The sequence below is a fragment of the Corylus avellana genome, chromosome 9 (genome assembly GCF_965113065.1).
Source record: "Corylus avellana chromosome 9, dhCorAvel1.hap1.2, whole genome shotgun sequence".
Lineage (NCBI taxonomy): Eukaryota > Viridiplantae > Streptophyta > Magnoliopsida > Fagales > Betulaceae > Corylus > Corylus avellana.
Genome location: NC_142498.1, coordinates 16884520 through 17007769, shown reverse-complemented (window position 1 = coordinate 17007769; position 123250 = coordinate 16884520). Strand labels below are relative to the sequence as shown.

The following is a 123250-nucleotide window of genomic DNA, read 5'->3' as shown; positions in this document are numbered from 1 at the left end:
TACGCCAAAATTGGAAATTACATTACATGTTCTGAGATGGCAAGCGATGATTGGCAGGCTGCTCATTTTAGTAAGGAACATCATTGCACACGATCCTAACCCCCAATGGAAAAGATAGAAGCGCGTCGATAATGCACGCGTAAGGTCGGTACTCTGCTGATGGCAGTTTGGGTACTTGAAAAAGGACACCTCATTCCTCCCGATTTCTTGTTCCAGAGACATAAATGACGTCTCCCCTGATTTTATGGGTCGGTTTTGATCAATGATTTAAAAATGTGAATTTTTAAAAATGACAGAAATACCAGTTTGGAGGAAATATTTAATCAATGTAAAATTGTGCAAAGTGTCTATAAATATTTAAAATGCATATTAAATTTAGTCTAAGCTAGTAAACTGCTATTAATAAAGTTAAGAATTTAATGTACATTTTAAATGTTTATAGACATTTATAACTATTTTACATGAGTTGTAAGATATTTCTTTCAAATTAGTTTGGAGGAAATTTGGGTAATTACTTTTTGCCCCCATGAACTACAACTCTTTGGCACTTTTTCCCATGAATTACCAACTATGACACCTGACCTCATCAAACTACCATCTTATGACAAAAAGCCAATTTTCTGCCAGTCAAATGGGTTAAAATTGACAGTCAACGGTCATGTGCAAGTCATGTGTCATTTTAAATTTTTTTTCTTTCACTTTTGCCCTCACTTCATACTGAGAAATTGACGCTTATACCTTCCTAAACCCTAATCCAACACATAAAAACAATTTAAAGTAAGGGCAAAAGTGAAAGAAAAAAAATTTAAAATGACACATGACTTGCACATGACTGTTGTCTATTAATTTTAACCTTTTAACTGACGGAATGAGGTTTTTTATCATAAAATAGTAGTTTAATGGAGTCAAGTGTCATAATTGGTAGTTTATAGAAAAAAGTGTCAAGATACTGTAGTTCATATGGGCAAAAGATAATTACCCCGAAGAAATTTCTCTCCTGTTGGTGCTTTAATTACGTGAATCTAAACTCATCCTTGAAGCTATAATGTTACGTACGTAACATTTTCCTTAATGAAACATAAACACGTTTGAGTAGTTGAAATGAATTCTTCCACGCTTTGCATTATTCATGCGTGTGGTGAGAATATATACAAGGAAAATTGCATCAGCATGACATCATCCCATGTATAACTCTTATATGCTGCTATTTATTCATGTGGTGACAGATGATTAATTGTTCTTTAATTTCCCTGTGGAATGGATCAGATTGCTCATTATCCTTAATTGACCTTAATTTCCTTGTTGGACAATGGAGAGAATCATATATTGTTTCTCAATACTCTCTTCATCACTATATATGATCCATAATACTAATACAATCGTCTTCAATACTCCTCTATCTAAAGCGAAATGATATTCAATAGACTGTTATATAAATTGCTATAAAATTAAAATGACGTAGAAATGAAAAAACACTTATTAATTTAAAGATTAATTTTTATTGTCAAATCATCACAGTTGTATCACAGCAATCACATCATTTAATAGTAGAAGCTAAAGAGAATCGGAGATAGGATGGATGCTGCTACTTCTGCAACAAATTCTTGACAACAATGATAAAAGCTTCATCATTGTATATATTGGAATGTGTTTAGGCCAAGTTAGACTTTATTCTTCACATGTGGCCTCTAAAGAGAAATGTATATTCACATCACATGATATAATGGCTATGAAGGCATAGTTTGGTGGTGAGGTTGCATGTATGGGCCCTTGCGCATGAAGGTGAGGTCAATTTAAGATCTCTCACTTCCAAAGTGTGAAAGGTATATGATTTTTTTTTTTCTTTTTTCTTTTTTTCTTGTTTGGTCTAGCACGGGACTCTCTACGATTTCGCTGACTAAAAATGCGCTTGTAAACAAGATTTTGAAAAGTATATTGTTTAGAAGTGCGTTTTTTAAAAATTGCAATCTGAATACGCAAAATGTTTTCAAATTGCATGCAAATGAGTCGTTTTTTTTAAAAAAAAAACCTTCCATTTTACCAAACGCTTCACTCTATTTTTAAAATCATACGTTTTGAAATTGTACACTTTGAAACCGTAAATAAATCCAAAGGAACCCTATATAAGATATGATCATATATAAGGTTAATGTTATATTACTGCATTTAATATGGAGAAGAAGAAGCTCAAAAAAATTAATTGAAATATTGGAATTGCTAGATTTGGAGTAGCAATATTGCTCTTATCTCATGGAATGGGATTTTTGGCTAACAAATAAAAGTATAGTTGATTGGAGGATGAAGTTCTAGTTGGTCCCTTCTTTCAATGGCTATGGATTGTTGGATATCAGTCTCAATCAAGCAATAACAAACTTTCTTGTGATGGATTTCTCCCTTTTGTTTTTGTTTTCTACTGCTATTTATTTTTCCATATCTACTGATATATTGTATAAATTCCAAAATTAAACATAGCATGAGCATGCATTCAATTGTAGGAAAATGACTTTTCAAGCATTTTGGAAAAATAAAAAGTAAAAAAGAAGCTAGAAAACAAATATCCAAACAACTTCTTGTTTCTTTTTGCAAGATAGTTACTCATCATTGTACTAACTAAGCCATCTCTTAGAAAAAATAAATAAATATGAAATAGAGGAATTTGCCAACAAGAAGTCTTGTGGCATACATAGAATTAGACTGGGAAACAAAATCAATCTAAGGCTTCGTTTGTTTCGACTAAAAATATTTTCTGAAATAGTACAACGAAAAATTATTGTCAAACCGAAAACATTTTCGATTGACTACAAAACCCTTCTTTTTTTTCTTTTTTTCTTTTTTTTTTTTTCCTTTTTTAATTTTTTTTTTTTTAATTTTCGTATAAATGTGCCTCTTTTTAAAATCGTAAATAATTTTTTGAGCTTGAACTTCTCCTTCTCAAATTGTCGAACCACAGTTGAACCACCGCCGAACCACTGCAAGAAGTCGCCGTATAAAAAATAATTTTCTTGAGAATATTTTTTGACGAAAAACATTTTTTGTCGAAACAAAGAGTGCCGGCCTAGCAAGATTATGATCAAAATTTCCCTTGATTGGAAATACAACTCCTGCATGGAAGACTATTATATTGTACCACTACATATTATTATTTAGGGTAACATCCATTTAACCCCCTCAAACTATCACCCTAATGACAATCTACCCTCTAAGCTATCAATTGCGACAATTTACCCATAAAACTACCAAAGCAATGACAATGTACCTCCCACTGCTAGCAAAGTGACGAAATTACCCCTATATAATTTTCAATAAGACAAAAATACCCTTAAAATTTTGAAAAAAAATAAATAAATTAGTGTTTTTGTTTTTATTTTAGTAAGGGTCATTTTGTTAAAAGTGGAGGTACATTGTTATAGTTTTAGTAGTTTGGAGGGTAAATTATCGCAATGAATAATTTGGGGATAAATTGTAATTGGATGGTAGTTTGAAATGATTAAGTGGACTTTACCATATTATTTATTGTACTGATTTGGGATTAGAATTGAATGAATAATGCAGTTCAAAGACAACAAATAGGAAAACGACAGCCCACACGACAGCCCACATGAGCGGAGCGTACAATATATTGGCCTCTCTTTCATAATTATTCACCTAATTTATTGTCGTTGATCTTTGGTAGTATAAGGACTTCATGTCCACATGTCGTTGGTGGTATCTGCTCTTCAAAAGAATCCAGTAATTCATTCAAGCTCTACGTGACAAAATGTCTGCAAAATGATTATTATTATTACTACTAGTGTTTAATTAAAGTGGGATCATAATTGGTTTCTTCTACATTACTCTTTCATAGGACGGTGACATGGTGAGGAAGGAACCATTCGTGACGTGGAAATAGATCTTATTTGACAATGCGTTTTGAAAAAAAAAAAAAAAAAAAAATTAACAAATAATTACATGTTCTAAAAAACTCGGGTTGGCTGGTTAAGTTAACCAGGTTGTCAAGAGTTTAACTTTTAGGTTTAGGGTTTAGGTTAAACGGGTCCGGGTCATAAGCGGGTCCCCTGTTTATAACCTGTTTAATAAATGTGTCGTATTTGGGTTTGTCATAAACGAATTCGCTGGTTAACACGTTTATACAACTTATTTATTTTTTTAAGTAAATTTTAAGTTTAACTTAATTTAGGATTGACAATTTAACTCGCAACCGGCAAATTCGACACGAACACGACACATAATTTTAGGGTTAAGGTTTAGGTTAAACGAGTCACTGTTTTAATAAACGTGTCGTGTTTGAGTTGGCACGTTAACCGTGTTGACACGAACCCGACGCGTGAACCCATTTTGCCAACCCTACTCTAATACGTTTTATCAAATGAACTCGATCACTCTTAATTTAACTAAATGGTCTTAATATAATAGCAAGTTAATTTAAAAATACTCATCAACCAAACTGGTAAACAAAGTAAATAGAATTAAGCCCGATCAACACCACCTCAGTAGTACTCCTTGGTGCTCTACTGGATTCAGCATATACTTCTTTATCCCATCCCACACCTAAACCCCAATCAACAACAACTATTAGTCATCTGAATTTGATTATCTCATTTTAGGGTTAATTACTCTTTAGTGGTTTAACTGAAATTCAAACATACCTCCGCTTCAAAACTTTCGTAAATGGTATGGGGTGGTTTGGCCGCCTCAATTTTTTTTTCCCTTTTTTTCTTTTTACTTTTAAATAATATTAATAAGATATATGAAATACTTTATTTTTTATTTTTTATTTTCTAATTAAAAGGTGGGAAGGGGCAACCAGTGTAATTTTTTTCCTTGGGCGTTACCATCGGGATTCTTACCTGCTGTGGAATGTCCGGTTTGAGCCATAGCTATTGTCTGGAAAGACGAGCTTGTCACCACAACCCCACCAAGGTAAGTCCTTTCATAGTAGCATCTGATTCACGCATCTACTACTGCAAGCGAATTCGAACACGCGACCACTAGGATGAAAGGAAGGGGGGGACTTTCTCCTTGCTATTTTACCAACTCAACTACCACCTTGATGGTATATGAAATACTTGATAGTTGCTGATTAGTTTGATGTGTCCTCCAGTCGAGGGGGTGTTATTCCTGCAAGGCAAAGTCAATGCATCACCATTTCTTTCTTCTCCCAATTATGTTGTGTTTGCAACAAATTGGGCAGAGCATGCGTGCCACTCTGGCCACAATATAAACTAAGCCATGTTGGTCCCAATTTATAATGGAAATAAGGTGGACCGTTTTGACTATTGCCTTGACAGCTATGGATCCAATTCAAAAATAATAATTGAACTCGTTATAATGGTCCCAATTTGTCGTCCTACAAGCCCTTATCCATTTTCAAATTAATACTCAATTTGTAATATCTTGAAACTAAGATTGCATCAATATACCCCCCAAACTAAAAAAAAAATAAAAAAATAAAAAATTGCAAGACCCACTGCTTTTTTTTTTCTTCTTCTATTTTTTCCTTCAAATTTTTAGGGGTAATTTCGTTTTTTTGTAGAACAACAGGGGTACACCGCAAATTTTTGATAGTTTAGAGGAAACATTAATATTTGATGCAATCTTTAGTTTAAGAAAACATTGCAAATTGAGTGTTAATTTGAGAGGAGTAATATTATATGCTTTTTAAATTAAAATATTATATAGATTTTATACTATCTGGATTGTGTGGCGTGAAGGGATGGAGTTGGTTCGAAGTGTATAAAACACAATAGGAAACTCTAGAAAGGGCATGTTTGGGATTACGATTGAGAGGCTTAAAAGTGTTTTTAACACTCGAAAAGTCCGTTTGAAGAAAAAAGAACTCATTTGATAAAAAAATTAAAAAAGCTTTTAAGGGTCCAAAAAGCCTAAAAATGGTCAAAACGCACTTTTGGTAAAAACTTAAAAATAAAACTTTTGCCCAAAAGCGTTTTTTGACTAAAAAATTCTATTTCTCAAACGCAATCTCAATCAGGCTCTAAGTCTTAATGGTTTGAAGCAAAAGATTTAAGATGCAATATAGAGCAGGTGAGCAACAAAACCAAACTTAAATATCTAACGGAGAATGATATGATATAACATAATGGGAAGGGTACAACAATCCCAACAAATTGATAGTCCTGCCAACATGATTCAATAACACAACTACATATACAAATGAAACTACCAAACATAATATATTGACTGTCACTGTGTTCCTAACTACAACAAATGGAAAACCTCCAAACTAGGGCACACTACAATGTGAGACACAGAGAGTTCAGAACACCTCAATTGGATAGGCGGCTGATTTGTCTATTCTAGAAGAAGAAAGTAAGCCTCAATCATCAGAATCATACTCGCTAGAATCTGGCGGTGCAGCCACAGCAGCACAGCAGAATGACTCCTTATCCTTGAGGAGAAGACAGCTACCATCTGAATTCCATTTCAGATCGGTTATGGTAAACTGCAGTAGTGGAATATTCACACAGTATGCGCCTGAAGGGGTCCACATATACAAGTGAGAGCTTCCGGTGCAAAGCACGAGACGCGTGCATGTAGGGTCCCAAGCTACTGCTCTAATTGCCTCTTTCTGCACTAAGATCGCAGCAAGTTCGAGACGGCAAATGTCCCATATCCAGAGGGCAGTTGGCATGCTATCATTGCGGGTACAGATATACTGGCTATCATTGCTCCATGACATAAGACCTGCAACAAAAACTAGGGCTTGAGCCATATGGATCACACTATATGTCCCAACCAAATTAAAACTTCATATAGGGGCCCAGAAGAATCATATTACTATTAAACCAAATCCAAGATTGAAATCCCAGGCAACCACTTTCACTTTGTGTTCTGCCTACAAATACATTGTATTCATATACAACTTATTGCTGAAGACAATAAATCCAATAATCCACTGAGAAGACTGGTTATCAACATCCTTATTGGGCTAATAGTAAGTATCACCTTGCAACCAGCAAAATAACATTCACTAGTGCCTTTACCTATGATAGAGCCCAAGGAACAGTACAACCCCCAACAAGTGTAATGTGAGACAATTACACCTACCCTTGCTATAAGGTTTGAAAACTTGGACTGGACTGGGCAGTCAGACTGGTTGAACTGCTGACCAGAAATATTTTTTCAAGAGCCAGATTTGACTGTGGTCCAGCCAATGTCCCGCTAAAATATCTGCTTGCCCATCTGGTTCATTTTACTTCAGTTTTATAGAAAAATTTCAATGTTGCATGCGGTGAGACTTCAACCGAAGACATGGGAGTAGCATTTGAAGTCCTTTCCACCAGGCTATCAAGGCTGTTTGCCCAAGTTTTGTACTAAAATAATGTGTTTTTCAGGCAGAAGCCTCATAATTGCATTCCAGCAACTGGAACTCCAAAATACTTAAAAATTTATTGACACCTAAACCATCAGGCCAGAGATTATTCCAATGTAAACTCTAATCCTAACATTTGATCCTAGATTTGATGCTACTGCTCTTTTCAGTAAGTAAGTATCAAACTTCATCAAATGGATAACATGAATTTAATTTCATCATTGTAATAAACAGAGAAGCAGGGTCTTACCAATTCCTTGTTTAGGGTTAGGTTTGTCTGCAGGAGGTTTCTGGAAAGGCAAAGTAATAGGTAACTCCATAACCTCGTACCTGACTCTGAGTCTTTCTGAAGCATCTTCTTTAAAACAAAAAAGAGGAAAAAGAAAAAGGCCTGATCAAATCAATGAAAGACTCAAATTTTCATATCAAGTAGTAACTAATGGATCTATCATGTGAAAGAAGGCTCATATACCAATGGCAAAAGTTGAATTTCTACTTAAATGGAAAAACAGGGAATGGTGCCTGACAAAGCCGTGTTGGTTGCTTCAATAGCGGTTTAAAAGAGCTCTATAATAAAATTTCTATAAGAACCATAGCCACAGAATGGTAGTGCCCGTACATAGTAAAATAATTTCTTTCTTTCAAAATTCAGATACTTATATAGGTTTATGTTCACCATTTTATATCATTTAAGATTTTGGGACAACTAGAGATTTAAAATGATATCATAGTAGTGGTCAAAACTTTGAACCCTAACTCTATATCATATTTATTATATTTTCCATTTTAGTTAAATATTCAATGTGTTAGTCACCCCCCCCCCCCCCCCAACACACTTACAGAGGAGAAGTCTCGACCACACGTTAGAAGGAATGTTCGATAAAATTCACAATTTCCTAATTTAACTTCTGGGTAGTGATTTAATAACAATAAAATCAAATTTAAGCAGTATTAGTAGTCCTCACAAGGAACATTTTATAATTACCAATTCCGAAACTAAGATGGCAAGATGATACTGCTAATGATATTTGAGCATTTTCAAGTCCGACAAACTCACTCACCCATCAGGCAAAATACAAAGGACATTAGTGCAATGTTATATCTAATATATGCTCCAGTTAAGACTAGAAGTTTCTAGGCTTGTATGTGAGGTATCCCCACCAGTTGTCCTTGGTGAGGTGTCCCCACTAGCTGTCAAATCATGGGTTGTATTGTGTAATCACCTTCCTATATATTTGGAAGAATGGAATGAATGCAGCAGGAGATTTACCCAATTTCTCTTACATTTGCATATTCTCATTATAGCTAACACTAGGAATGAGTGACAAACAAGAAAGTCCTCAATTATCAATCTTTCCTCTTTCCTTGGTAACTATATCATTAATGTCATTAATACACAATATCTTCTTTTGGCGAGTATACTATTTACAATCTGATGCAAAGCATGTTGAAGAGGACTTTCAGTGAACAAACTTGAACATACAAAGAAAAGCATTAAAAGGAAGCCTAGAATTTTGGGTAAATCAGCTTGTGGGGATTAAAACTAGTTTATTTTCAGTTGTTGATTTGAGTTTTTAAAACTTGATATAAATTCTGTATCACTACATAAATTTTTAGTTAATAAGCCATATGACCACTCTAGACAGATTGAGACCTTAATTAAAAATTTATGTAGTGAAACAGAATTTACAACAAGTTTTAAAGACTCAAAGTTGTAATCACAAGTCAGCTAAGGCAACACTCTTATCTAAAAAATGAATTTCAGCTTTGTTTTGGCTTTTTGTCTCCCTTTCTCTTAGGGATTTGAGTGTGCATATTGTTGCTACTTGGTTAGGTTAACTTGATCCAGTTCTCTGACTTCCCTTCTTAAGTTCTTTCATCTCCTGAATTATATCTTAATTACATCACAACCTCAAAAACATATCAAAAGAGGACAGGTTGTCAAGCCTACTAAAATGGTAGACAAAAGCATAAAAAGAGGGAGGTCACATGCAGAGAAATTATACAGCTTCGAATTGTTTTCAAAGTTTAAGCCAGGTACATGTTCAGAAATGAATAGGTATGTCACTTCTCAGAAACTTAACAAATATCATGCTTACCATTGTTGTTTTCTGTAAAATCATCACTTAAACACAATTCAGACATATCAAGTTGCAATGGTTCATCTACCTCCTGGAATTTAATGAGACAAGAGGTGAGTATTTACAAGTAGACCATTACAGTTTTTGGCACCAAAGAAAATAATGAAACACACAAAAAAAATAAAAATAAAACCTTGAATAGAGCAGCACAACAAGGACCACGAACAGAAGATAGGTGCATAAATTCAGCGAAAGTTTTCCAAGTCAGGTGATTCAAAACCCGCAACATCTGGTCATAACTACCAACTGCTAGAAACCGTCCACAAGGAGACCATGAAACACTCTTTACACCCAGTCCACTTTCATATGCCTGATACTTAAATAGGCATCTTCCATCTGGAGAGTAAATTAGAACCTGTATCAAACCACAACAACAATAAGCTTAACTTTTCAGCCAGAATAGCTGCTAATAAAACCATAGAACAAGCAAATTAACAAAGACCCTAATTCATTAATTAGGAGATAGTCTCGCGGGAGTTAGCATAGCCAAAAGTAGTTTCAAATCTATTGATGCATCCACAGGAACACAAGCAAACTTCTTTGCTGAGTTATAATGCGCAAACAGATATTCGAAGTTTAATAATTTAGTAGGCTGGCATTTGTATTTGCATGGAACAACTAGTCCAAGCAATATAAATTTGTAGATTCAAACATTAGTTATAGGAATCATAGTTTATAAAGTGGGAATAAAGTGGTTTTCATATATTAAAAAAAAAAAAACAATTAAAAGAACAAACTTCATACCTTATATTCAAGAGGCGAATCCCAGATTACTATAGCACTATCATCTGGAGACCATTCAATATCAGCCAAATCCAACGTGTCAACAGCAAAAACACCCATTATCTCCCATGAATTACAAGACAGCAGATTAATATAGTCCTTGCAATCACGACGTGTGCAAATTGCTGCAAATTTACCATCTTGGGTGAAAGAAACCCCCTTGGAAGGATGCTTTGGCCATTGCACATGCACACATGCTGTGTTCACTAGTGACCAAACTGTTAAACGCAATTGGAAATCTGATGTTGTAAGTATGTGACGGCCATCTGGGCTCCACCTAGCATAAGCAATACCAGCAGGACCTTCATCTATCTTGCATGTCCATTCAGGTTGGGTCAATGACCATGCCTGTATCATTGGTCTTTTGTAGAGACCACAAAGAATATATTCAGAATCAAGAGCCCATTCAATATAGCTTATCTTGTCCAAGCACGAAAACAACTGCACAACCTGCAATATAAATTATAAGATAGACTCATCTCCTGGATAGAATGCAAAGTTTGTTAGTTGCTCAATCAACAAGTATAGGAGAATTGCTGATGGCAATGAATTAAAAGTTTATAGCAAGCAAAAAATTCAGAAGTGTCATGAGGGATGGTTTTGAGCATTTACTATTAGTATTCATGATCACTGTTGGAGAGCATATTTACTACCTCTACAAATTTACACAAGGAATTAATTTGTTGCACAACCTTGTTTCCTTCACTTCCCCTTCTTCTTGTGTCTTCCTCCCTTCAAAAGTTACATGACTCACTCTTGGATCACCTATTTTCTCTCAACTAATTGTTTTCTTCTCTCTCTACTCCATCTGATATCCTAGTCACAAACCGATTTTAGAACACTTTGGTCCATGCATGCCAACCGGTTCTACAAATACTAATGTGAAGCCTCTTTTCAAAGATCAGATGATGGACCAACAACCAGCGCAGTCAGGGTCTCCATTCTCCACCAATCCTTTCGCCCCCCCATTACACTCAAGCTACACCAACTAATTGCACAAACAAGGCTTAATGCTCCTTCTTAACAACGAGACAATCACCCAACTGTTCATCCTTTATACCTTATGGATGAATGGAGAGCATAGAAGCAGAGATAGAGAAAAAAGAAGAGACAATGAGGGTTTGGTCATGTTTTGAATTGGCATTCTTGGGATTTCATTGTTTAATGAGGGCAATCTACCTGCTGCGCAAAAATGCAGTTCGGTCTTTAAAATTGAGCATTTCTAAAAACACACTATCTTGTTAGTTACTATGCAAAAATGTGGATTTTACACATTTTCAATCCTTCATTTTTCAAAGGCACTTTCAAACGGGACACTTTCTGCAAATTTTGTTTAAAAACACGCATTTAACATGCGGAATTATGGGGCCAAATGCACAACTCTTCAACCAAAACAGCCTGTTCATGTGATTAACGCGATTCATAGAAGATCACACGTGAATAAAGCGCAGGAGGTGGGCATAACAAAACATCTCGAACATTAAAGGCTACTTAACCAATCAAAAAAGTCCTCGGGATGCAATCGGCCATGGAAATCAGGAACGTCTACTTTGATCCCAAGGAGGGCACATAGTGACTATCATGAGATCTTTTCTTGTAGCTGGTATATTCACAAGTTTTTCCTCGACAAGTTTAGAGTTAATGTGAAAACAAGTTCATCACTGCATACGCACCAAATCACAAACTCCATTCACTAAGTAAATTGAAGAAAAAAAATTTATTTTTCTTTTTGGGGATTGATAGAAGGTGAAAATAACATCTGGACCGACCCAAACAGAGCTCTTAGCTTCAACTAAGCTGTTAAGTACCACATTATCCAAAACCCCAGATCAAAAAGATAACATTAAATCTCATCTATTTTCGCCTACATTTTCTCAGCAGCCAAACAGTCATTATAATATCGATGTTCAGGAAATAACAAATTAAAAAAAAAAAACAAAAAAACAAAAAACAAAAAAGAAAAGAAGAGAGAGATCAAAATTCACACCTTAAAGGAGAGAGTGTCCCGAATGACGAGGCGATAATCGACAGCGACGGCTATATAGCGCGCATTGGGCGAGAAACAACATGGCCCCGTCTGCTTGTAAGCTTCAGTGAACTCCATAGCCTTTATCAAAGTGAGAGGATCTTCAACTTCATGGATCCAATCAGCTAAAACTACTGAATGTGTGCAATATACATATGATCGCTCATGATGGGTTGCTACAGTGACGCACTGCAACACGAGCAGAGTTTTGCTTTAAGATCTGGTCCTTCAGGCCATCTCAACTGCGAAGGCAAGTCACTGTGCTCTTGCTCCGGGTTTGAATTTGGTTGCTCGTACAGGGACGATAGAGTTAAAGGGTGTGGTTGATATATATATATATATATATTTCTTTGTATTATTTTTTTTTTAAGATTTTGATTGAAAAAGTGTTTTGAAATAAACATTTTTTTTTTTTTGGAAAATCTATAATAAGTCAGTTAGTCAATTCTTCAAAATTTAAAACTTTCTGTATTTTTTTTTTACCAAAAATTTACTCTTTAGGTCAATTAAAATGATAATAAAATTTCTACTGTCAAAATTTATTAACAATCGCCACTCAAAACACACTATTTTACTTGATTAAAATATTATTTTTTTTTATTAATTTAATTTAAAAAATTAAATATAAAAATATAAAAAATTAAAAAAAATTGAAGGGTGGCAACGCGCCCATGGGTTGAATGGTGGCCAGGGTGGCTTTTTTATTTTCAAATTTAATTTTTTAAATTAAATTAATAAAAAATTAATATTTTGATTAGGTAAAATTATGCATTTTGAGTGATTCTAATAGCTGTTAAAAAATTTTGACAGCAGAAATTTTATTGTCATTTCAATTGACCCCATGAGTAAATTTTTGAAAAAAAAAAAAAAAAAAAAAAAAAACTCAAAATTTTTTGAATTTTGGAGGGTTAACTCAAGACTTATTACACATTTTCCCTTTTTGTTTTTTCGTTATAACAATTCTTATTTTTCATTCATTTTATAAAAATAGAGTGTAAAATGAGAAATTTCTTCCATCAAAACTTGATATATGCTTTGTTTAACAATTTTTTTTTTTTTTTTGCTATATGCTATGCCACGAGTCATACAAATCAAAAGAAGATAATGAAATTAGACTAGACATAATCATATCTAATTACGTGAGGGATAAGTTCATCTCTAACTCTTTAATGTCATCGTTCCAATTAATTTTCAAATCCGCAGCATATTTCAGTAAATTACCTCAATGTCTACTGTCCGATTCCAAAACTAAACAATGATTTCCTCTATTTTCCATCTCCGCTATAAAGCACATTCTCAATCGCAATTTCCTTTGCTTCATCTACCATCAATGACTAATTTAACCACATGTATGATAGTACATCCAACATCGGTCAGTTATTTGCTCTAAAAAAAGAACCAAAGAAAACAAATGAAAGAGAGATCTAAGAGGGTGTTTATTATTTGAATAATAATAAAAAGTAAATGATGTGATATAAAAAGTAAATTATTTAATATAAAAGTACGAATGTTTTTTTTGAAAAAAATAAAGTGAATAGTGTGGTAAAATATGGGGGAATGTGAGGGGATGGAAAGGGGTTTAACAAACAACCCCAAAGACTACTACTCCAAATTAAAAACCGACCAAAGATAATCAAAACCCCAAATAGTAGAAATAACTACTATGAGTGCCGGTGCGCACCGTTTTGGAGCCCTAATGAGGAACCCGACCCGGTTCTCTCTGCAACGGCTGGCCTCCTCGGCGGCGAGCCCTAGACGATCACCGAAATTCTTCACCGACGTTGTTGAGGACGGCAGCCCAGTGTACCGGCACGTGCTTAAATTCCAGCGTCCCACCATCATAGAGTGTACGGAGCAGTTGCTGAACTCCGTTAGCTTCATCGGGTCGGTGGAGTATCCATTGAAGAGGACGAAAACCGACAGGTTTGGTGCTTACACTAGGCTCTCCGTCAAAGCCTCCCCTGATTCCAAAACCAAATTTAGGTTTGGGCATTAATTCAATTATTTTTCTTTCTCTTTTTTCTTTTTCGGGTTATTTGTTAATTCTAGAGTTCGGTACTTTGCAAACTTACATTGTACAATTTGTGAACAGGATAAATATGAAGATGTGGGACAAGATGGCAGAAATGTGCCTACAACATTTAGAACCGAAGGATTTTGTCTATGTTTCAGGTCATTTAGGGTCTTTCAAAAAGGATCTCAAAACATATTACGAGGTTCAGAAGCTAATTCTTCTTTTTTTTGCACCCCCAACCCCCCCCCCCCCCCCCCCCCCCCTTTTTTTGGCTTACTGATATCGCTAAAATAATGATATTTGGGTGCATAATGGGTGATTACAATTGTTTGTCACTTTGTTTGAAGACTGATTTAGTTAGGGTGTTCTGAATCTTTAATAGATAGTGGTGTATCAATTTTCTTTCAGGATTCAAGTTACAGCTTATATTCAATTTTCTTTCGGTTTTTTTTTAATAAATAATAAATCAATCTCATTAGAATTTAGAAGGGTAAGGCACCCCTAAGTACATTGGAAGTATACAAAAGGAACCACCTAATTAGTAAGATCAAAACGAACAAGGAAATCACTAAAGCTAATACATACGCCGTTGTTCATAAATACAAAGCTTCATAGAACAAAGATAAAATAGTCCCCCACGTCGTCTCTCTCTCCTCAAAGCACCTATCTTTCCTTTCCTTCCATACACACCAAAAGAGGCACTTAGGCACCATTTTCAGTTATTTGTTACATTATTTTGCTTTTACTGATCATATTATTAATTAGTTTTAAAGAATGATAAATTACCACTTATCCAAATAGGAGATAAAGTAGAGTTAGGGTTCAAATTTGGGATCATATACTTTGATTCCGCAATAAATTACCACTTATCTAACCCCAAGGGGTTGGCGCTTGTGGTCTTAGGGAGTATCACCCCATAGATCCCAAGTTCAAGACTTGCTAGGTGCAAATTCCCCCTTGGGCCCACACCCCTGATGTAAAAAGCCAACAATTTACCCTAATCCATGTAGGAAAACTTCTGAATGTGCAGTGCGCGGGTCCAAGATTTACTCTGCAGGAATGGGTCCGGAGGGCCCTACCTTGTTGAGGTTACCCGTCAAAAAATAAAAATTGTCACTTATCTCAAAAGTCTAAATTAATGAGAAATGACGAATTTAATTACTTAACCTATTATTTTGACAATATTGAGGTGGTGATAGAATTGACAGATTTTTCATTTCTCCCTAGTGGAAAGTTCACTTTCTGGACGTTGTTCAGAGCAAGTTGCCCAAGATACTTTCAGATCACTTTCCTAGTCTACTTGATTGTGGTGAATTTTAGAGGGGCAGAAGGTATTTTAAATTTCTTTAGTTGAAAAGGTTAGGCACTGGTAGAGTTCTTATTGATTTCAGTGTTTTCCTAGTTTTGTTTTGGCTCAGAAACTAAAAGCTCTAGGATGCTGATTTAAAGATGTGGAATGAAACAGAGTTTGGTATTGTAAAGATGAAAAAATGGGCTCTTCTTGGTGATATAAAAGCGCTGGATGTGCTTGAAGAAAAGTGATCTCTTTCGAGTGAGGAGAAATTGAGGAAGGATGTGGCTACAGTTGAGTTGGAGAAGACTATTCTTTTGGAGGAGGTGAGTTGGAGGCAAAAGTCGAGGGTGGTGAAATCTTCCATCAGGCTTCTAACTCTAATAGAAGATGTAACTCGGTAGGGAATTTGGTTATCAATGGAGATATTTCTTCTAGTCCTGCTGAAATTTAGGATCATATAGTTCGATTTTACACTCAGCTTTATCCTGGGAATAAAAATTGACAGCAAGATCTGATGGTCTTCCTTTTCACTCAATTTGTGAGAAGGAAGCAGATTGGGTGGAGCAAGCTTTTGAGGCAAGGGATGTTTTTGGGGTGGTGAAAGATATGAATGGGGATAAAGCTCCGGGTCCAGATATTTTTTTCTATGGCTTTTTTGCCAAAATTGCTAGGATGTCAAAGTCAATGTTATGAAAGTATTTCTAGATTTCCATGAGTGTGGTAAGTTTGAATGCTACTTTTATTACTCTTATTCCTAAGAAAGTAGGGGTTGTTAAGGTCAAAGGCTTTCATCCTATCAGTCTGGTGAGTGGTGTCTATAAAATTATTGCGAAAGTCTTGGCAAATAGATTGAAAACTGTTTTGGATAATATCATGTCAAAGACTCATAATGCTTTAATAAGAGGTTGTTAAATTTTTTTTCTCGTCGCCAATGAATGTTTAGATAGTGGTCTCAAATATGGCAGGCCAGGCGTGTATGTAAATTGGACTTAGAGAAAGGCTTTTTTTTTTTTTTTTGATAATGAAGAACACCTCCAAGGAAGGGCCATTTCATCTACCCACCCCGGTTGGGTAAACCAAGGACCCATGCAAGCCGCCCCCTCTACATTAATGGTACTCCTAGTGGTTATTTTTTCTATAGCTTACTTTCCTCCCCTCTATGAGATGTGGGATCGTGGGGTCTAAGACAGGTGATCCTTTGTCTCCCCTTCAATTTGTGATTGTTATGGAAGCTTTGAGTTAAATGATGTAAACTGCTATGAATGAGGGTTTTATCACTAGCATTTCGGTGGGGGTTTCGTTGACGATACCTTTATTTTCTATGGGATTGTACCAAATTATTTTAGCTATTTTCTGTTTCTCATCTCCTTTGTTTTGAAGATGCTTTAGGGTTGAAGATTTATTTTATGCTCTTTCTTCACAAAAAAAGAAAAAAAAAATAGATTTATTTGGCCAAATCTGAATTGATTTCTGATGTGGCAAATGTTGATGGTCTGGCTCGTATTCTTGGTTGCGGGGTTTCTTTGTTGCCCATGAAATATTTGAGCCTCCCTTTGGATGCTCCTTTCAAGGATATATTTATTTGTTACAATTATTGAGAAAATGAAAAGAAGATTAGTTGGGTGGAAAAGACTCTGCCTGTCTAAGGGTGGTCATTTAACATTGAGTAAGAGCACGCCTTCCAACCTTTATACCTATTTCCTTTTACTCTTCCCTGTTCTTGTTGGTGTTGCTAATTGGTTAGAAAAATTGCAGAGGGATCTTTTGTGGGGTGGTTTGGATAATGAGTCAAAATTTCATCTTGTTAATTAAAAAAAAAAAAAAAAAAAAAAGGTTTGTATTCCTTTTCATCCTGGAGATTTTTCAGGGTTAGGAGTTTGCTTACTTTCAATCATACTCTTTTGGGAAAGTGTTGATGGAGATATGATGTAGAGAGAAAGGCTTTTTGGTGACAGGTAATGGATAAAAAAAATGATAGTTTGACAGGTGGTTGATGCCTAATTTTATCAATGGACCATATGTGGTGAGTTTATGGAAAACATATTAGGGGGGGTTGGGATGCCTTCTCTAGCTTTGTTAGTATTGAGGTGATGATAGCTCTCGAACCAGGTTTTGACATGACGTTTGGTTTGGAGATTGCACTTTGATGGAAACTTTGATGGAGTTATTTTGCCTTGCAAGGGATAGGGATACTCTGGTGGCTGACCATATGCTTTCTCACAATGATATGGTGCGTTGGGACAAAAATTTTATCATATTGGTGCATGATTGGGAGGGTGATTTCATATCTTCTTTTTTCAGTGTTTTGTACTCCATTGGGCTGGATTAGGATGGTGACAATAAGTTCTATTGGATCCCTTCGCAAAGACGCTCTTTTGAGGGCAAAACTTTTCACAAAGTTTTGGAGGACTAAGGCTCCTTTGAGAGTGACTTTCTTCACCTGGACATCTTTAGGGAAAATTTCCAATCTGAATTATCTCCTCAAGTGTCAATCATAGTGATGGATTGGTGCTATATATGCAGAAAGAGTGGGAAAACTCCCAATAATCTCCTCCTTCATTGTGATGTTGTGAGAGATTTGTTGAATATGGTTGTCAAATGTTTGGAGTAAAGTGGGTTAGATCTTTTGGCTTGTTGGAAATGAAGAGTCGGTCAGAATGATACTCAAATTGTTTGAAATGTAATCCCTGCATGTTCAATGCGGTGCATTTGGAGAGAAACGAATGCTCAAAGTTTCTATGATTGCAAGAAGACGAGTTTGGATCTACATCTATGTTTTCTTAAATTCCTTTTTGAGTGAATCTCTGCTAGTGCCTTTCTTAATATCTCCAACTTTGTAGAATTTTGTGCTCTCTTTGACTTGCTGGGTGTTTTTTCTTGTATATTCCATATGTATTTGGGTTGTGCCTCTTGTGCTTTTTAATGAATTTGTTTTACTTATTAAAAAAAAAAATCATTTGTATATGATTGTGAGGGACCTACTTATCAAAAAAAATTTTACTTATCAAAAATGATTTTGAGGGACCTGTATCATATAGAAGCTAACAAGCTATTATTGCCAATAGAGCAAGATCATACACTAATGTTGATAGAATACCTTAGAGGCTTAGACCTTTACCCTCTTCCTATGATTTTGTGGTACTGCTAAATATGCATAACCTCTATCTGTAGAACCATTTTGTTTGTTCTTTGCAGGTCATCGTAAACGAATTGAATTATATTGACCAAGGTTTCCTAGGCCAAAAAAGCCACAAAGTTGAGGGGTCCCAAGCAGGAGCAGGTACAATTTCTAATTCTGGTTGAAATGTATTGGGCAGTTTTGTTGGATGTGTTATAGTATTTCTGGGTCAACGAAACCTTTTTCTGGAGTTTGTTAGAAATGACTAGAAGACTACGAAGGAAGTAACCAAAAACGAGTATATTTTTTAATGGAGTGAGTTGCCCGCACAGGATTTGAATAGCTGACCTAGAAACTGTTTGAATGATCCACGTGGGATGATGGTGATTATATAAGGGGAAAGTCCACGTACCACCCTCAAACTATCACCCACTTAACAATGTCTCTCAAACTTTCAATTGTAATAATTTCCCTCTTAAACTACCAAAACATTGCCAATGTTCCCACAATGATGAAACTACCCTAAAAAAAAAAAAAAAAATTCAAAGGGTTGGTCAAATTTAAAATTTTAAAAAATAAAATCCTTTTTTATAAGAAAAAAATTAAAAAAAAAAAAAAAAAATTGATTTTTTTTTATAAAATTTTTTTAAAAAAATTGTTTTTTTTTAATTATTATTATTATTATTATTATTTTTGAATCTATAGGAGTATTTTTGTCTTATTGAGAAATATATAGGGGCATTTTTATCTTTTTGCTAGCCTTGGGGGATATTGATAATGTTTTGATAGTTTTGGGGAGACATTGTTACAATTGAAAGTTTGAGAGGACATTACAATTGAGTGGTAATTTGAGGGGGTATATAGACTTTACCCTTATATTAATGTAATTTGTGTGCTTACGTGCATATAATTAGATCAATGCTCAGCACAAGTGATGGTCGAAGGGTTTTTGCTTTTCAGTTTTGAAGTTTGAGAGTTGCTATTTTTGAGGCTTTTGACTGATCCAACTTTTAGTAAAGTTGTCTTAAGCAGCACAACCTGTTGCATGGGTCCAAGTACTCATTTTGAGTCATTTGGAGTATTGTTCTAGGGACAAAATAATAACTTAGCTGAGCAGGGGGGATCAGCTCTTTGTTTAATTGGCCATGGACCATTCAATTGCATGATTATTGGAACTGTTTTCTCTTCGCCATAATCAATACTATGCTTATTATGACAATCCTTAAAAGCTGTTCATTTTGAGTTATTTTCCCTCTTCTCTTTTTCACATGCTTATCTATTTCTTTATCCCTTATCTTGTTGCATTTATAGGTGGCTTTGAAGTGGATGAAAATCGCCTCTACTTGTGGCAGGTGTTTTTCACCAATCCATATGAATGGTGGGATTGCAGGAAACATAAGGTAAATCCACGGCAGCCAGATTTCAAGAACAGGCATACTGGTGAGGCTCTCTGGTTGAGTCCGAATGATCCTCCTTGGATTAAAAGACAACTGCAGTTGCTTGATACACGGATGGCAACACAAAGCCAAGGAGATTATGTAGGTTCCCGTTCTCGTTCCCGTGTCTCTATGTGGGTGTATGATGGCTAGGGATGAGTCTGCAGGCTTGAAAGAACTATTTGCTGTTGCATGCCGGTTATTATATTTAGGGTTTTACGATCTTTCGCAGATTATTCTTGCGAAACCGCAATCCCAAACGCACCCTTAATCTTAGAGGTTGAAGCATATCAAGCACCGAAGATTACTCTGTATCCAATTCTTTGTACAGCAGGTTTCAGAACAAAAATGAATACAAGGTTTTCTCTCTTCGCTTTGTTTTTCCTTGTACAGGCTAGCCACTTCAGGGGACGCTTCATTTTAGCAAAACTGCAATGTCTTGAGCACATTATGCATCTATACAAAGTTGTTGCTTTCTTCAATGTAAGTTTCGATAAGCTAACTGTCCTCTGAAACTCTCTGTTTAGATTGAACAAGAGTTTCTGAAACTTTCTGATAATGAGGATTGCTCTACAAAGGATGTTGGTAGACTTTCTTAGATATTTCAAGTTGTAAAATATAAGTACTCTCTCAAACTGACACTCAATTTACAATGTGTCATATTCCCAAACTAAAAGTTGCATCAATTTCTCTCCAAACTACCAAAAATAAAACTTTGCATGTTTATTATTTGTTTTGTATCCCCGCCCATTTTTTATTTTTATCTTTAATTTGTATGCTCGTTTAAGTGTCAAGCAGTTCGCTGTATTTTGAGTTCACTTGAGCAGAATCAAACCCACTCGAGCGGCTCTCTTTTTATATATATTATCCTATTTATTTATTATTACTATATTTTGTTTTATTTTATCCCTCAATTATTTAAAATCTAAAATAAAACTTCCGAAAATCTCCCTGAGTCCAAATAAAATCCTCTTACACTTTTAAATACTCCTTGATGAAATTAAAAACCTAGGACAGATTCCTTAGAAATTGCAAAAATCACGTTCCATTAATAAAACGTCATAAATCTTGCTTCTTCTTTTTTAAACAATGCGGGAGAAGGGGGGGAGTTAAAATACCTTAATCTAAGGGAGTAAATTTTTTTTATTATGTGTAACAAGTGTAATAATTTGATTGCTGTTGACATGATATTTAATAATTTTCAAATATAAAGAAAATGATTTATCTTAATATTTTTCATATCTCATCCTACAAATTCAATAAATCAACGATTAGATTTGTGAATTCCACACAAATTTCATGTAGATTCATTCATTCATTATGTAAATGGTTGAAAAATGAATAAATTCTATCATTTCTATAAAATTAAAAAAATTAAAAAAAAAAAAAAAAAAAAGACAAGTTGGGTGTAAAGACCTTTTTGTTATTTTTGCATACCACGAAGAAATTTCAAAACATTCTTATACCACACGGAGATTATTACAAATCAATGTAACCATATATAGGAATTTTGCATTTTTCCCTATAGTGTAAAACCAAACGGACACTAACGTGGCTTAATGCACGTGCTTTATTTAACCCTACAAAACACGAAAATACTAAAAATATATAGAGTCATATTACACATCATTCTTTCAATCATCTCTTTTTGTAAATAGGTAATTTCACCATTGAATTAGAACCTTGTAGAATTCGCTAGTACTGTTTATAACGATGAGTCATATTTCGTTATAGCAGGAATTCGTGATGTCAAAGGATTCGAGCAAGCACATGAGGTAAGTAAACACTTACGAATACTTTCCTTAAAAACGTGCGATATATCAACTAACTGAGCACGCGTATGATATGAGCATGCTTATATTTTTGTACAACTTGTTACTGCTTTAATAACTGGTTGAAAAGATAAAGTGTATGACATGGTGCACCGATAGGTGCGGTATAATGACTATGGACTTACTATATAGATTTGATTCTATGATCAAATATGTGTGTGTTATATGAGCCTTGGATCCAATGATTATTTCGTGACCATTGCAGCCTTAACGGGCTTACTATATAGATTTGATTATACGATAAAATGTCACATTGTATTGATATTTTCACTGTTCAAACGTCTCTAATTTTTATTATGTTTAATGACATTTGTAAAATGTCACTATTCGAACGTTCATAATTAAATAGAGACGTTTTTTGGGCTTAAAATGTCACATTCCACATGTCACTATTTAGTCAAATTTTTGTAGTGTATATTGAAGTGTATTAAATTATATTACAATGATCTTTATTTATTAATGAATTAAAGAGCCGTGAACAAGGAAATCTAAGATTAAATAAGGCAGGGAATCAATGATAATCCTTAAAAAAGAAAAAAGACTGAATAAATAAATTAATATAAAAATTATATCATTTCTAATAGTTATAATGCAATTTATTTAGTTACTTTTGCAAAACTCGCATCTTCTCATAATTGGAAAGTTGATTTATGTCTATCATTAATATTTGAATAAATTCCAATTAAAAAAAATGAATAATTTATTATTATTATTTTTTTTAAAAAAAAAAATAAGAGTGATATAAATATAGATTATCAATTTCGTGTCAAAAGAAAATGACGGAAGAAGGACAAGGAAATACGAAATACTATTTCCCATTTTTTTCTTTGATGGAAGAGTTATTTAAGAAAATTATAGTTGTTTAATTAAGTGGATTTTGTTTAAAGTCGTGCCTATTGATGTGTCTCATCGGCTTTCTAAAAGTTCACATAAAAAGTTCATGTTTGCTCCTCATGATAAAAGTTCAGCAACCCAAAAACCTAAGTTAATGGGCTTGGGTCCACTTGAATATATTAATTACTATTTTTCTTTATGCTTTATCAACGTGGGACACAAACCTCATAAGCAGTAGCGGAGCCAGGATCTTGATTCAGGAGGGTCAAGATTAAAAATAAATTTAACCAAAAGCTTAAGCTTATAGGAAGAGGTAAATTTAATCACTTAATCATTACTTTAACACTTTCCCTCACGTGTGGGCTCAAACTCCCTTTTAATAGGTGAGGCCTAACACGTTGAATATTTGATTTAAATGTGGGTGAATTGACGGAGTCAATGTTCGATCCTAGGACCCTTTAGCTCTGATACCATATTAAATTAATAGTTGTCCCAAAAGCTTAAGCTTATAGGAAGATGTAAATTTAATCACTTAATCATTACTTTAACATATAATATATTAATTTACAAGTAATTTTATCAAACATAGCGTAAATTTATTCGATTGTCCTTTATGAGTTTTCATAATTTATTCATAATTGTCCTTTATGAATCAAAAGCGTCTCTTTTGATTCTAAGCATAAAAGGATGGGAGTTGGCGTCATTGTGAGGGACCACGATGGAATGGTTAATGCAGCAAAATGTGAAACAGTCCAGATACTCCAAGAACCTAGTACTGGCGAAGCTTGGGGGGCTCTTCGGGCAGCAGAATTCTGCTGTGAGTTGGGCTTCCATGATATTATTCTTGAAGGGGATTCCTTAAATGTAGTGAAAGCTATTGGGGAATTAGAGGCTAGCTGGAGGCCTTTTGGACAGAGATGCTGGAGGACATAAAGATAGTTTTGGGTTCTCTTAGAAATTGGAAGATTTGTTATGTGAAGAGAGATGCCAACCAAGATGGTCATGGACTAGCAAAGGAAGCAACGTCATCCTTGATTGAGCAGACTTGGATTGAGGAAACCCAAACTTGTATTTCTGACATTGTAACCTTAGAGCTTCGTGCTCTTCTTTCTTAGAGTGTTTTTTCCACTCCAACTCTCTATTTTTTCTTGGAGTTCTAGTAATAAAGTTTGATCGATTTTCTCAAAAAAAAAAAAAAAAAAAAATTGAAATCGCTGCGTAATTTCTTTATTGCTGATAATCTTGAACATATCATTTTTAATGTACATAACCAGACATGAATCGTTCATCCACTAATCTAAAATTTAGTTACATAAATGATTTTTAACATTATTTATTATTAAAAATGGTCTTTCAATGCTAGCCGTTGCAACTGATAGAATCAATAACAATATCACTGATGAGTAAACCAACGTGTAGACAATATCATATTTTTAGCTCTACTATCTTCTCTACAAGTTATCAATTCCCTTTAACTATTGCAAATTTTCAATATAACGCATGTCAATAATATACATTTCAAGATGGTTATTTAATGTAAAAAGTTAATCTGCTAAAAAATTATTCAGATAAAATTGAGCAAGACCAAATAATTTCTCCATGTTAACACATAACTCAGCAACACTAAGTGAGGTTCAGGTAGAACTTCATTTGGTCCAACATGCTCCCGAGTCTTCTAATAGTCTCTTATACTACGGAAATGTTTTCTAACTCTATTCTAAGCAAAGCAACATTTCCAAATAACAAGATTAAACCTGATGCAAAAGAACGATCTAATAAGTTTAAACCTTAAAACTCTCTATAACAACCAAGAATCAAGCTAACAACCTAATAAATTAAGGAAAAAGGGAAGAGATTATTACCTCAACAAGCAAGTCCTTCAAGAAGACTCATCATTCTCCACCAAAAGCACACAAAATCTCACCACACTCACCAAACCAAACTAATAGAGTTTCCCCAAGCTTCATAGGTGAGAAAACTCGAATGAGGAGTGGGTTATTTATAGGGGAAAGAGGTTGAGGGCAAAATGAAAAATTTCTAGAAATGTGTGAGCGCTCGTGAACTATAGAGTCGAATGCTCGTGTACTGTAGCTCAGAGGGGTCAGAGTTACAGGTGGCATGTGCGGGTAAAAATTAGTGGTCAACAAAAGGTCAACGAGCGCTCGTCTTGGTCCCCACACGAGCGCTCGTGTACGGGTGCTAGGCAAGCGCTAGTGTGGTCCCCCATGTGAGCGTTCGTCTATTGTAGCTCCGAAATTCTGAAATACCCAAAATGGCCCTCTAGATGTTTCCAGTAACCCAAAGTTCAATTAATTTCTAATTAAGATGTCCTAAGCCTAATTAATTATTTGGGTCACTACACTAGGATGGCTGCACCACCCCTGGTAAGAATCGGGGATGGCCTAGCCACCCCCGATTCACATCAGAGGTGGTTGCAACCACCCTCGGAGACCTCCAGGCATGGTCGCGACCACCCCCAAGGGCCGTTGAAGGTTGGCCGCAGTCACCCCCAAAGGGCGCAGCCATCCACATGATTTTTTGTTTTTTCTTTTCTTTTATTTTTGTTTTTAAGTTTGAGAGGACAAAAAAAAAAAAAAAATGTTTTTTTTTTGAAATTATTGTCCTTACTCTCATGAATAGCTATTTATCTCATTTTTTAGAGGAATAACTATTCTTGTATATAAATGATTAGTGATTTCCTCAGGAGTTATTATTTATAGGAATAAACCCTTATCAAACAAAATAATGAATATTACATAGGAATAACCATTCTATTCCAGAGGTCTATTTCGAGAACCAAACAGGCCCTACATGTCTGAAGTCAATAAATAAAACACTACATGTTTGGTAAAAAAATTCAATTTTTTTTTTAATTATTATTATTTTTTAAAACAGCCAAAATACACTTTTGAAAAAAAAGCTTAAGAGCATGCTTGAAATTGTGTTTGCGAAATATAGTTTTTAAGTCAAAAAATGCTTTTTGACAAAGTTTTATTTTTAAGTTTTTGCCAAAAGTGCGTTTTAGCTATTTTTTAGACTTTTTGGACCCTTAAAAGTGCTTTCAATTTTTGAAAGCATTTTTAAATAAGCATGTTTGAAATAGCGTTTGATAAATAGAGTTTTTAAAATCTTGTTTGAGATTGTTTTTGAGAAAGAGAGCTTTTAAGTCAAAAAATACTTTTTGATAAAAACTTCATTTTTAAGTTTTTGCCAAAAGTGCATTTTGGCCATTTTTTAGACTTTTTGGACCCATTAAAAGTGCTTTCAATTTTGTTTTTTTTACCAAACAAATATTTTTTTTTTCTTCAAACGGACTTTTTGAGTGTTAAACGTACTTTTAAGCCTCTCAAACGCACATCCAAACAAGCCTTAACTCAAAAAGCACTTTTTGACAAAAACTTCATTTTTAGAGCATGTTTGAGATTGCATTAGAAAAATAGAACTTTTAAGTAAAAAACGCTTTTTGACAAAAACTTCATTTTTAAGCTTTAGCAAAAAATGTGTTTTGACTATTTTTGGACTTTTTAGACATTTAAAAGCACTTTTAATTTTTGTTACCAAACAGATATATTTTTTTAAAACAAAATATTTTAAGTGTTAAACACACTTTTAAGCCCCTCAACCATATACCTTAACATACTCATAAAAGATAATTTTGAAAATTTTTATTAGATATGTGAGCTTTTATTTGACATAACTTTTTAAGCTTTTTAGTAATCCCAACGTTGGATGTACCGGATGTTTGAGATTTTGCAGAGAATCAAAATGCTTATACCACTCCTCCATAGTCTTCTACCAACCCATTTCAAGACAAGAATATCCTCGATATCCCCACCAGCCTGCCACCAGAAAGAAGAAAATCAAGAAATCCGGTCCAATCCAACGGCCAAGATTCCCTCATTCCGAACGCAAGCACTAGATCATTCTGGAACCCTCCACGTGGTACCACACCTAACCTTCACTCATAAACCCTCTCGTTATCTCCAACTCCAACCCCACATTTCCCATTTCTCCTTTAGGGTTTATCTTCTCCATTTCTATATCTCTCAAACCCTAATCCAATTCCCCAATTTACCGCCGGCAATTCACCCAAATGGCGTCATCCTCCACCGCCCAAATCCATGGCCTCGGCACTACTGCGTCGTTCCGGACTAATCCCTTTCACCGGAATCTATCGTCGTCATCGAGAGCGTTCTTCTTCGGGGAGAGATTCGGCAAAGCGGCGTCATATCCGAGACTCAGAGCGAAGGCTAGAGTTGGGCCGGTGAGGGTAGTGAACGAGAAGGTAGTGGGGATCGATCTGGGGACGACGAACTCGGCGGTGGCCGCTATGGAGGGAGGGAAGCCGACGATCGTGACTAACGCGGAGGGGCAGCGAACGACGCCGTCGGTAGTGGCGTACACGAAGAACGGGGACAGGCTGGTGGGGCAGATCGCGAAGCGCCAAGCGGTGGTGAATCCGGAGAACACGTTCTTCTCAGTTAAGAGGTTCATAGGGAGGAAGATGTCAGAGGTGGACGAGGAGAGCAAGCAGGTCTCGTACAGGGTCGTCAGGGATGATAATGGGAATGTTAAGCTCGACTGCCCAGCTATTGGGAAACAATTTGCTGCCGAAGAAATCTCCGCTCAGGTAACGCGAAATTAGGAAATTAATGTTTTTTGTGCCATGGCTTGCTAAAAGAATGCTTTCCTGGAATTAGTGTGATGTGGGTGGACATGATGATATTTATGCTTTCATCTCTTGCATGGTGATTATTACTGGTTAAATATTTTCCAAGTTATTTTCTGGAAATTCAATCAGCAAGTCTGTGTAAGGTTTTCTTGGTACTCCATTACTATAGAAAAAATGGTGGTAGATGGTTGGAATGGTTTCTGAATTCATTCATTTATGTGTTTGTATGTAATTTAGGTTTTGAGAAAGCTTGTGGATGATGCTTCAAAGTTTTTGAATGATAAAGTTACTAAAGCTGTGGTAACGGTCCCTGCTTACTTCAATGACTCCCAAAGGACAGCGACAAAGGATGCTGGTCGTATTGCTGGTTTAGAAGTTCTTCGAATCATTAATGAACCTACTGCTGCTTCGTTAGCTTATGGGTTTGAAAAGAAAAACAATGAGACCATATTGGTATTTGACCTTGGTGGTGGTACTTTTGATGTCTCAGGTACTACTGCCGATTCTAAAACTTGTGTAAATCATTTTCCATGCATGTTAGTACATTGTCATTATTCTACTTCTTTTTGTCAATATGTATATAAGACATCTTGTATTCTAGGAAGATGCTTTCTGGTGACAAACGCATTTCTGAAAATTAGTTACTCTTTTTATTGCAGTGCTTGAGGTTGGTGATGGAGTTTTTGAAGTTCTTTCAACCTCTGGAGATACTCACTTGGGCGGTGATGATTTCGACAAGGTCAGGATCTTTTGGCTTCTTTCCCCCCTCTCCTGGCCTGTTTAATTTTCTGCTCTTTTCTATTCCTTTACTTTTCTTTTTTCCCAGTTATATAAAAGTACTAAATGTCACTCAATAAATGCAGAGAGTTGTTGATTGGCTTGCAGCAAGCTTCAAGAGAGATGAAGGAATTGATCTATTGAAGGACAAACAAGCTCTTCAGCGGCTAACAGAGACGGCTGAGAAAGCTAAGATGGAGCTGTCATCTTTAACACAGACAAACATTAGGTATTTGATTTATTCCTATGAATTTTGTTGATTACCCTCTGTCTCTCTCTGCCACTGTGAGTGGGTGTTTGTCTATGAGAGGTTCTACTGACGTTTAATTGTAAAATCTTGTCTTTTTCCAGTTTGCCGTTCATTACTGCCACTGCAGATGGTCCCAAGCACATTGAAACCACCATCACCAGGGCCAAGTTTGAGGAATTGTGTTCTGACCTTCTTGACAGGTTTGTATGATTTTCAACTTTCTTTTGAAATCCGAGTATGTTTTATTATTCTCACCATTACATGATGTTCTTCACTGCACTGTAATTTTCTTGTTGACTTTAATTTTGTAGTCTCTGGTTGGGATTGCATATTGGAAATGGTTTCTTAGCAGACTTCTTGTCGCTGTTTCTCTTGTGGCTCTTTAAAACAACTGATCATGTCTGTGATTATATTTCAGGCTTAAAACACCAGTTGAAAATTCCTTGAGGGATGCCAAACTCTCCTTCAAAGATATAGATGAGGTGATCCTTGTTGGAGGATCAACACGTATCCCAGCTGTTCAGGAGCTTGTGAAGAAGATGACTGGGAAGGCTCCCAATGTGACAGTTAATCCTGATGAAGTTGTTGCCCTAGGGGCTGCAGTTCAGGTAAGTCCACCATCTAAGTGATATTTTTTGGGATGTAGCATATTATCATTCTACTTGATGTTGTGCAACCATCTTTTCAAGTGTTGTGCTTGCAGAGACTGTCTAACATTTGTTGTTTTTTTTTGGTTCACTTGTGACAATTTGTTTCTAGGCTGGTGTTTTGTCTGGGGATGTCAGTGATATTGTTCTCTTGGATGTTTCACCGTTGTCACTAGGTCTTGAAACTCTAGGTGGTGTAATGACAAAGATCATCCCAAGAAATACTACTTTGCCGACCTCCAAGTCAGAGGTTTTCTCCACAGCTGCAGATGGGCAGACTAGTGTTGAAATTAATGTTCTTCAAGGCGAGCGGGAGTTTGTTAGGGACAATAAATCTCTTGGCAGCTTCCGTCTGGATGGTATCCCACCTGCACCTCGTGGGGTTCCCCAAATTGAAGTAAAATTTGACATTGATGCCAATGGTATACTCTCGGTCACTGCAATTGACAAAGGCACAGGAAAGAAGCAAGACATTACCATTACTGGTGCTAGCACCTTGCCCAGTGATGAGGTATGTTCTTATATAATATGTTGGGTAGATCCGTAGATGGTTAAAAGTCAGGGTGAGCTTTATTTTAGAGTTTGGTCAAAAGCTGAAAAGGCACTGATGTAAAATGTTTCGTAACATGCAGGTGCAAAGGATGGTTAACGAAGCAGAGAAGTTTTCAAAGGAGGACAAGGAGAGAAGAGATGCCATTGACACAAAGAACCAAGCTGATTCTGTTGTCTACCAGACGGAGAAGCAACTCAAGGAGCTTGGAGACAAGGTTCCCGGGCCAGTGAAGGAAAAAGTGGAGGTAAAACTTGGAGAGCTCAAGGAGGCAATTTCAGGGGGGTCAACCCAAACCATTAAGGATGCCATGGCAGCCCTTAACCAGGAAGTAATGCAGCTTGGCCAGTCCCTTTACAACCAACCGGGTGCTCCTGGTGCAGGTGCCGGTCCTGGTGCCGGTGCTGGGCCCGGGCCCGGGCCTGCACCTGGAAGTGAATCTGGGCCTTCAGAATCATCAGGCAAGGGGCCTGATGGGGATGTGATTGATGCAGATTTCACAGATAGCAAGTGAGATAGCCAAAAATGCGATATTTTTTGCGGCAGTTAATGTTCTTCCCTGGCAATGTGTATAAGAATTGAATTTTGCGGGGATCGGATTTGGTTGGTACTGGGGTTACAGTTCCAGTCGTCTTTTTGTTTTTTGTTTTTGTGTTTTAGTTTTATGGAGAAAGAATGCTATTAGAAATTAGGTCAAGACTATTTTAATAGTTTCCCCTGATAGCAAGCAAATCTTTGGGAGTTGGGTGAGTAAAGCAGATGCACTTTGTTTAAAACTGTTACGTTATTTATTTTTTTTCTTGTTTAAAACTATTACTTGAACGCAATATGATGGATTTTAGAGAAATTGTAATGCATTTTGCCATTGGTAATCAATCATGTCTCTTTTTACAATATATATATATATATATATTATATAGAGAGAGAGAGAGAGAGAGAGAGCAAGTAGCTCTAGGGATTATCCTCTCTATGAGAGCATCTTCAGTAGGGCTTTTAAACTAACTTTTAAGTTAAATTTAGTAATTTTAGTGCTTCAACAGATCTTTTAGAATATCAATTTTTCTAAAATTTGCTACGGTGAGCTTTCATATTTGAAAGAGCATCTCTAGCACATTCTAAACATTTTTTTATTATTTCTTTCTCTTCTCTCTTCCTCTCCCTCTCTCCTCTATTTATAATAAAAAAATAGATTAAAAAATAATATTTAAATAAAGTAGATTGTTAAATAGATAGTCTGCTAGAGTTTATTGTGAAAAAGTAGTAGTTAAACTAAAAAAGTTGATTTTGAGTGGTTAAAATAGCTATTAACTGCTGGAGATGATGCGGAACACTAAAGTAGCCTTTGTATTAAAGTGAAACACTGTAAATGCCATTTAAAATTTTCCTTGACGGGAAAATTGTTGACCTATATGTCGTGTAAACGATTTAAGACAATTTTGGACGGAAGGAGTTAAATAAATTAATAAAAAAACTGAAAGGGGTTAAAAATTGTGATTAGAAACCCAAATTGAAATGGCAGAATTACCATGGAGGAAAGAATTTACTATTTCAACTTTTCAAAGTGGTGCGACAGCCATTATCCAACAGCTGTAACACCGAAGAGTTATAATCTTTTCTGCTCAGCTACTCTCCCTTAAGAGTGTTTAGAAAAGTTATTTAGAGAAGGGACTGTAGTTTAGGAGTGAATTATGGTTTAAATTAAAAGGCTTGTAGTTTGGGGGTTGAATTATAATTCTTTAAAGTTTGGGAGGAAATTGTAATTTAGCTGATAGTGTAGGTGGAACTGGAAGTGCAGTTTTGTCTTGTTTTCTTTTTTAAAAGAAAAGAAAAAAGAGCACCTTTAAAAACCCTAAAGAAAACCTGAAACCGCCCAAAGTCGGCTGGGCAACAAAACAAACAAAACCCAACCTTCCAAACACTGAACTTTAGGGTTTAAGCCACGGACTCAACCCGAGGCGCTTCTTTCTCTCTTCTTGGTCCTTAGTCTTCGAGAGCTCTTCTCCTGCTGAAAATCAATGGCTTCGTCCATAGCCGCCCAGTTAGAAACAATCAAGTCGCTGGTACAGGGAGAGTCGCAGCCGCTCAAGAGGCCCTTCATTCGCCCGTCCATTCTCTTCGATCCCAAGGAAGCCGCCGACATTGATGTCGACACCGTACTGGCCATTGCGTTGCAAGGTCAGCTCATTTCACTCGAATTTCCCTCTAGTATTTTCTGTCTTGGAGAGAAGCTATTTTGGAAAAATTTCTATAGGGAAGATTGAAGTTTTGTAAGCACTTCGTGTGGAGAAGTTTGTTCCTTGGAGGAAGATTATGCTCGGCTGAATAATCTGAGCTACTAAAATAAAATAATTTTTTCAATTTATTGGGTCTCAGAAGATCATAAATCCGAGGATTTTTTTTTTTTTAATTGTCGTGGTTTCGGAAAAAGAATCTCACGATTGAACTTGGTTATTTGTTATTTGGTTTTTCAGGTCTTGAGGTTCTTATAAGCACAGATGAACGTTTTAGAAACTACAAGAATGATTTGTTTAGCCATAAAAGCAGAGAATTGGATAGAGAGTTGATGGGCATAGAGGAAAACAATCGTATTAACGCCTCAATTAGTTCGTACTTACGGTTATTATCAGGTCATTTTCAACTTCCTTCATCGCTAAAGACGCTTGAATATTTGATACGCAGATACAAGTAAGCACTTCTTGAATTATTACTGCTGCATCATGATTTTAGTTTTACTTCTTACTTGTATATTTAGTTTTTTTTGGGTAGTAATGTGCCATATGTTGGAATTGCAGGGTTCACGTTTACAATTTTGAGGAATTGATTTTATGTGCTTTGCCATACCATGACACCCATACATTTGTCCGAATAGTTCAGTTAATTGACGCGAGGTTAGGAAGTTACAGTTGTTGCATGTTGTATGCTTCAGAATGATGGTTTAGTTAAGTTAATGGAGTCTGATATTTTCACCTCATTGTTGTGTAGAAATAGCAAATGGAAGTTTCTTGATGGTGTGAAAAACTCGGGTGCACCACCACCTAGAAAGGTTTTAGTGCAGCAATGTATTCGGGATAAGGGGGTTTTGGAGGCTTTATGCAACTATGTGAGTCTTTACTTCAGATTTAATTGATTGTTTAATTATGGAGACATATATTTGAACTGTTCTGCCACAGGTGTCTCCAACTAAGAAGTATCTACCTTCAAGGTTCGCGATCCGCTTTTGCACAGCAGTTGTTGTCGAGGCTTTGGGTTCTGTTACAACTCTTGATGATGATATTGTAAAGAGAATCCTTCCATTTGTAATTTCTGGACTTCAGCCTGGCTCAAAAGGAGGGTCAGATCACAAGGTGAATTTCAAAGGCACTATCCTTAAATGGGAGTAGCACTTTCATATTAACTATCTTTCTGCTTAAAGTTTCTTAGGCAATGGGTTGTAACAGTGACATTCTGATTTATTCATCCTCATCTTTGGGGTTTTTTTTTTTTTTTTTTTTTTTGATTTTTTTAATGTTGGTAAACCTCTCCAAGGAAGGGTCCTTTAGACTCACCCCTGCAAAGTAAATCCCGGTCCCGTACATTGCACCCTCGGAAATTTTTCTACACAAAACTGGTTAAATCGCTAGCTATTCAACAGGGGGTGTGGCCCCAATGATTGTTTGCACCCGTGAGGTGTTGAACCTTGGACGTTGAAGGGATCAATACCTTAAGACCAAGGCCTCCACCACTTGGGCCAACCCCTTGGGGTTTAGGATGGGGGTAATGTGTATTACCATTATGGATGGGGAATGTGCCACCAAAATATATGATCAGTCTTTAAGGATTCACTGTACATTTAATTGTGTTATGCGTTCTGCTTTTGATCACATTCCCAAAATTGTGTCTGTTCCACGAGATGAAACACTTTTCATTGATACAAGTAATGTGGAGTTCTATCATTCTTATAGGGATATGTTCTTATTTTGTCAATATTATTATTGTTATTTCTCTACTTTGGCCTGTATGTTGCAAACATATTCCTCTTTCTGAGGTCAATTTGACTGCATAATTATCTAAGGCAATAACAAGAAGTGATCACTTTTGATTGTGATGTCATTTATCCCTCCTTAAAAAAAAGATGTTTTAAGGCTGTAAGCTAAGATGTGTAATTACTTTTAATGTTTAGACTGAAAAATATTCTTTTATATGTAGGCTGGTGCTTTAATGATTGTTGGTTTGCTGGCAAATAAAGTTGCTTTGTCCCCAAAACTTGTCAAGAGTTTGATTCGTTCAATTGCTGAGATTGCTCGGGAGGATGCTAAAGATTTGACTGATTTGCAATGGCTCCGGTTGTCACTTATGGCTTTAAGCAACCTTGTTCAGGTATCATTATTTTTAAGAAAATGCTTGGTAATACAACTTTTGCTATAAACCTCTTACAAACTTACATGCCAATTCACATTTTATGGAAATTAGAGCCACATACACTGCCATGTGACAGTCTACATTTTAGTGACTGACATGGTAAGTGCCCTATGGGTTGTCACGTTAGTTTGTAAGGGACTTGTATTAAAAGTTGTGGTATCCCTAACAACACTTTTATTTTGCTATAAACCCATTATAAACTTACATGCCAATTCACATTTTTATGGAAATAAGAGCTATATAGATTGCCATGTGACAGTCCATATTTTAGTGGTTGACATAGTAAGTGCCACATGGATTGTCACATCATTTGTAAGGATCTTGTATTAAAAGTTGTAGTATCCCTAACAACACTCATATTTTTATAGTCAGTTAACTTTCCGTTTACATAAGCCAAGAAGCATAAGTCAATTTTGCTGCATTTATGCTGTGTCCTTTTCTAATTAAGTTGCAATAATCTTCTAATGTTTTAAATGGTATGTTTAGTAATGTGTTTTGGGGGTGTTTTTTTGTTTGAAAAAGTGTTATGATGTGACATAAAAGTGATTTTTAATGATATTTGTCAATTACCTAAAAACATTTAATGGTGTTAGGAGTGTTTTGCGTTGTTTGTTAATGCTTTTCTTTTGATAACAGAAAACAAAAGACATAAAGCAATATTTTAAACAAACATAGCCATAGGTTTTCCCCACTGCTATGACATGTTTAGCAAAAATGCTTCTATTGTCTCCATACTCATTATTGTTTGAATGCTTTTTGAATATTTTAAGAAAACAATTATTGTATCTTTTATTATTATACATTTGCAAATGTGTTGTTAAAAGTGATGTATATAATTCAATGATTGCTCAAAATATCCTCCCTTGTATGCCCTATTTCTATATGAATAGCTAAAGCAATTTGATACCTCACGCATAATCAAGAAGAATTTTGCTTGATAGTTTCTAAGGGTAATTGGGCCCAGGAGTGTCGTAGGCAGTGAGGGGATCAAGGCTCGGTTTTTTTGAATGAAAGTGAGGGAAACGCTTATACAGGTCACTGGGTCTATGGGCCAAATGGTCAATTAATGCTAATGCCAGATCAATGGAAGAGGAGGCTCGAGTTATAAAGGGGGACATAATGATTTGAGGCCAAGTGATAAAGGGGGAGTTCTAAATGATAGTTCTGCTCTTTAAATGTGGAGGCCAAACAATCTTAAGAGCATTCATGTGTTAGGCCTGAGCAATGTCGTTGTATATCATTGTCAGGTTCAACCCAAATCAGCTATCATGTGGAGAGTTAAAGTTGCGGCGGTCACTATGGCGGGGTCAACAAAGAGCATGGAACTGGTAATTTCGTAGCCTATTCCTGTGAGAGCTTGTCTCAAAGAGATTTCTTAATGTCAGATAGACATTGATGTTAGAGATGCTTCACGGGAGTTCCTTTCGTCTTCAAACTTGTAGACGACAGATGTTGTTGGCACTTCTAGTATTATGTAGACAAATGCCGAAGGGAAGATTGAGAATGGAATAGAGGATGTTAGTCAACGGGAAGACGAGCGATTGGGATGAATAGGCCTTGGGTTAGTGATAGTCCATCAGTTTCAAATCCAAAGACGTTTGTTGTTGCCTAAATTTTAGGGTGTTATGCAGACAACGCTAGAGGGAGCACGAAGACTGTAATGGAGGGGTATTAGATAACAGGAAGCTAAGTGTTCGGGAATTGGATATTTCTTTGGGCTTGTATGCTAATATCTGTATGGGAGTGGGGGTGGGTATTGTTGTAGAGAATGCCATCCATCGCCCCAAGGTGATGGATAAGGAGGGTAATCCGAAGGTTTTGAAATGGGCTTTGGAAATTGGAGAAGAGGCTAGGTTGAATTCTCTACTGTTTGGGATAATGGTGTGGGGTAGAAAGCAAAGTAGCTCAAGAGTTTCAGTGGATACAAGTAACATCGTTGGAAGGAGATGAGGTTGGTACAAGGGTGGTTTCTTCTAGTGGGAGTGAGAAAGTTAGTTCTCTGGCAGTGGTGCCTTACTTGTGAGAAAGAGGTGGAGGAGAATCAGCCTTTGGTCGTTCATCCCCTTGCTGTATTTGAAGATAATGGGTTGCCTGAATCAGTATCTTCAAATTGGGTGGTTCAAAGAGTGAAGAATTTCTGTCATGGGGTGGGGTTGTCTTATGAAGGGTGTGAGTCCATTGATGAGAAGGGGCTGGGGAAAGCTTGGAGGATCCGTTAATGGCTTTGTTTTTCTGCAATTGAAGCAAGTCGTAACCGTAATGGTTCGCTTAGCTCTCATAAATTTTGTTCTAACCCCAAAGGGTTGGCTCCAGTGTTAAGGGCTTTGGTTTTGGTGGCATGCAATCATGTCTAAGGTTTGAATCTCCTTGGGTGCAAACAATTCTTTGGGGCCAGCCCATTGGTGAAGCCGGAGTATTACCCAATCCGTGTGGAGGAGGCGTTTTACCTTGGGCTGGCAAAACAGGCTGGTGGGTCGGGTTCAAGCCGACCTAATTGACTAGGCAACCCAATAAGGGCAAACCCGAATACTACCTGTTTAGCTAAACGGGCCAGACTTTTAAACCCGAACACAACCCACGAGTGGCTGACATGATTCGCCTGACCTATTTAATAAAATGAGTCACAAACGGGTCGACTTGTTTGACCCATTAAGACCAAAATGCGAACTGTTTTAACCCGTTTGACCTAACCAACATGACCCATTTGACTCGTTTCAACACATTTGACTTGTTTCAACATATATTTATTATATAAGAAATATTTATAATTTAATAAACGGGTCAAGTGGGTCAACTTGTTTATGCCAAGTGGCTAAGTATCTTGGTGGCTAAGTATGGGGTGGTTGGCGTTCAAATGTTCCTCGTGGAACGCATGGGGTGGGGTTATGGAAACACATTTGTGGGGTTTGGAGGTCGTTTCAGTGCCACTTCAGATTAGTTCCCGGTTTGGGGGGGAAGGTCAAATTTTGGGAGGATTGTTGGTGCGGCGAGACGCCTCTCAAAGATGTTTTTCCGGGCCTTTTTAATATAGCCCGCAACAAGGATGCCTCCATTGCGGATATCCGGGAGTGTGTAAATGGGATGGTGCACTGGAACGTTACTTTTACCCGTAGTATCCATGATTGGGAGGAGATGGCCTTAGCCTCTTTCTTCTCGCTCTTGTATTCGTCTCCGATCCGGGGGGAAGGGGTTGACCGTATGTGGTGGATTCCTTCAAGTAAAGGGAAGTTTGAGGTCCGCACTTTCTATAGGAGGCTTGCCTTTAAGGAGCCTAACCAGTTCCCTTGGAGAAGGATTTGGCGTACTAAGGCTCCTTTGCGAGTGGCGTTTTTTGCTTGGTCGGCCGCTCTTGGGAAATCTCTCACACTGGATAATGTTCGGAAGAGAGGTATTGTTGTGATTAATCGTTGCTGTATGTGTGAGGCGGATGGGGAGTCTGTGGATCATCTCTTCCTTCATTGTGGGGTCGCGCGCAAGTTGTGGGAGGTCATCTTTTCTCGCTTTAACTTGTGTTGGGTTATGCCTAGAAGCGTCATGGAGATGTTTGCCAGTTGGTGGGCGGGAGGTAGAACTAGTAGTGCTGTGGTTTGGAAGATGGCTCCCTTGTGTCTCCTATGGTGTCTTTGGAAGGAAAGGAATGCGAGATGTTTTGAGGATTTGTCAAGGAACCTAGAGGATCTTATTCACTTCTTTTTGTACACCTTATTCACATGGACAGCAGGATGGCTTGCTCCTTTAGTGATTGATTTTTCTGATTTTCTCTTTATGTTCTCTTCTTCTTTCTCCCCTACTTAGTCGCTCTCTTGTATACTTCCTGTGTACTAGGGTTGCGCCCCTCTGCGCTCTTAATGCATTATTACTTATAAAAAAAAAAACTTGTTTATGCCAAACCCTAACTCTCTAATTTTATGTTGGGTTTGCGGGTCGTATAAAAAATTGCAAACCCTAAATTTACCTGATAGAAGTGGGTACACAAAGTGGCCCTATCTTGGAGGGGGTTCTAGTTCATAAAAAAAATTTGTTCTACGTTAGCTAACAAAGGAAACCCAGAGCTTAAGAGATTGGATGTTCCATTAGTTATAACCTAAAAGCAATTCCAACAGACTAGGTAAAAGGGCAATATTAGCTCTATGCTAATATTGCCCTTTTTAAACCTCCAATAGAGTAGCTCCATATTAGCTACAATACATTCATTGCTACAGTGAATAGCAATTTGGTGCTATTCACTGTAGCACACTAGAGGAATTAAATATTCACATCAAATGGTTACTTCTTTGTTTATTGTTTTTTCCTTTGATTAAGTGTTGGCAAAAATATAATTAAAAAAAATGAGAAATAATATTTAAAGTCACCTAAAAAATAGGATAGAAAATCTGTTGAGCGTGTATAGAAAAAGCAGTAGATAAAATAGAGAGTTGTACATTTTCAGTAGCTAGTTTCGCTATTACGGCTGGACTTGCTCTAAAGGGAGGTCAATTTAATAAGGGTTAAGGAAAGGGGAGGGGTCCCATTGGTTCCAAATGAAGCCAAAGATTCTATCCTGGAATGTAAGAGAGCTGAATGGAAGGAATAAAAGATTGAGGATCAGAGGTTTTTAAGTGATTGGAGGTGGATATAGGGTGTCTTAAATTGGCTAAGATGGAGTTCATTTCTAGGGATGTCTTTCGCAGTTTGTGGGGATGTCAACATGTGGACTTGTATTATTTAGGGTCGAGGGGCTTCAGGAGGGATATAGTTAATATAGGATAGGAGGGTGGTGGAAAAGATTGAGGACCGTGGGGACTTTTTGTGTTGCGTGCTTGTGTTGGTGATAACTTTGAGTGGGCTTTGTTTGTTTGTTTTTTTGTTTTGTTTTTGTTTTTGTTTTTTTTTTTCTGAGTAATTATGATTTTCTTCATCCTGTGAAAATTTACCTTTTACTTGGGCTATGGCCTAATCAATCAATTATTTAACGAATCCTCTTGGTTTGAAGAAATTATTTGTAGTGGCTGAAATTTTTTGAGACCCTCAACTCCTAGGCTGTGAACTGAAAGTCATGTCTTCAAGCAATTATTTAACGAATCCTCTTGGTTTGAAGAAATTATTTGTAGTGAACTGAAATTTTTTGAGACCCTCAACTCCTAGACTGTTTGATTTGCATGATTTAAAACAATGCCTCTATTTAATTTCTTTTTCTTTTCTGCGATATATTAATGATATTGTGTTTTATTTGTTGACATATTATTTTGATTTGTGTTTGAGAATGTGATGACCATGTTTGTTAAACTCTTGATCCAGTTATCCTCCAGTTATCATCTTGAAGTTTTAACAAAAAATATTTTTGTTGTAATATCTGTGGAAAATATTAATTGGTACGAGCCTCAGTGTACATTACTGAAACACTTAAAATATTTTTTGATGAATAATAATTTATTAGAATAAGAGGCAAAGCCCTCCTACACAAAAAGTATACAACAGAAGCAACCACTCTATTGGAGTCTAAAATCTAATATCCAAATGAAACACTTGAATGAAACATCCACCAGTCCTTCAAGCGTTTCATTACTGAAACATTTGAATGATTGCTGGGTGTTTGAACTAGACAGTTTTTAAAAGGCTTGGATTAATAGACAATTGGCCAAAACTCGATTTAAGCTTTCTAACTATTAGTGTAGTATCTATTTTGTCCTTAAAAATTCTAATTAAGCAATGTTGAGCCTGGTCATATTGCCTCTCAGGATATCTAAGTTGCTAAATTTAAGCAATAATAGGCTTAACAATAGAAACTACGTGGAAAGTTGGAGGAAGAAAACATGTTGTTTGGTCTATGCTTTGTAATCTACCTTTCTCTTCTAATTTTAAATATCAGCAAATATAAAAAAAAGGCATGTTTATCATTTTCTTCAACCTTTACTTATCAAAAAAAAACAAAAAAAAAAAATCATTTTTTTTTTGATAAGTAATAATGCATTAAGAGCGCAGAGGGGTACAACCCAAGTACACAGGAAGTATACAAGAGAGCGACTAAGTAGGGGAGAAAGAAGAAGAGAACATAAAGAGAAAATTAGAAAAATTGATCACTAAAGGAGCAAGCCAGCCTACTGTCTATGTGAAAAAAAAAAAAAAAAAAAAAATCATTTTCTTCAACTTTTCTATAGATGGGTTAATGTCATCCGAGTATTTGTACAATTTGAGAGCAGTACACTAGTCAAAGTTATTGGACTTTTTGTCATATTTTTCTTCCTATTAGGGGATCTCTCTTGTATACTTCATTGTCTACTCTACTCTGGTGTGCCCCTTCGCGCATTCAATGAGATTGAATTAATTATATATAAATAAAGTTATTGCGCTGCATATTTTCACGATGATAACTGGATGCTTTTTGCCATAGGAAGTTAATGTACCTTTTATGGAGGAATCTGCCAATTTTGATGTCTCTATTCCAGAGTCCTTTTCTATTATTACTCAAAAATCTGTTGAAGCAGTCTTTTTTGTTGTTTTTGCCTCACTTTAATTTGTATAAAATTTGTCAGATGCAATCTGTCGATATGTTCCCAAAGAAGGCGTTGGAGGCTTTGAAGGATATTAGGTAGTCCTTACTGCCTAAAAAATGTTTGAGGATATGAAATTACTGAACTTATTGACTTTTTTTTTTTTTTTTTTTTTTATATATATTTTCTAAGAATCGTGCTCTCATTTGTAGGGATTTAGCTTTGATGCTTATGGAACTGTCTAAGGAGTTCAATATTGATAGATTCCTTTCCATGCTTTTGGAAGCCCTGGTTGACTGCAGGTGGAAAATTGATCATCATTTCATGTAGTCCTTGTTGACATCACTTCTCTTACTCAGCTTTTGTAACTGATGATCATTTCATTTGCAGTTCGTCTGATGAATTGTGCCATCTTGCTTTGGTTTCAATAATAGAGACAGTTCCTGTGAAAGATTTAGTTTTCCATGTGGTTAGTAAGGTGCTAAAATCCTGCATGAAATTGTCGCAAAAAATTGGCGATTCAGCGGCATCTGAATCTGGTATAATATTAACATTTGACCTCATTTGTTGTTTTGCATTTACATCACAAGTTTAATATTTTTCTTTTTGTTTTCGTTTCCTCTCATATTTTCTACTATATAATAAAATGTCCTTTTGGTGAGTTCATCGTCAGATGTGCAGCTTCATTTTATTTTTCCGTGTGACATTAGAGCCACTTCTCTGAATATTTCTCATTTTCTTCAAGTATCTTTTGGTGGCTAGCTCCTGTTTCTGAGCATGATTTTTTTTTTTCTTTCTAATTAGGAAAGTGGGCAAAGAAAATTTTGGTGGTTGTTAATAAGCATTATCCATCTGAACTACCTGTAGCAGTTCGCAAATTCCTTGAGGTTTTTTTTTCCAACTCTCTCTCTCTCTCTCTCTCTCTCTCTCTCATTGTAGTTCTAACCCTTTGATCTTTGACCTTTTTTTAATAGGATAATATAGCACCATCTAAGGGGGAATCGACATTTGAGATACTGGGAAAGGTGCTAGATACAAATTTGGATATGTCACATGGTATATCAGATTCAAGCATTTGGTTTGCATTACATCATCCAAAGGTGTGATTTAATTAGCAGTCTATTTTGTTATTGGTTGTTTTTGCTACTTGCGTATGCTTATGCTTTATTTTTGTTGAAACTTTACTTTTTCCTTGCAATATTCGTTCAAGTCTTATATTCCTTTTGTAATGTTGTATAGGCTGTTGTCCGATGTGCTACACTTTCGGGTTTAAACTCTGGCATTTTGAAAGCCAAGGCTGTTGATTCACAGGTAATATTCAGTTTAATAGACATGTATATATATACATGTTTCTGTGTGCATGTAGGACATGCAGAAAATGAGATTTTTTTTAAATGTGTTATATACACATACTGAGAGATGAGAAATAATGTCTATATATCAAAGTGTTCTTCTAGATAACTAGAGCCTAGATTCAAAATCTTCTGGTACTGACTCAATTTTTTTTCTCCTGTGGACCAGAGTCTTGTAACTATTAAGGATGCCATATTACGGCAGCTTCACGATGATGATCTAACTGTGGTTAAGGCAGCTCTATCTGTAGATGGATTGTCTGATATCATAAGTTCCTCTGATCTTCTCAAAGAATTGCATCACGTGCTTAAGAGATGTATTGGCATTCTAATTTCAAGTGAGTATGATATATAGTGAATGCTTTGGCTTGAATTCTTTTGTTCTATATGTTTCACTATCTCAGCCAATGCACTAATATGCATCTCTTATTCTGCTAGAATGGAGGCCACATGATTCATTTAACAATGTTTTGCATTCTAATTTTAGGTTTCAGTACCATAATAGTTAATTGCCACCCGCTTACATTTATCTAAACTGATGGTTTGAAAAGGGGTAAATCATATTCTGATGCTAGTTTAGTTGGTTTTGCTGGATGGCTTTTTATATTCTTGACTCAAGTTGGTTTGAATGGGTGGTTCTGATTTCGTTTCTTATTTGTGTGAGGGCTTAATGTTATCCCTGGTATGCTCTGTCACACTTGGTTCAAAATTTGAATTAAAGGTAGCCTTATATTCTGCTTTAGAAGGTTGTCAAACATCAAGACTGTAGTTTTCCATTAATGTAGCTTCATGAAGTATTAGGGAGCTGACAAATCATTTCTTGTTTCTCAAAGGGATATCGCTGGTTGTTATGACCAAAGTTGTTTTGCCTTTAGACTTTCATAGTATTTTCCCTATGGAGGAATATGAGAAGCAATTAAGGAAGCATTGAAGAATAGAGGGATAAGCGTTACTGTTAAAATTCCCTTTCTAGTTATGTGATTCCTTTTGTATACTCCCTTTAGACTTTCATAGTATTTTCCCTATGGAGGAATATGAGAAGCGATTAAGGAAGCATTGAAGAATAGAGGGATAAGCGTTACTGTTAAAATTCCCTTTCTAGTTATGTGATTCCTTTTGTGCCTTTAATAAGACTGGTTACTACTTATCGAAAAAGAAGAATAGAGGGATAAAGGAACAACAATGTGTAGGATGTATTGGGAGTCAACTCATGTTGTAGCTGTGCCATGTGAAGAAAGAAATTAGTGGATTTTTGGGCCAGAAAGTTTGTCCTAATGAGACATGTTTTGGGCCTAATGAATCTATGCTTTTATTTTTTGTCTTCAAATATAATTGTCTTGGGTTATGCCTAGATGAGTAGTCAATTTGTTTGCTTGTTGGTGGAATGCCGGTAGTACTCGGAGCACTGTAGTATGGAAGATGGTGCCTACATGCCTTTTGTGGTGTTTATGGAAGGAAATGAATGATAGGTGTTTTGAGGACTGTGAGAAGACTTTGGAGGTGTTGAAATTTTTATTCATCAACACTTAGTATCTTTGAAAAACTGCTTATGTTGCTCCTTTAGTGATTAGTTATTACGATTTCTTGTTCTTTTTGCCCCTACTACCTAGGTGGCTTCGCTTGTATACTTCTTGTGTTCATGGGGTGCCTTATGCTTTTAGTGATATCTCAATTAATTATTAATATATATATTTATCAAATTATATAATTTAAATTTATGGCATCCGCACTATCAAGCACAAATTTTTGTGAGCAATGGGGCTATATGGTAAGGATAGGCAGCATTGATGTTAGGAGATTCTCAAATTAGAAGTCCTTTAGCCAGAGAAGTTTCTTATTGATGATTGTCTTCAAGGAGTTTGCAATCTTGGTTTATTTTGGATTCACTCTACTTAAATTAGTGAAATTCGTTAAGGATGTGTCTAGTAGACTGTGGAACTTAAAAGAAGAAAAAAGAAACCAAATTAAATTTCTTAGTCTTTGCCTAGCTTCATAAAGCTACATGTTATTTCTCATTCCGTTTCCATTTGCAGGTTCATCAGATAAAACTAGCCTAGCTGCTGAAGTTGCTGTCGCATGCCTCAAGAATGCCAACCCAAACTTTCCTCATCATGATGATTATCTGGGGACATTTTCTGCCATGCTGTTTCCTTTGCTCTTAATTCTACCAAAGGTTTTTTGTTCTGTCTTGATCTATGTTTGATTTTCTAATGTTTCCATCATGGCTTCAATCAAGCGTCTCATAATGTATATTTCTAATTGATTGGTATTTGCTTTTTTGATCGTATATTGCTATCTTCAGACACAGGGGTTAAATTTTAAGGCTTTGCAATTAGCCAAAGAAGTAAAGTGGCCACTTTACCAGAATCTTGTTGGTGCCTCCAGCACAGAAACGGTAAATTATCTCTTTGTGATATTCTGTTTGCTCCATTATATTAATTTGGTCCTTATTTTTGCCGAAGCTCCAGTGCGAAGCACTTGATAGGTAATCTTGATCTCCTGATTACTCTTGATATCTATAATAAGGGAAAATATGACTTAACTTTCTTTATGTGCGAATGTGTTTACAACAGACAAAGGGTGATGGGTAAAAGACAAGAGGGGGTTTCTGTATATGCGTCTGCCTGTGTGTCTCTATCATATATTATTTGTGTTATTCTGTCTGCATGAAAGAATATAAGAGTGAAATAACGAACCAATTTGTGATATTGAATTTACAAGGTGTGTGTGAATGAACGACATGGAGTAATATACCTAGCTGCTGTTTTAGAGCTTCCACAACAAGGATACATAACAAATTTGGTTTGTTTAGAAGTTCTACATTAATAAAGGCACCTTTTCAGAATCATAATAGGTATTGAATTCAATGGTTGTGTCTAAAAGTCTTTGACATGCCAATTTGCAATCAGGAGAAGAGTCCTGCATAACCTTCTGCAAATTCTTTTGTCACCTGCTTCATTACCATTCCAATACTATATTGTAGGCGATGTTATTTAATTTATGTGGATGATTATAACTATGATATCACAATGTTGCATGGACCTATTGAACAAAGAACTCTTGCCTTCCAATCTTGTTTCCTTAGAGGTTTTTAAACACAGGCTTGGTGTTTTTAATTCTTGAATGACGAGTAACACTACCAGATATCACATTCTGGCTTACTATTTTTTCTGGAAATGGACTACATTATTACTGATAGAGCTACAGAAAGCTACGAGCAAGGAGCAGCAATATGTTGTGACAATGGTCAACTTTGTCAGAGATCAGTTTATTTGTAATCAATCTAATGAAAAATTAAATGTTTTCAGGAAGTCTAAGTAAACCGTTGGCCTTTATATTGTTGGTGGAGATTATAAATTGCCAATGCCTTAATGAATTAAGGACAGATAATTTAATTTCAGTGTTTTTTTACAGTGAACCTTGACGAGATGCCTAGTTTGACCCATAAAATGTGATTATATGGTAGTGTCCGATGATTTAGCAGTCAGTTTTATAATAATGTTACTTTAAATTCTGACAAAGTATGCATAACAACATTTCTTATCTACATGCATTCAATTTGAATATTTTATTTCTTCACTTTGCTTGGGCCACGTCTCCCAAAAAATTTGCCTAGCCCTGGTTATGCATATATCAAGGAATGTGTATTGGTCACTATTTTACTTTGACGTATTTGCTATCTCTGCTTTTAAATTGTGTTTGTTCTCCAAATGAAAATTTCTTATTTGTGAACCAAAGGCTGGGACTTATTCAGGGCTAATATAATTTTGGATCCCTGAGACATCCTCATGGAATCTAATTGACTTCCCAGACATATAATTTTTCTGATCCATGCCGATCTGACATTTTTATGTTGGTTTACTACTTTCTTGTTTTGCCTTCTAATTTATTTCTTCTCCCATATTTAGGAAAGTTCAATAGCTAGCTCTTACGAAGTTGCTTTTGAAGTGCAGACATTCCAACCTGGAAATATTTCTTCAATTAACATGAAGACAGTTACTAGTTTGGCAGACACTTTTTTGATGCACCCTGAAAAATATATGGCTTGGCTCATCAAGAGTTGTGATGATTTTGAGTTGTCGAAGACGCTCTTCTTTTTTATGCTGATGCAGTCATTTATGATGCAAAATAGTATGTTCTCTCTACACTTTTAATTAAGATGTATATTTTCTGTCTGAATGCCTATGTGCCATATTTCTTTTTGAACATTTAGCGGATGTTCTGAACACACTGTATTTAGGTTTTTTTGTCATTCAGCATGATATGTCAACTCTTTTATACTCCCGCTGCCCTTTCTATGTCTCTCATTTCTCCTTTTTATTCCTACAACCTCAGGTCCAGAATTTGGGTCTTCGCTTGCATATTTGTATTAGAACCAGTTAAATTGCAAATTATTCATCATATTACTAAATTCTTCCCTATAGTCATGTATATATGCATGCATTTTTGAAACACTTTTTTGTGGTGGGTTGACGTGTTTCTTATTTAGTTTAAATAAATTTGGTGAATGATGACTCTCTCTCTCTCTCTCTCTCTCTCTCTTTTTTAAATTGTAATTGTTTCATTTTTTACGAAGTTTCGAATATTATTTATAAATTCACAAGGATGCACTATCCTAGGTGGAAGAAACTGTATATGACAAAAGGTGGAAGCATTGCTGGATTAAGAGTATATTTTCTAGCTTACCTACTTATTTCATGTTTCTGTTTACCATTCCTGTTCCGGAAGCTAATTTATTGTGATAATTATGAAGGGATTCTTTGTGGGAGGGTTGGGATATGAACAAAATCACTGTTTGATTGGCATATGGTGTGCCCCAGTTCAGTCTAGAGATGTAGGTGTTTGATAACTGGCCACTTCTAATCAAGTTTCTAGGGAAAGTGGGTGTGGTGTTTTGGTGATGAACAAAATCACTTGCGGAGGTGTGCTATTGGTATGAAATATGGTGAGGACTGGGGCCATGGATTGAGGTTGTGGAAGAGTATTAAGTTGAGGTTAGGATTCATGTTCAATGTTTGTTAATTTTGTGGTTGGGGATGATAAGAAATTTCAATTTTGGTGTCATATTTGGTGCTGTGACACAGCTCTGAAGGATAGTTTCCTAACTTTTTTTCCAGCTGAGAGGTGATGCAGCTTCTTATATGGGTGTGTTGCAGAGGGAATGTGGCATTTGAGTGTCAGCTATGCACATGCAGTTCAAGATTGGAAAGTAGAGTCAGTTTATTCTGTTTGATTTATGATGCTCTAGTTTCCATTAGGTTAGGGAAGGGGATATGATCTGGTGGATAATGATGAAGAATGGTAGATTTTATGTTTGGTCTTCTCCTAGTTAGGCGTTTCTCTTGTATACTCCCTGTGTACTAGGGTTGCGCCCCTCTGCGTTTTTGATATATAAACATTAGTTATCAAAAAAATAAAAAAATGTTTGGTCTTATTATGAGCCAATGTGCGGGATGTTCTTGGAAGAGCACTTCGTGTGTATAAGTTCCTTAGAAAACGTCTTTTTTCTTTTGTCTTTTGGTTAATGATTTATAATCCTATGAAAAGAGGATGAATGACTGTAGATTGGTGCTGATTTGTAAGGGGAGTGGTAATTTGGTGGACCATTTGTAACTTCATTGTATGGGTTGGGTGATGCCTAGTATAGTTGCAATCGTGCTTCCTTGTTTGAAAAGTCAGTTTCGCTGCAATGTGAGCAATGGAATAGGGCCTTTCGATCTGGAATGTCTTAATGTGGATTTTGTAGCGAGAACATAATAATAGGATGTTTAATGGTTTTGAGCTTAACCAGACGTCCCTAATGTTTTTTTGATAAGTAAATTTAGAGGTAACGTCCCTAATGTTTTTAGTTCTAGGATCCTTCTTTTTCAAGATTTCCTCCTATATTCTGGATTTAAACTTATAGGAGGAGTCGTGCATACTTCCTGTATGCGTGACTTATTCTTGTGCTCTTCTTTGTTTTTAATAAGTAATGCATGTCATTAATAAGCATCGAGGGGCACAACCCTATTACACAATAGATAACCCCCATTAATAATTAAAAGAAGAACACAAGTCGACAAATTCAGAAAAATTAGAAAATTGTGAGATATTATACGCCCCTGTCCATATATAAAGCGAATTGTCTTGAGCAATCCATCAACCTCTCATGATCTTCAAAACATGAAAAATTCCGCTCTCTCCGTATGCTCTACATTAAGCACAAAGGGGACATCCCCCAAGGGGTCAAAATTGAACGACTTCTCACCTGACCTTGCCAACAATCTAACAATTCTATCACCCTTCTAGGCATGGCACATTCTACCTTGAAAAGGTTAAAAATTACATTCCATAATTATCTTGCCACTTCATGTTGATCTATGGATTCCCCGCTCCTTTTGCACATGGAACACTAGTCCACTGCTATTACATTTCTCTTCCATAGGTTATCCAAAGTCAGAATCTTTCTAGAGTCATTGTCCACACAAAGAAGCCGACTTTCAAAGGAACATTGACTCTTCAAATACTCTTCAGTCTCTTCCAAGGAAAAGCTGAACCCCCGAAGTAGTTAACTCATGAAAAAATGATTTTACCTCAAACTTCCTCCTTTGAAGGGATTCACCAGCTACGATCCTCACCATTTTTATCAATCCGAGGGAATACAACAAATCTTGTGCTTGTTATAAATCTTTGTTACGTTTTAAGGCAAGAAAAAAGCACTATCCTAGACATTGACACAATACGGTCATGCACTGTCCAAAAACATTCAAAAAAGAGAGATTGCAAGAAGTTTCAACTGAGACATTAGAAGTTCAATGCACTCACTGACTTTGACATTTTCTTGCTTTAAACACACTGCATGAGGGATAAGGACTACCTTTTCAAATCATAACTCTTATCCCTACAAAATTGCCCTTCCCAACAAGCCAGAATATGCAACATCATGGCTTGCCTTGATCTAATGATCTGAGAGAATAATATATGCAACTGCTACTTCTCTTTTGTTAGGTACTCAACTGTTACCTGTTTCCATGTTTCTATGGTGTTTCACAGCATTATATCTGGTTTGTTGTTTGCTTCACTGTCAAGCAACGGATGCATGTCTGTCTCATTCAATTTTGTGAGACTAAGCTTTTTCTATGGCCATGATCCTTCTCTTCATTTTTACCTATACTGCTTTTGGTCTTTTTACTTACGATACTGGGATACTGAGTGTTATTTTTCTTTGCTTGTTAGAAAGTGGTCAGTTTTCAGTGCTCTTTGAAGTTGGCTATCCAGTTCTGAGAAAAGAGTGGGAAGCACTGGAGTCTGGCGGTGATGTTTCTGTGGAAGAGGTATGGAGGAAAAATTAATTGTAGACATAACACTGTTTTCAGATTTCTTTCTTCACCTTGATCATCTGGAGCCCTTTTTTTTCAACTGCATGATGTATGTCTTTGCTATTTGGTTGACAGTTCAATTCTGAAATGCTCAATTGGGATTGCAAAAGGTTCTTAGAACAGCTGTTTGATGCTAATCTTAGAGCATTAAATACAAATATCCTGATTTGCATATTTTGGAGGTTACTGGAGGCATTGATATTAGCCGTACCTGGAGATGTTATGTTGGTTAGTGATACTTCTTTCTTTGGTTGCTTATTTATCTTATTGTCTTAGACTGCTCTGGTGCCTGTTCATTGACATTGTAGCTGGATTTTCATGTTGTCGCTACTAAATATGAACAACTTTGATAATTGCAGGATGTTAATGACAAATGGGTTAGCAGGCTTCAAGATTTGTTCATTTTTTTCGCCACTTCTCAGTTTAAGCATGTTTTCAAGGAACACATTCATCACCTCGTCACAAGGTGCAAGGCACCTCCTGCCCGTTTTCTGTCTAGATTTTTTACAGAAGAAGGTGCTTACCTGGCTTCCTTTTTCTCTACTTGCTTTCTTATTCTTCTATTCACCTTGCAATATATTCTGTCATTGTTGGTTTTTCTATACTTCCTTACCATGGCTTCCTTCTTTGCTACTGCTTTTTCAATCTTCCATTTAGCTTTCAGCATGTGCTTTAGTAGAGTTGTTTAGAAAAAGTGTATCTTTGTATACATTTTTGTGCACTAGGGTTGCATCCCCTTCTGATTTTCAATGAAATAAATTACTTGTCAAAAAAAAAAAAAAAAGGGTATAGTCCAACCTATCACAAGAGAAGTACAAAAGATGACCACTAAAAAAGACAAAAAAATAGTCTGACGTCTCAAAATTTATCAGATACAAAAATCCAAAAGGTAAAGAATGGAATCAAAGTCCATATTGAGGGAAGTTTCAGGAAAATTTGTCATTTGAATCAAAGTCCATATTGAGGGATATTTTGGTCCTTTTGTTGCTGTTTTGGAATGGATAATAATGGGAAGGAATTGTTGATAGATGAACGTATTTTATCTTTTTTGGGAGTTGCAACTTGTTGAGGCATAATAGATTTCTGGAACATATTTATCATAGTTATTTAGAATCAGTTTGCTTTCACATGATCTTATGTTGGATATTACTTCTTGTAGGTGTTCCTGTTGGAGTCACAGTTGAGAGTCTCCAGTGTTTTGCGTTTCTTTGTTTCCATTCAGAAGATAGATTGTCAATTCAACTTCTAGCTGAATTTTCTTCAGTTCTCATCCCATTGACTAGTGATAACCAGGTATGGATTCAAATTATTACTATTCATTATTATATTTTGTGTTGCTGCCAATGCTCTTTGTGGCCTCTTCGAATCACCTGATTCTAGGAAAGGGGTTGCTTAAATGTTTTCTTCTGAAGTGAGGTGATTTTTTATTTTCCTCAAGTATACATTTTTTTTTCTCAATATTCTGATTTCTTAGGATCTATCGTCTTTTTCCTTTCAGGATATTAAGATTGCTGCAATGAACTGCATTGAAGGACTATATGCACTGTGGGCTCATGTGGACTTTTCCAGCAAGAAAAATGGTACAATCACTTCCATTATTGTTATGTCCCACTATGGTCATGGCTAATTTTCACACCAGTATGGGTGTATTCTGAAACTGTTAAACAACAGGGAACACTGCAATTTGGAGTCATTTTCTTGGTGAATTGTTGGGCTTGATTGTTCAGCAAAAAAGGCTTATATTATCGGACAAACAATTTTTGCCTTCATTGTTGGAATCCTTGCTCAGCTTATCTTGCAGTAGCCTTCTAGTGCCACAAAATATTCAACAGAGGTATTGTTGTGATGTTGTTATTTTAGTCTTTGTACCACCATCTTCATTTTCCCAAGTCATTCTTCTCATTCACTTGAAAGATTTATGCTATATATGAATTGGTGCTGCTCCAGCTTCTGATCTTTATTAATGCTTTTAAGCTGTTTTTCGCCCCTTCATGCCTTTGTCTTTTGAGCCACAGAGGTTTATAGTTGAAATTCTCTCTCTCTCTCTCTCTCTCTCTCTGTGAAAGGAAAAGTCTTTTCATTGTTCATGTTTTATGATTTTTCGAATCTTGAATAGTGTCATGTTCCTCTTGAAGTTGTTATTTTTGATAAATGATGATTATCATCTTGAGTTGGATTTTTTCTTATGTTCATTATCAAGCATAGTAGTCTTGCTTTTTCATTCATCTACATACTTTTCCAGGTTTGATCAATCTACAAAGGAAAAGATTCTTGCCTTTATTTTGGGTTCTGCTCTAAAGCTTTCTGATTATGGGAAGGTATGCTCTCTATCTGTTATCTTATATTTCATGTTTGTTACTTTCATGCATGAAGAACTGCTCTGAAGAAGTTTCATGGGGAAAAAAGTAAATGGGTGTTAATGTCTTTTGCAGCTAAGGATTCTATCTTTGCTAAAAGGAATGGGCAGAGCCATTTTGAATGTTAAGGATGTTGAGTCATTTTTATCTTTACTTTTGGAAAGACGCAGTCAATATTACTTTGAACTGGATAAGTCATGCCAGAAATTGTCGAAAATTGAAATTGAGATTCTATGCCTTCTGCTGGAGGTATGTTAATAGATGGTTCTGAATGTTTGTGAGTTTCTATCTTTCTGTCTTGTATTTGTGTTTAATTTGTACTTGATCTGCTGTATTAGAGCTCTGCTACCCCCTCTTTATTTGATGGAGATGCTTTCGAAGGTCATTTATTGAAGGCTTTACAAGTAAGAAGTTACTTGCAACTTGTATGCATTTTATTTCAATTTTATGGTCTTTGCAGTTACCATTGTATTGACATCTTGTTTTGGACTCTTCAGTTGGACAGTATGGCTTCAGAAGACCCAGCTGTTATACAGCCCTGTGTCACTGTTCTAAAAATGCTCAGTAGACATCTTTATAGTGGGTTGAAGAAGGATTTACAGGTGACCTTTATTCATTTACTGGGAATTCATTCATGATGTTTTACTTTGAAATCATGTGTTTCAGCCTTTTGTAGATTGCTTGATCATGGAACAATAAAATTGTTGTGATATGCCATACCAACTAGTATGATTTGGATGATTGTTTTGGACATATATTGATATGTATGGAACTGTTGAGATCTCAGGTTTGTGCGACCTGATAGTTAATACTTTGGGAGTTTTTTAGGCGAAGACTTGATACAACATATTGGGTTACCACCTCGAGTTTTAGTCAGTGGGTTGAGGCCTAATAGTGTCATATCAGCACTCTTTTGTATCACTATCACTTAGTGTGACCGCTTAACCAATCGCACCACTCACAAGTGAACCTTCAAACAAGTCTCCACTTTCTTGTGTAAGTTTTGTATCACTCCCTTTTGATTGGTAAACTTTTTCTTAACAATCTATGTATCAACATCACCACCTAGTCCATTGCTCACCGTTAGAGTGCTTTTATTTAATCATGGGTGGAGCTAACATGGGAGTCACCTCGCACAATTATGGAAGCCACCACCATATGTATAGTTGTCTTGCTTCACCACCAATAGAGCCTTTTTCTTAACCATGGGTGGAGCTAATTTGGGAACCATCAACAATACTGAAATTGCATCGAACATTGCCTGTCGAATCATCGGCTTTGTTACCATTTGTTGGGATTTTGGGTTTGTAAGAGTTGAGGCTTTTCACCTTGGGGAGTCTTTTTTGTGAAAAACTTAATATAACATGTAGGGATATCATATTAACCTAAAAGTTTAAGGTAGTGGATTTGGGTATAACCAATCGCACTGCTTGCATGTGAAACTTCCTACAACTAGGAGTTGGCACTTACCTTTTGGGCCAGTTGCTGGAGGTGTTCGATCTTAAAACTGACGGGTGATGGCTGCTACAAATGAATTGACAGACCACATTAAGCTCAAAAACTGAGCCGACGCTGATGGCTGTTTATCAGTGGTAAGTTTGTTGTTGGTGTGAGCAGTGGTGCATAACCTGCCACTAGATTTTCTGTTTGGGTGTGCTAAATCACACTAGATCTTAATCTCCACTCTGATACCAGATATGGTAACTTACCACTGATAGACAGCCATCAACGTCGGCTCAGTTTTTGAGCTTAATGTGGTCTGTCAATTCATTTGTAGCATTCATCACCCGTCAGTTTTAAGCGGTGGTGCATAACCTGCTATTAGATTTTTTGTTTGGGTGTGCTAAATCACACTAGATCTTAATCTCCACCCTGATACTAGATATGGTGCGTAGTGCCTGATCTCGCATCCCATCAACATTAATCTCCACCCTAGATGTCAAGGATAGGTTATGTCTATAACGCCCTATCCCAACGACACAATATTGTCTGCTTTTGGCTCCCCTGAACCAGACTTCCTCCTACTACTCTCGCATTAGCATGCTTAACTGCGGAGCTTTGATAGATTCATGGCCATTGCAGCTTTAAAATGCATTGTTGTCAAGAAGGGTGCGAGTATACATATAAGTACATGCTCATCCCCATACCCAGGCGATGTGGGATGCTACAATCACCCCCCTCTTGGGGCCCAACGTCCTCGTTGGCGGCCTTCATGGGCTTGTGCATGCTCCCTCCATCTCAAGTTGGGCAATGACTCTGATACCCATTTGTAACGCCCCACCCAACGACACAATATTGTTCGCTTTTGGCTCCCCCTAACTAGACTTTTTAGGAGGTCACCCATCCTGGTACTACTCTTGTATAAATACGCTTAACTGCAGAGTTCTGATAAGTTCATGACCATCATGTCTTTAAAACGCTTTGTCAAGAAGGGTGCGAGTATACATATAAGTACATCCTCATCCCCATACCAAGGCGATGTGGGACGCCACAATGTCAGTTGAGTCGGTTTTTTGACACCCATCACCTGACAGTCAACTTGATCCTATTGGAAATCCATTTTATTTATTGACCTTCGCTCAACCAATGTAGGAAACTGACTGTTTTTGGTTGGGTTGTCTGGAAGGGTGGGTGTTTTGCCTAGACTTAACGACAACCTTGCCCAAAAATTAGAATTCAAAAACAAAGAAAAGGGGGAATCATTCGACAATCATGGATGCTAGAATAGAACTTTAGGACAATAATTAAGCTGCATGATTCATATATCCTTTGTAGTTATTAATGAATCTATGTCACTTGCACCAAGCATTTGTATTTGGGTTGTTAATGTAATCAACATTTAGAGTTCACAACACACAATTGTCTCTTAAATGTAGTAACTCCCCAACTTTTTGTTTCCCTTCGACTGTAGCAAAGTTTTGTTGTTAAAATGGTTGGAATGTCATGGAAACACCTTTGTTTGTAGCATTACTCATGATTGGGAAGTGGATGTCTTTGCCACTTTCTTTTGGTGTTGTATTTAGGGAGAGTGAGATGACGAGGACAAGCTGTGGTGGGTCCCTTCCAAAAGAGGGTTGTTTGATGTTAAATCATTTTACAGTGACATGAGTTCTAATGATGGTTTCCGCTTCCCCTAGAATAGGGCAGACTACTAAGGCTTCATTGGGGTGGCCTTTTTTTGTTTGGTTGGCGGCCCTAAAAAAGATCCCTACCATAGTTAATCTCCAGAAGTGGCACGTTGTTGTAGTTGATAGGTGTTGATGTGTAAAAGAAATGGGGAGTTCATGGATCGTTCTTCTTCATTGAGAGGTTGCTTGTGCTACTTGGAATTTCTTTTTCTCTAGTTGATTTGGGTTGTCTTGGGTTATGCCTAGACAAGTAGTTGACTTGTATGCTTATGGTAGACTCCCGGTAATATTCGGAGTGTTGTTGTGTGGGAGATGGTACTTTTGTGCCTTTTGTGGTGCCTTTGGAGAGAAATGAATGATAGAAGTTCCGTGAGAGGACTTTAGAAGAGAATAAGTCTTTATTTTTCAACACCCTGAATCTTTTTTGGTGATTAGTTTGGTGGCTTCTTTTGTATACTCCTTGTATACCTGGGGTGCCTTACTCTTTTAATGATATCTCGATTATTTATATATATATAAAAAATTTTGAACACAAATTTATAGATCATGACCTATTATATTATATTATATGGGATGATAATTCTTTGAAATACTCGATAGATATAATTATTCCTGTTGATAGTAGCGGTTAAGATTTGATTATTATTATTTTTTGCATTTTTGTTGTGACCAGAAGCTTGTATTTTATCAACTTGTGTTCTTTTTTGTTATGAAACACAGTAAATATAATTATTTCTGTTGTGGTTAAGGCTTCATTTTTTTTTTCTTTTTTGTTCTGAGCAGGAGCTTCTATTTTATCAACTTGTGCTGTTATTTCGGAATGCTAATGGTGATGTACAAAATGCAACCAGAGAGGCCTTGCTGCGCTTAAATGTTTGTCCCTTACTCTACCAATTTTTCTGTTTCTTTTCATTGTTTGAGTGCCTTCAGCATTTAGAGTATTTGAAATCTGTTGGTTGAACGTTTTTGCTTTTGTGGTGCGTTCTTACTTTCATTTTGGATATGTTATTTGATGATCTGTGGGAGAGAAAGTGAATTGTGTTTATATGAGCATGATGGTAATTTTTTTATTATGAGAACTGTGTGCCGGAATGAGCTGAATATGGCTTCTTATTTGACGAGAAAAAGAGGCAAGACAATTTGGACACTTTTGAATTCCCATTTACTGCCATTTTATGGGTGAACATGTCGTCAAAAATTGGAAGCATAACCAACTAAGCTATAATCACTTTTATTAGATGAATCAAATCTGATATCAGTTTCTGGTGAGTTGATTTATCCTTAAAAGCTGGACAAAGCAAAGGAGTAATAAGGAGCCTTCTGTCGCTGGATCTTCAGGCTGGTATCTTATGCTGGCTGAACTGTGTAGCCCAGTAGAATTCTAGATTAATTTAGCTAGTAGAAGGTTTGTTTCTTATGCTTTTAAATGCAAATAGAATCCCTCGCATGTGGAATTTTTTCAGATAAAAGGATTGTCAAAGGGGATCTTACTTTATGCAATTCCAGTACCATCTATTTTTCTTTTCTGACAAGAACAGCATGTATTGAGATTGCTGAATCGCCTAGTCTCTTCTATGTCCATAGTTCTTATCCACGTACAGTTGTTTGTGTTTTTGCATTACAGTTTTTTTCCTTTAAAAATGAAAATATAACTAAGATATGAAGCTTCATAGTAGTCACTTTATTGGCGAATATTGATCAGTGTTACAGTCTTAAGTTAGTGATGGTTTCTTCATGGTTTTTGGAGCTCAAAGAATGACGTCTTGTTATGAACACACACATTCCAAAAAGAAATAATGTTGTTTGTATTTCAAAATGGTTTCATATGGCTTGCTAATCTAACCTTTTAGTGTTGTAAAATTTTTTATAATAGCAACCAAATATTCTTGAATGCTATATAGAATGTGAATTAGGCCAGATGCAGCTTTGTTTCTTTTGTTGTTTTTTTGTTTATTACTTTTTATCTTATGTCATGCTGATAAATGTCTATGCCAGAAAAAGAGAAAAAAAAATCCAATTAATGTCACAAGCAAAGTTGATTTACTTAAAGGTTTTTTTAAGCAATATGAAGATAAACTATGCCTTTTGGATGTTGCAGATATCTTGCTCCACTGTTGGCTGGATGCTTGATATTATACTCAAGCAAGAAAGTCTGATAATTAGTTCGTTGTATGGCAAGAAGAAAAAGAAACTAAATGTGCATTGTAGATCAAGCCTGCCTCATAATGTGATATGTAAAGGAGAAGATGCACTCTCTATGCTTAGCTCTGTCTTTGATGTTTTGCTAGTGAAGAAAGACATGGCAAACAGGTCTGTTTTTTTGAATGTGTCTAATTCTGGTTGAGTCGGCAGAGTATCTGCCACTTCTGATACCAATGCTTTGTACTTTCGCAGGCTAACTAGATTCAGTTTGTTGGTTGCAGGGATTCTCTTATAGCACCCTTATTTAATCTTCTTGGCAAAGTTTTCTCAGATGAGTGGATACATGGCATTCTTGCACATGATGAAAAGTTGATCCATGTATCACCCAGCGTTTCTCAGACCATGTCTAGCACCATATGTTACATTCAGCAGACACTTCTAAAAATCCTGGAAGATATATGTGCTTCACTCGTTGCTGTTCCAGTTAAGGTATGTCACCCATTTTTCTGGGTTGGGGAAACATCAATTATGCTAACAGTTTCTGTTGGTCTGGTTTCGGTCTTTATTCCTGTTTTTGCAATGACATGTTACTCATCTTCATGGCAGGATGACATAATAAATGAAATCAACATCAAATTGTTGGTCGAGTGTGCCCATTCTGCAAAGGATGCAGCCACCCGCAACCATGTATTTTCATTAATTTCCTCTGTTGCGAAGGTCATCCCTGAAAAGGTGTTGGACCATATACTAGATATTCTTACTATCATTGGAGAATCAGCGGTCTCACAGGTTTGTCAGTATATTCGTTTTCCTTGCATTGGTTACATTTTACCATATTTTATTTTATTGTACAGAATAATGGTATTTCTGTTGAATCAATGTTCTGACATCCAATTTTGAGGTAAAAAAAAAAAAAACTTTTTGAAAGCCTGGAGACCATTAACAACTTATTAAAATAGTAAGCACAAAATTGAACTTTAACCTTGGGTTAGAGTTTCAGCTGGCTATGTTTAATGTAGAATAAAAATTAGGTTCTTAAAATTCAATTGCATTCTTTTTTGTTTTTAGATTGATTGGTATACATGACTTACGTGCCCGTATGGGATTGAACCCATGACCTGACCTCCACCCCTTGTTTCAGCAAGGGATGCCATTTATTCCAATGACAATCGGCAACGATTCAATTCTATTCTTGGAATAACAATTCTGTGTCTTATTTCTGTACTAATAATACCTTGAATCTTTCTAATCTGCTACAGACTGACAGTCATTCGCAGCATGTCTTTGAGGATCTTATATCTGCAGTCGTTCCCTTTTGGCTGTCTAAGACACACAATGTGGACAAATTACTTCAAGTATACTGTCTATCTTCGTCTTTATCAGTCACCATCTCTTCTGCTCCAATGGCCGCATTGTTTGTAATCTAGTGTTTTAACTTGGTTGAGTTTGTCCTTCAGGTTTTTATGAAGGTGTTGCCTGAAGTTGCTGAGCACAGAAGGCTGTCAATTGTTGTATACTTATTAAGGTACTATCAAGTTATCTTTTATTACTTTTCTTTTGTTGATTCTTCAGCTCCAGCTTAAGTTGAAATGCTTCTCTGCAGGTCTCTGGGAGAACAATGTAGCTTGGCGTCATTGGTTGTTCTTCTATTCCGTTCTTTGGTTTCAAGGAAAGGATTATCTTGCCTTAAAATTTTGTGCGATTCAGATAGTTTCACATCGTCGATGCATAGAGAGTGGGAGTATGTCTTTGCGGTGCAAATATGTGAGCAATATTCGTGCCTGATTTGGCTTCCTGCTCTTGTTATGCTGCTTCAACGACTAAGGAAAGGTAATTTGTGCCAAGAGCTTTTTATGGAATTGCTGTTGGCATTGCAGTTCACTTTACACAAAATGCAAGATCCAGAATTTGCATTCAAGCTTCAATCCGGGGAAGATTCAGATGGCATTCAGGTTCAAATATTTGTACTTTTTTTTCTTCTCTAACTTTGTTTATTAATAATTATTTGTTTTTCAAGAACCAGTTAGCTGCAATATGTCCTGTCATCTGCTACCCTGTTGACCTTAGATTATTGTATTCTGCTACCCTGTTGAATGATACCACCATAGCATGTGTTAAGGCTGACAGAATAATTGAAATCCTGCCTTGCCTAAAGGGCGAAGATGGTAATTCCTCTCAAATGTATTCTAGCAACAGATGCTGTATTCCCAGTCCGATATTAATATGGTGTAAAGGGGATCATCTAGTGGATTGGATTGTGATTTATACTTGTAGTAAGTTTCCGAATTAATTGGATATAAAGTTTTTGACAGAAGGGGTTGATGAACATAAGTCATCAAGATACGTATTTAAAATGGACGTGGCTGGTCTTTGGCCATTGTATTCTTGGTCTGTACTTATACACGTCGCTAGAAGCGTGTTGAAGAAATGCATATTTCATACACAATTCATGTTTCAAGTTATAAGGGATTAAAAGAAATTGTCAAATATCTAACTCTATCTAATGACACCTACTTTTTAGAGTTGCAGGATCTTAGGAAATTCATAGCTAGATTAGATTTCTTAATAAGTTCTTGAAGGCTTCTAGGATTGCTATTGATATTTAAGGACTTAGTTGGCCAGGTTATAAAAAAGATAGAATCTTGAAGGAATTTGATGGTATCCATACCACTCAAATTTCCTCTCTAGATAATCAAGCCACTCGAAAAACACTTGGGGATCAATCTTTCCAGCAAAGTGTGGTACTTCTAAACTATCTTTTGTCGTTATATGTTCAACCATCTTATAAAAAGAAATAATCATGTCTCTCATAGTGATTTGTTCCAAAGATTTCAAAAGTATATGTAGCTCTAGCATTAACCTGACAGGATCTTTTCTTTGTTGTTCAGCATTTTCCTCTAGAACTGCATCTTTATCCTTGGAGCCACTGCTTGAATGGTTAGGATTGTTGACTGAAGATTCATTCTTGTGAAGAAAACCAGTCTGTTACCCATCAAATTTGGCTTCCAAGGCATCGAGTTTTTCTGCATTTGTGCAGATATAGTTTTGCCTTTGCTGATCCGTCATTCTTCCTATAAGGCCAACTTCTTCTCGTTGCCATAGTGTTAATTAGGCCCTGATACCAATTTGATGTAGGATATGTAGAAAATGGGGTACGAAATTAGGTTCTTTATAAGTTTTTGAAGGCTTCTAGGATGAGGTTTGTTCTTAAAGGACTTGGGGATGGTTAGGTTAACTAAAAAAATCTTGAGGGAATTTAATGTCAATTTAGTAATAAAGCAGTGAATTGAAAAAAAAAGAGAACTAGGCAATCACTTTTGGATTTCCTAAGAAATCACACGTAGGAAGGAGAAGACAATAACACCTTCAAAGTTTTAAGAAAAATGCTGGAATTTTCTTAGACTCAAATATCTGAATTACATAAACGCCTTCCTAATCCTTTTCCCACAACTACTAGGATTTCTAAATGAAAAAAAGAAAAGAAAGACTAAACCAAGTGGCGAACGACTAAAACAAAACAGAAAAGGAGTCCAAGACGTATTGTTGTTAAATATGTAAGGTGATCATGTAAGAGATTGGGGGTCATTTGTTGGAATCCTCTTGCATTGTTGTCGTTGCATTGTCTCAATTGCTATGAGAATTGTTGTTAAATATAGATAATTTGTCCCAATGCATCTGTTGTATAGTTTCCTTATTTTATTTTATTTTTTGAATGACCATCATTTTGGATTTTGGGTGCTCAAAGCAATCAGCATGTTTTTTATTTGTCTGAATATGATTGAATGAGAAGGGAAGACACTCTGTCATCTGACTCAACCATATCTGCTGCTATTTATAACTTTTTTTTCTTCTTTCTTTTTGTGGGTGCCTATGGTAGTGACCAATTTTTAATTAAAATGATCTTGATGGATGCTTTAATTTCACAGGGAACGCTTGTAGAACTCATGGAACAGGTTGTTTCTCTCTTCCAAGTAGTGGATGCAAGTAGGAAGCAAAAAAGTATTCCTGTTGTTGTCAGGAAAGAATTGGCGGAGTGTATGCATGCTGTATTGAGGCATATTACCATGGATATGATTCCTTCAGCATACTTCAAAGGCATCATCAAGTTACTTGGCCAGGCAGATGGAAATGTGAAAAAGAAGGTACTTATGATGGAATCTTTGTTCATAAGATAAGCTGAGTAGGTTCTGCGTTTTTTACTAGGCTTGGAATAAGTAATGTGACATATAGGGTTCTAAAAGACGACATCCTATGCTTAACTTTAAATCAGTTGTCAGCCTGTATATCTTTTGTTACTTGCACCTTTTCTGAAATTATATGAATGCATCAGATCACAGGCCCTAATTCAGAATCAAGTGAATCTTTGTAATTTCCTGTTCCCTTTTCTGACTTATGGTGAAAATAGAATACCTATGGGGAAACAATTTAAGTTGGTTGTAAATTGAAGTAATTTTTGTGAAGATGAGATGGAAAAAGGAACATTGTTGACAGTATAAGACGTTCTTACTTTTTCTCTTGAAAGGAACTTCAAAACATTTATTATAACAAAATGCAAATGTCCCTGGTAGTATACAGGCTATTGTGTTTCACACCTATACTGCTCTTTCATTTGGATAAAAGCATTATGGACTGGAAGTAGTTGCATTATCCTTTATGTTTCTCGATTAGTACATTTGACTTTGATCATTCAAATGCACAAAATTGTCTTGTCACTTCATATAATTAGTTATACTTTCATGCAGGCTCTTGGGCTTCTATGTGAAACAATTAGGGATCATGACACAGTTAAATCTAACCGTAAGAATAGAAAGGGTTTCAATCCACACTTGCGTAGTAATTGGCTTCATATGGATGAAACTGCTCTTGGATTGTTTGAGAAGATGTCTTTGGAAATTATTTCGATGGTGGATGAATCAATAGATGATTCAAGTACTTCCTTGAAACTGGCAGCAGTTTCGGCACTAGAAGTTTTGGCCAGCAGGTTTCCTTCTAACTATTCCATCTTTTGCGAGTCCCTTGCATCTGTCACTGAAGGTATTACTTCACACAACTTGGCCATATCTTCTAGCTGCCTTCGTACAACTGGTAGTTTGATCAATGTGCTTGGGCCAAGGTCACTAGCTGAGCTTCCTCGCATAATGAACAATGTGATAAAGATTTCTGGCAGAGTCTCTTCATGTTCAGATCTAAAGACAAAATATGGTGATGAGAAACCTCTTGCTGCAGTAACGACTTCCAAGGAATCTCTTTTTATGTCTATTCTTGTCACATTGGAGGCAGTTGTAAACATGCTGGGTGGCTTTTTAAACCCATATCTTGGAGATATTATAGAAATTTTGGTGCTTCATCCTGAATATGTATCAGGGACAGATCTAAAGTTGAAATTGAAAGCTGATGTTGTCCGAAAACTCCTTACTGAGAAAATCCCGGTATGCCTTCCTGTTAGAAATCTGATAGCTGTCTTTGTTTTGAAACCCATTATGTTGAGGTAATTTTGTTTATTTATCTGTATTTTTACACTTTCAGGTGCGACTTTCTCTTCCACCTTTGCTAGAAATATACTCTAGTGCTGTTCAGTGTGGAGATTCAAGCTTAGCAATTGCTTTTGAAATGCTAGCGAACTTAGTTGGTACAATGGATAGATCATCTGTTTATGGTTACCATACAAACATTTTTGACCTTTGCTTGCGTGCTCTTGATCTACGCTGTCAACACCCAGTTTCGGTTCAGAATATTGATGTTGTAGAAAAAAGTGTCATCAATGCAATGATTGCTCTGAGTATGAAACTCACTGAGACCATGTTCAAGCCTCTTTTTGTTAGGAGTATTGAGTGGGCAGACTCAGATCTGGAAGAGACTGCAAGTACAGGAAGCTCAAATATGGATAGGGCTATAGCTTTTTATAGCCTGGTGAACAAACTTGCAGAAAACCATCGGTGAGTGAACATCTCATATATGGTCTTGGTATTACTCTATTTATGGTTTTCTAGTTTTCTTTAAGTGATCTAATTTTTTTGTTTACCTTTTTCACTTTAATGTGTAGCTTGCTTATGTCAGCGTCATTTCCATTTTCATTTTTTCTCAGTCTGAGAGGCATAGAATTGTATTTCGAATTACTTAATATATGTGTCATTATTATTATTTTTTTTGATCAGTAATAAGAAGTTTTAAGTCATTATATGTGTCATTATTAAGTCAATATAATCAGTGACGTCATTCCAATTTTTCTTTGCTGCAGATCCTTATTTGTTCCTTACTTTAAATATTTGCTTGAGGGTTGTGTACGTCATCTTACTGATGCTGGAGATGCAAAAACTTCTGGTTTGACGCAAAAGAAAAAGAAGGCCAAGATTCAGGAAGCAGGCAACATAAAAGAGGATAACAGTGTTTTATCACTACGAAGCTGGCATCTCAGGGCATTGGTTATATCATCGTTACATAAATGCTTTCTCTATGATACTGGGAGCCTGAAGTTTCTTGATTCCTCAAATTTTCAGGCTAGTCAATCTCTATCACTTCTCCCACAATTTTCTAGAACATTGTATATATATATTTTGATAAGTAGCAGCTCCTTACATTATTTCTCCCAATATAGATCTTAGTTTGGGAATTTTGTGTTACATCTTGAGTACACTTACAGCAGCTGCTGCAGCATTGCATTTAATTGCCAGTAGATTAGAATTTTAGCATTAAATATGGCTTTTGTAGTGATAGTTCCTCATGGTTTAAGTATTTTTTACTTATTTATTTATAGATCATGGTTTATGTAATTGTTGTTATATTTGTTGTATATGTACTACTAGGGCCTTGGTAATTCATTTATTGGTCTATTCGTTGGTTTCACAGATACTATGCTGGAATAGAATGTAGGGTCATTTTTTTTTTTACAAGTAAATTGGTCCCAAGGAGAGAGGGGAAAGGAAAATTTAAACTAGTGGCCTCTGCTTCATGAGGCGACGTCCGATTAAGCTACCCTGCTTGAGAATAGAATATAGGGTCATGATCTTGTAGCTAGTAAACTCTTTTCAAGATTTTTTTTTTTTTTTTTTAAAAATCCTTTTAACCTTGTTTGGTTTTTGTGTGTGCTTTGCTTTATTACGATTGTTATGATGGATGATATGAGAGTAAATTCCTATTTTCTTCTAGATTGTTGTTGGACCATAAGCCATAAGCAAGCATAATAGTCATCATATGATTTGAGACATGACTTATTCTGACTCCATTTTTTGACATTTTGAACCAAAAATGGAAACTACCAAAATTATTGGAATTTTCATTCTTAAACTATTGTAATTCTTAAGCCATTACTTATATAAGAAAAAAATTTGTTTTGACCGTTTTAATTTTTTGTTTTTTCTTTCCACTGATTTAAGCTTGGCATGCCTTTCACAGGTTCTGTTGAAACCCATTGTTTCACAGTTTGTCATACAGCCACCGACTTCTCTTGAAGAGAATCCAAACATACCATCCATGAAGGAGGTTGATGACTTGCTGGTTGTTTGCATTGGCCAGATGGCTGTTACTGCAGGAACTGACCTTTTGTGGAAACCCTTGAACCATGAGGTGAGTTTAAAAGCTATTACACTTGTCTGTGGCAATCTATCAAATGCAAGAAGGCCTTTTAAACTCAACTTCTTGGGATTCAAATGATAAATGTGTTTAAACACTAAATGCAAGACATATCGGGCCTTAATTTCAGGATTGGGTAATGACGTGCTCAAATATGCATTTGATCTTATATTTTCAGTGACTAGTAAGATGTAATTGCTATGCTTTTCGATTAGTTATTGTGATTGTTCTCGCATATTTTATTCTTTTGTTGGGAGAAAGACCAATTGCTGCTGATTTTTCTGAAATTTTGCTGAGTTTGGAGAAAAAGAAAGAAAGAAAGAAAGTATTCAAATGATCTTAATTTGTTATCATTTGCAAACTTTCTTTATTAGTCTCATCTACATCCATTTTTCATAATTGTCTGGAACCATAGTTTGCAAACTCTCATTTGTGTGGTTTCTTTGAATTGTTTGTTGTTGCAGGTTTTGATGCAAACTCGTTCTGACAAGGTGCGTGCTCGAATTTTGGGCCTGAGAGTTGTTAAATATCTTGTGGAGAATTTGAAAGAAGAATATCTAGTATTCTTGGCTGAAACCATCCCCTTCCTTGGTGAATTGCTTGAGGATGTGGAGATATCTGTTAAATCTCTTGCACAAGAGATTCTGAAGGAAATGGAGTCCATGAGTGGTGAAAGCCTTCGCCAATATCTTTGACTGTGATTGCCGCAGATGTGGGCTCTCGCGGGCCTTGTTTTTGGTAGATCTTTTCTAGGGAAGCTGTAAATTAATTATAGGTTTTCAATTTTTGGAGGGCTTTGGGCCACAAACAAGCTCAAGCTCAAGCTCGGTTGGAGCATGCTGAGAAAATTTAATATTTTTTTTTCTTCTGGAGAGGTGTCATGGCTTTAAGGCTCTGTAATGGAATTATTGTGTAAGCAATTATCTCAATGTATACGTCTTTCAGTTCTATAAATGCTGTTTTTTCTTACGTTAAATAATCCCTCTATTGTTACAGCAGCAGCACATAGTTTACGTTAGTTTCTTGGGAAAAATACAATTTGTTACTTATCAAAAAAAAAAAAAAAAAATACAATTTGTTAGTTTTTTTTTTTTGAATAATCTCTCGTCAGATAGATAGCAATACTTCCCAATTGAAGAAACAGGGGACTCCAAACAATTGTGGATTTGTTAATCAGATCGTTCGTAAGGGGGCTGACTGGACCGCTCCCCTTTAGTTTAGCCCACCCCTAAAAACTACTCCTAATTCCAAAGAATTCATAAGGGATTTGGCTGTGCCGTCAAAAATTACAGAATATATATGTTGTAATGTTTTAAATAGTTAGTATTTTACAAACTAATGTTCTTCACTTCCAAAAAAAAAAAAAAAAAAAAAAAAAAAAAAAAAAAGGACTAATGTACTATACGTTCTTTAATTTATTTCACAAATTATAAGTTGCCACGTTAATTTGTTAGAAAATTATAGTAAAAGTTGTTGATACCAAAACTCAACAATGACCTCATGCCGCCTTTCAAAGAGAAGCTTCACCTACTACAAAATATGGAAGGGGTTGTCTGAATGCTGCTGGTCTAGAGACCGAAAGTACTCTGACGCCCAAGTTAGTAAATATTTTTTATTTTGTATTTTCTTGGCAAGAAATTATTCATCCAAAAACAAGTATGTCAAAAAAAAAAAAAAAAAAAAAAAAGAAAGAAAAATACACTGCTATCTAAAATTACTTGATCAACATTTCAAATTAGTTGGTATTTGAATATGTATAGTATTTAATTTAATTAACTATGCCATCAAATATGAGCCTCATTGGTCATATGCTGAACCCTGTTTGGCCAATGGTAATTACAAAAATGGATTTTGGTCTGACGGCGTGGAGCCTCATCCATCGCTCGGTAGGGTTTAAGGCTTGAAAAAAAAAAAAAAAAACAAAAACACTTGGGAATATCAATTTAGAAGAAGAACAGTCCAAGCATAAGCAGAGAAGTTGGGTCCCTCTTATTTCTGATTCCAGGTGAAGTAATATTTCATTTCTTCCTTCGAAACCACTTTTAACTGTTTCTTCTTTCTACGGAGAGATAAATTTGCTAATCTTCTGCTTCGTTTTCATCAAGCTTTTGTTATGTTCATGGGAATATGAACAAAATAGTTATGAAAATTTTTTTACCATCTTTTATTTTTTTATTTATTTTTTTATTTTTTCACGGTAACCAACAAACAAGCTTTCCTAAAAGAGCAAACGAGACCCTCGTAAATGTGTTTGAGGCAATTATCTTTTGTAAGCAGAAAGTGGATTTTATTTTGCTGTGTTGACGTATATGTGTTTGAAGCAATGTTTGTTTGAATCTTTGAAGGGAACTCATAATGTTGCCAAGATGGGGCAGAACTATCACCAATCTTTCGAGAGTTGGGCTGCAGAACAACTTGAAATTTGGAAAAGATTTCAATGTGGTTTCAAGCCGAAGCTATGCCAAGGTTGCTGCAGCTGCAACTGATTCTGTGGAAAAAGGTCTCCCGAGTGCACCCCCGGTATGAACTAACCATTTTGAAGTTTTTTGAATATATCCACTGGGTATTGGACTTAGGTAGCAGCAGTAATCATTAGTTGTAATTTGGAATGGGTTTATGGAAATTTTTTCTGGGCTCAAGGAATTTACTTTTTAAATAGGTTATCCCAAATTAGATTTTACTGTCAATCTGTTCTCTTGTGATTGTTTTTGTGACTGCATGCAAATGTGCACCTTTCTTGTTTTCTTTTTACGTGTTATTATTTTTAGGCTTAGTTTTACTTTTTCTGGGTTGAGACCTATTCTGTTGAGAATTTAGAATGTGGTGTTGTATTTAGTGTACTACTTTTAGCGGCTGTATAATTTTCTGATTTTGTCAGGAGCTTGGCATGGGCTTCATTTTTCCAGCCTCTAGTTAGTTCTTTCATGAGGTGTATAGTGATCACAAAAGCAACCTTGACGCAAAGCCAACTTTGGCTTTATGCTTAGGCTGTTTGAAACTTCAGTGCTTAAGTGCGCCTTGAGCCTTGAATAACACTAGAACTGCTGTAATCACTATAAAGTTTATTTTTTATTTATTTTTATTAATTATAAATCATATTTTATTTTCTATTCATTTGATGAACCAGCAGTGATGCCATAAGTTACTGTCGTTGCCTTTTGTTTGTCGTAACTCATATTTTTTTTTTCCTTCTTCTCCATTTTCTTTTTGGATTTATTACTGTTGAAAATCACACGATTTGATAAATCTATGCAGACAGCTTGAGGTTACTTCCATAAAGATGTCATTTTGTATCAAGTATCATGTACTAATACGTACTGCTGCTAGCCATATCTATCCATATTTGTAATGTCATTCTACCTAATTTGCTTGATACTGAAAGTCAAATTAACTCTATTCAACAGATTAACTTAAATAAAATGTTTTGGTCTAAGCCCTCCTCATTGGCTTTGGCCCCGGACTCTCCTCTGAGAGTTGAAGAACCAAACTATGTGGGCATTAAGCGTATTATCCTCAAGCTGATGCTGTTTTATAGTAAACAAAGCAAGTCTATTCGAGGGGCAAATGTGGTATACCGGCGAATCATTTCACAAGTTGATAAACCTCTCATTTATGAAGGTGATTCCTTTCTCAGTTTATTGTTCATGATAAGAATGACTTCAGATTTTATTTTTATTTCATTTTTTTCTTCTTATTTTCCCTCTGTTATTTTTTTGGTTGCCGCATGCTGGGGGGTGGGGGGTGTTCAATGTTAAATTCTCATTATTTGTGAAGTTGTTCAAGATGGTTTGAATGATGGGATCTGCCAGTATCGTTCAATTTACTGCATTTGACTTAATTACTGAAGTCCCATTGAAAAGTATTAACGTCAGTGGCTTATAAGGTCATCTAGGAAATGAAAACAAATTAAGTTCTTGAACAAAATGGTTTGGTGGTTTGTCTCTTCTACAGTCATTTAAGACGAATGTTGGCCAGATGCTAGGGCAAGAAGTTATTGGTGGTGTTCTTTGTTTTTGCCGGTGAATTGGGAATGTTCGAATGGCTTCTGTCTTTTTGTTTGCTTTCTTTGTTCTCTCATATCTCTTGCTGCTTCACCCGGCTGAAGAAGAAATTAGATACACCCAAAAATGTCCACCCGGAAAGGGTGGACATCTGCACATGATTGGCTTTCCATTCACCAAGATGGCAACCCCAAAATACGGTGTTGTCACAGTAGATTGTTGGAATCAGTATTCGCTGTAATAGAACAGGGGGAAGGCTGAACCACCCCCACAGGCTGTGGGGGTGTTTCGGCCACCCCCAAAATACCAAAGGGGGTGGCCACAGCCTCCCCTTGTTTTTTATTTTTTTTTTAAAATAATTTTTAAGAGCATTTTGGGAAGTTAAAATAAAAAAAGTCACATGTGGTGTATGTGAGGGCTTTTCTATTCATTTTAACACCAAATGCTAATGGAGAGTGTTCTTTGTAATGTGGTGGTAGTTAAAGGGAGTCAAGTGTTCCATTTTATAGTGTATTTTCCCTATTTATCTATGTATTTGTATACATTAACATTCGTGTATAGATTTCTCAGTTTTGTAGTAGTCATTAATGTTGATTTTGTGGTATGGCTGTTGACTATGCCAACTTCTTATGGTTGAGGTAACTTTTTAGCACCCTGATACGGGTTATTTTCAGCATTTTGAGGTGTAAAAACTCGTGCACGTCACATGTTGGGTTTTCCATCTATTGAAAATATCTTCTTTTCCCTGAGTAATTAAGGTGGTGAAGAAGGTTTATGTTTTTATTATCTGTATTTTTTTTTTTTTTTTTTTTTAATTATTAATTTGTTTTTTTGTTTTTTGTGATTGTTACACTCACATGGATGTCCACGTGCACTTAACATACTTAACCCTCCCATGCTCACACCTCCTCATAAGCATGTGTATATCTACTAGAGACTTACATATGCAAACACAAATATACACGTACACATTTGTGAACGGCCAATCTATTTTTTAAAGTTGGTTTATGGCTATATACACTGTCAATCTGCTGCATGTAAAATTGGGATTTAGGAAATTATACTTATTAGTTACTTTCGCTTATAGCTCTGTATGGGAAAGAAACACAGTTATACGAGGACAAATATGTAAGGATTAGAACTGTGAAACTAAGATATTTGGTCATAGATGACATTATGATTCAACTTAACCATGAAACTTGTTATATCATATTCAAATGAGATTTCTGTCTATGCATGCTTTGCTGTGGAAATCTGACAAAACAAAAACAAAAACAGAAGAAAGGCAAAGCCATTGCAAACCCAGATTTGAATGTATGGAGAGCTTTGTTGCCATATTTGATTGAGAATAATCCACACTCACAATTTGGTAATTTTCTGTAGTGCTTGCTAACTATGTTGACATTTCTGTAGTAGTCTAATTTAAACTATGCTCTTTCATGTGCAGTATTTAACTTGGAGAAAACATTCAAAACGACATTTTCTTTACTTGTACTACATATGTGGCTTTACTTACGTCGCTTGAAAGAAGAGGGAAAGGAAGGTGTTGAATTTGGGCAGTACTTGTACGAGATTTACAATCATGATGTGGAGCTGAGAGCTTCAAAGGCTGGGGTATGTGATAATACTTTTTATGTTCATCTTTTATCTGCTTTTGGAATTTAATATTGTTTGCACTTTATTGCTTCTGTGGATTTTATTATCTTAATTGTTAAAATACTCTTTCATAATGTATGTCTTTTGAAAATTGAAAGGTAATTTATTATTTTCAAAGCTGATTGATCATTTGATTTAATAAAGACTATTGCAACAAATTCAATTTTCATATCAATATCCATGTTCACTAGTGTGAGTCCCCCCTTGAGGACAAAAATTACTTATAAAAAAAAAAAAAAAAAAAAAAAAAAAAAAAAAAATCTGTGTTCAACGTCTGTATGCTTCAAAAAACGCAAGGAATTGTTTAGAAAGAATCTGTTCCTTAGGTTATAAACTCTGCAGTTTTTGGCATGCAAGGTTTGGCAGATGAAAACAACGGATGATATCAGCATATATTTTCCTTTGTGAGAGTGCTGTTGAGTTCATTTTTTTAGTCTTTGGGGCTAATGGTGTTTGAGCCTGTCATGGGTAGAAAGCTTTGGACCAGGGGCGGCATATATATCTATACACACACACACACACACACACACTCACACACATCTATAGATCATAATCAAGCCTTTTATTACGTTGTGTGTAGCAATATAAATGCACTTTCTTGTTAAACGGGCTTTAATTTGTGATTTGGGCATATTGATTATTTGTCTTTTAAATGGCAGGTTAACTTACTGTTGACTAGATGGATGAAGGATTTGGAGAAAATTTTCTATGGAAATGTGGTTGCCTATGATTCTGCAATACTCCCAGAAGCTAAATCGGATGAGCTGGCAAATATTATATGGAGGTTACACTTAAATTACGACTTGGTTCTGACATAGCTTATTAATCTTTATTTTATAACGGTGTTTATTGGAATTTTCTGCACCTGTTTTGGAGTTGAAATGACTCTGATGGAGCCAGAGTATTTTTTTTGTATATTTCTTTTCTTGTTAATATATTATCATTCATCCAAAAGAAAGAAAAGGAAATGACTGATGATATCTTTATTGTTTAGTTAGCATTTGTAAGTCAGTTCTCCAAAACCTTTAGAAATGTATATTGGAGCACGAGCACTAATACTTTTGTCTCCGAGTCCTAATTGAGTTGCAAATTGAGAAATGCTATAGGTACCAAATTTTTTACCAACAGATGGGTACCAAAATGATATGGAGCTTATTCATTGGTACCCGTAGCATTTCTCTTGATTAATTGTTTTGATCATCTCCAATGAATAACAACAATTTGAGGCAACTACCCTAAGAAAGAGAGCCTCCTACAACAGTTTCTTTCCCTCCATAGACACCACATTAGGCAAGGCGGAATCATCTTCAAAACTACATCAAGCTGGAACCTAGCCTCTGGCCTTTCTCCAACAGACACAGATTTACCAGCATTCTAGGCATAACCTAAACCAGACCTACTCTGCAGAAAATACAACAGACAGAGATTTCACAATGGAGTCGAAGATGGTCTACTAACTCCCCATTCTTACACATGCAACACTACTCAACCGCAATAGTATGTCGTTTCCTTAGGCTGTCCATGGTGAGAATTTTCTCTAAGGTGGCTGACCATGCAAAGAAAGCTGCTCTCAAGGGAGCCTTATTCCGCCAAATACTCATCCAAAGTAAGTGGGTGATATCATGGGGAAAAAACCTTATAGTAAGATCTAACATCAAACAACCCTCTCTTGAAAGGAATCCAACAAAGTCTGTCCTCACTGCCCCGTGTCACTCTAACGGAATACATCAAAGGGAAAAGCCACTCTAAGAAAGTCAATATTTCATTGATGGGGGGCACTAGAAAGCTCCAAATGGTCTCCCACATCAGCATCCTTAAAACTGGCAATGCTAAACAAGTTCGGAAAAGATGTCTTGAGAGTTTGAGCCCCACGCCAAACATCATGCTAGAAATAAATGTTGGATTCATCCCCCATCTCAAATCTAGTGTGGAAAAGTTTTATGGATTTGTGTTCAATTTTCTTGATCAAAGAGATTGATGTAGACGATTGGGAGTTGGGTAGGGAATATCATTATGGGAATTTAATAAACTTTTATGTACATTTCCATTTATATGTAATTAAAATATTTGTTACTTGTCATAAAAAGTGTAGCGATTCTTTTTTACTAGTATTAGCTTGAAATTGTTTACATTAATATACTGCTGAATATTGGAATAACAAAAACTATTTTAACAGAGATTTGTGTAGGATATACAATTTTAATAACTAAACTGCACAATAGCTATTGAAAGCTAATGCTGTTGAAGTGACACCGTTTCTGATGTTGGGCTCTTTATTTGCTCTTCTTAATAGTTGGAACTGGTGTTGTTTTTTGTTGCAGGAATATATTTTCTCATGACGGTTTATCACAGCCAAATGATGCTGCATCACAAGCACTCCAGGCATGTTCTCATTTTCACTTTCATTACTGTGGTTGACAGTCATGCAAGAGGGGTAATATTGGTCCATTGTACTTTATTGGGACATACGCCAAAGAAAATGTGTGGTTCTTCAAGTTTAAGTTGGTTAAAAGTGACTCTTTTTGGAGCATCAACACCAAGTAAATAAGTATATATCTTCACCACATTGGAAAAAAGTTGTGTAGGGTCGCTGATCACAAAAACAAAACATGGTGAAGAGTTAGGGTGTGTTTGGGAACCCCTTTTCCCTTCGTTATTGTAGCCGAAAATGATTGAAGTGGTATAAAGTTTTGAATTTTTTGTATTGAAAAGTGAAATGTTTTGTTTTATAGTGATTTTTTTATTTGAATAGTAATAAAAAGTGAAAAAGTTAGAATGTTTTGATGTCGATATTTTTTGGGGAAATGGAACATGAACAGTAACAAGGGGATGAAGGGTTTTGCCAAACACTCCCTTAGTTTATTGATGGCGCTGCTACGCCTTTCATTTTGGTTGCACACTTTGTCTAGCATTGTACATGTTTCTCAGTGAAAAGAGATTATTAAGAAAAATTATTTCTGTCACAACCAAATACTCTGAGTTTTATTTCTTTTGTTCCTTCTCTCTTTTCTTCTTTAAATTGCTTGCTATATTCTTTATGTTCTACTTTTTATTAATGCAATGATGTCCATCCTTTTTCTCTCACCGATTGAAGGCATAACACCACTAATTCTTTGAATACATCTGCAGGCAATGGCAAGATATGCTCGCCGAGAAGTTAGCTGCCTGTCCTTAACAGGTGGGTTACCTCTTTTTGTTTTTTGTTTTTTTTTTTTTTCAATATCTTCATCATGTGTATCATTTTAATCTCTTGGAGATAAATAGTTGATTGTATATAGAATCGAAAGTACAGGAATATATGCAAGCACTTGAGCCCACTAAATTAATAGTTGGAGTCAACTTCCTACCCCAACCCCATTCTTTTTAATCCCTTTCTTATAAACAGAAAAAAAAAAAAAAAAAAAAAAAAAAAAAAATTGGTGGGGGATTGTTTGGATGCCAGAAGTAGATTGCAGCTTACACAATTATCTTGTGTTCCTTAATCATTTACGTTAAGAATATCCCTTCTGAAGCTTCTTTGGTGACAAGATAGATGCACACATACCATTAATCTATTACTTGTTTTGTTTTTAAAATGGAGTAATACTTTGAGTGCACAAAAACAGTTTTAATTTTCCTTCTCATGGTTAAGATATGACAAATCTATTTCCTATTACGTACTTGGTATTTCAGATATTTGAGTATATTTTATTTAAAGATTGCACAAACATTTTGGATATTTTCATCACTTTCCTAGTATTTTAGCTTGACAAATCTATGGAATTTGGATTTGCAGACAAAGAAGCTATTCTTTCTGGGAACTTCATGTTTACCTCGTTAGAGACTGAGAGGTTGCATCCAAAGGGGGCATAGGTAAGAATCAATCGAGTCATATTGAAAATTTTCGATTGTAAAAGTTTGTTTCTGCTGGAAATTCTACATATTTCTATTGAATTAACAGTTGTAAAGCTCTTTTCAAAAGGGATTATTGTTATTTCATTATTTCATCCTTCTTCTCACCAAGTGATTGAGCAAATAGATGGCGTTGATGGATTCATTTGTTGGTGCGGAATGATAACTCAGTAATAATGGTATTATCAATGCTGATTCAGTGTTTGAAAATGTTTGTTTAAATTTCACTTGAAAAATTGTCTGTTTGTTGCTGGTCTCACACAAAAGTTTATCAATTTAAATAGCATGTACTTCTCTCACATCCACTTCTAATAAATTTTCTTTCAAATTTGTCATTGCAATTAAATATCAATATGCTTCTCACATGTAAAAAAAGACGCGTCATTTTTATAGATTTGGCTAGAGGAACTTTCTTCGGCCCAATTCTTATAATCAAAGAGGAACTTTCTCCAATCCCGGTCTATAAAAAATAGTTTCTAATTGAGTTTGAAGGAACATTCTTCAACCAAGTCTCTACATGTGAGAAGTACATGTTTTTTCTTTTCAATTGCAAGAACAAATTTGAAAGAAATTTTGTTAAAAAGGCATGTGCGAAGCATCACATGTTATTTAAAACATAAAAAAAAAAAAAAAAAAAAAAAAAATGCTTCTCATATGCAAATGAACATTATTTTTATAGATTGAGTTGGAGGAACCCAATTTGGAGGAAAATTATGTTTCCTATTCTTATGGTCTTTTCTAACTATCCTAATACCCCCACCCCAGTGAAAGGCCTGACTTGGGCCCCTCCATGGGCTTGGTCCGTCCCATTACCCTACAAGTGAAACACCAACAACCTATGAACCAACTCCATTTGGGCCTCTTAATCAATCTTGATGGGCTTAGGCTTGAATGTGCAGGATTGGCTCACTTGGGCTATCCTCTCTCCTAAAGGGCCTTCTATGGGCTTAGATCGACTTGGGTCCAAAGTCCAAAAACAACTTTTAGGGCCCAAAACAATAACTAAAATGAAAAATGCTAAGTTTACAAAAAAAAAAAAAAAAAAAAAAAGAAAAAAAAGATAACTTCACTTTAAACTCCTGAACTACCACGCGATTTAACATATCACCCGAACTTTGAAACCTCTCAATTTGGACTCTTGAACTTTCAATTGCAGTCAATTTACCTTCTCCATCAATTTTGCCGTTAAAATCTCTAAAAAGACAAAATTACCCTTCAATTTTCTTTTTATTAAAAAAAAATTGAAAAAAAATGGAAAAAACGAAAAAAGAAAAAAGAAAAAAGAAAAAAAGGTCAAAAGGTGGCCCAACAGTGGGTAACCTTGTATTTATTTATTTTTAATAAGTTTTAACTTGAAATTAAAGGTAAATTTGAAATTTTATAAAAAAGTTGGGGGTATAAATGTCATTGTATCACTTTTAACGTTTAAAATCTGACGGAGGGATTCAAATTTACTGCAATTGAAAGTTCATGGGTCTAAATTGAGAGGTTCCAAAGTTCGGAGGTATGTCAAATCACATGGTAGTTCAGGGGTCTAAGGTGAAGTTACCCAAAAGAAAAATTTACAACATGATGTGACACAATATGACCATGTTTCTTAAAAGTTGAATTTATATAACTTCCAATCATGTTGTAAAATTTTTTTTGTAAAATTTATTTGTAAGCCTAAAATTCATCTTTACATAATTTGCTTCTAGAGAACCAAGTAAAAGGAAATATCAAAACTCACAAGAAACTCAAAAATAAATCAATCACCCAACAAAAATAATCAAAAGTAATTATATATTTTTTTGGTGTACTAATTTTCTCACAACGAAAAAGTTAAAGTTTACTAAACTCAACGAAATTGTGAAAATCGTATTTTGTACATATATATATATATATATATATATATATATATATATAAGACCATTTCCCTTGGTATAACATCAATCTTATTTCCACATAGTATATAGCCTCCAAACTCAATAGAGAAATACTAGGGGCCCCACAACATGCCGCGGCCGCCTTTTGGATATTCATGAGAAGCAGCAGCTTTTGCGGCGGCTGATTTGGTTGTTGGACGGGAGGAATTGTTAGAAAATGTTGATGGGAGGACGGTGTAAACAACAAGTGGGGTTCTGACGATATGAACAAGAGTAACACCATGAATCCAAGTAATAGAACCTGATATGATTGGCACCTGACTTATTTGTCCTCCTTTAACCTTCACAATGAAGCTTTTCTTCTCTCCTAGAGCTGAGAATCGAAGAACGGATGGTTTCACGGTGACGAAGAGAGACTCCGGTACTTGGACACCGGCGTAGTAGGTTGAGTTCGGGGGGCCGACGTTTGTTACTGTTCTTGTGAAAATGCCATTGATCTTTTGGCCATCTTCAATTGCTAGGGAGAAGGAAGGGTAGTTGAGATTCCATCCCCTGCCGGGTGTGGTGCTGTGACGACAAGCACTGTCATCACCGCTCACTAGTCTTAGTGTTGTGTTGTTGTAGCCTTGCTTGCACAGGAAATCCATGTAATCTTCGGCAGATGCATCGAAGACCAGCCCAGGATCCACAGCCCTCATAGGGTTGAGGAGACCAGATCCATAAGCAAATTCCCACTCATTTTCATGTTTTCTTGGGTCCATGCTGTATGCCATATAAGTTATTCTCATATATATATATATAATAAAACAAGATAGGTTAAACGATTGTTTGTTAAAACAATTTGATAAAAAAAAAAAAGAAAAAAAAAAAGTTAAGTTGGCATTTACCAGGCCTAGCTCCCACCAAACTATCTATTGCTTTTTATAATAAGCAATGTTTAAGTGAATGCAATTGTATGTATGTTCTAGTACAATGTGAAGCACTAGATGACTTGGCACACTGTTATTTTTGGTTTGAAGGTGTTCTTGTTTGGTTTCGTTTTGTGTAAAATACAACTAAACCCCAGAAGATTGATAGGTTCCAATATATATATTGAAGAAATTCGTGGGCCTAACTCATATCATAAAACCGATTCTATAGGAGAGGGTTACCTATTCCTTATAAACATGCTAAAAGTCTTATCTACAGGTAATGTGAGATTATTCATCATCAACATGGGGTGGGGTAAGTAGTGTGAGCCTCATTTGTCCTGAGGTAAGCTCCGATACCATGAAAAAATTTGTGGGTTTAACTCATCCCATAAAACCTGTTCAATATGAGAGGGTTTTTCATTCCTTATAAATATGCCAAAGGTCTTATCCACATACGACATAGGATTATTTCTTAACATATATCATGGACAAATATTTGTTGTAACCTAGTGCATACCAATTCATCAGAATTAGTTAATAATTTCTTAAAAAAGTGACTCAATAACGCATCTTACGAGCATTTTATTTTCTCTTCTTACAGTTTGGTCTCAAAGCAAAAGGAAAGTTTTTTTTTTTTTTTTTTTTTTTTTTTTTTTTTTTTAAAAAACTCTGTTTTTTACCTGTGGTCATGATTGCAGATTTGATTGCTGCAGGAGACCAACTTGGGTGAGCAGCCTGCACGTAAGCTGCAGCTCTACTTGCATGAGGGCAAGACATTGATGTTCCAGAGTCTACAAAGTAGTCGGTACTCCTGGTATCGCCTCTGTAAATTGAAGCGCTTCCAATGGGAGATCAAGCAGCAAGGATATTCACACCCGGTGCAATGATATCAGGCTGATCATTTTCAACATTCCAGAAGCTGATCAGTTTCAGAAATCTATATCTTCAAAGCAGTAAATTAAACTTAGTAAAATTTTGTTTACCTTGAGAATGTCAGGATCAATCAGATTGGGGCCTCTAGATGAAAAGGCAGCAGCATAGGGAGCTGTGATATCCTTTATTGCCTCACTTACCAATATATTAGCTTGTGGATTTCTGAGAAGGTGATCATCATCATCATATCATCCTTATTATCATCTGTTGAATTAATAATGTGAAAAATATGTTAAGAAATAGTTTGATGATTGATTGATTAATTACTTGGAAGATCTTATGTACTCCAGCACTTTGGCAATGTCTTCTCTGCTGATGAATATGGTTGGCAGAGGAAAAGGAGCAGCTAAATTATCAATAGGTCGACTAGGCATTATGATGCCAGCTCCATTTGCCTTGATAACACCAGAACCATCAGACCGATCATCACAGAGAACAATGCTACCCTGCACTTTGATGGAGTCCAGTGACCCATGATAGCAAGAAGTTGAATATAGAGGGCTGTAATAGGCAGAATAGTTTGCAGCATCTCCACCCCACACCAAACGATACAAGGTCCTATCGTAGTTAAAGTTATTTATGGAGGATCCCTTCAACGCGAAAAAAGGAGCAACTTGTCAGCTCTAGGTTGGGACCAATTAAAAATAAAATATTTTTTCAAAAAGGTTTTTCATATTTTTTTAGCGTTTGGCGCTGCTTAAAATGTTGGTCAAACTTGAAAATGTTTTTAGTTGACTAAGGAAAATAACCTTTAAAATGCATAACATGATTGACACTTTTCATCTGTGTAAACTATTTTTCGCCACTCTTCCACACTCTATAGGAGTCTTGAGTTGCCGGAATGGCTGAACGCTGCCCAAACAAGTAGGCTTCATAAACCCTTTCACAATTGCTTGCCCAAATTGCAAGCAATGACACTCGATTTCAATCCCACCCTCGAAGGCCTTTTATTCTCACACGCTCTATTCCTACACAACTCATCTCTGCCATCTTTCTCTTCCTCGCAGCTTTTCAAGTTATATGAAAATATAAGAAATATTTGATAATTTGTATATGATCCAAATCCTATAAATTTTTTTGAACCATTTTCAGAATTGCAAACAAAAAGCAAAAAATAACTCTCCCTCCCCCTTTTTTTTTAAAAAAAGGGGATTATTTTGTTCGTTGAAACAAACGGAGCCTAAGTTTTATTATCAAACAATCCCTTACCATAAATATCTGTCCATTTCCAAGGACCAAGTGGGACACAAATTTCCTGTCAATGTTGCTGGCTCCCACAGTGAGTAACCAGGGTGCGTAATTTTCAACGGCTGCTCTTTCTGGTCCAAAATTTCCAGCAGAAGCTGAGGTCAATATCCCACGTTTCATTGCATGGAAAGATCCAATCGCTGATGGGTCTCCCCAGTATTGGGTTACAAAAGGTTGTCCAATAGAAAGTGATATGATGTCCACCCCATCAGCAATTGCATCATCAAAAGCAGCAAGGATGTCAGCAGAATAGCACCCAGCACCAGACCAGCAAACTTTGTACACGGCGATTCTTGCATCAGGAGCTCCACCCCTTGCAAGCCCCTCAGCTAAGCCGAAGTAACTTGCTCCCTCTACCTCTCTACCACCTGCAATCGAAGCAGTATGACTGCCATGTCCTATCGAATCCCTTGGAGAATCTATGTCTCCCAGAATATATATATTTAGGCTGTTGTAGTATCTAGCTCCGATGATTTTGCTGCAAAAATTTCAGCCATTTCATGAGCTATTCTACTAAGATTAAGTTCATGTTTGAGATTGCATTTGAGAAATAGAGCTTTTAAGTCAAATTTTTTTTTTTTTTTTTTTTTGCAAAAGCTTCATGTTTATATTAAGCTTTGTTAAAAGTGTGTTTTAGCCATTTTTAAGCTTTTTGAACCCATAAAAACGCTTTTAATTTTTTTACCAAACGAGTACTTTTTTTTTTTCTTTTTATTTTTCTTTCTTTAAACACACTTTTAGACTTTTCAAACGTAATCCTAAATGGACCATAAAAGTGCGTATGACACTGCAATTTTGCACACAAAAAATGCGATTTTAGACTAAATCGCAGAAAATATATTGTTTGAGAGTACTTCTTTAAAAATTGCGATTTGAAAACGTAAAAAAATTTATTTGGGTACTTGGTAAATTCTTTTTTGTGTGTTATTTGTTTGCATAATAATAGGAATCAATGTGATATAAATGTGGAATAAGATGTTGACTTTTGTAAGAGAAGTAGTTTTGACAAGATGTAAAAAAAATTAAAAGTGGTTGCCAAACATAGCATAGATTTTCATATCGCACGTAAAAATGTACATTTTTAAAACATACGAGTTTAAAAAGTAAACTGTGTTTTTAGAAGTCGCGTTTTCAAATATAAATGACAGAAGGTCAAATAAGAGAGGTTGCTCACTTGTTACAGGTGAAGTTTTTGTTAGTTTGGCAAGTCCCCTTCCATTTTTCCGGTGGAGGACGAAATCCTTCATCACTAAAGCTAGCTGATTCTGGCCAGATTCCTGAAGAGAAAAATTAATATTTAAGACCAAAAGCACTTAAAGATCGATCTTGCAATATTGGAGTTTCACATTTCTACCTGTATCTAGTATTCCAATAATTACATCTCCTCCTCCAGAACTTCCAACATGGTGGGATTGATCATCAGTAAGTCCCAAGAAGTCCCATGATCTTGTTGTGTGAAGTTGAAACATGGTGTTAGAAAGAACAGAGACCACTTCATCCATCTCTGCATGAGTGGAACATCGATTTAATTAATTCATGCAGATCGATTAACATAGGAAAACATTTTCATGCGCGCATGATGACAATCTCACCTGAAAATCTTGCAACTTCTTCATCCGACAGTTTCGCTGCAAATCCATGAAAACTCCGACCATAACTGTTAACTAGTGACTCCTTTGCAGCTTCGGGACTGCAAATAAAAGTGTTAGCTAGGTACCAAATAATCACCCAAATGCATGGCTTCACAGAAACTATTATTAGTGTCTGAAATTATTCATTTGGTAAACTATATATATATATATATATAATTCCATTAATACGTGCAGTACCTTCCAAGAACCTTTTCCAAGCACTGCATGTAGTAAGGCGTCGATTCCATGAGATTTTCGCCCGTTGGTATTTCTCCCATGTACACAACATGGACCTGCATTTGAAACAAAACTCACTCAAAAGTTCCGAGTAGAAGAAACTTCGCTTAAAACTACTCTTGAACTACAATGCGTTTTGAGAAGATTTTCAAATTTAAAAAACTCTCAATTTTATTTCCTAAACTTTCAATTTGATACAATGTACCTTATCTGTTAGTTTCTAAACGTTAAAAGTGATAAAATGATCTTTATACTCCTTATATTTTTATAAAATTCCAAATTTAAAAAGAAAAAGGGAAAATTGAAGGGTAATTTGGTCTTTTTACTCGTTTCCGTTGGGATTTAATATCAATTTTTGACCCAAGGAGGTAGATTGCATGAAATTGAAAATTTGAGGGGTAAAACTGAGAGCTTTTAAAATTTAGGGGGTTTTCCCAAAACGTGTAATAGTTTAGGGGTCTTAAGTAAAGTTTCCTAAAAGTATGATTCTTTGTATCCAAATTCTTTTTTTTTCTTTTCTTTGTGCCATGCATAATGAATAAAGGGAAAAATTCACTTGCAACCCTCAAAGTATAAATGATTTTAAAATTTGCAATGTTAGTATCTAAAACATGAAATACCAGCATTACAAAATTTTAAACTTTAAAGTTATAATTGTAAAACCGCTTATACTTCGGAGGGTGTTAGTAAAGTTTCCTCATGAATAAAACATAGGGGTGCAAAGGCGGTTACGGTTAGCGGTTAGTGGCAATAACCGCTAACCGTAACCGCCCTAGCGGTTAGTAAATTTCACTAACCGCAACCGCTAACCGCCTAACGGTTAGCGGTTAGCTGTTAACCGCCGGTTAGCGGTTAGCGAAATAGATAACCGCCCGCTAACCGCTTTTTTAAAATTGAGCTTTTTTTTTTTGGCTCTTTGGGCTTTCTTTAGGGTTCTTTTTCTTGTATTTTTAATATCTTCTTGTGCCCAATTGCTATAAAAAGAGCCTATATTGAAAAATAAAAAATATTTGACCCAAAATTTACATTTACTTGTACTTTAAAAAAATTTTCTTAAATATTAAATCATAATCGGTTAACTTTTTTTAAAAATAAAAAATAAAAATTCAGCGCAACATACAAAAAAAAGGTTCAGAATTCAGACAACTGTCATAACATATAAAAAAAGTTCAACACAAAGCATATAAAATAAATTCAAATGAAACATTAAATGATACAAATAAAACATTAAAAACTTTATCAATCCTCTCATTTGATCCTCTAGCAAATCCTGTGGACATCAAAAGAAGAAAAGTTATAATATTAAACATAATAATATTAAGGCACAAGCATATACACATATCAAAACGTGCTTAATATAATTGTATTGTAATTAAAATACTATGACAATTCAAAAAATAATAACCTTCGTTACTAACAAACCTCTAGGCAAAATATGAAGCAGCACTTGAACTTGAAGGTTGAGTCATATCTATGAATAAATAATATATTGTTTAATTCAATTGAATCAATTGTGATTATCATTGTACATGAATCATATGATTAATTTGTAGACTTATGACTTATGAGTTATGTCATATTATATATGTATTATTTATTATTATATAATCATATGATTTAATGATCAAGTCATCATGTAATATAATCATATCAATTACAGTGATAATATATAAATTACTAAAATTATAATGATAATACATTAATACTTAAATTGTGTTTATAAGTAACACATTGGTCATTGTTTAATCCAATATCAATTACTTAATTTGGTATTATACGAATCATATCATCATTGTACATTAATAATATGATTCACTTGAAGTCTTGAATAAAGTATTTGAATTGTTATTGAATCATATGATTAAGTATTGATATTATACATTTATATTATTCATATACATATGTAAACTTATATAGACTTATAACATATATAGACTTATAAGTTTATAACATACATTGGAAATAAGTCTCTAGATATTTAATTGTTGTATTAGTATGAATTAGTATACTTATGAGTTATGTCATATTATATATGTATAATTTGTTATTATATAATCAAATGATTTAATGATCAATCTCATGTGATATAATCATATAAATTATAGTGATAATATATTAATACTCAAATTGTGATTTAATTATTTTTTAAAAAAATTGTGATTTAATGATCAAGTGATTATGTTATATGTATAAATATTTTTATAATTATAATTATAAAAATATATTATATAAAAAGGCGGTTAGCGGTTAGCGGTTACGGTTAGTAAACTCAATAACCGCTAACCGCTAACCGCTAGGCGGTTATAGCGGTTAGGCGGTTAGCGGTTAATGCGGTTAGAACGGTTAACGGTTAGCGGTTAGAGCGGTTAGCGGTTAGCGGGCGGTTTTTAACCGCCCGCCTTTGCACCCCTAATAAAACATTTACCAAATGGGAATTAATTGTATCATTCAATGTTAGAAGCATATATTGATAGCAATAACAAATGAAAAGCACTTAAACTTAATTATGAGAGTAATTATGCATACAATAAGAGGTTCAAGTTACTTACCTTCCGCTCTTGGGAATGGCAGTGCATCACAAATGCCATTAGAAAGAATAGAAGAGTAGTGACTAGTGAGTTTTTGTGGCTTGAAGAATGACGATGAATTTGGTGTATTTATAGCGAAGCATGAGGAGAGATGTTGCCATTTGGTTGCTCCTGGTGTTGTCACTCTCATTCCATCAGCCTATACCAAAACACAAGGGAGATGCCTGGATATTGATACGTAGATCTTTGAGTTTTACAAGTTAAAAAATAATAATTCTATATATTTTGGCCTTAAAGAGAGATAAGCAATTGATTTCCAATATATAAGTGTAATACATTAATGGCTCTGATTTATTTATTTATATGAAACATATGTTTTTATTTTTTATTCTTTTGGCTTTTGCTACATATATTATTTTTTGAGAAATGTTAATTACATGCATTTCCAAGCCCACACTCTCTGGCGTGGTTTCGAAAATCATCATTGAATTTGGATAGATTACTATTAGATTTTGAATGCAATGGTGATTTTCACTGTCACGTCAGAGAGTGTACACTTGAGAGTATAGGCTAGATGGTATGATCATAAACATCATCAAAGTGAAATATAAAATAGTGGGTGTACGTTAGGCATTGTGATTTCGTACACAAAATGTGTGATTTTAAACCAAGTCCCAGAAAATGAGTTGTTTGTGATTACGATTTTAAAAATTATGATTTGAAAATGTAAAAAATCTGTGTTTTCAAGTTGTAGGCAATGTGACGTTAATTTTTTTGAAAACGCACAATTTTAAAGGCAAAACTGCAATTTTAAAAATCAAGTTTTCAAATTGTACATTTTAAAATTAATTGCTATTTTTAAATAACGTTTTTTGAAATTGCAAACCCAAACAAACCCTAAATCAACAAGAATTAAGCAGTGAAAATACACTCCCCTTATTTACACAAGTCAGCCTAAGAATCAAACGATCAGCTTGTTTCCTCTCTCTTAATTTACCTTTTCAAATATTTCAAGAGATTGAAAACCCTTTTTGTAATTGAAAATTCTAAATACGACTCCAAACGACACCTATTTAAATGTCTAGGTGATTCACAAATATTAAGCGGAATAAGATCTGACCTAACAATCAATAATCAACCAAATACAGATATGTAATGAAAATCAAGAACACAGATATTTGGTTACGAAGAGGAAACCATTTAGAGAACTCTCTAAATGTAAAACCTCTCCGGGGCAGCCAAACCCAGGAAATCAATCCACTATAAGAAGAATAAGGAATACAAGAAGAATTACAAAACCTTTGCAATCTACTCTTCCTTGTACACGACAAGCGACCCACTTGACTTCTACCGCAGTAGCCCTTTCCAGAACATCTGGCACAATTCTTCTATAAGATTTCCTTTCATCGGAACTCCGATTGGCTTCACGTATTTAATCCCTTCTCAAATAAGCTAGAACAATATCTCTCTCTAAGCTCTCTGATTTTGCTCTCCAAAAATACGTACGTCTAAATGTAGCAAAATCGTGTTTAAATAGAAAATAAACCTAATAAGTCAGCCAGGTCCGGACCCTGCAGATCTGAGGTCCGGACATGCCTCATAAAATGCACTTTCGGGAACTGGGGTCCGGACCCGGGGAATTGAGGTCCGGACCCTGCTTGAAAAATCAAGTTTCTGGAAATGGGGTCCGGACCCGGCTTCTGGAGGTCCGGACCCGGACTGTCCAGTCTTCATCAACAACTCCGATCGATGGGCGTTTGTGGTCCGATTGAGCTGAAATTTTGCAGGGACGTTCATAACACATGAATCTACATTATGAACGGTGGAGATTGGATTCTGAGCATTCTATATCAGTGTTTGAGCCGTGAACAGTAGCATCTGCATTTTGGAACTGAATTAAGCCAACACAAGAACTAACAAACTCCCCCTTTGGCAATTCAGTGACAAAACCAAAATGTCGAGCCAATCCCATCATCTCCCCATATTTACTCCCCCTTTTTGTCACAGAATGACAAAAGGTCTTCATGTTTCCTGAAACACTTCACAAAATACATCAAGGCATATGTGGAACAAGAAGACATAAATAAAACTCATGAAAAAAAATGATGCGTGATTATAAAGAAACATCAGCAAAACTCCCCCTCAATGTATGACTCAATTAACAACAGGAAACTGGAAAGCATGTTTCTCCCCCTTTAAAAGTTAAATGAACACACATGATAACACATCAATGACTCATGTATTGCACAATGAATAGATCATGCATGCTCGTATGAATATCTGAACAATTCGGAGTGATCAACAAGCTACACTTACACCGTAAATGTACCATATGCATGACACAACCTTGGTCTGTGAATGCAGTCAAGTAGGCAATAATCAGAAATCTCATGTGATGGTGTAGTGTGTGAGTACTCCCATTAACTAAGATTTCATCAATGAAAGGTAAATCTAGGCAGACATTTTGTAAAGGAAGACCAGCAGTCTGATTCAAACCACAGTAAAACCTTATAATGTTAGGACCTAGATTCCCTCATCCGATACACTCCCCCTGAGACTGATCATTTTCTTTTACCATGTCCTTTAGTAATCATCTATTTCCGCAATGATTTGATCACTGATTCTTTCTTTAGGGACAGACAGAAGCAAAATGAAATCATCTGAGCTTATTTTATGCCCTTTTTTTTTTTTAATTTTTTTTTTTTTTTTTTTTTTTTTTTTTGGGAAAATGGTGGAATTTTTTGGAGCTAGGTTCAACTAACGAGTTGGTCAAGTGGCAAGATTCTACACTGCCTATCTTCCAAACAAAATGTTTTCTCCAAATTTCCAAACATATAACAAAAATCTAAACCTAATGGGGGCAAAAAGTGTACAATTTCGAACATGAGAAAAACTGACTCTTACTCCTTTAACAGTCTTCAGAAAAACAAGGTATATCAGAAACATATGGAGCAATAGATGTAAATTGCAGAAATATTGACCCCACTCATATGTAAAATATTCATTTGAGCACAAGACATGAGAAACTGAGTATCTAACAATTAAAAGAATAAAAAATAATCAAAGAAAATAAAAACAAAGCAAACAAAAATTAAGAAAAAAATGCCCTAGAACAGCTATAGACAAATATCAATATGCTCAATTTCTAGGCATGGTCTATGTGCCCACCTAATCTAGGTGAGTCCATTACCACTCCCCCTCAATGGGTGAATGGTATTAATCTTCTTGACCCAAACTTTCTTCACATCAGGGACAACTGTGTGACTCTTATCCAAAACATCTAACCGTGTTACTACGTCTCTCATCATGTTGAATAATTTCTCATAACTATTTCTAGAATGGAAATATTCCCTTTTAGGCTCATGACTGTTAAGCTGAAAACACTTAGGACGAATATGTCCAATCTTACCACAGTTATGACACGTAGGAATAAACCTTTGAGAAGGTTGGTTCCTTAACATGTGCATACTTCTCGACTTAGAACTAGACATATAGGAATCAGTTAGAGTTCCCTTACCTTTTCCACCTTTGGAAATTTGAGGAGAAATTACCTTCTTTTCAGCCAAGCTATCTTCTTTGTTCACTGGTTTCACAAAAATCATCTTTGAAGAAGAAGCAACATTAGTAGATAAAATAGCAGATTTATCAAAACCCAATCCAGTTCTATCAAACGAATGTTTCTGATTATGTAGCATTTGATTTAGCTTTTCACTAGAGAATTTTGTTAAATGATTCTTTGATTCATTCAGTTCATTCTCTAAGGATTTCACTTTGGCAATTAGCATTTGATTTTCAGACATCAAAGTATTATGAGTAGCAAGAGAATCAGTTAAGGTGACAGAAAGTTGATCATTTTCAAGATTAACCTCATTGAGTTTCTTCAATTGCTGCTTATTCAGCTTTTTCAGTTTAGTGTATTCCACAAAGAGATTATTATAAGCATTTTGCAAATCATCTTCTTCTTCCGAATCATTATCGGACACACCTTGTTTGCCTTGAGAATTACACTCACTATTCTCATGCTCACTCTCATAACTAACTCCAAATGCTAAGTAATTAACTCCTTGTTCAGCATCGTCCTTGTCTGACTCATCACTTTGAGTCACATTAAATGCCTTGCCATTTGACTTTCTCAAGTTAGCACAGTCAACACGAATGTGTCCATGTCCTCCACATTCGTGACACTTGATACCTTTAGGTGACTTTCCTTTCTCAACATTCTCATTTCTAGATTTTTCAGAAAATTGTGAATTGCTATTTCTAAGATTTCCTTTCTTGGCTCTAAAGAATTTCCTAAACTTCTTAGCAAACATAGCAATTTCTTCCTCATTTCCAGAATCCTCATCAAATGAACCACAAGAGTCAACCTTAACATTTTTTGCCTTAAGAGCAATATTTTTGGTGTTCTTGTGTTTAGGAAGAATTAGCTCAAAGGTCTGAAGGGAACCTACAAGTTCTTCTACTCTCATAGTATCTAAGTCCTTACTCTGTTGTATAGCAGCAATTTGAGGAATAAACCTCTCAGGCAAAGATCTTAAGATTTTTTTCACCACTTTAGCATCATCCATTTTCTTTCCCAAATTAATGGTAGAGTTTCTAATGACACTAAGCTTTGAATAGAATTCATCAAAAGTTTCATCTTCCTGCATTCTAATCTCCTCAAACTGAGAAACCAACATTTGAATTTTTGAAGTTCTAACAACCTTAGTTCCTTCATGTGTGATTTCTAAAGTTTCCCAGGCTTCCTTAGCTATTTCACATCTAGAAATTCTAGAAAATTCCTCATTTGAAACAGAGATGTAAATAGCATTTATAGCTTTGTCATTCGCAGTAGCATTATTCTTTTCCTCAGTTGTCCATTCAGCTATTGCTTTTTCTGGACGTGTCCATCCAGATTCGACAATATGCCAAACCTTAATGGATTTAAAATATGCTCTCATACGAATTTTCCAAAGCGTATAATTTGTTCCGTCAAAGACGGGAAGAGAATTAGGAGCAACAGTATGAGACATTTGATATGGAGTCTCGGATCACACTCAGGAAATAAATCTTTCACAGAGTGAACCCGCTCTGATACCAATTGAAAATTCTAAATACGACTCCAAACGACACCTATTTAAATGTCTAGGTGATTCACAAATATTAAGCGGAATAAGATCTGACCTAACAATCAATAATCAACCAAATACAGATATGTAATGAAAATCAAGAACACAGATATTTGGTTACGAAGAGGAAACCATTTAGAGAACTCTCTAAATGTAAAACCTCTCCGGGGCAGCCAAACCCAGGAAATCAATCCACTATAAGAAGAATAAGGAATACAAGAAGAATTACAAAACCTTTGCAATCTACTCTTCCTTGTACACGACAAGCGACCCACTTGACTTCTACCGCAGTAGCCCTTTCCAGAACATCTGGCACAATTCTTCTATAAGATTTCCTTTCATCGGAACTCCGATTGGCTTCACGTATTTAATCCCTTCTCAAATAAGCTAGAACAATATCTCTCTCTAAGCTCTCTGATTTTGCTCTCCAAAAATACGTACGTCTAAATGTAGCAAAATCGTGTTTAAATAGAAAATAAACCTAATAAGTCAGCCAGGTCCGGACCCTGCAGATCTGAGGTCCGGACATGCCTCATAAAATGCACTTTCGGGAACTGGGGTCCGGACCCGGGGAATTGAGGTCCGGACCCTGCTTGAAAAATCAAGTTTCTGGAAATGGGGTCCGGACCCGGCTTCTGGAGGTCCGGACCCGGACTGTCCAGTCTTCATCAACAACTCCGATCGATGGGCGTTTGTGGTCCGATTGAGCTGAAATTTTGCAGGGACGTTCATAACACATGAATCTACATTATGAACGGTGGAGATTGGATTCTGAGCATTCTATATCAGTGTTTGAGCCGTGAACAGTAGCATCTGCATTTTGGAACTGAATTAAGCCAACACAAGAACTAACAGTAATCGTAAGGCATTTTGAAAACCAACTATTCAAACCCTCCAAAGATGTAAATGGTCAAATTCTTGAATTCTTACATCTCTTCATCTGTTAGTATAGTTATGTTCAAGGTAGACTATATATATTAATTAAACACTTAATTATAACATTCTTCTAAGCCGTCCAAAGTTACAAGAAGCAATCAAAGACCATTCAAATCTATTGTCCATGCAGTTCGGAAGTTGTACAAGCAACGGATTGAGCTGTCAACGCGTGCGAAAGCCGCCGCAAACAAATTAAGAGTAAAAATAAACGAATAAGAAGAAAGAAAAGCTCTCATTATAGTAGTTAACCCAAATAATGTGCAAAATGTAGTGCATGTCTTTTCCAATATGTGTACACAAAATAACCCTAATGAGAACTAAATAGTCATGAAATAATTAATCCATTTTCAACCAGCCGTCTCATGAAATAAGCATTTGATGATGTACAAAGGTCATAAATAATAAGGAACAAAGAAGTTCATTTTGATCACAGCTTTGATCGGTTGATTTGCTATCACAGTTATCAGAATATTTGACGTATTAGTTGGGAGAATGTGATTTATCTTGAATCGAGTGTCTTTCTCTTTGCTGCAGCCAATTTTAGAGCAGTCCGTGTAATAATTAAGAATGTCAGATGAAAGACAAATTTTTTTGAGGAATGCTAGGCTTACAAACAAATTTTACAAAAAAAAATTTATAAACTGATGTGGCACAAAATGATTGGATATAAGATAAGTTCAAATTTTGAAAAACCTAATCATGTTGTGCCACATCAGTTTGTAAAAGTTTTCTGTAAAATTTATTTGTAAGCCTAACACTCTCTAATTTCTTCTGACATTTGGAATGTTATTCAAATGGCTACAAATTAAGTCATATTTTATAAAGTTTTTTTTTTTTTTTTTTCAATTTCAACATTTGCTAGATCAATAAGGGTCGTCAAATAATACAAAAATAGTACCTGAGAGCCTCGATCGAGAGTCACTTGATACCCATGCGCTGCATCTAATGTAATATCCCACACTAAAGTAGAATTTAGGACACCTTAATTAGTGCCTATGTGTTTATACTAGAATCGGATTAGTCACAAATCCCAAGAAGGGGAGAAAATTTATTTTTTTATAATCCCCTCTGAAAAATATGGTTCGCATTGTTGGTAACGGAAAAATAGGAAAGACGTTTGGTCATCGTCGAAACAGTCCACATCAGCAAAATGTCCAATTGATCTAAAGACTGTCCGAACAGTGACAATCTGTATGCAAATCAAATAAGGCAAACACTACACAAATGCGGTTGGGGGTCTTTGATACCACTATTATGAGCCCTAGGGAACCATTTGGTGCGTGCCCTAGCATCCAAAGAGAGAAATAGGAAGAGAGGATTTCTTAGGAGTTTGAGCTAGAATCCTCTAGTGGGTGAGCCACAAATCTCTTTTCCTACCCTGTCACGCTTATATTTCGTTGTGTGTGTGTTTTTGATAGAAGGTAAAGTTGAGGGGTGTTTTTGCAAAACCCAACTCTTCTCCCATGTCCGCTGCAACTCAGCAACCTTGATGGTATCTCCATGTCTGATCTCACTATTTATCGCAGCACTGTTGGAGCACTACAATACTTATCTATAACATGACCTGACATTGCGTGTGGTCTGCTCATCAAGCCTCGTCTCTCCTCTCAATTAGTAGTATTTTTTGATACCGATTGGACAGGTTGTCCTGATGATAGGAAGTCTACCTCGGGCTATTGTATGTTTTTTGGTGGAAATATGCTATCTTGGTCTTCCAAAAAGCAGCCTACAGTCTCCAGATCCAGTACTGAATTTGAGTACAAATCCCTTGCTAATGCTACTGCAAAATTACTTTGGATTCAGTCACTACTATGAGAACTTGGTGTTTTTCTTTGGGCGGCGCCGATTCTCTATTGTGATAATATTGGTGCTACGTACTTAACATCAAATCTGGCCTTTCATGCCCGCACAAAATGCATTGAAATTGATCATCATTTTGTTCATGATATTTTAGTTCAGAAGTCGCTCACCGTCAAGTTCTTATCGAATAAAAATCAAATTGCTGATGTTCTTACCAAGCCACCCAGTTTGAAACTCTTTGTGCCAATCTTAACATACATTTGTTCTACCAAGTTAAATGAGATATTAGATAATATCTTATCTAATATTCAAAGTGTTATACCGTCAACAAATTTATCTTTGATTTAAGCTTGTTATGTTTGAAATTTGTATTTCATATCTTTGATTTAAGTTTATTACGTTTGAAATTTGTATTTCAAACCCAAGTGTATGTCTTGTAATTTGTTATAAATAGAAATATTGTCAAAGTCCTCATTGAGGCATTACAAACTACAATCACCTTCATTATATTGGGATCAATTGCCAACTGCATTAAGGATTGAGAGTATAAGAGTGCTTTTGGTACTGCGATTTCACATACCAAAAATATAATTTTAAACTAAATCGCATAAGGTGTATTGTTTGAGAGTTTTTTTTTTTTTTTTTTTTTTAAATTGCAATTTGAAAATGATTAAAAATATGCATTTTAAATTTTTAAAATGCACAATTTTAAAGGCTAAACTATAATTTTACTACATATTTAATTGCGTTTTCAAATTATACATTTTGAAATCATTACTTTCAAGTTGCACGTTTTGAAATCCGAAATTCAAATTGACCCTAAGGACTACCTCTACTTTATAGGCATAGGTCCCATAGGCTTCCAATTAAGAGATGAAAAGGAGCAAATTAAATAGTAATGAGTCACCGCACCCCACCCCCCACCCACCCCCCCCCCCCCCCCCCCCCCCCCCCCCCCAACGCGTTGAAAAGGAGCAAATTAAATAGTAATGAGTCACCCCACCACGCGTTAAAAACGTCCAATGCCTCAGCAATCATACGATGTTCAAATGCGTAATCCATGTGTAATGGATAATTGTGATGGCATTGAGACATTTTCAGTCAATTGAGAGAGCTCAAATGCAAGGGAAAATGTGAGTGGGATAGGATGACCCTTCTTCTCAAAGGCCAATCAACCCATTATAATTGCCAGCATTTTGGGATTTGGGTCTTATTTTGTGGTAAGATTTTATTTTTGTTTCTTATGCACTTTCTTCCCGATAAAAATTTTCAATAATTTTTTTTAGGGGAAAATTTCAGAAAGTTCTTCTGAACTTCCAGCCATTTTGACAAGTACCCCCTGAATTTTCAAAACTCTCACTTAAGCCCCCTGAACTTTGGTTTGCTCTCACTTTGGACCCTTTTAACGTTAAAGTTAAGCAATTTGACTTTTTATACCCATTTTACCCTCAACCAAAACTACGTCGTTTTGGACTCTAAAACTACACCGTTTTGCGCTTCAAAACTACATCACCACCTAATCCAAAACGACATCGTTTTGAGCATAATATTAAAAAAAAAAAAAAAAAGGAAATAAGCCACCCCCTTGGCCAAAAATGGGGTGGTTCGGCCACCTCCAAAAGGCCAAAAAAAGAAAAAAGAAAAAAGAAAAAGGGGGGGGGGGGGGATTTGGGGGTGGCCGGACCACCCCTAAGGGGCTGGGGGTGGTTTCGGCCACCCGATACGGCCGAAATGGGGTGGCCAAAACCACCACAGCCCTTTGGGGGTGGTCTGGCCACCCCCAAATGCACCCGATCCCCCCCCCCCCCCCCTCCCCCTTTTTTTTTTTTTGGCCAAGGGGATGGTCGGACCACCCCCTTGGCCATGGGGGTGGTTCAACCACCCTCAGATCGGCCAGGGGGTGGCTCCAGCCACCCCCTTGGCCAAAAATGGGGTGGCCGGACCCTGATTTTTTTTTTTTTTTTTTTTAATTTTATTTTATTTTTTTAAAAATATTTCACTTTTCTTTTTTTAAAATAATAACGATAACAATAATAATAATGCCTAGAACGACATTGTTTTGGGCTGGGTAGGTGTTGTAGGACACAAAACAACGTAGTTTTGAGGAGGGTAAAATGGGTATAAAAAGTCAAATTATTTGATTTTAACGTTAAAATTGTCTAAAGTGAGAGTAAACCAAAGTTCAAAAGGCCTAAGTGAGAGTTTTGAAAATTCAGTGAGTGCTTGTCAAAACGGCTGAAAGTTCAGGGGGGCTTTTTGAAGTTTCCCATTTTTTTATTTTATTTAAATTATTAGCAATTAAAACAACAAATATTGTTATGACATTTTTTGGTTTAACTCCGATTGGTGAGATCTGCGTTCTTCGATGTGTCTTTGATCTTCAATATTTGCATTCCTGCAAGACAATAACCAATTAAGAGAACTCACAATAACTAATTAAGAGAACTCGTCGGTGAGGTGTCAACGGATCTCACTCAAATGCCTAAGTTAGTTCATTTGAGAAAAGTCTGCCCCATATCTAATAATTGAGTCTAGGGTTCATACCTAGTATACGGGCCTATTTATAGACTATGATTAAGTCTTCTATCTCAACTTACCCTAAAAGTATTGAGAGTTGCGGCCCAATTTTCTTTTGGTGGGCTGGTATTAGTATTGAGGCCCATGATATATCTCGTGGCTAATAGAATGAAATTATTTCCAACAAATATATATATATATATATATATATATGAATTTCACTTGTTCAAACAGATAAGATCCACCGGGGTTTTTACATTCAGATTGCTAACAATTCCAACGATGCATTTATTGTTTACATTAACCGTGCCAACTAATGAATGTGCTTTGAATTCTTCTTCTTTCTTCTTTCGATATTGTTTTTAATTTTTCTTTTTTGAATCTTTCGTGCAGTTATTTATTGTCACGTTTTTCCATCGGTGGATAACACGGCTCTTGTTTTTTTTTTTTTTTTTTTTTTTTTTTAATATTCGCCACAAACCAACTGACTCGTCCCGTCTTCTGCATACCTAACCAAACTCTCGCACCTTCCTCTTTCCTTCGCGCTCAAGTCACCCTCTCGTTCCCTCCTCTTCGGAGAGAAGAGATTGCTGCTTGAACAGGTTTCCTTTCCTTTCCTCTCTTCTCTCCGCCTGCCAAATACGTAGTATTTTCTTGTCTATAAACTTTGAATTCCCACTTTTTTTTTCTTGTCCATTTTAACAAGTCGTATTCATCGATTTCTCCAATACCCAGAGTTTTATTTCGTGTAAATTGTACGCACGCAGTTTCCTTCTTCCCCAGCATGGTTTTCTTGAGAATTTTCCTTCTTTTTTCTCTACTTTCCCTCGCGTTTTCTCACGAGACTTTCAACTCCCACGTTCTTCCGAGGCCTTTGATCCTCGAATACCCCGAGAACGTCGAGATCCAGTTCAAGGAATTCGCTGAGGAGCTCAGATTACAGTGTACCAGTTGGAGATTCGCGGCTGAGACCAACAATCTCAGCCCCTGGAAAACAATCCCGCAGGAATGTGTGGACTATGTGAAGGATTACATGATGGGCCGGGCGTATAGTATCGATGTCGAGAGGGTGTCGAAGGAGGCCGGAGTTTTCGCCAAGAGTGTGGAATTGAGTGGGGATGGGAAGGATGCTTGGGTTTTCGATGTAGACGAGACCTTGCTTTCGAATCTTCCGTATTATGCTGAACATGGTTATGGGTATCATTCTGATTCTTCAATCTTTTTTTCTTTTTGGTTATTCGAATCAATTGCATATCCTAATATGCTGTTTGTTTGCTTTGAAAATGTAGGAAAGAAAAGAATGTAGAATATGAGGGAACTATTTTTTTTTTCTTACCCTGTGTTACCTGTCTTTTGGATGTTGTTTGATTGGATAGACCGTATTGAGAAAGAAAAACGTAAATAGAATATGAGAATATCGGAACTTCGTTATGTTATTGTTTGGGGCATGTTAACTAACGCCAGAACATGTAAAAACTAGAGCCTATGTGTGGGGGGGTTGTGTTTGAAAATATTTGGGTACATTTGACTGATGGGTGTTAATTGAATTTGATTGTGATTGTTGTTGCTGGATTTTCGTAAGATATAATTGAATTTGCAGCTTGGAGATTTTTTATCCTGTGGAGTTCGACAAGTGGGTTGAGAAGGCAAGAGCACCCGCTATACAGCCCAGTTTGAAACTCTATGAAGAGATATTGGGTTTGGGATTCAAGGTTTTCTTGCTGACAGGGCGCAGTGAGAGGCAGAGAGGGGTTACTGTTGAGAATTTGAATAATGCGGGATTTCAGAATTGGGACAAGCTCATATTGAGGTGAGTATGAGAACCCTTATGCAGACCCAAGAAATATGATTGATAAGAGTGTAACAGCTATTGCTGTCTATGTTATATTTTCTGCTTATGCCATTCAATGTTTGTGAATTGTGAGACTTTACCATATTCTTTTGGCCATCATATTTTATCATGGATCTAAGCACAAATGCATGCGTGTTTGTTCTTGTGCCTGTGTGTGGGTATCTTGAAGCAGCACTTGTCAGTCATAAGCTGACAGGATTCAAGTTCTATTATTCCTAGTTATTCTGTTTTCCCGTGATGGTAGTGTTTAGTTCCAATGATTAGGAATTTTTAATGCAAATCCTATCTTATAACGAATGCACTATATTTTTGAATTCTCTTACTGCACATGTTTTTTAGGTTAAAAGAATTCTATGTGCTTAAAGGATAAACATAAGGTAGTGACAATTTTGCCTTTCCATTAACTGATAATAAATTAATCTTTTATATTAACATTAACAGATGGGCTTTTGTTGCTTTTCTGACTCAACACAAGAAATCAATGGTGTCTTTAAATTGGAATATTCTTACCCCATAAAAAAAGAAAGAAAGAAAGAAGTTAAATTGTAATACTAGCTAGCAATTGATCAAGAGTGAATGTTGGAGATCTGTATTTTGTGCTATGTTTAATGCCCTTACATTATGGAGTTAGACATAACACCATGAAATCAGGGCTGATTATACTACTCTTCATTTTGAGTTGCCAGTACAATGTCATATTTTCTTTCTCTTTTGATAGGATTGGCACAGAGTAGTTAGCTCCCTCTTATGTCCATCTTACTTCTATTGTAGTGGCTCTTTTTGCTTTCAGTTGTCTATAGAATATCTATATTGCTCTCTTCCAATTTTCAACCTGGATATTTCTAAAAGACTGATTGGCGAAGACGTGCCTTAAATCTAGCAGGCTCTTAAATTCTAAGCTATTTAACCCCAGAAGTTGTCTGTAGCCTGGACACCAGATTTCCTCTTCTTCATTAATCTATTGAGTTCAAACTAGCTTCATCCTCTAATCACTTGTACAGAACTCTCCTTTGTTTCTTGGACATTCTTGGAGCATTTGCTTTTTTCAGAAGATGTTATTGGCAGTGCATGAGGCTGTGTTTGCTAGCCCAGCGCAAGAACCTTTTTTCTGTGTAGTACTCTTCCTGCAAATCTATGTATCGTAAATGAATTTTATCGTAGTTTTTAAAACTAGATTCAAATTCCTAGTGCAACTTTAGGTTCTGAATGCACTCAAAACTGGAATCAATTTCAAAACATTTTTAACTTTTAAGTATTTGAATTCCTCTCCTTCATACCAATAAAATGGACATGATTTTTACGATGCTAAACATTTTGTACCGTAAATTACGGTAAGTTTAAAATTATTGATGTTATCAGCATCATCTAGAGCCTTTTTGACTAATATTATTATATTATGGCATTTGTTAACTATGGTTTTACACCAATTCTTTCTGCATATGGTTTGATCTACTTCGTATTTTGTTATTTTCCATAAGACCTTATTACCTTGAGGGAAATATTCCTCTTGCGCTGCTCATGTATGCTGCACACATAACCTGAGGGACCAACCTCAAACCATGGCTTAAATCACACCCTCATATGTTAGAATCTGAAATCCTAACATGTAATTCTTGTTAAATTCTGAGGTTTTTTTTTTTTTTTTGTTTGGTAGTTGATAAGATTTGAACCTGAGCTTATCTCAACCACACCCCAAAGCTTCCTTTCTTTCTCTTTTTTTCCTTTCCCTTTTGGAGATATAATGGGTTATAGTCTATCACAGATCAAAATTGTTCATCTTGTGAGATATTTAAAAAAAAAAAAAAAAAAAAAAAAAAAAACAGAAAAAAACCCAGCCCCCGTCGACAAAAATGTTATTGCGTTCTTTCAATAAATCTGGTCCTTTCTCTGATAGAGTTGTGAGTCATCTCTTGATGAACATTACAATCATTATGTTAGGTTTTTCATGTGAGATCTTGATTAGTGTCTCTGTCAGTTAGGGTCCCAAATTAATGATGAGTGTCCTATAACGTTCATGTTTGAGTAATAAATTGCAAAACAGGAAAAACTAAAGAAATTTTTTCTTATTATGTTGGTTTCCATTTACTTTTTGTGAAGCATATGATTAAGGACGTATGAAACTTTTCCCTTTCTTTTTCCTTTTTTTTTTCTTGGTAGTCGAATGGTGCTTTTTCATAATTTTATTTACTGAATCCCATGTTTGTCAAATTGTGCAGGGCCTCTGATGACCATGCAAAATTAGCCACAATATACAAGTCGGAGAAGAGGAACGAGATGGTAGAAGAGGGATATCGGATTCTGGGGAATTCCGGGGACCAGTGGAGCGATTTATTGGGTTCATCACCATCCGTCCGCTCTTTCAAGCTTCCAAATCCCATGTATTACATTCCCTAATGGGGGAATCACTTCAAATCCTCTATTTATGAATACATAACTATATATATAGTAAGGGGATCAAAAGCATCCAAATTACAAACATACTGATTTAAGGTCATGGCGAACATCTAATGAAAAACATATACAAGATTTGTTGTAAAAAATTGAGAACCTCTCTCACATCTAATGAAAAACAGTTTTTGCTGTTTGCTGTGGCAAATAATGAAACAGGGGAGACAAAACTGGACCCTGTCTGTTGTAAACAGAGAAATGCTACATACACTCTCACGCTCCCAAGTGCATACTCCTTGATATGGCAGTGAAAATTGTTATCAGATCCAAAATCTAATAGCGATCCATCTAAAATTTAATGGTAATTTTTATTGTCACGTTAAAGAGTGTGCACTTGAAAGTGTGAGAGTAGGGGTGTAAACGAGCCGAGCTTGAGCAAGCTTCCCTTGTTCAGGCTTGGCTCATTTAAATTTTACTCGAGTTAGAGCTCGAGTCGAGTTCAAGGGCGAGTCAAAAAAATCGAGCTCGATCTAATAATAAGTCGAGCCGAGCCAGCTCACGAGCTGGCTCTTATATTTAATGTTTTTGTTTTTTTAAAAAAAATTTAACTTCAAGTACTCTTAAACGGCTTAAGAAGTTAGTTTGCATATGAGTATTTGCTTAACCTGGCTAGTCGAGTATGGAGCCTGAGTCAATACAGCAAGACATTTGGTTTTAAAGAGAGAAGATATGCATCTTTTTATAGATAAACAAACTTGGAGATTAATGTTTTCTTAACAATGTGGGACAAGTTAACAAGTTGCATTGGGACAATGCTCCCTACAAAAAACTATTTTTTCAACGTCTCTCTCAATTCCCCTCACCAGTCACAGCACATCTTCCACCTGAACTCTCATTTCCCACTCTCTCACTCTCGCTCATCAAACAGATAGTGATAGTGTTTGGGTCTGTATTATTTTTCAATAGTTTATGCCTTTTGCAATCTCCCTCAATAGTTTATGCTTGATTTTTCTTTCTTTCGTTTGGGTCTGCTTTAATTGAATCGAAGTCTTTTTAATGATTTCTCTCTCTCTCTCTTTGATCACGAAGGGTTTAGAATTTTTCATTCTCTAACGCTTAAATATAAATGCAATTTTAAGATTTTAATAATTATGAGATTTATAATTAATTATGTATTACTCAGTTTATATATATATATATATATATATATATATATATATATATATATATACACACACGAGCTTATACGAGCTTGCTCACGAGCCTAGCCGAATCGAGTCGAGCTTGCTTCGTTTAATATTCGAGCTAGAATTTGTGTTCATGAAGTGTTTAATTTAATATTCGAGTCGAGCACGAGCCGAGCTTATGCGAGTCGAGTCCGAGCTTGCTCGCGAAACGCTTCGCTCACTTAACAGCCCTATGTGAAAGTATTATGTAGCATTTCTCTTGTAAATAATGTTGTAATTCCTAGATCCTATTTGTACAAGTTAAAAATCAATTAGACAGACAGACAGGGAGACAGATTGGTACTTTCTTCTATTACCCTTCTCTTGCTTCTCGTTTTGGAAGTTGTGCTTCTTGTGGTTTTTGGCCCTTAGCTTCTTGAAATTGTACTGGAGGTCTTAGGATTTGCAGGCGTGGAGATTCTTTTGTCCAATTGATTCAATTATTAAAGAGGACCACGCTGTGGCATTTAGTGCCTAATGTGTTGGTCCCTCTGCTTTCTTTTGACTGGGGCTACTGCGCTTTAGTCCTTATTGATGCACGCCAAAAAGAAGAAAAATGTCATTGGGTCTTTTTGCACTAAAGCCCCGGCACTAGTCTTGTGACTTGTGACTTGTATATATCTACATTGGTCCCTAGCGCCCTAGCTTGTGTGGAAACCAGAACAAAGTTTTAGTGACACATTGCTTTCATTTGTATGTGTAATTATCAAAGAAAAATTTCCACTTCTCTCTCTATTTTTTTAGAGAGAGAATCTCTCATCTTTCCTTAAGAAAAAATCTCCTCCTCGTGAGGCTCCTCTCCGCTTATTGCGTGTGCTCCAGGAAAGGAGTGATGTCGCAGGAACAAGATCTTCTCCAGTTCAAATCAACTAGGAAATATCCAATTAGTTATACTTTATGAGTATTTTTGTCTTTTTACTTTTCAAGGAAACAAAAATATCTCTTCACTATAACTAACTGAATATTCTCCCATTCGTATTCATATGAACTGGGAAGGATCCTAATTCCTTCTTCTTAGGTTTTTCATCTCCATCTCTTCCCGCCTTCCCCGGCCTCCATGTTGCACCACTCACTCTTCTTCACCCACGAGTGGGCATCATGCGATGTCTTGCTTTTGTTGTTGTTTTAGCATTTCTGGTTTTGTTGTTTTATTTTATGAGTTACAATCTCCCTATATATGTGTGCTTTTTACTTCTTGTGGACATCTTTTCAACTGGAGATCGTCTCTCCTCATCAGTGACTCCAGACCAATCGTCAACGATGGTTCCCCTCCCTCAACGGTCTCCAGTTGGTTGCTGTTGGAGAATACCTCAAGCAGACCAGCCTTTTGGCTTGCTTCAAAATCTGCCTTGTGCAACCCATTTCTTGCCTCTCAGTCCAAGATAGAGAGGTCTAAGTGTCTCTTTGGGTTCGCAATTTCAAAATGTACAATTTAAAAATATCAATTTTAAATGTGCAATTTGAAAACGTGGTTTTTAAAAATGCAATTAAGCATTTGACAAAATTGCAATTTGACCTTTAAAATCGCAATTAGCCTTTAAAATTGTGCATTTTTAAATAAGTATGTTTTTACCTGCAATTTGAAAATACAGATTTTCTACATTTTTAAATGGCAATATTACACAATCAATTTTTTTGCAATTTAATTTAAAATCCTATGTTTTGTATATGAAATTGCAATATAAAACCCACCTTAAACGGGAGTGGGATCTTATTGAGAATAGTTTCTCTTTACCTTCTAGCCTGGGGACCATAGTACAAGTCACAGTCTTAAAGTTCCTTTTCCTTTAAGGTTGTTAAAGATGCTAATTAGAGTGAATCAAAAGTAATTAGGGTGCTAAATTTAGGGTTTGATTTGGGTTCCTTTGGCTTTATTGGGGGTCGTTGAATCCTTTTGTGTAATATTTAAAGGTATTCATGGATTTTCATGTCGCAAAAGGAATTTCAAATATAATTCAAACGGTTGCAGTTATTGAATTTTAATAACCGCATCCGCTCTGCTTAGACAGTTAGCGGTTATTCAAACCAATAATTGACGGTTTTGTAACCATTTTTTTTTATATGAGCTTTTGGACTCTGAGGTATTTTAGGCATTTTTATGCCTATTTTTTGGGGCTTATTTTAAATAGTTTTGGGTCAAAGTGTTCCTAAAACAATGAATATAATGAAACTTTATCCCTAACTCGTATTTAAAACCGTCAAAAAGATGTAGTTTTAATGTTATATTTTAAATATAAAATATAAAATATATATTTAGGCAGTTAGTGGTTATTAACTGTTTTTTCCTACCCCTAAAATCGTTCCGCCCCACTCTAAGCGGTTAACGGTTTTTTATAACCACCTACCAAAGCGGTTATGCGGTTAGCAGTTGCACAGTACTCCTATAACAATCTAGCTTATAACCGCTTACCAAAGCGGTTATGAAATTAGCGGTTGCGAGGTGGTCATAACTATCCCCTTTGTACACCCCTATAACAATTTACCCCTTTTCTTTTTTCACAAAAATTACTTCTACTGGTATTGTGTTAGATAGGATTAAAAAATTTAAGAAGTTTGTAAATTTTCGAAGTGAAATAATTGAAATTGATGGCTTTAATCATTGAAAAAAAAAAAAAAATCATTCTTAGTATGAATACAATATTTAAAACTAATGCAATTTTTTATTTTTATAATGATGACGACAATCATGAGAGTGGTATTGATAAGATATTATCATACTCGTACGTAGTAATGATAGCAATGCTATAAACTATAACGTTAGTAGTAATATGGTGATACTATAAATTAAAAGTGATGATGATGGTAACAGCAATATATGGTATGGCGTGGAGAAAATGGTGAAAATATTTTATGATAGCAATGGTGGTGAGGTGGGTAATGTTGCGGTCGTAGTTAGGGGCAGAATTAAAACACTTTTCCTTGTGTATTTTTAGGAAGAAATGGCCTCGGACGGCCCTTTCCAGTCCCCATTGGCTCGTCTCCGGTCATAGCGTTGCAACGTGGCGGCTACAATAGCAAATATGAAAGAAATGGCAATGGTACTCGTAGAGGTGATGGCAAAGGTGATGATAATGATGTGAAGATGGTAACGAATAGTAATGATAATGGGGTGGGTGGCGACAATGTTCAACAAATGATGATGAGACGCAGGCAATTGAGATTGTAATAGGATTCTGAAAATGATGGTAGTAATTGTGGTGGGCTACATGAGTATTGGTGAGACATGTTGGATGACATTGTTGGTAGGAATTGCTATTATAGAAACAACAATAGAAGTCATCAACTAATTTGGGAGGTGTACAATGATATCTTCATTCGTGGAATACAAACTCCGAATTTTGAGACATGAACATGGAGTCTAAGGTTTGGATCTCAATGCTCAATTTATTTTTAAAAAACATATCAACAATTTAAAAGGATTTTTAAATGTAGCCCAACTAGTAACACATTTTTAAAAACAAACAACAAATCTCTTTTCAAAATACAGAATAATTACGAGAAAATAAAACATAAAATACTTTCTAAAAAATAATTACCATGAATGTCTTGTGGCTCCGCAGTTGCCGCAATGAGCTTCTAGTGACTCGACGATGGCCGCTAAGAACGTTTGGTAGCCCTACAGTATCCACCATTAACTTCTTAAGGCCCCACGATTGCCGCAATTAACTTCCGGCAACCTTGCAGTGGGTGCTAGGAACTTCAGGCAGTCATATGGTGGCCACACCAACATTGTCTACTAGCGTTCCTACGGTGGTTGCCAAGAAATTTCGATGGTCTTGCGATCATAAACTTTCAACAGTCTTTCGAAGGAGACATTGTCCCACTTGAAAATGTAGGAAAAAGTGGGAAAACTTCATTATAAATAGAACGGAAACAACTCCTTTAGGTACAACCCATTTGTAGCCATTCTTGTATTGTTAATTTCACTTTGCTTTTAGCTTCCTCCAAACAATCCCGCTAACTTAAGTGTCGGAAGTATCTCTCGCCAACACAATCGGCAAGCATCCTTACTTACCTCTTATCTCTTTCGGTGGCATCTTTGACCCAAGTCTTTGATGCGTGGTCAATTGTATAAAAAATATCAATAAAAAACTGAAATATTAATATAATGGTGAGGATAGCTACTCAAAAAATTAAAGACCTCAACTTCTTGAAAGGCTTATGCATAGATTGGATAAAGAGGAGATTCAATTTTTTTTTTGGTTATGGCACGCCAGATATGGTTGAGGCGTAATGATGTTGTTTTTGGGGGAGATTTTCTTTCTCCTTCAAGAATTACTATTGCTAAAGATCAACTTGATGCTTTTCAATCTACAGACCAATTCAGAATTAATAAATGTTATCGACAGCCTCAAGTTAACAAAGAAGTGATCAATGAAGCAAAACTTTCTTGAATTGCTTTAGTTCTTGGACAGTTCTGTTAAATTACTAATTGTTCCAAAAGCTTAAGCTAATAAGAAGAGGTAAATTTAATTATTTAATTATTACTTTAACACTCTCCTTTACGTGTGTGTTCAAACTCATTTTTAATAGATGGAGCCCAACACGTGGAATATTTAATTTAAATGGGAGGTGATTTGACGATATCAAAGTTCGAACCCAAGACCTTTGGCTCCGATACAATGTTAAATTATCAGTTATCCCAAAAACTTAAGTTTATAGGAAGATATATATTTAATCACTTAATCATTAGTTTAATCATTTCCCTCACGTGTGTGCGTAAACTCCATTTTTAATAGGTGAAGCCCAACACATGTAATGTTTAATTTAAATGGGATGAATTGACTGAGTCAAGGTTCAATCGCATAACCCTTTGGCTTTGATACCATGTTAAATTACCAATTATTCCAAAAGCTGAAGCTTATATGAAGAGATATATAATCACTTAATCATTAGTTTAACACTCCCCTTCACGTGTGGGCTCAATGATTTGACGGAGTCAACGTTCGATCCCAGGACTTTTGGCTCTGATACCATGTTAAATTACCAGTTATCCAAAAATCTTAAACTTATAAAAAAAGATATATTTAATCACTAAATCATTAGTTTAACAAATTTGTCATTTAAAACCTAATGCTAACAAAGCTGCGCATTGTTTAGCAAAGTTTGCGATATCTTTAACTTTGGATCAGTTATGGTTAGATGGTTATCCAAACTGTATCGGTGACATTGTATTGAATGAGTTGATTAATGTTATTGATGATTTTATATATATATATATATATATATATTAAAGACCTTATTTTAAGTATTTTTATCTATTTTGGAGTGGCCAATTGTATAAAAAAAATTAAATTAAATTTGAATCAATTAAAAAAAAAAAAAAAAAAAAAAAACTACCGTACATATATTATCATATCATCCAAATAGCAAATACTACCAAAAGAGTGGTGATGAACGTGAAACCAAAAACAAGGTTATAGGGAAGTGACACAATGATTACGTGTCGCCACACGATTGCTTCCAATTTCGAGCTTTCGTGCCCCAAAGGAAAACCTGGTGGGCCATCCCTGTCTGTCTGACACTTTTACACACTTTGATAATCATGGCTGATGTTCTGGCTGGGTCCCACCCATTTGATTTTGCTGGGGCTTTGCTCATCCAATACTTGCTTGACGTCCCATCCCTTTTTTTTTTTTTTTTTTTAATTTTTTTTTTTTATATATATATTTTTTATTTTAGGTAATGCGTCAATTGTGCCTTCTCTTACACAATCGGAATATTTCATATAAGAAAAACAAAAAATCAAATTTAGTCTTTTTTTTTTTTTTAATTTTTTAATTTTTTTTAATTTTAGTTTTATGAAAAATTACAGTTTACCCTCTCAAAGTTAATAGTGTTTTTCAATTCGAACATCAAAGTTTTAATTTTTGCAATCCACTCCCACAAAGTTCTAATTTTTTTCAATTCAACCAATATTATCACAAAATTCTTATATTGCCCCTAATTTTTATTTTTTTATTTTATTTTTTATGAAAAAGAAATAAATTTGGAGTTACAAAAATGGTCAGATGGCCAAAGGAGTGGCTATGGCCACCTCGAATATTTTTTAAATTTTTTTATAAAAAATAAAAAAATAAAAATTAGGGGCAATATGAGAAGTTTTGGATACAATTGGTCAAATTGTAAAAATTTGAAACTTTGGGGGGTGAATTGCAAAAATTGAAACTTTGGTGTTCGAATTGAAAAACGATGTCAACTTTATGGAGATAAACTTTAATTTTCCCTTAGTTTTATGAGATTTTAATTTAGTACTTAAGTTTTTAATGTCAATAATTAAGTCCTCAATTTTTTCTTTGATTTTAAATAAATCCATCCGTCCTCCAATCATATAATTAATTAGTGGTATGTCATGTGTCAAACCAATTGATTAATTAATGTTATGTAGCTTTTTTTCAACATGTCATGTGTCATCTATATGTGTCATGTGGTACGATTACATTAAATTTTAATTATATTCTAAATAAAAAATTTAAAAAAATTTGAAAACTTTTAACTTATGGTATATTTGCAATTTTAAGGAACTGAGCTTGGCACATAATATGACAAACAAGAGCCACATGGCGGTAATTGATTGTTTAACGTGGCATATCATTAATCAATTTGAGGATAGGTTGACAGAGAAACCTATTTTAATCCAAAGAAAAGCCTAAAGACATAATTGTCGAAATTAAAAACCTAAAAACTAAATTAAAATCGCATAAAAACCTAAGAACTAAATTTAATTTAAATTCCTTGGAAGTGGCCTCTTCGGCCCATTTGGTTAGTCCAAGCTGGCTCATTTTTGATAAGCTCTATGGATCGATTTAATACATCCAAACCTAGATGGATAGGCGCGCAAGCAATATAGAGATATCATGTTGTATTTTAATCACTATCACCTAAACTCCTAAGTCCTAATGGCCATTTGTTCTCGAAGGATAAGGAACGCTAGCATAAAGGAGTGAAGGCTACAAAATCAAATTAATTATATCATGAATCCCCTCCTTAATCAACCAAGCGTGGGAAAACACTCCATAAAAATAAGGAAAGCAGCTCCTTGCCAATCTTTAGCACAAGTTTAGATGAATGAGTATCTTGTCTTTACTCAAATATTGTACTTGGTAACAAGACGTTTCTTCTTGGTTTTGAATGAAAATCTAAAATATTTACTTAAAAAAAAAACTATTTGCCATAGTCATATACCTAAAGGGCAAACATATTGTGGAAAGTGAGAGCATAATTACTTCTTAGAAATTTCTTAGCAAATAATTGGATCCTTAACCTCAGCAAACCTTCAAACTTGTTAATGTTACCAAAGAAAAAATTGAAAAAGAAAGAAAAAAGTGGAAGCGAAGCTGTAATCTGATGGTGACAAATCACCCTACTTCTATAGAGAACAAGTGGGAGTTCTAAAGTCTAAGCAATCAATAATTATTATATTCATACTCAAAATAATAATAATAATAATTATTATTATTATTATAGTCATCATCTTTTATAGCAATTGCCAAACCTACGACCTCTGAAAGTCTTCTTAGTATATGATTGTAATTTGTACACACCCTCTTCCTAAAGGAGCCCATAGCCAATGTGTGTACAAATCATTGGCTATTGATATCTACACACATATATGGGATTCATGTGAATCTGAGTAATGGATGTTTCATATTTATGGAAGAGCTAAAATTGTAGAGGATATGATCGATGAGGAAGGATAAAACACATTTGTTTTTTAGTCCTGATTCGCATGTGGTGCACATGGAGTGCAATTGCATAAAAGAACATTAAACACTTATTAAAAAGTAAGATTTACTTTTTGTTATGAACAGAAAAATGATAGTCATTTTGTGAGGAGAGGTGCCCCCAGCGCGGAAGGAGGCCCTCTTCGCCTTCCACCTATGCTGCGCAGAAAACGCCCTAACAGTGAAGTTTCATAGGGTCTTTCTGTCCAGGTGTAGGTAGTCTGCATCTTCACAGACATGTCTATTTCACAAAGTTTCTCTCCAAGACAGTGCCCAGATCGTTACGCCTTTCATGCGGGTTAGAACTTACTCGACAAGGAATTTTGCTACCTTAGGACTGTTTGTAGTTACGGCCGGGTAGAATATATGAAGCTACTTGAGAGTTAGAGATACCTATATCTGGTTGAAGAATAGATCTACTACCCCAAGAGAGGGTGATTGTTTTACCCTCTTGGAAGATGACGTTTTAAGCTCTAAAGCGTCACTATTGATGTAGTGACGTTGCTACTGTAGTTAGCTCGGTTGGAGTTGTTGCAAGGGTCACGTACTTGAAATGAGGAAAAACTAAGGTCTTCCTCAAGAAATGGAAACTTGTCACATACAAGCTCGTATTTTTATGTCCATGATCAATGAAAATAAGTTGTCAATATAAAAGAAGAGTATTTGATGTGTTAGAAGACGAGCTAGGGTGTGTACTTTCAAAGGAAATAAGGTTCGGTCCTGCACGATGATCATTCGAACGAACTTGAAGGTCCATTACGATGAGGTGTAGGGTAAAATAGGTGTCGAGATCGCATCCGGAGAGGTGATTATATGAAGGATAGTCGAGGGGCTTGGTCGGTACTCCGTTCGGACCATGTCTGGTCAAGGCTAGTAACATAGGAGTTAAATTGCAAATCAGTATAACTATATTGACTGAATTTACATATTTTTGTAAAAACTTATACATCATCAACATATATTATTTCTGTAAATTGTGTTCCCAAATAAAAGTTTTTATAAGATTTCTGTAATTGTCTACCCAACTAAGTTTTTATATATTTTTATTTATAGAACATTTTCTTTTTTCTTTTTTAGCAGTTGTTGTACCATTCCCCTCACATCTAGAGTCAAAACTCAAATAATTTCTAGTTTTAATAAGAGATTAAATAGTTATGAGCCCTGTCAGACGGTTGGCTCTTGACTTCCAACTATCCATAATTCAGTGTTCCTAGTGCAGCGTGCTCTCTACTCATATGAACATGTTACATGTAGGTGTGGGACCAGAAGTATCCAATAAAGAGGAAGCAAACACATAAACAATCTTTAATCACGGCGAAAAACAAAGAAAAAAACAAAAAATAAAGAAAGAAAAAAAATAATAAAGTGAAATAGAAGAAGAAACATTTACAGTCAAAATTAGATAAAACATCACATGGTCACGTCTGTCTGTCTTTACTAGATTCAGCCAGCGTATATTTGCTCTCAGCCTTGGATCTCAGAGTCCAATTTTGACAGCTCTGTTTTTCCCACTATAGTTCTTAAAGAATCTTGGTTTTCACACCCCTTCAAAGTTCGATTCTATCTTCTTCTTCCTGTCCTGTATTTCCAGCCGTATGAAAGTCTTTTTCCATCAATAATGGACCAAATTTCTATTGTCTTTCGCTTTCGAATCCAATACCTTTTACCCAGATCTTGATTTCTTGTTCTTTACTCTTTCCTCCTGTCCGAGAATGTACTAATGCATTGTCTTTCTCATCAGCCTCACACCAAAGAATCAAAATTTTGTTAGAATGATGAAAACCAACATGCTCAAACTAGTTCTTGGACTAGCTTCTGCAACTCTGCTGGCAATTCTCATGCTTTTCATCTTCTTTTACCGCAAAAGAAGGGTGAGAAATGGTCGTGAAGATGTAGAAGATATGGACCTGAAAGATGGAGATGAGGCAGAGATGGAGGACTTGATTACTTTCAGCGGGGGAGAGGACCTGACAATCTGTGACATATTGGATGCTCCAGGGGAAGTGATAGGAAAGTCCAACTTTGGCACGCTGTATAAGGCGTTAATGCAGCAGAGCAACAAGCTGAGGCTGCTCAGGTTTCTGAGGCCTGTGTGCAGTGCAAGAGGTGAAGAATTTGGTGAAGTGATTCGGCTGCTGGGGTGTGTTAGGCATCCAAACTTGGTGCCTCTTCTGGGATTCTACGCAGGGCCGAGGGGTGAGAAGCTTCTTATTCATCCGTTTTACAGGCACGGCAATCTGGCAGAATTCATTCAAGGTAATACATCTACAACACAGCTTGCGAAAGCTGGATGCCAGAATATTTCTGTTTCTTTAACTTTAGTTTCTCTGCTTTTCTCTGGATAAAAACAGGGTTGTTTTAGTTCATAGCAGTACTTCATTTTGAATAGATCGTTAATTATTGGATTTGGGTTAGATTTAGTTTCAATGATGATCAATCCTTGATGTAGATTAGGGAAATGAAGTAGGACAAGTTCATCAAAATGAAAAGGAATTGCTTGCTCAATCTCAAATCAGGTTCCAGAAAAATGTTTCATATTCTTTGGCTTAAATATCTCTTAGGATCTAGAAGAATGTAATTCTTCAGAAGTTTATCAAAAATTGGTATGGAAATAGTGGAAGGGAAAGGGTTTGTAAGATTTGTCTTCTCATGGTGATGGTGGGGGTGATTAGCTCACCTTAACTGAATTCAGAAGGAACTTGTTTTGTCTGCATAAATTATGCACGTTTTACGAACAACTAGATTTGGAGTCTTCCCTGCATAATTCATCTGTCGGCACCCAACTTTGTCAGTTTCTCCCCTTTTTTCTCTTGAAAAAGAGCCGATGATAACGCTGGTTCACCTTGTTATTTCATCTTTCGCTTTCTTTAATATAATATTTTCTTCCTTATCTTGCATAAACAATCTTATAGCCCGTTTGAGATTGGGTTGAAAAATATAGCTTTTATTTATAAAAAAAAAAGCCTGAAAAAACTTAATTTTTAAGTTTTTCCAAAACGCTGTGTTTTGGGTTTTTTTAAAGGTCAAAAAAGTACTTTTTAAGTTTTTTATCAAACGGACACGTTTTTGGTCGGGACAACTTTTTATGTACTAAAGCATTTTTTTTTTAACTTTTTAACGCAATTTTCAACATGCTCTTAGGTGTTTTAGATTTAATTTCTCTTTGTACCATCTATATTCAGTTGAAACCAAACAATTTGAACAGAGCAACTCTGTTTTTATTTTGGCAGATGGTAATGGGGAGTCTTTCAAATGGGCAAACATTTACAGCATTTCAATTGGAATAGCCAAGGGACTGGAACATCTCCATACAGGAATGCACAAGCCCATAGTCCATGGAAACATCAAGTCAAGAAACATACTTTTGGATCGCAATTACCAACCATGCATCTCTGATTTTGGCCTTCATCTTCTGTTGAATGCTACTGCTGGCCAAGAAATGCTTGAAGCTTCAGCAGCTGAGGGCTACAGAGCCCCTGAGCTGATCAAAATGAAGGATGCAAGCGAAGAGAGTGACATATACAGCTTTGGAATAATCTTGCTGGAACTTCTTTCAGGAAAGGAACCAATCAATCAGGACCCAACTCCTGATGAGGATTTTTATTTGCCCAACTTCATGAGAAATGCTGTGCTTGGACATAGGATTGCAGACATATTTCATCCAGGCATACTTGTCAGCAACGTGCATGATGGCCATAGAGAGGTTACTGAAGAAAGCATTCTCAAATTCTTTCGGCTTGCCATGTCTTGTTGCTCTCCTTCCCCTTCTCTGAGGCCCAATATTAAGCAGGTCATTTGGAAGCTTGAAGATATTGGAAAATAAGCAACTTTGGGACTTCTGCAGAAAATCAAACCAAGATCAACATGATTGATATATCAATTCTCCAAGATCAACACGATTAATAATAATGACAGTGACGACATTGACGTATATATGAAAAGTATAAATAATACGGCCGAAGCATAATGGTTGAAAATTTTGGCTTTGGAACATGGATGACAGGATTACTGATGCTTATGCTGATGCTGATGTTTATGGAGAAACAGATGCACTTTCTGGCCACCCATCAAGGAACGTAGGATTGTTGATTAACTGATTATGTTTGTCAGATTTCAGAGTTCTTTATTGCCAAAAATCAGCAGCTCAAGATTGTGGATTCTCTATATGGCCCCAGCTTTGATATTGTGGAAGGGTTATATATATATAAAAAAAACAATCTTATTATACCTGTAATTACCTCAGCAATTGTACCCGTAAAAGGTGGTGATTATCTGAAGCATGAGGCTGGATCATTAGGCTAATGGGATTTTCATTGACTTTGCACTAAAACAGTCTGTAACTTCTGAATGAATTATGAAGCCAAAGTTCTTGATTACTTTTTTAGTTATGTGTTGGTAAGGCTCTTTATCAAATGGCCACTTTGGAATTCAAAAAGTATCGTAATTGTACCTATCTTGAGCCTAAATATAAAAATGATACTTATATCCGTCTTCCGATTATAAATTTAATGAAGAGACACCTCAAACCAATAAAAAAACCATCCCACCAGCAACTATAAATTCTGTCATCATTTTCAAGTACCATCTATGATACTTTTGAAAACCGAAGTGGTCTTTTGACAAAGAGCCTTATAATCCATTGTTTTCTACATAATGTTCCTCTCTCTCTCTCTCTTGCTGGCAAAGGAGATGGTGGGTGGGAATTGGAGTTGGTCAAGCTGTGGAAGTGGATATATAAATATGTAGTTGAGGTGGGGAGAGGATTATCCTAATCTCATAATGACCACAACAACTTAATTAATCACTTTGGTTACTGGGCCATTGCACCAATGAAGCATAAACGCATCAATTGTGTGGCAACATGAGTAGAGGACCACTACTCATCAAACTGCTTTCACTACTTTTGCTCCATTTTCACCCTTAATGTGTCTTCACTAATTTTTTCTCCTTTTTAATTATCATTGCTAAACGCACAGATGCTATTACTGCCAGACGCACAATGCATATATACCATTGTTGTTGGACATAAGACTGACAATTTTGACACGACCCGCAAACTCAATACGAACACGACACAAAAAAACAGGTATTGGGTTTAGCCTTATCGGGTTCGGGTCTTAATCGGGTCTACCCGTTTAAGACCCGATTAATTTCGTGTATGGTGGGTCTACCCGGTAGGTCTCGCCAGACCCGGTTACTGTTCGGGTCTGGCGGGTACTCGTCAGACCTGGTTACTGTTCGGGTCTGGTGGGTACTATACCGGGTCTGACGGGTACCTACCAGACCTGGTTAAAAAAAAAAAAAAAAAAAGAGTAAAAAAATGAGCATATTTGTAGTGTTTCATAATTCATATCTTTGATTACATGGAATGGATCATGGATCCTTCAAGACTTCAAGTGGACAACACCAAACATAATGGCTCATGGGAACCTAATTTGTAACGAATCTAATGATGACGTAGTTTTGAGTTTTGTTTATTTTTTCTTTATTATTTTGTTTTTGTTAGCTTTTTTATTTTATTATTATTATCTTTTTCTTTATTGCTATGATGGAAATGCCGTCGCAAATCTAATTTAATCCATATTCATTTCATATATACACCATTATATATATATAAAGTCAGAATCCCCTCTTGCTTCTTCTCTACCAATTTCATCTGTTGCCATAACCAACAGATTTGCTTCTTTTGCTCCCTCCTATGATTCCCAAATGTCGTACTCAAGTACGCTTGCCTCCTCCTATGATCACTTTTCTGATAAACCCAGAAATCCCTTCATAAGGTATGATAAAATGTCTGCCTTTAAATCTGACTAAATAATCCTATCACACCATTATGATATGCTTACAAAAGTAAGTGTTAGGACTTACTGAAGTAAGAGACAAAGACAGGGGAATGGCAAGAAGATTTCTGAGGAAGAGCTCTGGAGACTCTAAATAACCTCTTAGAAAACTCTGTCTTACAATGGGAGAGGGGAGCCCGTTATATAGGCTGATTACTTTGCATAAAACAAAATACAATCAATTACAAAATAGTAAAAGCATATGCCACGTCAGTGCGGTCACATGTGAACAGTAGAGGCACGTCTGGCGCCAATCTTGAATAGTAAAAGCAGTCAATCTTGAACAGTTGCTGTCGGCACTGTAGTGTCGGCAGACAAAACTATATATATATATATATATATATATATATATATATATATATATATATATATATATATATAGTGTGTGTGTGTGTGTGTGTGTGTGTAAAATATTTAATATGAACAGTAAAACAAAGAACATCTAGACTGGTCATCATAGCAAATGAGTCGCCTTAAAGAGAAACTAAAGTCATTATTGCATTACATGAAATTATGGAAATTGACCATCTAATATTCTAATGTGTATAGAGTTGAAAATTGCTAATTTTGTGAATGTTTTTATTAACAATTGTACTGGCATTCATATATTATTAATTTATTATTACAATTTTTTTTAGGGTTTAGGGTTTTTAGCGGGGCGGGTCGGGTTGGGTTACCTGTTAAGAGAATGGGTCGTGTCTACCCAATATTACCCGATTATTATAAATGGGTTAAACGGGTCATGTCGGGTTACCCGGCTATTTCTGTGTCATAATCGTGTTAGACTCGATTACCCGTTTAGCTAAACGGGTCGTGTTCGTGTATAGGCTAATCGTGCAACAGGTACTCGAGGGTCATAATTGAGTCGTGTCAGGTACCTGTTTTGCCAGCCCTAGTTGGACATGCAATACACACCATTATTGTTGGAGGCACATCTACTATTACTAATGAACGGGCAACTACTATTACGGTTGAACGCGCAACGCATATCTACTATTATTACTAGGCACATAGTGCATATGTCTCATTACTGATGAGCGCGCTTCTACCATTATTGATAAACACGTAATTACTATTATTGTTGAACGTGATATGATTATTACTGCTGAACTTATCAATATTGTTATTGTTGAACTAGTATGTATTATCACAAATGGAACAGCCATCATTATTGTTATTGAATCTATATATATATATATATATATAAAGCCGAGTTTTGGCTTAAAGAGTGCGTAGAATTGCTACACGTGTTCTCAACCGGTCGTATTAGAAAGTACATAGAATTACGACATGTGGCGTTTTAGATGTTAACTCTTTAGTGAGACAATTAAAACATGAGGGTTTTATTTGTAATGCATTAAATTGTCTAAATGAAGAAAACAAAAGATTTTCAAATTCTCTCTTTCTCTTTCTTTATCTAATTTTATTTTCATCTTCTCTTACTTTATATTTATATCTCAATACGAAACAATTAAAAAGTATAGGTTTTATTTGTAATATACTTATTTTTACGCATGACACGAGGAATGGCATTATTACTGTTTGTTTTGTTTTTTCAAGCAAGGAAAAGTAAACAGATGCATTTTCGACAAAAAGAGGCACACATTTCTGAAACATCTTTTATTTGCCTGATACCTGTTCACTGATATGCTTGATCGAGGATGTGACGTTCAAGTAAGAGGATCCCCCATCTTCAACTGCCCTCTTTGCCTTCACTGCAAGATCTCTAGCTCTCTTTCTTCTTTCTTTTCCCTCTTCACCTTCATCCATCAACTGCTCTATAGCCTTCTTTACATCCTCCCTTTTCACCAACACCCCAGCCTTCTCTTCATCCCCCCACTGCACACACGCTTCAACTCCCACCCTCACACCAATCCTCAACACTTGTGCAACCAATTTCTCATTGTAGAACTGCTCAGCAAACATCGGCCAGGTTATCATCGGCAAGCCGGCACTTATTCCTTCTAGCGTTGAATTCCATCCACAATGAGTTAAGAACCCTCCAATGGCTGGATGTGAAAGGATTAGAACTTGTGGCGCCCATCCTCGAATCACAACACCCCTCCCTTCAATCCTCTTCTCAAACTTTTCTTCTACAAACCATTTTTCTAATTCTGTTGAGTAATCTCTTTTCCTAATCACCCAGATGAAAGGATGGTTGGATTCTTCTAATCCCAAAGCAAGCTCCACTAATTGTGAGGCTAACAAGTGGCAGCGACTCCCAAAACAAACGTAAATCACAGAGCTTGGCTTCATCGAATCCAGCCACCTCAAGCACTCGGGCTCCGGCTCATCAATGGAGGACTTGTTTGCTAAAGATAGGGGCCCGATGCACCAAATCTCCTCGACCACTTTCTGGTATTCTTTGACGTGCCTTGGCTCCAACTCTTCAAAAGTGTTCACCAACACCCCTTGTGCCGAAATTGCAGCAGCATTAAATCGGTCCATACGATCTCTCAAGTCACCAGAAATTTGTTTCAATATTTCAGGCAGCTGGGCCGTAGTGAATTCAGTTCTATCTGGCATGTTTGGGACCAAAAATGGCTCCGAGTCAGATTTGACTCCCTCGAGTACCTTGGAGCGAGATATGTTGTGATGGCACAAGAGAGTGAAGCAAGATATTCCATGGAAGACAAGCCTTGGAATCTTGAACCTGCAAGCGACATCTGAGGTCCAAGGAAGACACATGTCACAAATAATGCAGCTAGGCCTAGAAGAAGATTCCAACCCTTCTAGCCACATCTCTAGTGGTTTTTGCAGCATCTTACTTGCTTCCAAAAATTGTGGGAGTAAATCGGGAGATGCGAGGGTGTCCATGTTCTCGCAGCCTTGAGGCAAGCCAGCTTCTTGGCAAGGAAACGGTAGTGAAATGAATTGTATGTTGAGGTTGGAGGCTTTCGCCTGATCAAGGATTGGGTTGAACCGGGCTGCATTAAGAGGTGTAAGGATAATGGTAACATTTAGGCCACGGCGTGCAAGTAGTTTGGCCATGTCTGTGAAGGGAATGAGATGGCTTTGGGACATTAGCGGAACAAGAAGAAAGTGAAGCTGGTGATCAATTTGGGAAGCCATGGCTGAAATTCTTGTGGGAAAGATGAAAGTGATCAGCCACTTTTTAATTGATGATGGGGTTTGTAGTTTGCAAATATGCCAAGTGCATCAACTTTGTAGCGTTATTTATAATATGACTGGTAGACCAAAAGGACTCTACAAAAGAGAGCCATAAGTGAGCGCGCAATAGCGCATGGACTGCGAGGGAGTTGGCCAGCGGATGGTTGAGTGGTAGCTGGCGATATTGAGGAGGAGGCGCTTGTCGGTTGCGGTTATAGGTTTTTAATAGATATAACATCTAATAACTTAAACAAAAGACTTAAAAAACAAAAACAAAAACAAAAAAACACAAAAAAAAAAAAACACAAAAACAAAAACAAAAAGGCAAAAGACGAGGAAGATTACATGAGGGCTTGCCGTGGAGAGACTCCTTAACTAAGATATGAGGGGGATGGGCAAGTTTGTTTTTTTTTTTTAAGAGAGTGTTTAAGAGAGAGAGAAGATCAGCTTCTCTTCCCACTTCAGGCCACCTTACTTGTTAGCACTTAGCAACGCAAGAAATTAAATAAATTTTTCTTTCGATTTTTTTTTTTTTTTTTTTTTTGGCCCTCGCACAAGATATATATATTTTTTGACATGTCTACATAAGAGAGGGAGGGGAGATTCGAACTAGTGACCTCCGCTTCATGAAGTATGGTTTTCAACCGATTGAGTTACCCATTGGAAACTCGCACAAGATAATTAAAGAGCACTAGAACAGTGATTTTAGTGTATTATTTTAAGGTTGATGTACACCCTTGTTGTGCTTGTTGAGGATAAGTTGTATTCGTCTACAAAATTTTCAAAGAGAAATCCATTAACATATGCAAAATGAAATACACATTATATGATTTTTAAATATAGTGAGTAAAGTACTTACTTCTGAAAATTTTGGCTTGCTTCAAAAACTGCCTTGTGCAACCCATTTCTTGTCTTTCAATCCAAGATTGAGAGGTCTAAGTATCTGTTTGGATTTGCAATATCAAAATGTACGATTTAAAAATATCGATTTTAAAATGTGTGATTTGAAAACGTGATTTTTAAAAACTCCGTTAAGCATTTTAAAAAATTGCAATTTGACCTTTAAAATCGCAATTAGCCTTTCAAATTGTGCATTTTTAAATAAGCACATTTTACCTACAATTTGAAAATACAAATTTTCTATATTTTTAAATCACAATTTTTTAAAAACACAATATCAAATAATTAATTTTTTGTAATTTGATTAAATCGCAATATAAAACCTACCTTAAACTTGAGTGGGATCTTATTGAAAATAGTTTCTCTTTATCTTCTTGTCTGGGGACCGTACAAGTCAGTCTTAAAGTTCCTTTTCCTTTAATGTTGTTAAAGATGCTAATTAGAGTGAATCAAATGTATTTAGGGTGCTAAATTTAGGGTTTGATTTGGGTTCCTCTGGCTTTATTGGGGGTCGTTGAATCCTTTTGTGTAATATTTAAAGGTATTCATGGATTTTCATGTCGCAAAAGAATTTCAAATATAATATAACAATGTAGAGGTGTACAAACGGTTGCAGTTATTGAATTTTAATAACCACAACTGCTCCGCTTAGGCAGTTAACGGTTAGCGGTTATTCAAACCAATAACTCATAGTTTTATAACCTTTTTTTTTTTTTTTAATATGGGTTTTAGGGTTTTTTGAGGTATTTTAGGCATTTGTATGCCTATTTTAAATAGTTTTGGGTCAAAGTGTTCCCAAAACAATGAATATGATGAAACTTTATCCCTAACTTGTATTTTAAATAGTTTTCTTTTTTCATTTGTTACAACAAAAATTACTTTTACTGGTATTGTGTTAGGATTAAAAAATTTAAGAAGTTTGTAAATTTTCGAAGAAGTGAAATAATTGAAATTGATGGCTTTAATCATTGAAAATAATAATAATAATAATAATCATTCTTGGTATGAATATAATATTTAAAACTAAAACAATCTTTTTTTTTTTTTAATGATGACAACAATCATGAGAGTGGTATTGATAAGATATTATCATACTAGTACGTAGTAATGATAGCAATGCTATATAAACTATAACGTTAGATAGATGATGGTAACAACAATATATGGTATGGCGTGGAGAAATAGTGAAAATATTTGATGATAGCAATGGTGGGGAGGTGGGTAATGTTGCGGTTGTCGTTAAGGGCGGAACTAAAACACTTTTCCTTGTGTATGTTCAGGAAGAAATGGCCTCGGCCGGCCCTTTCCAGCCCCCCTTGGCTCATCTCTGGTCATAATGACATAACGTGGCGGCGACAATAGCAAATATGAAAGAAATGGCAATGGTATTCGTAGAGGTGATAGCGAAGGTGATGATAATGATGTGAAGATGGTAACGAATAGTAATGACAATGATAATGGGGTGGGTGGCGACAATGTTCAACAAATGATGATGAGACGCAGGAAATTGAGATTGTAATAGGATTCTGAAAATGATGGTAGTAATTGTGGTGGGCTACATGAGTATTGGTGAGACATATTGGATGACATTGTTGGTAGGAATTGCTATTGTAGAAACAACAATAGAAGTCATCAACTAATCTGGGAGGTGTACAATGATATCTTCATTCGTGGAATATAAACTTCGAATTTTGAGACATGAATATGGAATCTAAGGTTTGGATCTCAATGCTCAATTTATTCTTTTAAAAAATATAAATAATTTTAAAGGATTTTTAAATGTAGCCCAACTAGTAACACAGTTTTCAAAACAAACAACAAATCTCTTTTCAAAATACAGAATACAAATGAGAAAATAAAACACAAAATACTTTCTAAAAAATAATTATCATGAATGTCTTGTGACTCCGCAATGGCCGCCATGAACTTCTAGTGACTCGACGATGGCCGTTAAGAACGTTCGGCAGCCCTGCAATAGCCACCATGAACTTCTTAAGGCCCCACGATTGCCGCAATTAACTTCTGGCAACCTTGCAGTGGGTGCTAGGAACTTCAAGCGGTCATATGGTGGCCACGCCAATAACATCTACTAGCGTTCCTACGGTGGTTGCCGAGAAATTTCGATGGTCTTGCGATTGCCATCGTGAACTTTCAGCAGCCTCTCGGAGGAAACATTGTCCCAATTGAAAGTTTAGGAAAATTAGGAAAAACCTCTTTATAAATAGAATGGAAACAACTCCTTTAGGTACAACCCATTTCTACCCATTCTTGTATTGTTAATTTTCTTTTGCTTTTAGCTTCCTCCAAACTATTCCGCTAACTTAAGTATCGGAAGTATCTCCCGCCGGTACAACCGGCAAGCATCCTTAGTTACCTCTTATCTCTTTCGGTGGCATCTTCAACCCAAGTCTTTGATGCGTGGTCAATTGTATAAAAAATATCAATAAAAAACTGAAATATTAATATAATGGTGAGGATAGCTACTCAAAAAAATTAAAGACCTCAACTTCTTGAAAGGCTTATGCATAGATTGGATAAAGAGGAGATTCAATTTTTTTTTTGGTTCTGGCACGCCAGATATGGTTGAGGCGTAATGCTCTTGCTTTTGGGGGAGATTTTCCTACTCCTTCAAGAATAGTTACTATTGCTAAAGATCAACTTGCTGCTTTTCAATCTACAGAGCAATTCAGAATTAATAAATGTTATCGACAGCCTCAAGTTAACAAAGAAGTGATCAATGAAGCAAAACTCTTCTTGAATTGCTTTAGTTCTTTGACAGTTTTGTTAAATTACTAATTGTCTCAAAAGCTTAAACCGATAGGAAGAGATAAATTTAATCATTTAATTATTACTTTAACACTTCCCCTCACGTGTGGGCCCAAACTCTCTTTTAATAGGTGAGGCCCAACACGTGGAATATTGAATTTAAATGGGAGGTGATTTGACGATATCAAAGTTCGAACCCAGGACCTTAGCTTATAACAATAGACACTTAATCATTAGTTGAACACTCTTCCTCACGTGTGTGTGTGCGCTTAAATTCTCTTTTTAATAGGTGAGGCCCAACACGTGTAATATTTAATTTAAATGGGAACGAATTGATAGAGTCAAGGTTTAATCGCATGACCCTTTGGCTTTGATACCATGTTAAATTACTAGTTACTAGGGGTGCAAAGGCGGGCGGTTTTTAACCGCCCGCTAACCGCTAACCGCTATAACCGCCAACCGCCTAACCGCCTAACCGTCTAACCGCATTAACCGCTAACCGTCTAACCGCCATAACCGCCTAGCGGTTAGCGGTTATTGGGTCTACTAACCGTAACCGCTAACCGCTAACCGCCTTTTTATATAATATATTTTTATAATTATAATTATAAAAATATTTATACATATAACATAATCACTTGATCATTAAATAACAATTTTTTTAAAAAATAATTAAATCACAATTTGAGTATTAATATATTATCACTATAATTTATATGATTATATCATATAATCACTTGATCATTAAATCACAATTTTTTTTAAAAAATAATTAAATCACAATTTGAGTATTAATATATTATCACTATAATTTATATGATTATATCACATGAGATTGATTATTAAATCATTTGATTATATAATAACAAATTATACATATATAATATGACATAACTCATAAGTATACCAATTCATACTAATACAACAATTAAATATCTAGAGACTTATTTTCAATGTATATTATAAACCTATAAGTCTATATAAGTCTACATATGTATATAAATAATATAAATGTATAATATCAATAGTTAATCATATGATTCAATGACAATTCAAATACTTTATTCAAGACTTCAAGTGAATCATATTATTAATGTACAATGATGATATGATTCGTATAATATCAAATTAAATAATTGACATTGGATTAAACAATGACCAATGTGTTACTTATAAACATAATTTAAGTATTAATGTATTATCATTATAATTTTGGTAATTTATATATTATCACTATAATTGATATGATTATATCACATGATGGCTTGATCATTAAATCATATGATTATATAATAATAAATAATATATATATAATATGACATAACTCATAAGTCATAAGTCTACAAGTTAATCATATGATTCATGTACAATGATAATCACAATTGATTCAATTAAATTAAACAATATGTTACTTATAACTACAAGTCTACAATTTAATTAAAGCATTATTAGATACTTTAGGAATTTAGGATTTAGGAGTTTGAACATTACCATTTACCATTAGATATTAAGTTCAATTCAAAGAAAAAAGATTATAAGTAAATATGATAAGAATTTAAATAATTAATCATATGAATCATATGATATAATTTAATGAGACTATATGATTATATAATATCAAATTAAGTAATTGACATTAGATTCAACAATGTGTTACTTATAATCACAATTGAAGTATTAATGTATTTTTTGAACATTTTTTAGAAAAAGAAATTTAACCATTTTTTGAAAGAAAAAAAAAAAGAAAATTAACAATTTTGAATTTTTTATATATATATATATATATATAAAATTGCTTATAGTTATATTATATGCATATTGAATAATATAAATGTATAAGATAAATACTTAACTATATGATCCAATTACAATTCCAATACTTAATCAATTATTCATGTACAATGACAATGACAATGACAATGTGATTCATGTAATATCAAATTAAGTAATTGACATTGGATTAAACAATGTGTTACTTATAACTACAATTGAAGTATTTTTGTTTGTTTGTAAGTTTATAAGATCAACACTTAATCATATGATCCAATGACAATTCAAATATTTAATCATAATATTTATATACAATGACAATGTGATTCATAAAATGTCAAATTAAGCAATTAGCATTAGATTCAACAATTACTTATAACAACAATTTAAGTATTAATATATTTTTCATTTTTTTGAACACTATTTTGACAATTTTTAAACCATTTTATGAAAAAAGAAATTGAACCATTTTTTGAACAAATTTTTTGAACAATTTTTTGACCAATTTTTTGAACCATTTGTTGAACAATTTTTTAAAATTGAACAAGCCAAAACTACGTCGTTTTAATACCCATATATATTCATCTCTTCCTAACCTTAAACTAAACCTAATCAATCTCATTCTTAGAGGTTTGTTAGTAACGAAGATTATTATTTTTTGAATTGCCATAGTATTTTAATTACAATACAATTATATTAAGCACTTTTTGATATGTGTACATGCTTGTGCCTTAATATTATTATGTTTAATATTATAACTTTTCTTCTTTTGATGTCCACAGGATTTGCTAGAGGACCAAATGAGAAGATTGATGAAGTTTTAATGTTTTATTTGACTATTTGTATCATTTAATGTTTTATTTGAACTTATTTTATATGCTTTGTGTTGAACTTTTTTTATATTTTTTTTTATATGTTGTGATAGTTATCTGAATTCTGAACTTTTTTTTGTATGTTGTGTTGAATTTTTTTTTTTTCCTAAAAAAAAAAAGTTAACGAGGTATGATTTAATATTTAAGGAAATTTTTTTTTAAGTACAAGTAAATGTAAATTTTGGGTCAAATATTTTTGATTTTTCAATATGGCCTCTTTTTATAGCAATTGGGCCCAAGAAGATATTAAAAATACAAGAAAAAAAAATGAGGGTAAAAAAAAAGCCCAAAAAGCCCAAAAAAAAGCCCAATTTTAAAAAAGCGGTTAGCGGGCGGTTATCTATTTCACTAACCGCTAACCGGCCACTAACCGCTAACCGCTAACCGCTAGGCGGTTAGCGGTTGCGGTTAGTGAAATTTACTAACCGCTAGGGCGGTTACGGTTAGCGGTTATTGCCACTAACCGCTAACCGTAACCGCCTTTGCACCCCTACTAGTTACCCTAAAAGCTTAAGCTTATATGAAGAGATATATAATCACTTAATCATTAGTTTAACACTCCCCTTCACGTGTGGGCTCAATGATTTGACGGAGTCAAGGTTCGATCCCAGGACCTTTGGCTCTGATACCATGTTAAATTACCAATTATCTCAAAATCTTAAACTTATAAGAAGAGATATTTTAATCACTTAATCATTAGTTTAACAAGTTTGTCATGTAAAGTATAATGCTAACAAAGCTGCGCATTGTTTAGCAAAGTCTGTGATATCTTTAACTTTGAATCAATTATGGTTAGATGGTTATCCAAACTGTATTGGTGACATTGTATTGAATGAGCAGTTTTCTGCTTGATTAATGTTACTGATGATTTTTTTTAAAAAAAAAAATAAAAATTAAAGACCTTATTTTAAATATTTTTATCTATTTTAGAGTGGCCAATTGTATAAAAAAAAATTTTAATTTAATTTGAATCAATTAAAAAAAAAAAAATACCATACATATATTGTCATATCATCCAAATAGCAAATACTACCAAAAGTGTGGTGATGAACGTGAAACCA

The 123250-nt window shown here is 35.5% G+C and overlaps 7 protein-coding genes and 2 pseudogenes across 11 annotated transcripts; 6 read left to right on the top strand and 3 right to left on the bottom strand.

The window, feature by feature from the left end:
- Positions 1-6061: 6061 nt before the first annotated feature.
- On the bottom strand, positions 6062-12584 carry LOC132190135 (Transducin/WD40 repeat-like superfamily protein). 3 transcript variants are annotated; one of them, XM_059605031.2, is made up of 6 exons: positions 12242-12584; positions 10216-10704; positions 9605-9826; positions 9430-9502; positions 7581-7688; positions 6062-6702 (listed from the first exon to the last, which is right to left on the bottom strand). In XM_059605031.2, the coding sequence occupies exons 1-6, from the start codon at positions 12356-12358 to the stop codon at positions 6335-6337; spliced, it is 1377 nt and encodes a 458-aa protein (XP_059461014.1). In that variant the 5' UTR covers positions 12359-12584; the 3' UTR covers positions 6062-6334. The 3 variants fall into 3 exon arrangements, with proteins under 3 accessions (XP_059461014.1, XP_059461015.1, XP_059461016.1); XM_059605032.2 differs by having other exon boundaries at positions 7581-7685; XM_059605033.2 differs by having other exon boundaries at positions 10216-10615; positions 12242-12330.
- Positions 12585-13904: 1320 nt separating this feature from the next.
- Positions 13905-20879, top strand: LOC132189896 (protein OSB1, mitochondrial). Its single transcript, XM_059604727.2, has 4 exons — positions 13905-14263; positions 14373-14496; positions 18784-18868; positions 20018-20879. The coding sequence occupies exons 1-4, from the start codon at positions 13944-13946 to the stop codon at positions 20293-20295; spliced, it is 807 nt and encodes a 268-aa protein (XP_059460710.2). The 5' UTR covers positions 13905-13943; the 3' UTR covers positions 20296-20879.
- A 5810-nt stretch (positions 20880-26689) lies between these two features.
- On the top strand, positions 26690-30580 carry LOC132189247 (stromal 70 kDa heat shock-related protein, chloroplastic). Its single transcript, XM_059603892.2, has 8 exons — positions 26690-27438; positions 27718-27970; positions 28140-28219; positions 28344-28486; positions 28609-28707; positions 28926-29115; positions 29267-29665; positions 29787-30580. The coding sequence occupies exons 1-8, from the start codon at positions 26902-26904 to the stop codon at positions 30216-30218; spliced, it is 2133 nt and encodes a 710-aa protein (XP_059459875.1). The 5' UTR covers positions 26690-26901; the 3' UTR covers positions 30219-30580.
- A 986-nt stretch (positions 30581-31566) lies between these two features.
- On the top strand, positions 31567-65447 carry LOC132191150 (ARM repeat superfamily protein). The gene is made up of 39 exons (XM_059606171.2): positions 31567-31879; positions 32176-32389; positions 32497-32592; positions 32687-32804; positions 32875-33048; positions 33890-34060; positions 40615-40670; positions 40785-40874; positions 40963-41111; positions 41377-41459; positions 41547-41672; positions 41812-41883; positions 42094-42262; positions 43958-44097; positions 44227-44319; positions 45878-46055; positions 49140-49237; positions 49358-49510; positions 49642-49798; positions 50442-50575; positions 50781-50862; positions 50954-51116; positions 51525-51600; positions 51715-51888; positions 51978-52043; positions 52137-52241; positions 55551-55640; positions 56866-57077; positions 57191-57398; positions 57516-57698; positions 58169-58264; positions 58367-58434; positions 58513-58861; positions 60836-61051; positions 61652-62338; positions 62436-62845; positions 63148-63406; positions 64302-64472; positions 64943-65447. Exons 1-39 carry the CDS (start codon positions 31720-31722, stop codon positions 65171-65173), a joined length of 6477 nt encoding a protein of 2158 aa, XP_059462154.2. The 5' UTR covers positions 31567-31719; the 3' UTR covers positions 65174-65447.
- Positions 65448-66379: 932 nt separating this feature from the next.
- LOC132190822 (ubiquinol-cytochrome C chaperone family protein) lies at positions 66380-74116 on the top strand. Of its 3 annotated transcripts, none has more exons than XM_059605859.2 (8): positions 66380-66483; positions 66824-66998; positions 67883-68096; positions 69927-70093; positions 70795-70919; positions 72457-72517; positions 73265-73313; positions 73911-74116. In XM_059605859.2, exons 2-8 carry the CDS (start codon positions 66834-66836, stop codon positions 73985-73987), a joined length of 858 nt encoding a protein of 285 aa, XP_059461842.1. In that variant the 5' UTR covers positions 66380-66483; positions 66824-66833; the 3' UTR covers positions 73988-74116. The 3 variants fall into 3 exon arrangements, with proteins under 3 accessions (XP_059461842.1, XP_059461843.1, XP_088375471.1); XM_059605860.2 differs by having other exon boundaries at positions 66392-66488; XM_088519345.1 differs by lacking the exon at positions 66380-66483 and adding an exon at positions 66730-66747.
- A 1888-nt stretch (positions 74117-76004) lies between these two features.
- LOC132190989 (subtilisin-like protease SBT4.3) lies at positions 76005-83460 on the bottom strand (annotated as a pseudogene).
- Positions 83461-94231: 10771 nt separating this feature from the next.
- On the top strand, positions 94232-98052 carry LOC132189413 (HAD superfamily, subfamily IIIB acid phosphatase). Its single transcript, XM_059604155.2, has 3 exons — positions 94232-94937; positions 95341-95550; positions 97809-98052. The coding sequence occupies exons 1-3, from the start codon at positions 94525-94527 to the stop codon at positions 97984-97986; spliced, it is 801 nt and encodes a 266-aa protein (XP_059460138.2). The 5' UTR covers positions 94232-94524; the 3' UTR covers positions 97987-98052.
- Positions 98053-108355: 10303 nt separating this feature from the next.
- On the top strand, positions 108356-111093 carry LOC132191120 (Protein kinase superfamily protein). The gene is made up of 2 exons (XM_059606130.2): positions 108356-109186; positions 110161-111093. The coding sequence occupies exons 1-2, from the start codon at positions 108703-108705 to the stop codon at positions 110751-110753; spliced, it is 1077 nt and encodes a 358-aa protein (XP_059462113.2). The 5' UTR covers positions 108356-108702; the 3' UTR covers positions 110754-111093.
- A 3184-nt stretch (positions 111094-114277) lies between these two features.
- LOC132172035 (UDP-glycosyltransferase 73C3 pseudogene) lies at positions 114278-116033 on the bottom strand (annotated as a pseudogene).
- Between the last annotated feature and the right edge of the window lie 7217 nt (positions 116034-123250).

Excerpts from the sequence above, each read along its gene's own strand:
- LOC132190135 (XM_059605031.2), bottom strand. The coding sequence starts at position 12,358 with ATGGAGTTCACTGAAGCTTACAAGCAGACGGGGCCATGTTGTTTCTCG. Across the intron at positions 10,705-12,241 it reads GGGACACTCTCTCCTTTAAG|GTTGTGCAGTTGTTTTCGTG; the intron begins GTGTGAATTTTG and ends TTTATATTGCAG. Across the intron at positions 7,689-9,429 it reads TTTTACAGAAAACAACAATG|AAGATGCTTCAGAAAGACTC; the intron begins GTAAGCATGATA and ends TTTGTTTTAAAG.
- LOC132191120 (XM_059606130.2), top strand. The coding sequence starts at position 108,703 with ATGATGAAAACCAACATGCTCAAACTAGTTCTTGGACTAGCTTCTGCA. Across the intron at positions 109,187-110,160 it reads TCTGGCAGAATTCATTCAAG|ATGGTAATGGGGAGTCTTTC; the intron begins GTAATACATCTA and ends TTATTTTGGCAG.
- LOC132190822 (XM_059605859.2), top strand. The coding sequence starts at position 66,834 with ATGTTGCCAAGATGGGGCAGAACTATCACCAATCTTTCGAGAGTTGGG. Across the intron at positions 68,097-69,926 it reads TAAACCTCTCATTTATGAAG|TATTTAACTTGGAGAAAACA; the intron begins GTGATTCCTTTC and ends TTTCATGTGCAG. Across the intron at positions 72,518-73,264 it reads CTGCATCACAAGCACTCCAG|GCAATGGCAAGATATGCTCG; the intron begins GCATGTTCTCAT and ends ATACATCTGCAG.
- LOC132191150 (XM_059606171.2), top strand. The coding sequence starts at position 31,720 with ATGGCTTCGTCCATAGCCGCCCAGTTAGAAACAATCAAGTCGCTGGTA. Across the intron at positions 51,601-51,714 it reads AGCTTTCTGATTATGGGAAG|CTAAGGATTCTATCTTTGCT; the intron begins GTATGCTCTCTA and ends TGTCTTTTGCAG. Across the intron at positions 57,699-58,168 it reads GAGAATCAGCGGTCTCACAG|ACTGACAGTCATTCGCAGCA; the intron begins GTTTGTCAGTAT and ends AATCTGCTACAG.
- LOC132189896 (XM_059604727.2), top strand. The coding sequence starts at position 13,944 with ATGAGTGCCGGTGCGCACCGTTTTGGAGCCCTAATGAGGAACCCGACC. Across the intron at positions 14,264-14,372 it reads GATTCCAAAACCAAATTTAG|GATAAATATGAAGATGTGGG; the intron begins GTTTGGGCATTA and ends ATTTGTGAACAG. Across the intron at positions 18,869-20,017 it reads GGGGTCCCAAGCAGGAGCAG|GTGGCTTTGAAGTGGATGAA; the intron begins GTACAATTTCTA and ends TTGCATTTATAG.
- LOC132189247 (XM_059603892.2), top strand. The coding sequence starts at position 26,902 with ATGGCGTCATCCTCCACCGCCCAAATCCATGGCCTCGGCACTACTGCG. Across the intron at positions 27,439-27,717 it reads CCGAAGAAATCTCCGCTCAG|GTTTTGAGAAAGCTTGTGGA; the intron begins GTAACGCGAAAT and ends TATGTAATTTAG. Across the intron at positions 29,666-29,786 it reads GCACCTTGCCCAGTGATGAG|GTGCAAAGGATGGTTAACGA; the intron begins GTATGTTCTTAT and ends CGTAACATGCAG.
- LOC132189413 (XM_059604155.2), top strand. The coding sequence starts at position 94,525 with ATGGTTTTCTTGAGAATTTTCCTTCTTTTTTCTCTACTTTCCCTCGCG. Across the intron at positions 94,938-95,340 it reads TATGCTGAACATGGTTATGG|CTTGGAGATTTTTTATCCTG; the intron begins GTATCATTCTGA and ends TTGAATTTGCAG. Across the intron at positions 95,551-97,808 it reads TGGGACAAGCTCATATTGAG|GGCCTCTGATGACCATGCAA; the intron begins GTGAGTATGAGA and ends CAAATTGTGCAG.